Source organism: Thamnophis elegans, chromosome 12 (assembly GCF_009769535.1).
Source record: "Thamnophis elegans isolate rThaEle1 chromosome 12, rThaEle1.pri, whole genome shotgun sequence".
NCBI lineage: Eukaryota > Metazoa > Chordata > Lepidosauria > Squamata > Colubridae > Thamnophis > Thamnophis elegans.
The window spans coordinates 1,064,659-1,203,584 of NC_045552.1; the positions used below are offsets into that span (position 1 = coordinate 1,064,659).

The window sequence follows — 138,926 nt, forward strand, 5'->3', positions numbered from 1 at the left end:
CTCTTTCCCTTTTTCTCCCTCTCTCTTTCACTCTCTCTTTCCCTTCCTCCTTCTCTCTCTTTCTCTCTTTTTTCTCTCTCTCTCTTTCCCTTCCTCTCCCCTTCTCTCTTTCCCTCCCTCTCCCCCTCTCTTTCTCTCCCTCTCCCTCTCCCTTCTCTCTCTTTCCCTCCCTCCCTCTCCCCCTCTCTTTTTATCTCTTTCTATTCCTCTCCCTCCCTCTCTCTCTCTTTCACTCTCTCTTTCCCTCCCTCCCTCTCTCTTTTTCCATCTCTTTTCCCCTCCCCCCTCTCTCTCCCCCCTGTGGGAGAAACCCGATGGAGCTGGGCTGGGGTGATGTTCCCACAGAGAGGGCTCTGAATGCCACTTCTGGCCCACGTGCCACAGGTTCACCCCCACTGGCCTCTAAGGTCCCTTCTCTAACTCTCTTCGTCTGCAACCCTTTGTGTAACCTCTGGCAAGCGAAATCAATGCGAAAGCCAGGTTCGCTTAACGACTGTGTTACTAACTTAACAGCTGCAGTGACTCACTTAACAACTGTGGCCAGAGAGTTCACAAAATGAAGTGAAACTCACTTAAGAAATGCCTCACTCAGCCACAGAAACGTTGGCTTCAGTTAATGGTTGTAAGCCAGTGTTTCTCAACCTTGGCAACTTGAAGATGTCCGGATTTCAACTCCCAGAATTCCCCAGCCAGCATTCGCTGGCTGGGGAAATCTGGGAGTTGAAGTCCGGACATCTTCAAGTTGCCAAGGTTGAGAAACACTGTTGTAAGTTAAGGGCTGCTCACATTTAAGAACAAAAAAACATGTTTTTAAATTTGCCAGTTGGGTTCTCTCCTATGCTTGCTCTTAAATCTAAAAATAGGCAGCCAGAATTAAAATATAGCCTATGGCCCCCTTCAACCCCATCGCTACTTAGCCCCAAATCTTGCTGGTCCTTGTTCCTCGCTGCTTTCGAGCTAGTGTCAAACACAGATTCCATTGTATGCCGTTCTAACACAACTCCACACTCCTTAGACAACCACAACGCCGTTTTATTGACTTTTCCCCAGCATCTTTCCAACAGGGACTTTAAAAAATAAATAAATCCGTAGTTTTCTTTGACCTGATTTGGTCTGCCAGTGTATCTTTTGGCTGTCATCCTTTTCTCAATTGCCGTTTGAGTATCCAAAACAGTCTTTTCCCAACCTTGGCAGCTTGAAGATGCCTGGACTTCAATTCCCAGAACTCCCCAGCCAGCTCTGCTAAGTGTTGCTCTGCTGACTGGGGAATTCTGGGAGTTGAAGTCCGGACATCTTCAAGCTGCCAAGATTGAGAAACACTGACCTAAATATAAAAAATCCCCATGGCAACGCTTTGTTTTTCCTTCTGCTTTACAATCTTATCTTAGAGGGGGGGGGGGAAACGGAAGAAGGGAAAAGGAGAGGCAGCTGATTAAAATAGTTTTGGCTCAGTTCTGATTCAGGATTAGCCCGCTGGGGCTAAGAAAACAGTGCATTCCATCTCTGGAGCTGTTTATCAGGCTGGTTGCCTTTTTCCCCAGAAACAATTCATCCCACCCTCCTGCTCATTTTTTTTCCACACCCACCTGGTGCTTCTGGATATTCCTAAAATCCTGCAAGTGTCCCTGGGGATCGTAGCTGCAATCTGAGTCCATGCAAACATTGCACGTAGGAAGGATGTCCACTTTGCTTGCACAACAGTCTATAAATCAGCGTTTCACAATCTTGGCCAGTTAAGAAGTCTGGACTTCAACTCCCAGGATTCTCTTAGCCTTGATGAATTGCTGGCTGGGGAATCCTGGGAATTGAACTCCACACCTCTTCGAATGGCCAAGATTGAGAAACCTGGCTTTAAATGATCCGGGTTCATTCAAAAAACGGGAGGCATCAAAGTGCCAACTTGAGTGTGGGAAGCTTTCTATCAAAAATATATTTTATTCTTTGCACTGTTTCGATCCTTAAACATGAACAGGATCCACAATTCAGCGTTTCCGCTAGAAAACTGTCAGTCAAACTGAAAGTAAATGAATGAAGTAAAAATAGCAAACAAAGGGAATTTTTTTTTTATTCAATGTTCCTTGCATCCCCAAATAGGTTACTCAGATCTAATCCACGCACATCAAAGGAGAAGCCCTGTAAACACAAATAGAGTTAATTAACGGCATGTTCAGAAGAAAACATCGTAGATGACATGTGACACAATTCCACGCTCCCCTATAAAACAACCTTACTGTACCCCAGTGGTTCCCAAACTTGGCAACTTTAAGACTTGTGGACTTCAACTCCGGGGGGGGGGGGGGGAGAGAAGTGACGGGGAGGGCCGAGGAGGGGAGGATGAAAGGCGTGATTTCCCCTCCATCCTCCTGTCCTTTTGGGGGGGGGGGTCTCTCTGGGAAATGGAGCCAGTTTCCATCCATCTAGGGCAGGGGTCCCCAAACTTGGCATCTTTAAGACTTGTGGACTTCAACTCCGGGGGGGTGTGGGAAGAAGTGACAAGGAGGGCTGAGGAGGGGAGGATGAAAGGCGTGATTTCCCCTCCATCCACCTGTCCTTTTGGGGGGGGGGGGTCTCTCTGGGAAATGGAGCCAGTTTCCGTCCATCTAGGGCAGGGGTCCCCAAACTTGGCATCTTTAAGACTTGTGAACTTCAACTCAGCCAGCCATGCACTTGCAAAATTTGAGGGGCTGCCACCAAGAAGACGGGGGGGGGGGAGGTTCAACCTATTCTCCAAAGCCCCCCGAAGGCAGCAGAAGACGCAATGGGTGGAAACTCATCCGAGAGAGAAGCGAGCTGGAACGAAGGAGGAATTTCCCGACAACGAGGACAATTAACCAAGGGAACTGCTTGCCACCAGAAGCTGTGGGTGCTCCATCACTGGAGGTTTTTAAGAGGAAATTGGACCAACCATCCGTCTGAAAAAGGCCCAGGGGGTCTCCTGCTTGAGCAGGGGGGCTGGTCTAGAACAGTGGTTCCCAAAGTTGGCAACTTTAAGACTTGTGGACTTCAACTCCCAGAATTCTCCACCAGCTCTGGCTGGGAGTTGAAGTCCACAAGTCTTAAAGTTGCCAAGTTTGGGAACCACTGCTGTACCCCATTTCTCTGTAGCTGCCCCTAAAGGAAAGCTCTTTGCTTTTGGGAATAAATATAAATAAATATTACAGCTGTCTAGATTTCATTTTTATTTATTCTTGCGCCACTCTGGCTCGAGTTGGAACCCCAAAGTATTCTTCTGACACTGGTCAATAGGAGCCTCCACCTTGGTCTCACTTCTGAATCAAGTTTGCTTTCGGTCCGATAAACTCATCCAACAGGCGCAAACCTAGTTACATCCTACAGCTAAGATGGCTAAATGGGTCTCTGAATCATCCGGTCATTTGCTGGTCTCTGTGTTGGACAGAAGTGGCAGAAATGGAAAGCAAAATTCAGGCTAAAAGGGAGAATTCCCTCCGGGAATAGGGCGGCATACAAGTTCAATAAATTGAATTGAATTGATTGGATGGATGGCTTCAAAGTGGTGCGTAATTGCGCAACCTCTCCCAAGAGCCCAGTAGAAGGCCCTCTTCTCTCTTTGCAGGCCGACCGGAGGAGCTGACCCTTCCCCTTTTGGCAAGGCCACTGCTGGGGGCCGAGGTTAGGGGGTCTCCCCACCATTGTGGCTCAACATCTGTTGACTTGAGAATGACTTTTGCTGGCTTGAAATGTTGTCCAACAAAGCCATTGGCAAGAAGAGATACAAGTGTATTATGGCCTGCATTAGCAGCTGTCAACCCTTTCTTAGGACCAGCCAGCAAATATTTGGAAACCTCCCCTGGTTTTAATTCTGCACAGCCACTTCAGCGTCACGGAGGTTGGGCGAGAGAGTCTGCCTCATCCTGGGTGTAGAACATGGTTAGTGGGTTTTTATAGCCTGGCCACAATTCTGAGAATGCCGAGGCACGAGGCAGAGAGGTTGTGAAGGGACCGTGAGAAGCTCTGGAGGTCTTGGCCAGCCAGGGAAAGGGAGAAGATCTTTGGGGATGATACAATGCCTGGGATCCTGGTTTCCCTAAAGTCCACCCATCGGGACCAAAAATCGTGACCTCCTTGCGGGATTCCTGTTGCCCTCACAGAGCCTACGGAACAGAGGTACTTTGGGCTGGGCTTGGAAAGAGGTGGTGGGTCGATGAACCAGTGGAAGGGCTGCTGCTCCATCACTGGAGGTCTTTAGGAAGAGACTGGATGGCCACTTGTTTGCAATGGTATAGGGTCCCCTGCTTGAGAAGGACTAGAAGACCTTGAAGGTCCCTTCCAACTCTAGGAAAGCTTCTTGCAAGAACAGATAACATGGGTGGGTGGTGTCCTTACAGCTCTTCTGGCTTTCCATAGCTGCTGTTGTCGTTATTTTTATTGCTGGGATTAAAAAAAATAGTAATAATAGAAGAATCCACTGGAAAAGCCAGAAAGGGCTACGAATTTGATAGTGAGACTCTTGGGAGGTTGTAAAAATCGCTCTTTCTCGTTGCACAGTGAAAATGTAGTTTGGAGACAGAACAACAAGAGTTGGAAGGGACCCTGGAGGTCTTCCAGCCCAACCGCCTGCCTAGACAGGAAACCCTATACCGTTTCAGACAAATAAATATCTAGCATCTTCTTAAAGACTTCCAGTGTTGGGGCATTCACAACTTCTGGAGGCAACTTCTGTTCCACTGATTAAGTGTTCTAACTGTCAGGAAATTTCTCCTCAGTTCTAAGTTGCTTCTCTCCTTGATTAGTTTCCACCCATTGCTTCTTGTTCTGCCCTCAGGTGCCTTGGAGAATAGCTTGACTCCCTCTTCTTTGTGGCAACCCCTGAGATACTGGAAGGAAGGAAGGAAGGTGGGAAGGAAGGAAGATGGGAAGGAAGGAAGCAGAGAAAAAATGGAGGGAGGGATGAAGCAAGGAGAGAAGGAAGGGAGGAGAGGAGGGAAGGGAAGGGAGGAGAGGAGGGAAGGGAGGAGAGAAGGAAGGGAGGAGAGAAGGAAGGATCTCTCCTTGATTAGTTTCCACCCATTGCTTCTTGTTCTGCCCTCAGGTGCCTTGGAGAATAGCTTGACTTCCTCTTCTTTGGGGCAACCCCTGAGATATTGGAAGACTGCTATCATGTCTCCCCTAGTCCTTCTTTCCATTAAACTAGACATACCCAGTTCCTGCAACCGTTCTTCATATGTTTTAGCCTCCAGTCCCCTAATCCTCTTTGTTGCTCTTCTCTGCACTCTTTCTAGAGTCCCAACATCTTTTCTACATCGTGGCGACCAAAACTGAATGCAGAATTCCAAGTGTGGCCTTACCAAGGCCTTATAAAGTGGCATTAACCCTTCACGTGATCTTGATTCTATCCCTCTGTTGATGCAGCCTAGAACTGTGTTGGCTTTTTTGGCAGCTGCTGCACACGCCTGGCTCCTATTTAAATGGTTCTCCACAAGTTCCCTCTCCCAGTGACTACTATTGAGCAAGGTACCACCTATACTGTACCTGTGCATTTCGTTTTTCTTGCCTAAATGTAGAACTTTACTCTTTTCACCCTTGAATTTCATTTTATTAGATAGTGCCCAATGTTCAAGTTTGTCGAGATCCTTCTGTATCTTAAGCCTTAAGTCTTCTGGAGCGTTGGCTATTCCTGCCATCTTGGTGTCATCTGCAAATTTGATGAGTTCCCCATTTATCCCCTCATCCAAATCATTGATGAAGATGTTGAAGAGTCCTGGGCCTAAAACAGAGCCTTGGGGTCCTCCACTGCATACTTCCCTCCGTGTAGATGCAGCTCCGTTGAGGACGACACGTTGAGTGCGGTTGGTCAGCCAGTTACAAATCCATCTATGGTGATGCTGTCCAACCCACATTCTTCTACTTTATCTAGTAGTAGGTTATGGCCTACCTTATCAAATGCCTTTGTAAAGTCCAAGTAAAATACTTTTTTTTCCCGTTTCTTCCTTCTCCATCTTTCTTTCGTTTCTTTTAAGCCGGATCTTTCTCGCTCAGATAGGAACACATTGGAGACTTATTTCAATCTATCTGAGATGCCTCCTGATCAGAGTCATGTGTGGGAGGAACTAAAACGACCGGCAGGATAGGTTTATGGGCCGTTAGTCACCCCAGAACGGAAGTAACATGTGTAGCTGACAGCACAAAGAACAACAGCAATGTATTAATTGGATATAATTCAGACGCTGCCTGATTGCGGGAGAGAGACACGGGATAGGTCATGTTAAAGCAGTGTTTCTCAACCTTGGCGACTTTAAGTCCTGTGGATTTCAACTCCCAGAATTCCCCCAGCCAGCACAGCTGGCTGGGGGATTCTGGGAGTTGAAATCCACAGGACTTAAAGTCGCCAAGGTTGAGAAACACTGTGTTAAAGAAAAGTAAGAGCAATTTGGGGGGAAAAAAAGAGAGAAAGAGTTCCTAAGCATCTGGAAGGGAAATTCAGAATTACAGAAGCCAAATGCTATTCTTATAAACATAGGTATACCTGTAAGGAGAAATTTCCTGGCAGTGAGAACAATTAACCAGTGGAATGGCTTCCCTCCAGAAATTGTGGGTGCTCCAGTATTGGAAGTTTTCAAGAAGAGACTGGGCAGCCATTTGTCTGAAATCTTCCGCTCGAGCAGGGGGTTGGACTAGAAGACCTCCAAGGTCCCTTCCAATTCTGTTATTCTTCCAGGCAGCAAAAGGGGGAGAGAGGGAGAATACAGAATAACAGAGTTGGAAGGGATCTTGAAGCTCTTCTAGACCAAGTCCCTTCTGCCCGAGCAGAAGACAAGAGCCGAGGTGGCGCAGTGGTTAGGGGTGCAGTACTGCAGGCCACTTCAGCTGACTGTTATCTGCGGTTCAGCGGTTCTAATCTCACTGGCTCAAGGTGGACTCAGCCTTCCATCCTTCCGAGGTGGGTGAAATGAGGACCTGGATTGTTGTTGGGGGCGATATGCTGACTCTGTAAACCGCTTAGAGAGGGCTGAAAGACCTATGAAGTGGTATATAAGTCTAACTGCTATTGCTATTGCTGTTCCAACTCTGTTATTCTTTCCACCATTTCTTTCTTCTCATTTTCTTCTTTCTTCTCGTTGTATATTCCTGCACTGATGCCTGCTTGATCCCCTAAGTCAAAAGTCTCCAACCTTGGCAACTTTAGGATTTGTAGACTTTATCTCCCATATCTAAAGGGTCACCCAATCAACCCACATTATAAAGCAGGGGTTTCCAAGCATGGCAACTTGTGGCTGGGGAATTCTGGGAGTTGAAGTCCACAAGTCTTCCCATTGCCACGTTAGGAGACCCCCCAAGTTATACGGTAGGTTGATCTGGTGACCCCTTAGATAGGAATTCTGGGAGATGAAGTCCAAAAGTCTTCTACGTGATCTAAAGCCACTCCAGTTCCTTTGGCCTTCGCTGAAGAAGAATCTGTGGGCAGGAAGAACCAGCCAAGCAAACCAGCATCTGATGGTTTCTTAAAAAGCATCACTGTCATCACACGGGGGCCCGCTGGCAACTAATCAAACTTGAGAGATCCCTGACCTCTTGGCAATTCAAGGAATTGGCCTGAGATAGAAAGAGGCCAAGCCGGAGGGGTGCAATCCAATTTTTATTTTTATTTTTTATTTTGCAGGAAAAGGCTGCAGTTTCGTGCAAGGCTTGAGAAGGTGGGAGATCCGATGCTGTTCCTTCTAAGTCGTGGCAGTCAGCTGGAAAATCTGGGAGTGGGTCTCAAAGATCCTGGGATCCAGAGCTCTCCCTGAAAGGATTCTGCAAGGATTCTCCGAAGAACTTTTCCAGAAGGTGGGTGAAAGATTTTTTTGGGGGGGAAGGAAAAAAACGAGGAAGAGACGGACCTGGATCTGGTGGTCTGCATGGCCCTTTTGAGTTGGGGGGGGATGTGTGGCGAGAGAACATAGGGTCTTTCATAGCCAGAAATGTTTTCTTTCGAAAACTCCCACTCACCCCCTCTTGTCCCATCTAAGATTTGGCACGGGAGGAAAAAAGCATTTTCAAAAGAAATGTAGAAAAATGTGCAGAGGGACAGGAAGAATGCAAATTTATTGCAACCGTCTAAGGTCCCTAATGTTTCTTGCTGTCAAGAAAAACAAGTTGAAATGGGGAAAGACGGGGGGGGGTAATGCTGGGGGAAAAAATATTGTTTTTCCCGTTCAGGGTGCACCAGGCGCACTCCCGGTCAATCCCCCCCATCCCGGATTGCAGGAAGCCCACCCAGTGTACCAAAACAGAGCTGGAGTTGCGTGGATGAAACCTCAGCCGACTTCCCTGGAGAAACAGGATATTAGGCAGGGAGATCTGAAAATGAAGGAAAATATTTCATTGATTCCTTAATTGAGGGGATTTATGTGGCCACCCACTCACTCTGGGAAGCTTATGTCTCTGGAGAGTCTCAATCATTCCGGGTCCTGGTTCTCCCAAAGGTGCTTTTTTCCAAGAGGCAACGGGGTTTTCTTGGGTTCTTTCCTTGAAGCGGTTTCACTTCTCACCCAAGAAGCTTCTTCAATTCTAAGTGAAAGGGGTTGACTGCCAATCCTTCCATTCTCTCCACCACTCAGTCAGAATCGAAAAAGCTTCTTGCATGAGAAATGAAATGTCTTCAAGGTATAAAAAAACGAACTAGAATGGAGTTTGCTCAGAAGCTGAAATACACCAAGTGAATGAGAGGAAGAGTGGGAAACAGAGGAGAGAAGAAAGGTAGGAAGAGAGGGATAGGAGAGAGGAAGAGTGGGAAACAGAAGGGAGAAGAAAGTTGGGAAGAGAGGGATAGGAGAGAGGGTAAGGGGGGAAGATGAGGAGGATAAGGAGGAGTGGAATGCAGAGAGAGGAGAAGGAGAAAGGAAGGGGAAGTAGAGTAGAAAAGGATGATGGAGGGAAGAAAGGAGGTAGGAGAGAGGCAGAAGAAAGAGGTGTATGGAGAGCAGAAGAGCCAATAATGGGTTTTTATCTTTTTGGGTGTTGATGACAAGAGGAACTGATGTAATTACTACTTAATACAATAGGATATTGGCTATGTAATAGTATACATGTGATTATGAAAATGGAAAATAAAAAAAGTATATATTTTTTAAAAAGGTATAAAAAACGAAGAAAGTCCAGTCGCCTTTTGAAAAAGCACCTCTGGGCGGCTAACAAACAACAAAACTCCCAATATAAAAGAATAAAAGGGAGTAAGCCCTTCACCCCTCCTGGCAACAACACTCAACAGAAAGGACAGGCAGGAGTTTAAAAAGACGCTGAATCTGTTTTCTGTTACTCTGTGCGAACGAAGGAGCCACCAGAAAGAAAACAGAGATGCTTAGTTGCTCCAAAGATTCCAATCTTTAACCCTTTTTATGAAGTCGAGGGAAGCAAAAGAGAGGGGGGAAAGCAGGCAACAGGTGATTCTAGTGTGCATCCTGAGCCAGTTTGGCGTAGTAGTTAAGGTGGTGGCCAAGGAAAGAGGAGACGGCGAGTTCTAGTTCTGCCTGAGGCATGAAAGCTGGCTGGGTAACTCTGGGCCAGACCCTCCCTCTTTCCCTGCCCAACCTACCTCACAAGGTGGTTGTAGAGCTGAGGTGGCACAGTGGTTAGGGTGCAGTACTGCAGGCCACTTCAGCTGACTGTTATCTGCAGTTCGGCGGTTCTAATCTCACCGGCTCAAGGTCGACTCAGCCTTCCATCCTTCCGAGGTGGGTGAAATGAGGACCCAGACTGTGGGGGGTGATATGCTGACTCTGTAAACCGTTTAGAGAGGGCTGAAAGCCCTATGAAGCGGTATATAAGTCTAACTGCTATTTCAGCTGACTGCTATCTGCAGTTCGGCGGTTCAAATCTCACCGGCTCAAGGTTGACTCAGCCTTCCGTCCTTCCGAGGTGGGTAAAATGAGGACCCGGATTGTTGTTGGGGGCAATATGCTGACTCTGTAAACCGCTTAGAGAGGGCTGAAAGCCCTATGAAGCGGTATATAAGTCTAACTGCTATTGCTATTGCTATTGTTGTAGGGGGGGGGGAAAGAAGGAGGAAGGAGTATTATGTAAGTTTGCCACCTCGAGTTACTTATTATGTAATAAAAGTAGGAAAGCAATTTAACAAATGAAGGAAGAAGGCTTTGTAAGCCGCTCAAAGTTAGACCGTAGTAGTAACATGGGCGGCCAATAAAGTTTACAACTAAAATAGAAATAAATAAATAGAATACTAAACTGAAATAGAAATAAATAAACAAACCTTGAGGAAGAAGGAAAGCCTGAAGATGCCCCTCATGATCTCTGGATGCTAAACCGGTTATATCCCCACCCAACCTCTTCTCTTCCGTTTCCACATCTGGACCTCCTGATCTATGCCTTTAAAAAAAAAAAAAAGGAAAACGCCCCTTGCAGCAATGCGCTCCCCACTAGGGACCATGCCCGCCGCCAAGTGTTTTGCACTTGTCAAAGGCAGCTGCGTTACAAGCGACAGGAAATGTTTCCCTGCTTTCTCATCCGTCGTGAATGAGCTTTGATTAAAAGCTTCTGTTCCTGGTCTGCCCGCCTGGAAGCCCCTTTAACGTCCTTCCCTCGGGTTAATCCGGCCGCCTCTGGTCCGTCTTCATCTCAAACTACCTGGAATTTCTCCCAGATTTCAAAGTGGTTTGCAAAGAGAGGAGCAGGAGCAGCTGCGGAGCACGTGAACCAGGCGTCTCTGGCCCACTCAGGACGGGAATGGGCCCAACGAGTGTGTTTGTGTGTAGGGTTTCGCTTTTGACAACAGGCCCTCCTTCTGCAGACATCAAATGAAGGGAGCAGGGTTTTAATCCATGCAATTAGCACAACCGTTTGAAAGAGTTTGGGTGCAATTATGCTTCTTTTTCCTCTCTCCTAGCGCAGGAAGCTCTTGACTTACAGCTGTTCACTTAGCGACTGTTCAAAGTTACAACGGCACAATGGCCGTTTTTCACACTTATGACCAGGATTAGGTCACCAAAATCCAGATGTTTGGCAAACGGCATCTGTTGATTTTGTAATAAATGACAGTTTGCAAAATGGGGCAAAACTCACTTAAAAACTGCCTAGCTTAACCACAGAAACGTTGGTCATAAGTGGAGGACCACCTGTGTGTAAAAACAGCCTTTATTAAAGGCCTATCGGGAGCATTAAACTGCTTAAACCACAAAGCCAGGTAAAGGTTCATTCCTTCCTGTCTTAAGAGGGTTAATGTCACAGCTGATGGACTCATCTGCCACCAGCTGCCCTGCTAGGTCAAACAATGAAAGGGTCCCCGCGTATTCACCAAGGAGCCCCTCCCCAAATAAGGAAGAGGAATTAAAGCCGATTGGAGCCCTTTCTCCCAGATTCAACCTTCCATCCCCCTCACCCAGCATGGCAAACACATCATATTGCAAAAAGGGTCTTCTTGTTTTGCTTTTTCAACCTACATTATCAATCAATCAATCAGAAGAGAGATGAAAGGGACCTTGGAGGTCTTCTAGTCCAGCCTTCTTCCCAAGTGGGAGACCCACTACCATTGCAGACAAATGTCTGTCCGGTCTCTTCTTAAAAACCAGCAGTGACGAAGCACCCACAACTTCTGGTGTCAAGCAGTTTCACTGGTTAATAGTCCTCATTGTTAATTCCAGGTTGCTCCTCTCCTTGATTGGTTTCCATCCGTTGTTTCTTGTCTTGCCTTGGGGGGGGGGGGGCTTTGGAAAATAAGTCAATAACACACCAGCTGCATAAAAAAACTTGATTTATTAACTTTTATTTATTGATTATTACCTATCAGAGATAGCAGGAATATCTGGAGACTTCCGAGGAAGGATCCAGGTTCAGTAGAAATCTCTTCTCAGCCAAGCTAAAAAAGACAACATGGGAGTTTAACAGGGATGGGAAGGGAGGAAGGCAGAGCTGCCACTAAAACCAGTAACAGAGGAATGTTGGGGCTTCCACAGGTGGGGCGGGGGTGTGTGAACTATCTGTTCATCTTTTTCCTCAAAATTACAGCTCCCTCCGTTTCGAGGGGAGCCTATGTATTGATCCAAGGCTCCCTAAGGATGCCGCCAGAAGCTGTCCCAGTTTAAACCAGTTTGAAACTAGTTTAGTTATTCTGTTTTTCCTACGCCGAGCCAGAAAGTGCTGAAGTTGTGATGACGGTGGGAATGGCAAATACAAAAGTTTATGGCTGTCCTGAACCGTCTCGGAACTACACAGCCCATCCTGTATTTTTTTCCACCATCTTTTGGAGTGGGGGGGGGGGTCTCCAAACATGGCCACTTGTGGACTTCAACTCCCAGAATCCCCTGGGGAAGTCCACATGTCAATAGCAATAGCAGTTAGACATATACCGCTTCATAGGGCATTCAGCCCTCTCTAAGCGGTTTACAGAGTCAGCATATCGCCCCCACAGTCCTCATTTCACCCACCTCGGAAGGATGGAAGGCTGAGTCAACCTTGAGCTGGTGAGATTAGAACCGCTGAACTGCAGATAACAATAGCAATAACAGTTAGGCTTATATACCGCTTCATAGGGCTTCCAGCCCTCTCTAAGCGGTTTACAGAGTCAGCATATTGCCCCCAACAACAATCCGGGTCCTCATTTTACCCACCTCGGAAGGATGGAAGGCTGAGTCAACCCTGAGCCGGTGAGATTTGAACAGCCGAACTGCAGAACTGCAGTCAGCTGAAGTAGCCTGCAGTGCTGCATTTAACCACTGCGCCACCTCGGCTCGGAAGTGTGGGAAGGAGAAGTGATGGGCCGTGTTGTTTTGTCTTGTCTTGGCCATTCCTGCTGATTGTAGGCGATGCCATCCAGACCCCTCTAACCACGTGGCTGTACCCATGGCAGAGCTTTGGTCCCCTGAGATGAAGCCCAGGACGGGCCGTGCCCCCAGATCTTCCTCCCCGCCTGGCCTCTACCAAGTCCTCTGGGCCATGGCCATCGTGGGCCTCTCTGCCAGCACTCCACTCTTATGCCAGCAGGAATCGATCCGGCTTCTGGACACCTTCATGAAAGAGATGGTGAGTGGACATCAAGCGTCCTCCCCCGCCTCCCCCATAGAAGACACCCCCAAGGGCGCCTCAAGTCTCACTTCAACACAAACTGGGTTTGGGAGTTCTCATGAAGTCCTGGCTTGTTAAAATCGTGGGCTATTGAATGCACTGCAGGTGCAGGAGATGTTTCAAAAAAAGCTAAATTGAGACGGCCAAAGGAGGAGGATGCAAATAGTCACCACTGCAAACAATATTCTATAAACCCTAAACCAGTGTTTCTCAACCTTGGCAACTTGAAGATGTCCGGACTTCAACTCCCAGAATTCCCCAGCCAGCATTCGCTTCTGGTGGCCACGGCGGTTCATGAGGAAATAGAAGAGAATATTTGTAACTCGGGGTTGAACTGTGGGGTCCTTAGTAGTCTCTGAGCTTGGTGGTTTTCTAGCATACATTTCATGACCCAACTAGGGACTTTCATCAGTGCTAGAAGGGAGTGGTTGAGGAGGAGAAGGAGGAGGAGGAGGAGGAGGAGGAGGAGGAGGAGGAGGAGGAGGAGGAGGAGGAGGAGGAGGAGGAGAAGAAGAAGAAGAAGAAGAAGAAAGAAGAAGAAGAATAAGGAGAAGAAAGGGCCTGTGGGGTCCTCGGTGCTCTCTGAGCCTGGTGGTTTTCTAGCATACATTTCATGACCCAACTAGGGACTGTCATCAGTGCTAGAAGGGAGTGGTTGAGGAGGAGGAGGAGGAGGGGAGGAGGAGGAGGAGGAGGAGGGGAGGAGGAGGAGGAGGAGGGGAGGAGGAGGAGGAGGAGGAGGAGGAGGAGGAGGGGAGGAGGAGGAGGAGGAGGGGAGGAGGAGGAGGAGGAGGAGGAGGAGGAGGAGGAGGAGGAGGAGGAGGAGAAGAAGAAGAAGAAGAAGAAGAAGAAGAAGAAAGAAGAAGAAGAATAAGGAGAAGAAAGGGCCTGTGGGGTCCTCGGTGCTCTCTGAGCCTGGTGGTTTTCTAGCATACGTTTCATGACCCAACTGGGGAATTCATCAGTGCTAGAAGGGAGTGGTTGAGGAGGAGGAGGGGAAGGGGAACGAGGAGGAGGAGGAGGAGGAGGAGGAGGAGGAGGAGGAGGAGGAGAAGACTCCTCTGGGGTTCTTGGTACCCTCTGAGCTTGGTGGTTTTCTAGCATACATTTCATTTCATGGGGACTGTCATCAGTGCTAGAAGGAGAGGTTGAGGAGGAGGAGGGGGAGGAGGAGGAGGAGGAGGAGGAGGAGGAGGAGGAGGAGGAGGAGAAGAAGAAGAAGAAGAAGAAGAAGAAGAAGAAGAAGAAGAAGAAGAAGAAGAAGAAGAAAGAAGAAGAAGGAGAAGAAGAAGAAAGGGCCTGTGGGGTCCTTGGTGATCTCTGAGCCTGGTGGTTTTCTAGCATACATTTCATGACCCAACTAGGGACTGTCATCAGTGCTAGAAGGGAGTGGTTGAGGAGGAGGAGGAGGAGGAGGAGGAGGAGGAGGAGGAGGAGGAGGAGGAGGAGGAGGAGAATCCTCTGGGATTCTCGGTGTTCTCTTGAGCTTGGTGGTTTTCTTGCAGACATTTCATGACCCAACTAGGGACTGTCATCAGTGCTAGAAGGGAGTGGAGTTGAGGAGGAGGTGGTGGAGGAATTATTGTGGAGTCCTTGGTGCTCCCTGAGCTGGGTTATTTGATGGGCCAACCACGTAACCTCTTCAAGGCTACAACACTGACGATGTTACTCAGTTGGGTCATGAAACGTCTGGAAGAAAACCACCCAGCTCAGAGAGCACCACGGAGCCCACAGGCCAAAACCCTCGGTTGTCCCAGAGAGAGAAATCGCTCCGTGCATCTTTGAAGGCCTTCCAACGTCTCCATCCAGACTCCTTGGCCCACCAGCGTGGAGCTGAGGCAATTTACAACCGCACAGACCCTTTTATCTTGGTTCCCGTAGCCAGCAAAGGCAGGACGGCCTGTTCTTCCTCGCCTTCTTTGATGCTCTTCCTTGCCAACATTCTTGCCGGCCTCTCTGGAGAGCACAACGGGCGAGATCCTGGCGTGGGATCAACCGTAGCCAGAGCCGCCTTGATTCCTTTGAAAGGCTTGGGAGCTGAATTTCTGTCCAACTAGGATTTAGGGCAGTGTTTCTCAACCTTGGCAACTTGAAGATGACCGGACTTCAACTCCCAGAATTCCCCAGTTAGCAAAACTGGGAATTGAAGTCCAGAGGTCTTAAAAGTTGGGGAATTCTGGGAATTGAAGTCCACAAGTCTTAAATGTGGCCAAGGTTGGGACACTTTAGAACAGTGTTTCTCAACCTTGGCAACTTGAAGATGTCCGGACTTCAACTCCCAGAATTCCCCAGCCAGCGAATGCTGGCTGGGGAATTCTGGGAGCTGAAGTCCGGACATCTTCAAGTTGCCAAGGTTGAGAAACACTGATTTAGGGTGTGAGGGACACATTACGAATGTTCAAGGCGGATAGTTTCATTTTCCCGGATTTGGGGATGTCGGTTCCTTTATTTTATTTCGTTTTTAAAAAAATTATGTGCAATTATTTGAGGATGAAGGTCATCCCCTCTGTGTTTCTTGCTTTAAAATGGGTTGTGGGGGGTTGGGGGGGAAGCCATGCGGCCAATTTTCAGCAGGAGGAATCCAGACAAGACCTGGGGGGTGTCGGAAAGAACTTAGGGTGTCCACTGCAGCGCCGGGTTCGAAAGCTGCCCATCACCCCAGCCCTTAACACCCTGTTCCTTCCCTCCCCAGGGCAATTCCAGCAGCATCGGGCCTCTCTACACCCCAGAGGACATCACGGTAGGTGCCTCCTGGGCGCCTCACGGGTGAAACGGGACTTGGATAGGAATCCTGGGAATTGAAGCCCACAGGTCTTAAGTTGCCAAGGTTGGAGACGCCTGGTCTAAGGGCTTGGCGCTCTGGGAGCGTGGCTGATTGCTTGCAGATGTTTCATGACCCACCTAGGTAACAATGCTGGAAGGGACAGGAGGATTGTGGAGAGGAGGAGGGAGGAGGAGGAGGGAGAGGAGAAGGAGAGGAAGAAGAGGAGGACAAGGAGGAGAGGAAGAGGAGGATGAGTAGATGGAGGAGAGGGGAGGAGGAGGGTGAGGAGGAAGAGAGGAAGAGAATAGCAATAGCAATAGCAGTTAGACTTATATACCGCTTCATAGGGCTTTCAGCCCTCTCTAAGCGGTTTACAGAGTCAGCATATTGCCCCCAACAACAATCCGGGTCCTCATTTCACCCACCTCGGAAGGATGGAAGGCTGAGTCAACCTTGAGCCGGTGAGATCTGAACCACTGAACTGCAGATAGCAATCAGCTGAAGTAGCCTGCAGTGCTGCATTTAACCACTGCGCCACCTCGGCTCTAGGATGGGGAGGAGAGGAAGAGGAGGAAGAGGAGGAGGACAAGGAGGAGAGGAAGAGGAGGACGAGTAGATGAAGAGGAGGAGAGGGGAGAAGGAGGAGGGAGAGGAGGAAGAGAGGACGGAGGAGAGGAAGAGGAGGAAGACAAGGAGGAGAGGAAGAGAAGGACGAGTAGATGAAGAAGAGGAGAGGGGAGGAGAGGAAGAGGAGGACGAGTGCATGAAGAGGAGGCGAGGGCAGAAGGGAGGAGGAGGAGGAAGAGAGGACGGGGAGGAGAGGAAGAGGAGGATGAGAGGAAGAAGAGGAGGACAAGGAGGAGAGGAAGAGGAGGATGAGTTGATGGAGGAGAGGGGAGGAGGAAGGAGAGGAGGGAGAGGAGGAAGAGAGGACGGGGAGGAGAGGAAGAGGAAGACAAGGAGGAGAGGAAGAGAAGGACGAGTGGATGAAGAGGAGGCGAGGGGAGGAGGGAGGAGGAGGAAGAGGAGGAGGAGAGGAGGAGGAGGGCAAGAACCTGGGGACCCTTCATGCTCTCTAAGATTGATTCTTTTCTTGCAGGCGTTTTATTACCCAGCTAAGGAACGCCATTAGTGCTGGAAGGGATCAGGGTTTGCTGTGACTCGCCCCGTCAGGGTGGGTGGGAGTGTCCTCGAGGGTCCCTTGATTAGACTGTGCTTTACCTCCACTGGGGTCTTGCTCTGCTAACTGATGATTGCTCTGCTGTTAATCTTGGAGGGGGTCTCTGCTTCCTGGCTGTTGACTGCTGGTGAGGAGGGGGTGCTGGCTCCTCGTGTTTCCTTCGGGGCTTCATGATTGTCCCTTTTGAGGGGTGTGTAGCAGGGGTGGGTTGCTGTTGGCATTACTGCCGGTTTGTTACGTGTGCGCTTTGTGTTTTGCTCGCTCTACTGGTGTGAACCGGTAACAACACAGTAACTGGTGTGTATAAGTTCTGTATGCGGGTGTGTCTGTTGATGGCCAATTTGTCTGAGCACAGCTTTGTGGTCTTCTGGCTCCTTTGATCGGGAGGGGAGGCAGGGGGGGTTGGGATATTGACCCCCTCTGACTCCCCCGCTCAGCCCCAAAGCTCTTCCTGACCCTTCCCTCCTGCCACCTGGCCTCTGTCTCGTAGGTCTGCTACGCCAAGAACCTCGACTGCTTCTACCTGGAACTGCTGGTCATCCAGGAGGAACAGGAGGAGCCCTCCGAGACCCTCTCCCGGCTCATCCGGCGCCTGAAGCAGCTGAGAAAGAAGCTGCAGAGGACCGGCCAAGCCAGCCATTGTGCCGCCTACCCACCGTGCCACGCTCACCCGGAAAAGCCAGCCGCAGCTTTCCTAAGGAGGCTCCTGGAGATGTTTCAGTGGAGATGCAGTACGAAAGACTTCGACCCACGTCCGGGGCCCCCAAGCACCACCCGCATCCCCCGGGCCTCCTCTTCTCCTCCCACCTCTGCAGTGACGGACCGCCAGGTCTAGCTGAAGTTAAAAAACGATCCGGTGCCACCCTGGGAGGCTGCCTGCAACCTGCAGGGAGGAGGGCTCCTTCCAGGCCGGTGAGCTGATCAGGCGCGACGGACGGAGAGATCTTGGACCTGTTGATGACCATCCAGGTGAATGGAGGAAAGATAGCCAGGAATTCTGGAAACCGTGCCCTCTTGTGAGAAATTTCATACCCAAATACATTTTATTCTTTATACCATCTTCCCCTTAAAGCAGTGTTTCTCAACCTTGGCAACTTGAAGATGTCCGGACTTCAACTCCCAGAATTCCCCAGCCAGCGAATGCTGGCTGGGGAATTCTGGGAGTTGAAGTCCGGACATCTTCAAGTTGCCAAGGTTGAGAAACACTGCCTTAAAGCATTAACAGAATCCACAATGGGAATCCGAGAATCAGCGTCCCCACTAGATAAGTGAAGCTGAAAATTAAGCAAATCAAGTTGAAAAAGCAAATGGGGATGAAAACCCTTTACTCAAAACTTCCTCAACCTGCCCAAATGAATTTTCTCAGACCTAACCCACATACCAAAGGCGAAGATCTGCAAACACAATTCGAGTTAATTAAATTAAGTCTCCCAACAGAACTGCATGCTCACAAGAATACATACTTACACACACAAATGCAAACACACACACACAGATACACGCCCCCTAGAATCAGCACATAGAAACTTCCACGCCCTGGACAAGCTCCCCCCCCTATGAAAGTCTGCTGCTGTGCCTCATTTTGCAGATTAGCAGAGTCCGAAGGGACCTTGTAGGTCATCTAGTCCAACCCCTGCCCAAGCAGGAGACCTTACACCATTCTCTGCAGCTGTCCGTAAAGGCAACCTGTTTTGCTTTTTTGGAACAAATATTTCTTCTTTCCAGAGAGTTGTCCGGATCTAATTTTTTATTTATTCTTTATCCCACTCGAGTTGAGACCCCTATTTATTCTTCCGACAGCATCTTCTGTGCCTCTTGGTGGGAGAAGGAAGACGGCGGTGAGCTCCCAGGGCTTGGAAATAAACAGCCGAGTTTCCCAGCCTTTGCAGGGAAATTGAAGAGTGGCGTCTTCTCCCAGCAATCCCAAGCAGGTAAGGACCCGTCTGTAGGGCAGAGGGCAGAATACAGAACAATAGAATCTGAAGGAACCTTAAGAGATCTTCTAGTCCAGCCTTGCCCTGCTCGAGCAGGAGACCCTGTACCATTCCCCACAACTCCAGCCTCTTCTTAAAAGCCTCCAGCGATGGAGCCCCCATAACTTCTGGATGCGAGTGGTTCCACTGGTTAATTCACTGGTTGAATCCTCAAACGGTTCAGCTGCAGTTTTTTCAGTGCTGTTGTATCTTCGGACGGTCACGAAAATGAATGGTTGTAAAATTGAGGAATGCCTGTACTGCTTGTGGAGAATGTTTCTTCCAAAGGGAGCTTTTATCTCCCCTCCCACCAGAGAAATTCCATCATCAGACAAAATGTTCCCTTTAGAACAGTGTTTCTCAACCTTGGCGACTTTAAGTCCTATGGACTTCAACTCCCAGAATCCCCCAGCCAGCAGAGCTGGCTGGGGAATTCTGGAAGTTGAAGTCCACAGGACTTAAAGTCGCCAAGGTTGAGAAACGCTGCTTTAAAAAATAAAGAGCCAGAAGTCCGCAGCGAGGACATCTCTTAAGTCCGTGAGATAAGCATATGGGGCCTGTACCTTCCCCTAAAGAATTCAGGAAGGTCTTTATGGGCTTCAGAAGTTTATTTCCCCAAGAAAAGTCATCCTCCAGGTAATTTGTAATTTGTAAGTTTATTTATAGGCCGCCCTTTTCCCTGAGGGGACTCAGGGCGGCTTACAACTTGTGGGGAAGGGAATACAGACAATGACATATAAAAAACAGTACATAATTAAAAATAGAAACAACATTCATCATTCGGGTGGGGACGAATTGCAATCTTTAATTCAGGTAGCTGCGTTTGGTTTGTCAAAGGCGGGAGGGAGGGGAGGAAAGCCAAGGCATGCTTGCCTTCCTGTGAATTTCCCTTCTCTCTTTTACCAGGTGGAAGGAGACTTAGAAGAACAGAGGATAAAAATGAATGATTTGTGACTTGGTCAGCTCTCTGCCAATTCCCAAGGGCGATCCTTCAATGGCTGCTGGGGGGAAAAAATTGTTTGTGTCTTTCTTTTGTTGCAAATGTTGTCATGGGACTTCAGTCCGACAAACCAGATGGACTTACAGAAGCTGTGTAAACAATAAAACCAAAAGAAAAGAAATATTTTTATATCACATACAACTATAACAGCAACAAAACAATAGGGATCCCATCGATCAGCAGATCAGTAGGCTTATCAAGAAAAAAAAAGAGGGAGTTTAGATAAGGTGGAACCAAATTGCCCAAGGTTTATGTCCCGCGTAAGAGAAACCAGCTGACAATTTATACATTTGCATCAAGAACGTGGAAAGGGTTGGGAATAAATAAGGTAGTCTATGATCTACTGGCTGGGAAATTCTGGGAGTTGAAGTCCATAAGTCTGAAAAGTCCCTGCGGTTATCCCTGATTCCGATTCAACCCTATCCAAGAGGAATCATATTACTATGATCCAATTGTGGTTATTGATATACCTAGGTCTAAATGTAACCTCATTGTCCCCCCTGCTAATCAGGTGGCGGCAGTGGTGGGTTTCAAATTTTTTTTGAACCTATTCTGTGGGTGTGGCCTCCTTTGTGGGAGTGGCTTGCCAGCCACGTGACCTGGTGGGAGTGGCTTGCCAGTCATGTGTTTTCTCTCTCTCTCTCTCTCTTTTCTTCCTTTTGTCTCTCTGTCCCTTTTTCCTTTTTTTCTTTCATCTCTCTCTCATTTTTTCTTTCTTCCTTTCTTCCTTTCTTTCTCTTTCTGTGTGAGTCTGTGTGCGTGTATGAGTGTGTGTGTGTCAGTGGTGGGTTTCAAACATTTTTGGGACTTCTTCTGTAGGTGTGGCCTGCTTTCCGGGTCCACTGGTGGAACCTCTTCTAACCGGTTCGGTAGATTTGACGAACCGGTTCTACCGAACTGGTGCGAACTGGCAGAACCCACCTCTGGGTGTCGGTCTTCTAGTCCAGTTGGTGGTTGGGAATGATGTGTACTGTGATCTCACTTCAGGAGGACATTTTTTGAGGAATGCTGATCTAAAGAAAAAGGAGGAGGGGGTAGTAGAGATCATGCTACTACAGGCAGGGAGGTGCCCTGTGAAAGGAATGGCTTTCCGAGGAGATGCTGCCTGAAGCCCAAGGCTGGGCAGATTGACTTCAAGAAGCCCAACCTCCATTAGCCCAGGTCTCCCACAAAGAAAGCAGCTGCAAACGCCACCACCCCCCACTCCTTTTATTCCCCATCTTTGCTGGACTGGCGTCCTGCTCTTTCTCTAACAACTCAAATGTGGTCTTGGTGCAGCGCTCCCCACAGTGACCCTGTGAGGTGGACCAGAGTTCAGGAAGGCAGCTGGCTCCAAGCCCCTCCTGGCTGGGGGGACGATTTAACCTCAACCCCCTTCCAAGCAGCCCCCAGAGGGTCATGATTGGCCAACGTCCACTAGGTGCTTACCATGTCTTTCCTTCCTTTCCATTCCCTTTCTTTCTTTCTCTTTCCTTCCTTCCTTCCTTCCTTCCTTCCTCTTTCTCTCTCTCTATTTCTTCATTTCTTCCCTCCCTCTTCTTTCTTTTTTCTTTTTCATTTATTTCTTACATGTATTTATTTATCGTATTTATTACATTTTATTTCTTATGTTTATTAAAATTAAATTATTTATTCAATTCTGGACCCTAACTCCCATCATCCCCAGCTGTCGGAGAGGCGGCTGCGGCTGATGGGAACTGCCACTCCCCCCCCCCCCCCCCCCCCCAGCACGAGGGACGCTCATCCCGGTCCAGATGGCATCCAGCCACTGCATCCGAGCTCTGCCATTGGCTGGGACGTTTCCCCAAAGTAGCCAATCAGCACCCTTTACGTCAACGGCCTGCCGGCTGGAAAACAGAATCTCCGCCTATTTCGGGCTAGGAGCGAGCGAGGCGACAGGCGCGGCCTAGAGCGGCTCGCTGTGATGTCATCCGCTGCAGACGCGCGGGAGTCTCCTGTCGAATCAGTACCCCGGCTCACCCCATGACGCGCTCTTCCCGGGGGTCTCGCGAGACTTCGCGGAATCTCCGCGTTAGGAGGCGGCGGCCTCTGTTTTGCTTCGAGGCGCCTCGGTTCGCCCCTCTCGGGAAGCAGGAAGCCGGGCGAGGCACCCCGATCGCCGGGGACCTGGTAAGCGGCGCCCAAGGACAACCGGGGCGACCTTTGACCCCTGGAGAGCCCCTCCCGCCGGGGGAATTCCCCCGCCCGCGTGGCAGACCTCTTGGATTACAGCTCCCATCGTCCCCAGCCGCTCGCCCGGTGCTCCCCAAGGGCCCTGGGCTACAGTCCCCATTCTCCCCGGTCTCCTCTCCGGACCACAAGTCCTATCCTACCCCGGCGGGACGGCCCCCGCCCTCTCAGGGGCCGAGACTGCGATGCCCATCATCCCCAGCCGCCAGGCTCCTCCCAGCCAGCCGATGCTGGGCCTCCCCTCCCCCCCAAAGGGCGTTTTGATGTTGGGGAATTGATTTCAAGATCCATACGGTCCCCTACGTCAGTGTTTCTCAACCTTGGCAACTTGAAGATGTCTGGACTTCAACTCCCAGAATTCCCCAGCCAGCGAATGCTGGCTGGGGGATTCTGGGAGTTGAAGTCCGGACATCTTCAAGTTGCCACGGTTGAGAAACACTGTCCTAACCACTGCTGGGGAATTCTGGGAGTTGAAGTCCGGACATCTTCAAGTTGCCACGGTTGAGAAACACTGCCCTACGTGACAACATAACCATTCAGTAATACTTCTTTAAAAAGTATAAATATTAAATATTAACCTTTGACACCCCCCAGCGCTTTCCCCCCCACCGCCATCGGTGGAAACCAGGAGCCCAGAGGACGGTGGGTGGGAGGGCGCGTTTGGCTGTTTATTTGTCTTGCTTATTTGCATCCCACCTTGATTGTTTCTGTGAACGTGTCTTAATATTCCCCCTTCCTCCTGTTTTCCGCACCACAACAACCCTGCCAGGTGGGCTGGGCTGAGAGAGAGAAAGGGACTGGCCCAAAATTCCACCCAGCTCATTTTCACGGCTAGGGCAGGACTAGAACTCACCATCCCCTGGGGATTGAGCCAAAGTCGCTCAGCCGGCTTTCATGGCTAAGGCGGGACTTGAACTCACCATCGCTCTCTTTCTAACCTGGTGCTTTAACCCAGTGTTTCTCAACCTTGGCCACTTGAAGATGTCTGGACTTCAACTCCCAGAATCCCCCAGCCAGCTATGAATTCTGGGAGTTGAAGTCCAGACATCTTCAAGTGGCCAAGGTTGAGAAACACGGCTTTAACCACTAGTTCAGTGGTGCCTAACCTTTGCAGCCTGTCTGGGTGGAGGGAAACTGGGCTGTGTGAGCAGCCTAAGTTGAGCAAGTTTCACCCCCGGCCCGCCGCTTGTACAAGGGCTGCATGTGCACGCACGCTGACTTGCCACTCAACACGGCCCAATTCCGAATAGGTCACGGCCTGATAGTGGGCCGGGGGTTGGGGGACCCCTGCAGTAGACCAAACTGGTTCATTGCTGTATTCTTCACTGAGTGAGAGAAAACTATATGGAATTCCTTTGCGCCCAGGGTCCTTCTCCTGTCCTGTCCCAGTCTGAGCCAATTCCCTTCCCCATCAGGCACATCAGAATTTCCCCTCTGGGCTTCTCTTCCTCCGTGGTCAGAGAGGGCAGTCAAGATGTCCGACAGCGAAGACAGCAACTTCTCCGAAGACGAGAGCGAGCGCAGCAGCGAGCCGGAGGAGGTGGAGGAGAATGAGGTGAGCCTGAGCCACTAAGGGCTGGCAACTGGGATTCAGGGTTCCCCTTTGGCAAACTAGGGGACCAACCCTTATCTTCCCAGGGAAGCTGAGGTTTAGTTTAGCCAGACTGGTTCTCCCTCGTCCCTGCAGGCAGAAGAGAGGGCCAGCGTCGTAGGAAGTGAGAAAGAAGAAGCGGAGGAGGAGGAAGAGGAGGAAGAGGAAGAGTATGACGAGGAGGAAGACGAAGATGATGATCGGCCTGCAAAAAAACCCAGACACGGAGGCTTCATTTTGGACGAAGCTGGTAAAAACGCCCTGCCTTTCATGGTTGGGGTTTTATAGGGTAGAATACAGGGGTTCCATCACAAAATCGCGTTCGACTAAAGCGCGCTCGACGAAACCGCGTAGCTGACGTCATCAACAGGGCGACAACAGCGCGGAGACAGAAGCATGCTGTAAACGCTAAACCTAAAATTAACCCCTAAACCTAACCCCCCTAAACCTAATCCTAAACCTAACCCTTAACCTAACCCTAAACCTAACCCTAACCCTTAACCTAACCCTAACCCTAACCCTTACCTTAAGTTGAATCGGCTTGCTTTCAAAGCGCTATTTAAAGTGCCCTTCTTTCTCCGCGCTGGCTGTTGTCGCCCTGTTGATGACGTCAGCAACACGGTTTAATCGGGCGCGGCTTAGTCGGGCGCGGTTTTGTCGTGCCACGGAATACAGGGAGTCCTCAAACTTACAAGTTTACTTAATGACCGTTCAAAGTTACAACGGCACTGAAAAATGTGACATGACTGTTTTTTTTCATGCTTATGACCATTGCAGTATGGTCACATGTTCAAAATTTGGACGGCTGGGCAATTGACTCATAATTATGATGGTTGCTGTGTCGACCTTTTGTGACCTTTTGACAAGCAAAGTCAACAGGGAAGCCAGATTCACTTAACGACCGGGTGACTAACTTATCGACTGCAACCATTCGCTTAACAACTGTGGCAAGAAAGTCCGTTAAATGGGGGTGGGGGGGAATTCACTTAACTGTCTTCCGTAGCAACATAAATTTTGGGCTCAATTTTGGTCATAAGTCGGGGACTACCTGTATGGAGAAAGAAACCAAGTTCTTACTGCTTCTCACAGCGCATGTTGTTGTTGTTGTTGTTATACAATTGTATCACAGCGGCCAGTTGTTTCGCCGGATTTGGCATTGGTTACTAGTCGGGCCCCACCCAGGGGCCTAGGACGTCGTAACGTATTTTCGTAATATGCGTGCAGATCCAAGCAGTGCGGCTTTTTGCATTTGACTGATGGTGATTTTGTCAATGTTTAACTGTTTAAAATGTAATTCCAGTGCTTTTGGAATAGCACCCAGTGTGCCAATTACCACTGGAATTACCACTGCTGGTTTGTGCCATAGTCGCTGAATTTCGATTTTTAAGTCCTGGTATTTTGCGATTTTTTTCATGTTCCTTCTCGGCGACCCTGCTATCACCTGGGATTGCGATGTCTATGATTGTGACCTTATTTTTCTCAACCAGTGTGATGTCTGGTGTATTATGCGCCAGTATTTTGTCCGTTTGTATACGGAAATCCCACAAGATCTTGACCATCTGATTTTCGGTGGCTTTTTCAGGCTGATGTTCCCACCGGTTTGTTGCTGTTTTAATATTATAATTTTTGCACAAATTCCAATGGATCATTTGCGCTACTGAATTGTGCCGCAATTTATAATCAGTCTGTGCGATTTTATTATTATTATTTTTATTAATATTATTTATTTATTTATTTATTTATTTATTTATTAGTTTTGTATGCCGCCCTCTCTCGGAAGACTCATGTTTCTCCTGTTCTCTTTGTTTCCAGATGTTGATGATGAGTATGAAGACGAAGATCAGTGGGAGGACGGAGCAGAGGACATCCTGGAGAAAGGTAGGGCTGACCGGCTTCCTGGGCTGAAATCTGAGATCCAGAGCGCTCTAGATGTCAGGATCGATCCAGACCTTGCATACAACTCTGGCATACTTTTTCCTCTTAAATTCCGGTAGTGATGGGGTTTCTGATCTCCTCCACCTTCCTTCCCCGCCGGGCACTCCCTACACAGGCAGGATTAAAACCTTCAGGAGGCTGGTTGGGGTTTTGGGAGCACAATCTCAGCGTCTTGCAGGGCCCCCGCCTGTGGCTCTCAGCAGTGGCCCTTCCACCGGCTGAAAGAACTTTGAATAGGTTTTTCCTTTCCCTCCTATTACGATTGGGGACTTCTTAAAGTCTGTTGACCTATGGCTACTTTTCAAAAGATTCTGTCTTTTTTTCCCCCCTTTGCTTCCTCCTATCAGAGTTAGAAACAGCATCTTCTTCTCCCCTCTGGGATGCCTGCACCCTGTCTTCCCAACCCATAGAAACAAAATACTTCTACGAAACCACAATGGCTGGGTTAAAATTTATTTATTTATTATTCATTTATTATTAAAATTTATATCCCGCCCAATCCCGAAGGACTCCGGGCGGCTTACAAAGGAGAAAGAAGAGAAAGGAAAGGAAAATAAGAACAAGACAGTTTAAAATTCACAACACCACATACATTCATTCTAATCAGGGTTGGACCTCAACAATGAGGTCAACAGACCTGCCGGAATAGCCAGGTTTTAACCGCTTTCCTGAAGGCCATGAGAGTGGGTAAGGTCCGGATCTCTGGGGGTAGCTCATTCCCAAAGGGTCGGAGCAGCCACAGAGAAGGCTCTCCTCCGGGGGCCCGCCAGCCGACATTGTCTGGCTGACGGCATCTGAAGGAGGCCCAATCTGTGGGGTCTCACCGGTATGTGGCAGTAGGCGGTCTCGAAGGTACGCTGGCCCTAAGCCATGTAGGGCTTTAAAGGTAATAACCAACTGTGTTGGTTATTACAAACAAACATCTCTTTGCTGGCGGAGATGCACAAGGGTCCATTTTGCGCGGTAGCTGACAATGTAACAGGCGCTAACTGAGTGCCTCTGAGACACCTCCCCCCCCCCCCCGGTCCGGGTCCCAGCCCTTGCCCCCCGAGGCTGTCCCTCCCCCTGTCCCCAGCGCTTCCCTCCCCTCTCCCCACTTCCTTTGCGTTTCCGTGCATCTCATTCGCTTCTGCTTGGTTCGTGCCTCATCTTAATTTTGTTCCTTCCGCTTTTCTATTCCCCATTCACCTCCACCCTGTGATTGGTTTTGATGATATTATTTGGCTCATACTGTCCGCCTTTCCACCACCACCACCACCACCTCCTCCTCCCGAGCAGAAGAAATCGAAGGTAAGATAGTTTTTTGTTTTCCTCCTCTCCATTCCAGCTCCACCAGCTGCCTTCCTTCTCTGCTTCATTTCAGCCAGGTGGGACAGAATGAATGGGGGCAGCGTAACGGGGAGGGGAAGAGCACCCCCGCCCCGCGGGCTTAGCTGCTGCAGATAGCGCAGGGATCCTCGGGGTCAGGGTGTCCAGTGGTCCAGGCGTTCAAAAGCCACCGGCAAGATCTGCAGCTGAGGTTCTCGGTTCATGTCCTTGGGTGCCAGTCTATCTCTGTGCGTAGGAAAAGAGTTCTGGTTTCAACCCAGTTGCTTCTCTTTGCATGCCTCTTTTCTATGCTCAGGGACTTCGGGTGTGTAAACATCCCCTCGTAAACAATTATGCAAGCCTGCTGTTGCTTTTTGGCCTCTCCTGAATGGTTCCACCACAAAACCGCGGTAGACTAAAGCGCGCTCGACGAAAGCGCGTACGTGATGTCATCACAGCGCGACGAAAACAGCACGCTGTGAGCGGTAAACTTAAAATTAACGCGAAAACCTTAGCCTAACCCCCCCAAACCTAACCCTAAACCTAACCCTAAACCTAACCCTAAACCTAACGCTAACCCTTAACCTAACCCTAACGCTTAACGTAACCCTAAACCTAACCCTTAACCTAACCCTTACCTTTATGTGAATCGGCTTGCTGTAAAAGCGGTTTTTAAAGCGCCCTTTTTTCTCCGCGGTCGTATTTGTCGTGCTGATGATGACATCACGTACGCGCTTTAATCGGGCGCGCTTTAGTGGACCGCGGTTTTGACGGGTCACGCTCCTGAATATCCTGAGGAGGCCACAGGAGCATCACAGCATAGAAACAAGGCAGCCCAGCTGCAGTTATCAGTAGCTTTCTGGGGGATTGCAAGAGCTGCAAAAGTCTTTTTCTCCTTCCTACCTTCCTTCTTTCCTCCTTTTTCTTGGCTCTTCGGGTAAGCGTTTCTAGACTTCGCAGAGAGCCGTGGGCTGTCCCCGCCACCAGAGCTTCATGTCCGGAGGCTGCTGGTCCTTCCTTCTTTGGCTTCCTCCTCCAATTTGCCCACTGTCTCTCTGCTTCTCCTTCCTCTCCTCCCCTTTGCTAACTCCTGTCTTTCTTCTTAGCCTCCAACATCGACAATGTGGTGCTGGACGAAGACCGCTCCGGAGCCCGAAGACTGCAGAACTTGTGGAGGTAATAGGAAAGGGGCAGTCCAAAGGGGGTGGGGGCTGACTCTTCTGGGCTCCCTCCTTACCTGAGGTTGCCAAGTTTGGGGAACCCTGGATTAAGTAGATGACCCTACTTGTTTATATAGCCCATCACTATCTTAGCTATTTCTTTGTTAACTTTAATACTCTATTTATTGTCTTGCTTTTAATCTATAATGTTGGTTTAGCAGATTAGCAGCCACCCAGAGTCATGTGAAAGAGAGCTGGATAGCAAATAATTTAATAAAATATAATAACAGCCCAGAACACCCACATATAGCAATAGCAGTTAGACTTACATACCGCTTCATAGGGCTTTCAGCCCTCTCTAAGCGGTTTACAGAGTCAGCATATTGCCCCCAACAACAATCCGGGTCCTCATTTTACCCACCTCGGAAGGATGGAAGGCTGAGTCAACCCTGAGTTGGTGAGATTTGAACAGCCGAACTGCAGAACTGCAGTCAGCTGAAGTAGCCTGCAGTGCTGCATTTAACCACTGCACCACCTTGGCTCTATGTGAATAGCCCCCAGTCATAGGGGGACTTAACAACCACTTGGTTCATTCCTGTTACAAATTCTGTTTATATACAGCACCACAGAGCAAAGAATACAGTCACCATGTGCTTTACTGCTCAACTGTTTTACTGTAACAGGAAGCAAGTTCTACTTGGAACAAAAGAGCATACAGTATATATCATAGATCCAAACTTGTAAAGGCTGCCTTTACTACTGTGGTGGTTCCAACAATTCCTCTTTTTCCCCCTACTACTCTGCTCTCTCTCTCTCTCTCCCACTTTCTTCAGGGACCAAAGAGAAGAAGAGCTGGGCGAGTATTACATGAAGAAATACGCCAAGTCTTCCGTGGGCGAGACGTGAGTAAGGGGCATCTCCTCGGCTAAGAGTCCCCTTCGGTCTCTGATCAGCGGCCCCGTTTCCTGGGTTCTCGCGGCCTCTTTCAGCCAGGCTTCCTTTTTCCTTTGGTCTCTCTAGTGTGTACGGCGGCTCCGACGAGCTTTCTGATGACATCACACAACAGCAGCTACTTCCGGGAGTCAAGTAAGAGATGACGGATTTTACCTGCCCGGGTGGGGCGGGGGGCTGCGAGGAGAGTTTGTTTGGGGCAGGGGGCAATGGTGGTGGTGGTAGCTGAAGGGGCCCACCAAGATTCCTTGAGTCAGCCCAAGGAGCAAAGGACTGCTTGTTTGGACGGCACAGAGCAACCTCACGGGGTTTATTTTTCCCTCCCATTCAGGGACCCCAATCTTTGGACGGTGAAATGTAAGGTAAGTCTTGACATGGGTCAGGATTAGCCGGGCCCCCAGTGGTGGGGGAACAGTGCAATGGAGGGGTTTGATTGAGTAATAACAGTTCCCATACCTTCCCTCCCCACGTCTCCTTGGTCTTAATGTTTTTCTTTTATGTTTTAACTGTGTGTGTTTTAACTGTGTGTGCACAAATACAACAGATGTAACAAAAAGGCAACAGTAAAAATATTGGGTTTCTGTCTGGATGGTCTCTTGTGACGAGCCGAAGGACAGAGAATGGAAGTAGTGATCTTCCTCCCATATTTGGGCATACCGGGGGTTGTAAAATCTAATATATGTATGTATGTATGTATATGTGTGTGTGTGTGTGTGTATGTATGTATGTATGTGTATGTATGTATGTATGTATATATGGTGTCACATATATATATGTTGTATTTGTGCTGATAAATAAATAAAGGGAGACTAGTATAGATCTATTTCAAGCTATTTAGCTCTCATCAGCTAGCCATACCCTTACTGATGAGCTGATGAGAGCTAAATAGCTTGAAATAGATCTATACTAGTCTCCCTTTATTTATTTATCAGCACAAATACAACACAAATGTAACAAAGGCAACAGTAAAAATATTGGGTTTCTGTCTGGATGGTCTCTTGTGACGAGCCGATGGACAGAGAATGGAAGCAGTGGACTTCCTCCCATATTTGGGCATACCGGGGGTTGTAACTTTAAATACATACATACATACATACATACATACATTCATTCATTCATTCATTCATTCATTCATTCATTCATTCATTCATTCATTCATTCATTCATTTAGTATCACAATCCCTGGTATGCTCAAATATGGGAGGAAGCAGACTGCTTCCATTCTCTGTCCATCGGCTCGTCACAAGAGACCATCCAGACAGAAATCCAATATTTTTACTGTTGCCTTTGTTACATTTGTGTTGTATTTGTGCTGATTTATTTATTTATCAGCACAAATACAACATGTGTGTGTGTGTGTCTGTGTGTGTATATGTGTATGTATGTAAAACTAAGCTGCCCAGAGTCACCCTGTGGATAAGATGGGCAGCCGATAAATGTTATAAACAAACGAACTCGGTTATCCTCATGAAGGGGCTGATTTGACTTCCGTTCAGGTGGCAGGAAGCACGGTGGCTCACGGGGTTAGGACGCTGGGTTGGAGCTTAGCAAGCCCGTGTTTGAGACCCGAGTGCTGCTGCGGTGGGCTGAGCTCCCGTCGTTGGCTCCAGTTCCCTTGATGTGGACACGAAGAGAGCTCCCATTGGCGTCCCCCAGGCACTGGTGCTGTCACCGGCTAATCCTTTAGATCCTGAAGCGCCTTAAGCGGCGCCTGTGGCACGAAGGGCGGGGGGTGAGGTCAGGTGGCCCTGGGGCTGTGCTGGAGTCCTGATTGCCGCCACCGCTTCTCTTGTGTTTCCCCCTCCAGATTGGAGAGGAGCGTTCCACTGCCATCGCCCTGATGAGGAAGTTCATCGCCTACCAGTTCACGGACACAGTGAGTGGGTTGGGAAGTGGGGGAAGGAGGAGGATTCCATGTGCCTGATTTTTGGCTTTGTCCTTGCATGAAATCCAGCAGGTTCTGACAGGTTCTGGAGAACCGGTAGCGGAAACTTTGAGTAGTTTGGAGGATGGGCAAATGCCACCTCTGGCTGGCCCCAGGAGTGGGGATTTTGCAGTATCCTTCCCCTGCCACGCCCACCAAGCCACGCCCACAGAACCCGTAGTAAAAAAAAATTGAATTTCACCACTGGGGAGGCCCCAGTCCATTCATAAGTCCCCCGGGTCTTGGCCTGGCTGCTTGGCCGTAGAATCTTTCCTGGATCCTCTGGCTCAGTGTTTCTCAACCTTGGCAACTTGAAGATGTCCGGACTTCAACTCCCAGAATTCCCCAGCCAGCGAATGCTGGCTGGGGAATTCTGGGAGTTGAAATCCGGACATCTTCAAGTTGCCAAGGTTGAGAAACACTGATCTGGCTACACGTAGGGTTGTGGCTAAGGCCTTTGTGGAGGACTGTTGTCCTGTTTTAAAAGTTCTCTGGAGAAAAACCAGGGAGGTTGATCCTCAGGCACAGGAGCCTTTGACTCTCCTGGTGCCTTATTTTTATTGATATCCAGCCGTTACAATAGCAAACAAACGCAATGCTCTTCCATCAGCTTTTCCCCACAACAACAACAACAACCCTGTGAGGAGGATTGGGCAGAGAGAGGAGGGGGGGGGGCTGGCCCAAAATTGCCCAGCTGGCTTTCATGCCTAAGGCAGGACTAGAACTCACCGTCTCCCGATGATTGGCCCCAAAGTCACTCAGACAGACTTTATGCCTAGGGTGGAACTAAAACTCACCCGTCTCCTGGTGATTGACCCTTGAATCCGCCGTCTCGTGCCTTTCACCCTTGGGGTGTTTCTGGCAGTAACCGCGGGGGGGGGGGAGGCTTCTGGCCGGTGAGTGGCGTAACCTTCCCTCCAGCTTGCCGGTGTGTGTCTCCGCAGCCCTTGCAGATCAAGTCAGTGGTGGCTCCCGAGCACGTGAAGGGCTACATCTACGTGGAGGCCTACAAGCAGACCCACGTGAAGCAGGCCATCGAGGGGGTGGGCAACCTCCGGATGGGCTACTGGAACCAGCAGATGGTGCCCATCAAGGAGATGACCGACGTCCTGAAGGTGGTGAAGGAGATGACCAACCTCAAGCCCAAGTCTTGGGTGCGGCTCAAGAGGGGCATCTACAAAAGTGACATCGCTCAGGTGAGCCGGGTTTCGAGGGGGGGGGGTCTTTCAGAGGGAAACGGGGGAACCTGAGCCCTTCTCAGAAGACCAGAAACAGCAACCCAACCACCCCCCCAAAATAAAAAGAATGGGGGTGGGGAAACTTACTGGAAAGAAGGAAAAAGAGATTCTCAGGGATCTACAGGTGGTCCTCGACTTAAAACAGTTCAATTCGTGGCCGTTCAAAGTTACAGTGGCACCGAAAAGAGAGGCTTACGGCCATTTCTCACACTTAACAACCGTTGCAGCATCTCCACGGCCACGTCATTTACATTCGGAGGCTTGAGAATTAACTCACAAGTTACGACGGTCGCAGTGTCCCGGGGTTACGCGATCCCCTTTTTGTGGCCTTCCGACGAGCCGAGTCAGTGGGGGAGCCCAATTCACTTAACAGCGGCGTTACTAGTTCGAGCACTGCAGCGATTCACTTAACGATTGTGGCCAGAAAGGTGGTAAAATGAGGCGAACATCGCTTCACAAGTTTCTCACTTAGCATAACAGATTCTGGGCTCCATTGCGGTTGTAAGGCGAGGACCTCCTCTGTGTGTCTGTGTGTGCCTGTGAGATTTCCCCTCGGAGACCCTCCGCACTGACCAAAGCGACTTCTTTTTTCTTTGAAAAACTTTATTTCAATTTCATACGTATAATCACAAGTCTACCATTACATCTGAACAGAAATTATTTTGTATTGTCCATTATTATATCATTCCCTCAACCGAGAACAGCCGTCATTTGCCCTTCTGCTTTCAATCCACCATACTCTGCCCTATTTCACCTGCCCTCCTATCTCCTTTCCCTCTCTCCTCCTCCCTACCTCCTTTCTTCCCTCTGCCATCCCTCTCTTCTCTACTTCCCCTCCTCTCTCCTCTTTCCACTCCTTCCTTCTCTCCTCCTCCTCCTCTCCCTTCTATTTCCCTCTCCTCTCTTTCTCCTTGCCTCTACCTTTCCTTTCCACTCTCTCCAATTAATTTACGTGGTGTATTTCAGCACACTGAGCACACTTCATTTAATGTTTGCTGGTATTGATAACTACGTTCCAATAAACATCTTTCATCTTTACAGTTTTACATAGATCCTCTTTTTAGTGGTATACATATTTCAAAATTCAATTATTTGACACACTCCCCTGCAAGCCTTTTTTTTTACAAATTGTGAGCCACTTCCTTCTTTTGTTGCTAGGTAGATTACGTGGAGCCCAGCCAGAATCAGATCTCGCTCAAGATGATTCCACGCATCGATTTTGATCGCATCAAAGCTCGCATGAGCCAGGTAGGCGATGTGCGGCCTCACAGGAAGACCTCCGGATTTAAATACGTCGAACCTTTTTAATGTTCTGCTGAGCCTCCATTTTTCCCTCCCTTAATCCTTGTTAACGTTTGGTCTTACGTTTTGTAAGACAATTACAGCCTTATTTGGAATATTATTTCACATATCCTCGCATCCCTCCGACTGCGTATTTATTGCAGCTGAATCCTTGTTTTCTGTTCTCCGAATCAGCTGAGGCGGTTAGGAAGAGAGAGAAAGGAAACTGAAGTCAGAGCGCTAGAGAAAACTCTTGTCAGACAATAAAATGCAAAAAGCTAAATGAATAACAAGCTTTTGTCCTCGCCCCTTTTTCCAAAGGTTTTAAGTTTTCGTCCAAATCTTTTTTCCGTTTGCAGAAAGATTGGGTGGCCAAATGTAAGAAATTCAAGCGTCCCCCCCAGCGCCTCTTTGATGCGGAAAAGATCCGGTGAGTGAGTTACGCCCTTTGCAGCATCCCCATAGTGCAGTGGTTCCCAAACTTGGCAACTTTAAGACTTGTGGACTTCAACTCCCAGAATTCTCCAGCCAGCTGGTGGTCCACAAGTCTTAAAGTTGCCAAGTTTGGGAACCACTGCCATAGTGTTATAGGTGGTCAAAATTCAGGGGCTTGGCAACTGGTTCGGACTTAACGATGGTCGCAGGGCCCCAGGGCCACGCCCTTTTGCGACCTCATGGCAAGCCAGTCAAGGGGGAAGCCTGATTCACTTAGCAGCCATTTGACTAACTTAGCCACTGCACTGCTTCACTTAACAAAAAGTGGAAGGAAATGGTGGTAAAACTAGGGGGAAACTCAACAAATGTCTCAGTTAACAACAAACGTTGGGCTCAGTTGCCGTAAGTTGAGGACTGCCTGTATATCTAGCCTCTGTGGGGACACGATAGCACCTTCCACTATTTAGAAGGGCTGCCCCAAATAAGAAGGGGGGTCAAGCTATTCTCCGAAGCACCTGAGGGCAGGACACAATGGATGGAAACTAATTATGGAGGCGAGCAACCTAGAATTGAGGAGGAATTTCCTGACATTAAGAACAATTAATCAAGGGGGTTAGGGAGGGGGGTTTATGGGGGGGAGGGGGGAGGGGGGAAATATAGTCTCAATTTTCAGAACAATAAGAATGCACTTGTATACTGTTGCTCTCTTTTCTTTTTTTCTTTTTTTTCTTTTATTTTCTCTTTTTTTTTTCATTTTTCTTAATTTTAGTGTAAATTACAAAATGAATATATTAATGAATTGTAGAGATACACCAAAGTGAGGAGTAGAGGGAAAGAAGAGGGAGAAGTCAAGAGGGAGTGAGAGGGGAATGTAAGGAGGTTGAGATGGAGGGAAGGGGAGAAAGGAATGTTTGAGGGGGAAGGGAAGTAGAAGAGGGGAATGTTGGAGGGGAGAAATGAAAGTTGGAGGGGGAGAAGAAAGGGTGTATGGGGGATTGAAGTGCTATGTTGGTTTTTTATGGTGGAAGATGAGTTGTGTTTATTGATTTTCCTTTTTTTTTTAAATGCACAGTATATAAGTGATTGTATAAAATGAAAATGAAATAAACAGTTTAAAAAAAAAAAAGAACAATTAATCAGTGGAACGGCTTGCCACCAGGTTATGGATGCTCCAACACTGGAGGCTCTCAAAAAGATACGGGAGAACCATTATCTGTGAAATGGTGTAGGGTGCCTCGCCTGAGCAAGGGGTTGGACTGGAAGACCTCAAAAGGTCCCTTCCAACTCTGCTTTGGGGAGAAACTGCTCTTTGTTGCCTTGTCCTGGTCTGCTTTGGCTTCACTCAGCCTTGTTGGAGGGGGGTGGGTGGGCAGCCGTGTGGACATCCACTCCCCCGGTGGGGCCTTTTTCACCAAAGCTCTCTCTCCCCCCCCCCCTTTCCAGATCTCTGGGTGGTGACGTGGCCTCCGACGGGGATTTCCTCATCTTCGAAGGGAATCGCTACAGCCGGAAAGGGTTCCTCTTCAAGAGCTTCGCCATGCTGGCTGTGGTGAGGAAGGGGGCTGCTTGGAGGGGCGGGATTCTTCTTCGGAGTCTGGGATGGGCAGGGGGTGGTGGTGGTGGTTCGAGGCCCATGGACCAATATTTTACGCACCGATATGCCCATTGGGTTTAGGTTTATTGGTTTTGTATGCCGCCCACTCCCGAAGGATTCTGGGCAGCTCACAATAAACAGGGGAGGGAATAAATAAGACAATACAAACAATATTAAAAAACCACAACAGGCACAATTGAAACCGGGGTGGGTAGCAATAGCAATAGCAATAGCAATAGCAGTAGACTTATATACCGCTTCATAGGCCTTTCAGGCCTCTCTAAGCGGTTTACAGAGTCAGCATATTGCCCCCAACAATCCGGGTCCTCATTTCACCCACCTCGGAAGGATGGAAGGCTGAGTCAACCCTGAGCCGGTGAGATTTGAACCGCTGACCTGCTGATCTAGCAGTAGCCTGCAGTGCTGCATTTAACCCAGAGAGGACCCTCGGGACAGGTACTTCAACAACCCCCAGCCTGCCGGAATAGCCAGGACTTAGTAGCTTTACGGAAGGCTGGGAGGGTAGTAAGGGTCCGGATCTCAACAGGGAGCTCGTTCCAGAGGGCCGGAGCTGCAACAGACAAGGCTCTCCCCCGGGGGGGGGTCGCCAGCCGGCATTGGCTGGCAGATGGAACCCGGAGAAGGCCGAGCATTGTCCCTTTTCATCGAGTCCCTTGTTATTTTTAATCTTTTCACGCCGGATGTTTTTAATGCTGGGGAATGTCATCAAGGCTGGAGTTTCTGAAATGGAGGCAAAGGAGGAGGGGGGACTCCTGGGTTCTCGGTGCTCCTGAGCTTGGAGGTTTTCTTGCAGACGTTGCAGTACCAAACTAGATCACACCATCAGTGCCACTACTGAGTGTTCTAGCCCCTAGTGCATCAACAGAGAGCTTCAAGGAACCTACAGTGCTTCTCCTCCTCCTCCTTTCCACAAACCCACCTCTCCTAGCACTGATGATGTTACCTAGTTGGGTAATTAAATGTCTGCAAGGAAATCACCAAGCTAAGAGAGTAACAAGGACCCCACTGTCATCATAGCCATAGCAATAGCAGTTAGACTTATATACCTCTTCATGGGGCTTTCAGCCCTCTCTAAGCGGTTTACAGAGTCAGCATATCGGCCCCAACAACAATCTGGGTCCTCATTTCACCCACCTCGGAAGGATGGAAGGCTGAGTCAACTTTGAGCCGGTGAGATTTGAACCACTGAACTGCAGATAACAGTCAGCTGAAGTGGCCTGCAGTGCTGCATTTAACCACTGCGCCACCTCATCCCCCCCTCCTCCCTACACACAGACACACACACACACACACACACCTCCCTTGTAGCACTGATGATGTTATCTAGTTGGGTAATGAAACATCTGAAAGGAAACGACCAAGCTCAAGAGAGTAACAAGGACCTCACAGTCTGCCTCCTCCTCCTCCCCCCTGCTCACACACACACACACACACACACACACACACACACCTCGTAGCACTGATGATGTTATCTAGTTGGGTAATGAAACCACCAAGCTGAGAGAGAGTAACAAGGACCCCACCAGGCAACCTGAGTCCCAGAGATTCTCTTCTATCAGCAAAAGAAGCATTGCCAGCCTGGGGCCCAGTTCTGGATCCTGTCCCGAGGGTCCTCTCTGGGTTAATTTCCCCTCCCCCTCCCCAATCGCTGCCTCTTTTTCTGACCTAGATCACCGATGGAGTGAAGCCCACTTTGTCCGAGCTGGAGAAATTTGAGGACCAGCCCGAAGGGATCGACTTGGAAGTGGTGACCGAGAGCACCGGTGCGTCCCCTGCCTTCTTCTCCTGCCTTTCGCCCCTCTTCCTGAGGAGAGGCTGTCTTGATGTGGCAGGTCCTTCGGGGGCTCCTGGGAAGAAGACATCATCGGGTGCCCCGCGTGTTCAGCCGGGACCAGGCCACCTTTTCTGGCTCCTGGTTAAGGGCCGACCCCTCTGCCTGTCGGAAGGCCCTCCGAGGAGGCCGCTGGACGGCGCATCTTCACGCCTCCTGTTGTGGTTTCAGGGAAGGAACGGGAACACAACTTTCAGCCCGGAGACAACGTGGAGGTGTGTGAAGGGGAGTTGATCAACCTGCAGGGGAAGATCCTGAGCGTGGACGGGAACAAGATCACCATCATGCCCAGGCACGAAGACCTCAAGGTAGGGGCCCCTGGACCATTTTGTCAGGGTTCCAAACAGCATCCAAAATTAAATCAGAGTCCAAGGCAAAGGATTGCTCAAAGTTCCCATTTATGAAGAGAGCCATGTTGGCACATCTGGGGAAACCCGAATCTGAAAGCTTCCTGGTTTTCCCCACCCAGTTGAAAGTTCAAGATCTTGCCCCCACACCCACAAGTCCATCCCATGGTCCAATCTCCCCCTGCCATGCTGGCAGTTCCACCCATCCAGATCCGGTCAGGTGCAGAGACAAAGGATGACCTTGGGTTTCTAGAAAGAACGTTGTTATGGCTACCTATCATCTAACTCCATACAATCCCCAACTCCCATTTCCCCACCATAGAAAATGCAGAGTAGAATAATAGAAAGTGTGGCAGGCCGAAGATCCACAAGAAAAGATTACTGCAGGCCTCTCTGCTTCAGCCTGGAAGGTGGATCTGCTTTTGGTCTCTTGCGATGACACTTCGGGCTGTTTTGGGAAGCCCGTCCCAGGCCTGCCAGTTTCCTCTCCCCCCCCCCCCTTTGCAAAAAGGCTCTCTGAAAACAATTCACCCTTCTGGCTGTGGGGCCTCGGGAGAAGAGGAACCCTGCTTCAGCTGTGGGGCTGAGAACTACCCCCCTCTCTCTCAAGGGCTGCGTCCTGGCCCTGAGCAATGGGCGGTTCCTGTCTGGCCTGGAAGGCCAACCTGGGTGAACTTGAGTCCGTCTTTTCACCCAGGATTGGTCAACTGGGCTGTCTTCCAAGGCTTTGGAGCAGGAGAAAACTCGTAGCGCCTGTTCCTTTAGACGGTGTGCTTCCCTGTGGCTTTTATTTATTTCCTCGTATAAATGACGCTTAGTTTGATTCTTACAGCCCCACATTTGCCTTGGGGTGTTTTATATGAAGGCTTCATACAAGTCAGTGCCTGCTAAGCTTAGCAACTTTTAAGGTGTGTGGACTTCAACTCCCAGAATTCCCCAGCCAGATGAGTGGACTTCCTGTTCCCAGAAATTGAAGTTGAAGTCCACATATCTTAAAAGTTGCTAAGGCTGAAAGATTCTCCTGGAAGGGGAGGCCCTTGGGGTTTCCTGAAAAACTCGACCTCTGACCTCTCCTCTGCAAGGGCCAGACCCTCCTCTCCCATCCAAGAAAGAAAGACAGGACCCCCACCCACCCACCTCCTATTTGCAGAGAGCGCTCTTGTCCCCCATCCTCTGCCCTTTTGTTCCCCTCCCCATCCAGGATATGCTGGAGTTCCCAGCTCAGGAGCTGCGCAAATACTTCAAAATGGGGGACCACGTGAAGGTCATCGCCGGGCGCTTTGAGGGCGACACGGGGCTGATTGTCCGTGTGGAGGAGAACTTTGTCATCCTTTTTTCTGACCTGACGATGCACGAGGTGAGCGGCCGAGGGGGGGCCCTGCAAGATTCGTGGCCTGCGAGGCATCTGCTCTCGGATTATGGGTCTGGCTGGGGAGGGCGGGACGGAGGAGGAAGGGAGAGGAGGACCGTGGGCTCCTTGGGGCTCTCTGAGGCTGGCTGTGTCTTTGCAGCCGTTTCACAGCCCAACTAGGGAACATTATCAGTGCTAGAAGGGAGTGGGGTTTGCTCTCTCTTTATATCCTAGTAGCTTGCCCTATGTGTGTAGGTGGGGTGATGGGTTGGGTTTTGTTGGTAGTGAAACAGAGCAAACCCCACTCCCTTCTAACCCTGATGATGTTCTTAGTTGGGTAACAAAATGTCTGCAAGAAAAGCATCAGGCTCAGAGAGGCACCAAGGACCTCACAGTCTTCCTCCTCCTCCTCCTCCTCCTCCTCCTCCTCCTCCTCCTCCTCCTCCTCCTCCTCCTCCTCCTCCTCCTCCTCCTCCTCCTCCTCCTCCTCCTCTTCTCCATAACCCCCCTCCTTCTAGCACTGATGATGTTCCCTAGCTGGTTCATGAAATGTCTGGAAGAAAACAAAAACACCGAGGACCCCACAGTTGTCATCCTACTCCTCTTCCCCTCCTCCTCCTCTCCACAAACCTCACTCCCTTCTGATGATGTTATGTAGTTTGGTCACAAAACGCCTGCAAGGAACATTGAACTCCTGTTTCTCCCCACCTCCCCAGCTCAAAGTTCTTCCGCGAGACCTTCAGCTCTGCTCCGAGACCGCCTCTGGTGTGGACGTGGGGGGCCAGCACGAGCTGGGGGAACTAGTGTTGCTGGACCCCCAGACCGTCGGGGTCATTGTGCGTCTCGAACGCGAGACCTTCCAGGTGGGTGGGCGACACCTCCAGAACGTGGAAGAGTTCAGATTTCAGAAACGGCAGCTGGCTCTCCTGCGTTTGTCGCAGGGGCAGAGCAGCTGGTTTGGGGGTCCCTCAGCTGAGCTCCTCCAATCTATGACCCCGAGGCACCTGGGGGGAGGCGACAGGGGCTTCGCAGGTGTCTCCCCTGGGGACCTCCCCTGCCTCCCGGCTCTCTCAGCCTGGCTCTCTCCTCCTCCTCCTCCTCATTCAGGTCCTGAGCATGAACAACCAGCTGGTGACGGTGCGGCACCAGGCGGTGAATCGGAAGAAGGACAATCGCTTTGCGGTCTCCCTGGACTCGGAGCAGAACAATATCCACGTGAAGGACATCGTGAAGGTCATCGAAGGGTCTCATTCGGTGAGCCACCCACCAGGGCGGGCGTTGAACACTGTGGGCACAGCAGGGGAGGAAGTTTTCCCTCTGGCTGCCTCCATCCCTTTCATGGGAAGAGGAGCTGGGGAGGGGACATGGGGGCAGCCTTCCGGTGTCTGAGGGGCTGCCAGAGAGAGGAGGAAGAGGCCACCTTATTCTCCAAAGCCCCCGAAGGCAGGGGGGGGGAGAAGCAACAGACTGCAGTGGTGGGTTTCAAATTTTTTACGAAGCTACTCTGTGGGTGTGGCCTCCTTTGTGGGAGTGGCTTGCCGGCCATGTGTTTTCTCTCTCTCTCTCTCTCTCTCTCTCTCTCTCTCTCTCTCTCCCCCTCCCTTTTGTCTCTCTGTCCCTTTTTCCTTTTTTTCTTTCATATATCTCTCACTTTTTTCTTTTTTTCTTTTTCTTCCTTTCTTTCTCTTTCTCTCTTTCCTTCCTTTTGTCTCTCTGTCCCTTTTTCCTTTTTTTCTTTCATCTCTCTCACTTTTTCTTTCTTTTTTTCTTCCTTTCTTTCTCTTTCTCTCTCTGTGTGAGTCTGTGTGCGTGTATGTGTATGTGTGTGTCAGTGGTGGGTTTCAAAAAATTTTCTCACCTACTCTGTGGGTGTGGCCTCCTTTGTGGGAGTGGCTTGCCAGCTATGTGACCTGGTGGGAGTGGCTTGCCGGCCATGTGTTCTCTCTCTCTCTCTCTCTCTCTCTCCTTCCTTTTGTCTCTCTGTCCCTTTTTCCTTTTTTTCTTTCATCTCTCTCTCACTTTTTTCTTTCTTTTTTCTTTTTATTTCTTTCTTTCTTCCTTTCTTTCTCTTTCTCTCTCTCTTTCCTTCCTTTTGTCTCTCTGTCCCTTTTTCCTTTTTTTATTTCAACTCTCTCTCACTTTTTCTTCCTTTTTTTCTTTTATTATTTCTTTCTTCCTTTCTTTCTCTGTGTGAGTCTGTGTGTGTGTGTGTGTGTGTGTCAGTGGTGGGTTTCAAAAATCTTTGGAGCCTCTTCTGTAGGTGTGGCCTGCTTTCCGGGTCCACTGGTGGAACCTCTTCTAACCGGTTCGGTAGATTTTGACGAACCGGTTCTACCAAACTGGTGCGAACTGGTAGGAACCCACCTCTGCAACAGAGGGAGACGGATCCAGGAGAGAAGCAACTTCGAACTAAGGAGAAGCTTCCTAACAGGGAGGACATTTAACCAGTGGAACAGCTTGCCACCAGAAGTTGTGGTTGCTCCAACACGGGGGGGTTTCTTAAGAAGAAACTGGACAGCTACTTGTCTGTAATGATGCAGGGTTTCCTACTTGAGCAGGGGGCTGGACTAGAGGACCTCCGGGGTCCCTTCCAGCTCTCTTATTCTGTTACTCACCCCTGGGGTGTGGAAGCCACAAGTGCCTGAATTTTGATCACCTGGCTGTGGAGAGAAGCTGAGGTGGTTATAAGCGCGAGGACCTTTTCCAGGCCCATTTTTTCCCCAGGGTTGATGTAACTCTTGAGTTGTTGGCCGAAGAAATGAGTTGTAAGCCAAGGAGCAGTTGTGACTCGCCGCTCCTCTGCCTCCTTCCAGGGCCGCGAGGGGGAGATTCGGCACCTCTTCCGCGGCTTCGCCTTCCTGCACTGTAAGAAGCTGGTGGAGAACGGAGGGATGTTTGTGTGTAAGACGAAGCATCTGATTCTGGCCGGGGGCTCCAAGGTGAGGCTGCCCCTTCCCCCGCTGGCCCCGAGCAACTTGCGTGGTGGAGGCCCCGGATGCCCATCCCAGGCCAGCCCTGTCCGATTTCTCATCGGTGGCCCGGAACTGCCTGGATCCGGTCCTTCTCCAGGAACTTGGGTGAAGGGGCTGGGGTGAGGGACAGCCATGGCAAACTGTAGGTCAGTGGTTCCCAAACTTGGCAACTTTAAGATTTGTGGACTTCAACTCCCAGAATTCTCCAGCCAGCTCTGCAGCTCTGCTGGCTGGAGAATTCTGGGAGTTGAAGTCCACAAGTCTTAAAAGTTGCCAAGTTTGGGAACCACTGGCCAACTTCATTCAATTGCCTTGCCCATCTCACAGGTGGGACTCCTTTCCCATCATCCTGAGCTTAGCGGGATGCAGGTAAGGCCCCTCCTGGCATCCCGGATCCTTCTCGGTTGCAGAATACTTACTATTCTGGGCTGATGGTTGACATGGTCACCACAATTCCTTCCAAAGTCCAGCCAAGCCCCTGAATTTTGACTACCTATAACACTATGGCAGTGGTTCCCAAACTTGGCCACTTTAAGACTTGTGGACTTCAACTCCCAGAATTCTCCAGCCAGCTCTGCAGAGCTGGCTGGAGAATTCTGGGAGTTGAAATCCACAAGTCTTAAAAGTGGCCAAGTTTGGGAACCACTGCTGTAGGTTAAGCCCACGTATTGATTGATTATCTTTATTATTTTAACAAATGGCTCAAAGTGGCCAATATGCCCAATACACTTTCCTCCTCCTATTTGCCCCATAACAACAGCCCTGTGAGGTGGGTTGTGCTGAGAGAGGGACTGACCCAAAGTCACCTTGATGGCTTTCATCCCTCAGGCAGGGCTAGAATTCACCGTCTCCTGGTGATTGGCCCAAAGTCAGCCGGCCACCTTTTTATGCTTAAGGCGGGACTAGAACTCACGGCCTCACTGCTTTCTATCCTGGTGCCTCCACCACTAGACCAAACTGAACTTCCTTTTGGCAGCCCCGGGATGTCACCAACGTCACGGCGGGTGGCTTCGTGCCCATGAGCCCACGGATGAACAGCCCGATGCACCCCAGCTCTGGAGGTGGGTGGAAGGAGGGAGGCGTGGCGGGTGTGGTGGGGCGGGGGTCCCCCACCATCCTTCCCCCTCACTGGGAGGGCAGCCATTGCAGCAGCCAGAAGAAAGGGAAGAAGCCATCTCAATCCTCCCCACCCTTTGAGCTGGGCGTCAAAACAGCGCCTACACCAAGCTCCTTCCCTGGGAGTTATAACTTACTGTGTTTTTCGGACTATAAGACGCACTGAGATCTCAAAGAGGTAAGTAAGAAAAAAAAAAAAAATTGTCCTCCCCGGCCCCCAGAAGCACTCTGCAGACCTCAGCAGAGCTGGGGGAAGGCAAAAACGCCCCTTGAAAAGAGTTAGAGTTAGAGTTTATTGATCTTGTATGCCGCCCAATCCCGAAGGACTCCGGGCGGCTTACAATTAACAAGGGAAGGGGATAAATACACAAAACAACACTTTAAAATACGCAACATTCACAGTTTCCGAGGGGCTGGATATTTCGAGAGCCTCCCGGCCTGCTGGAGCAGCCAGGACTTAACGGCTTTGCGGAAGGCCGGGAGGGTAGTGAGGGTCCAGATCTCCACGGGGAGCTCGTTCCAAAGGGCTGGAGCTGCAACAGAGAAGGCTCTCCCTCAGGGAGTCTCCAGCTGACATTGGCTGGCAGATGGAATGCGGAGACGACCTAACCTGTGAGATCTAATCGGTCTATGGGAGGTGATCGGCAACAGCCTGTTTTTCACAAAAACACATTTTTGCCTTCCCCCAGCCCTGCTGAAGCCTGCAGAGTGCTTCTGGGCGTTGGGGGAAGGCACAAATGTCTCAATTTTTGTGAAAAATGGCCCGTTTTTTGCAAACATGGGATGTGGGGGGCGGGGCTTCGGGAGGCCAAAAATGGCTGTATTTGGTGTATAAGATGCACCAACATTTCCACGCTCTTTTAGGGTGGGAAAAGGTGCGTCTTACACTCCGAAAAATATGGTATAGGTGCCCATTGCGTATGGCAATGCCCTCCAAAGAGGAGGCGAGGAAAGGCATTAGATGGGCTGCCCCAGCAGGAAGAGAGTGGCACCCACATCTGTCTTCAGCAAAGGGCCACCATGCACACAGCCCCCCCCCCCTCCCAAGGAGCCCCCCGGGGGGGTCCTTCCTCTTGGCACACCTGCTTTTTATCTTCTGCAGGTCCACGGGGCGGCTTTGGCGGGGGCGGAATGAACCGAGGCCGTGGGCGCAGGGATAACGACCTCATTGGACAGACGGTGCGGATTTCCCGAGGGTCTTACAAAGGTGAGAGGGACACCACACTGGGCAGGGGGTTGTGGGTTGTTGTTTTTTTTGGTCCACTGTTACGCAGATCGTCGCCGTTGTTAAGAGAATTGTACAGTCCTTAAACGCACCCTGCCCTGTCAGAAGCTGTCTGGGAAGGTTGTGTTGCCCTGATCGCTCACCTGTAGCCAGGGGTGAAAGATCAGGTCCCAGTGTTAAAGGTCCAGTGAAGCGGATGTATCGCCAGTTGCGCCTACCTGGAGGAATCTTCTCAATTAAAATTAACACCTGGAAGGACAGGTGGGCAGTTATGAACCCTCTACGACCTGCGAACTTCAACTCCCAGAATTCCTCAGCCAGCAGCCAGCTCAGGAATTCTGGGAGCTGAAAGTTCGCAGGTCGCAAAGGGTTCATAATTGCCCACCCCTCTCCTGGGAGTTAGAAAAGCATTCAACAGAATTGGACGTAGCTCATTTGCGGCTGTGCAGAGATTCCAGGCTGCACTCTCATTTGACGCCTGCCCCCGTGGAACCTCCCCCGCTCCGTCTTTTTCCAGGCTACATCGGCATGGTCAAGGATGCCACGGAATCCACCGCCAGGGTAGAGCTGCACTCCACCTGCCAGACCATCTCGGTGGATCGGGAACATCTGACGATCGTGTAAGACCTGATTTGAGATGGGGAGGGAGGGAGGGAGGGAGAGAGAGCCCACGGGCCCTGTGCTTGGTGTCAGAAACGTCCTCTGGGTCGGATGGGAGGCCCTCTGAATCCGGCTGAGCCGAATGGGATGATATGCCTGCTTTCTGGGACCCAACTCATTTCGCTCCCCTCCTTTCGCAGGGATTCCAAAAAGCCATCCGGCATGCCCTCTGGATACGGGCGCACCCCCATGTACGGCTCCCAGACACCTATGTACGGCTCCGGTTCCCGTACGCCCATGTACGGGACCCAGCATGAAGGTGAGGAGGAGAAAGCGCGGGGGGGGGGGGGGACACAACTGTCTGGCCAGGAGGGGGCGGTGGGTTTCTTAGCATCTGCCCTGCTGGCTATCCCAAAACGCCTCTCTCACCCTTCGCCCGTATTTGAACAAGGAGGCTATTGAATTCCCTAACCTGAGGACATTGCGTGTGAGGGCGGGCTGCCTGGAAATTGGCTGGCACCTGAGCTGGTGGTGCCCTGCCCCTTTAAGAGAGAGCCGAGGTGGCGCAGTGGTTAGAGTGCAGTATTGCAGGCCACTTCAGCTGACTGTTATCTGCAGTTCAGCGGTTCAAATCTCACCGGCTCAAGGTTGACTCAGCCTTCCATCCTTCCGAGGTGGGTGAAATGAGGACCCAGATTGTTGTTGGGGGCGATATGCTGACTCTGTAAACCGCTTAGAGAGGGCTGAAAGCCCTATGAAGCGGTATATAAGTCTAACTGCTATTGCTATTAGTTGTGTAGCAGTGCGAGGGGAATTCGTTCCACACAATAACAGACTTAATAACACATCTGTTTTTTTCAGGAAACCGTACGCCGCACTATGGTTCCCAAACACCCTTACATGATGGCAGCCGGACACCCGCCCAGAGCGGCGCCTGGGATCCCAACACCCCTTCGAGGTAGGGCTTCCGGTCCTGTGGAGGGAGTCAGGGCTGTGCGGGGGGTGTCTTGGCACACAGAGCCTGGGGGCTGAACTGGATGCTTCTTTTTCTACAGGCCAGAGGAAGAGTTTGACTACGGATTCAACGATGAGCCCACGCCTTCTCCCCAAGGCTACGGGGGAACCCCCAACCCCCAGACCCCAGGCTACCCAGACCCTTCCTCCCCGCAGGTTAACCCTCCATACAACCCTCAGACGCCCGGAACCCCAGCCATGTAAGTGCCCCAGCGCTGAGATCGCTTGGCTGGAGGGTGGCTAATGGGTTGGTTGGCTAACCCTGGACAGGCGCCCGTGCTGACACTACGGACAGAAGGGAATCTCTGTAGCTCAGGGTTGAACGGAGGACTTCTTGGTGCCCTCGGAGCTTGGAAGGTCTTTAGCAGGTGTTTCATGGCCAAGGGTCTGGGTTCCAAACAGCATCCGAAAGTAAATCAAGAGTCCGAGGCAAAGGATTCCTTAAAGTCCCAAGAGAACGTTTATGCAGAGAGCCACGTTGGCACATCTGGGGAAAGCCGAATCTGGATGCTTCCCGGTTCAAAGTCCAAGATGTTGCCCTCCCCACACCCACAAGTCCATCCCATGGTCCAATCTTCCCTTGCTATGTTGGCAGTTCCACCCATCCAGTTCCAGTCAGGTGCAGAGACAAAGGATGATGACCTTGGCTTTCCGGAAAGAATGTTGTTATGGCTACATAGCATCTAACTCCCATTTTCCCACCATAGAAAAGGCCTAGCAGAATAATAGAAAGTGTGGCACGCCAGAGATCCACAAGAAAAGATGGCTGCAGACCTGACACCTGTTAGAATGGAGGGGGGCTTGTGGGATGAAGGAGGAGGAGGAGTTCTAGAGGGTTCTCAGAGCTTGGTGGTTTTCTTGCAGGCATTTCATTACTTCAGTAGGTAACCTCACCTGTGCTAGAAGGGAGGGGGCCTTGTGGAGCCAAGGAGAAGGGGAGGAAGAAGAGGAGGAGGACTGTGTGGGGTCCTTGGTCCTTTCTTAGAAGTCCAAGGGAGTTTAGAAGGGAGGGGGTGGGGTTGGTTCTAGGTTTTAGGTTTTATTATTATTTATAGGCCGCCCTTTTCCCTGAGGGGACTCAGGGCGGCTTACAATATATAGGGAGGGGAGTACAAGACAATAAAACATAAAACAATACATAAATAAAAAATAGTACACACCATTCATCATTCGGGTGGGGACGGATTGTGACTTTTATCCCCAGGCCTGACGGGATAGCCAGGTCTTGAGGGCTGTGCGGAAGGTCTGGACGGTGGTGAGGGTGCGAATCTCCACGGGGAGATCGTTCCAAAGGGTCGGAGCTACTACTGAAAAGGCTCTCCTCCGTGTAGTTGCCAGTCGACACTGACTGGCAGATGGGACTCGGAGGAGGCCTAATCTGTGCGATCTAATAGGTTGCAAGGAGGTAATTGGCAGGAGGCGGTCTCTCAAGTCCTGTTCAAGTTCTAGCCCTGACAGTGTTTCCTAGTTGGGCCATGAAATGGGGGGGGGGGGGAAGGGAGGGAGGGAAAGAGGGAGAGAGAGAAAAGGAAAGGAAAACTTAGAGAGCACCAATGAACCTCACAATTAAGTCTCCCATTGAGAGCCCCCCCCCCCCCCCCCCCAGGAGATTCCCCTTTGCAGCTGCTGATTTTCGGACTGTCCCAGATGGGAGGGGACAGGAGGGGAGTGAGATGACGTCCTCCCTGCTCTGAAGGAAGCCTCTTGTCTTGGCACACAGGTACAACACGGAGCAGTTTTCTCCGTACGCCGTCCCGTCTCCTCAGGGCTCCTACCAGCCGAGTCCCAGCCCTCAAAGTTTCCACCAAGTGGCGCCTAGCCCTGTGGGCTACCAGAACACCCACTCCCCTGCCAGCTACCACCCGACTCCTTCACCCATGGCTTACCAGGTACGCTCGATAAAAGGCCAGCCAATGGCACCTCTCCTTCTGGGTCTTTAGAACAGCCTTTTTTAACTTTTGGGGAAACTTTAATTTTTCATCTTTTACTTTACGGTCCCTCTGTAAAGGAGATGGGAAATTTACAATTTGAAAAAGGAACAGACGGGGCACCCTTTGGGAAGACATCTTTGCTGGTTCTCCTAGGACAGTGTTTCTCAACCTTGGCAACTTGAAGATGTCCGGACTTCAACTCCCAGAATTCCCCAGCCAGCATTCGCTGGCTGGGGAATTCTGGGAGTTGAAGTCCGGACATCTTCAAGTTGCCAAGGTTGAGAAACACTGTTCTAGGACATAAATTGGCACCTGGGCTGATAGTCCGGCCAATCGTTCAGGGTTTGAAAAGGTGGGAATCGGGTTGCCACTGTTCCTGTCCCCAGCCGGTTCTGACCCAGCTCTTCAAACACGAGAAGCCCTCTGTAATTAATCAACTATTCCTTTATTCGGAGCACCAGCAGCCCCAGAAACGTTTCTCTCTCACCGCAGGCTGACAAGTCTGTCCGGCAGGGAGATGGAATAGTTGTCTAGCATACCTATTCATCTCCACCCCCTGCCTTTTATCCCCAGGGTGGGGCTTCACGAGCAGCGCTGGCTCTTCCTTCCCAAGGACCGGCCCATAGGTTTCCACTGCTCTCCTCTCCTCTGCCTTCTGTCAGGCACCGGGCCCAGCTGCTCCTCCTCTTCCTCATCAGCACCTTCAGACCTGGGGGCTGTTGACTCTCCATCTGAGGGCTGATGGACAGCCCATAATCTGCCCCCCTCTCTCTCTTTCTGCCAGCTCCATTCCCTCTTCCCCCTCGGAGCTCTCGGGCCACCGTGATGCTGACCCTGACCCCCACACTGCCTCCTCCCCCTCTTCCTCTGATTCGGGGCCGTTGGCCAAGAGGCCACAACAACATTCCTGATTTTCTCCCTCTCTCTCTCTCTCTCTCTCTCTCCCTCCAGGCTAGCCCCAGCCCCAGCCCGGTGGGCTTTAGCCCTATGACCCCAGGGGCTCCTTCCCCAGGGGGCTACAACCCTCACACCCCAGGCTCTGGGATTGAGCAGAGCTCCAGCGATTGGGTCACCACTGATATCGAGGTCAAAGTGCACGACACGTACATGGACAGCCTTGTGGTGGGCAAGACCGGAGTCATCCGTAGCATGAATGTAAGTGGCGGGACAGCGGGGCGAACCGGAAGTAGAAAAGGGGTTGGGCCAAGAGTCTAAAGTGGAAACCCCCGAAAGGAGGACATTTAGCAAAGGGGGGGGGGTCCTGTCTTTGAGTCTGGTTACTTCTGAGTTGAGGGCTCTCAATTCCACTACAGACAGCCCTTGACAGCCATTGAGCCCAAGTGAACTTTGCCACATTTTATGACCGTTCTTGCCTTTGTTAAGTGAATCCCTGTCATTAACTTAATCCCACGGTTGTGAAGTGAATCGGCTTCCCCAAGCAGCCAGGTTTTGATCCCATGACGACCGAGATGCGGTCGTAAGTGTGAAAAGCAGTCATCGGTCACTTTTCCCAAGTGCTGTTATAACTCTGAATGGTCGCTAAACGAATGGAGGACTACCTGTCATCCAGAAGGACCAATGTAGTGGCAGCCCAGGGGGATCTCAAGGAAGGCCGGCTGTGTCTTCTCAACTAGCCCTCCCCAGCTCTTCTCCATCCCTACGGCTGCCGTTTCACGTTGATCCAGCAGCCGAGGGGAGGGGATTCTGTTCTCCCCAGAGTTAGGTGAGCTTCCAGCTTTTCACCTGGATGGTTTTCTTCCTTCCCTCCCTCGTTTGCCCTGCTAGGGTGGGATGTGTTCGGTCTACGTCAAGAAATGTGAAAAGGTGGTCAGCATTTCAAGCGAACACCTGGAACCTGTGACCCCTACCAAGAATGATAAGGTAGGTCGAAGCTTTCTCCACCAGGCAGCCTTCGGTTGGTCTGTCTGTCTGTCTGTCTATCATCTATCTAATCCATCCATCCATCCACTCAACTTTGTCTGTCTATATGTATCTATCTATCTATCTATCTATCTATCTATCTATCTATCTATCTATCTATCTATCTATCTATCTATCTTCTATCTACCTAATCGATCCATCTATCCAGTCAACTTTGTCTGTCTATATCTATCTATCTATCTATCTATCTATCTATCTATCTATCTATCTATCTATCTATCTATCTATCTATCTATCTTCCTTCTATCTACCTAATCGATCCATCTATCCAGTCAACTTTGTCTGTCTGTCTGTCTGTCTATCATCTATCTAATCCATCCATCCATCCACTCAACTTTGTCTGTCTATATGTATGTATGTATGTATGTATGTATGTATGTATGTATGTATCTATCTATCTATCTATCTATCTATCTATCTATCTATCTATCTATCTATCTTCTATCTACCTAATCGATCCATCTATCCAGTCAACTTTGTCTGTCTGTCTGTCTGTCTGTCTGTCATCTATCTAATCCATCCATCCACTCAACTTTGTCTGCCTATATCTTCCTTCCTTCCTTCCTTCCTTCCTTCCTTCCTTCCTTCCTTCCTTCCTTTCTTTCTTTCTTTCTTTCTTTCTTTCTTTCTATCTTCTATATACCTAATCCATCCATCTATCCAGTCAACTTTATCTGTCTGTCTGTCTCTGTCTGTCATCTATTTAATCTAATCCATCCATCCATCCACTGAACTTTGTCTGTCTGTCTGTCTGTCTGTCTGTCTATCTATCTATCTATCTATCTATCTATCTATCTATCTATCTATCTATCTATCTATCTATCTATCTATCTAATCCATCCATCCATCCACTCAACCTTATCTGTCTGTCTATCTCTCTATCATCTACCTAATCTAATCTAATCTACCTGTGGCTGCTGCTCTCTGTGGCTGCCTTGGAGCAAAAGGCTCGGGGAAGCCTCACTTTTTAGCCAGGTAGCTCTGAGTTTCCTCCTGCCTTGCAGGTCAAAGTCCTCTTGGGAGAAGACCGCGAAGCAACGGGGATGTTGCTGAGCATTGATGGGGAAGACGGCATCGTCCGCATGAACCCAGAAGAGCAGCTCCGAATTCTCAACTTGCGCTTCCTGGGCAAACTCGTAGAAGCTTAGAACAGCGCCGAGAACAAGAGTGGGGTGTGATTAGGGGGCTTGGTTACGTTTTCTTCCCTCTTTTTTCCCACGTAGCCGGTTTCCTCCCGACTGCATCCCAAGGCTTTGTACAGATTTGCTCCAGAGGAAGGTTTATATTTTTTGGGGGTGCGTGTACGAGTTTCTTCCTGCCGCCTGTTTTCCCCCAGCGCTGCGGGTGACTGTTTGGGTGAGGGACAATCTAGCCATGGTGTTATGAAGAAGAGCTGCCTCCAGTGGAGCACCGTGCCCTGCCATTCTCCCCCCCCCCCCCCCTCTTCTGTAGCACTTTATGGCCTCTTCGGCACCAAAACATCCAACCTGTAGCTTGTTTTAATAAAAGCATCTCAAAGATCCCATATTGTAAATTCCTACTTACAGAAATCTTGAATTTTTGTCTGTCTGTCTACCTTACTTACTGACTTATGCAGGTAGTTCTTAGCTCAAAACCCACAATTTAGGTCAAAATTTATGATGCCGAGTTTTGACCCATTTTGTATTGTATTTGTATTTTGTATTTAATAAATTTATAGGCCACCCAATCCCGAAGGACTCCGGGCGGCTTACAGAAAGTAAATTTTAAAAAACATAAAAGAATTTTAAAAAACAGAAGAAATTTTACGACATTTCTTGCCACTTTTGTTAAGCGAATCACTGCAGCTGTCAAGTAAGGTGGATATGAAGTGTATCTGGCTTCCCCATTATCAGAAGGTGGCAGGACAGTCATAAATATGAGTCAGTTTCCAAGTTTTGATCATGTCACGGTGGGGGATGCTGCAACCATCATAAGTGAAAAACAGCACTAAGTCGCTTGCAATTGACTAAATGAACTGTTGTAAGTCAAGGACTATCCATTTTTCTCATCTCAACTAGGGCAATTCTGGCGAACTTATAATCAAAGCAATAAGATAAAAAAATTTAATTTAAATTAATAAGTATTTAGATACAGTAAGCGCTAACTGTGCTTATTGTACGGCTCTATCCTGTGAAAATCGAGGGTTTTCTTTTCAGTTTTTCTTTTCAAAGGCACGTGTCTTGCTCTTCGCACGTGCTTTGCTGTCCCTTCGGCTCTTTAACCTTGTCACTTTCCGGGAAGACCAGTAGGGAAGAAAAGGTCCCGCCCTTTCGCGTTCTAGCCAATGGGAACTGCGGCCGCTTATTTCAATACGGAAAGCTTCGCGGGTCTTCACGCCCCCTTGAGTCGCGATTGGTCAGAGAAACCTGGGCGGCGTAGAGCTGGCTCGCGGGTTGGGTACCATCACAAATCCTGCTTTTGTGATTGGTCGAAGGGGCGGGCAAGTCCGGCTCCGCAAATATGGATGCTGCGGAAGGAAAGGACTCCTTCCGCTTTTCGCTCGCTTGATTGGCCGCTTCCTTTTCCCTCCACCCACCCCCCCGCCGAAGCGCGTCCCCGACACCCCCCGCCCCCTCGCTCCTGATTGGGCAAGGGCCGACGCAGGCGCGAAAGGCGCCCCCGAGCAAAGATGGCCGCGGTGGTGGCGGCCGTTCGTGTCCTGTCTGAGGCGGCGCTGACGGGCGGGTTGCGGGCGCTGCGGGGCGGCGGCGGGGGCTGCCGGAGGTGGAAGCGGGGCGGCGCCTGGGCACTGCCCGGTCGGACGTGGAGTTCGGGGGCTCCGCCGGGCGTCCCTCCTCAGGCGAAGGCGGCGGGGCCGGGGCTGACCGGAGCCGTCCTGAAGGAAGTGGCCCAGCAGCAGAAGAAGGTGAGGGCCGGGCAGGCCAGGCCAGGCCGTCGAGGGCCGCCGCGACCCTCCCGTGGCGGTTGGACGGCCGTCACGGGGGCCTCCGCAAGGGTCAGGCCTCAGGGGCCGGGGAGCCCGGGTTGGGGCCTCCGGCCTCGCCTGCTGGAAGCTCGGAGGGTTAATCATAGGTGAGGCCAGTGCAGAAGGGGCAGCCCAGACGCCCACCGGCCTTAGGGGGAGCTCAGAGCTTCAGGGAGCCTCAGAGTTGAAGTCCTGAGTTGGGCATCCCTTCATTCAAAAATACAGGCAGTCCTCGACTTACAGCCATTCGTTTAGTGACCAAAGCTACAATGGCCGTGAAAAAAGGTGATTTATATCCGGTTTTCCCACTCACGACCCTTGCCAGAGCCTCACGGTCACATGATCAAAATCCAGCCATTTGGCAACTGATTCATATTTACGGCGGTCGCAGCGTCACAAAGAAGCTACCTTTGCCGACCTTCCGACAAGCAAAGTCAACAGGGAAGCCAGATTCACTTTACAACTCCACTGGGGTGTGTGTGTGTGTGTGTGAAAATGACATGACGGTTTTTCACGCTTACAACCGTTGCGGTGGGCCGTGTGAGAACGGCGGTCACATGAACCACAATTTGGCCGTTTGGCAACTGGCTCATATTTACGATGGTTGTAGTGATCATGCGATCACGGGATCCCCTTTTGTGACTGAAAAGCAAAGTCAATGCGGAAGCCAAATTCACTTATCAACTGTCTTACTAAATAGCTGCAAGGATTCACTTAATGTTGATAAGGAAGATTGTGAAATGAGGCAGAAATCACTTAACAACTGTCTCACCACCTAAAATGTTGGCCTCAATTGTGGTCATAAGTGGAGGACTACCAGTACATGGTTTATGCAGTTGTGCCTTGCCTCCATTTACCCTTTTCTCTCTCTCTCTCCCCCTCCAGTCAACGGGAGAAGAAGATGGAAAAGGGTCCGATGAACAACAAGAGAAGACAAAAAAGCAGAATCCTGCCTATACAAAGAGACTGCTGCAGATAGTAGGCCTTCTCGGAGCTGGCAACGGCGTAGCAATTATCTACATCTTTGGTAAGTCAGCTTCCAGCCTATAATTTCATGGCAAGCCCAAGATAAAATCAGTACCGGTCAGTGCATTGTATCGAAGTTCTGTTCTCTGGCCTATGATCATTACCACAATCTGAATTGTTGCAGTTGTACCCTGGGGCCAGGCCTCTGCATAATATCTTCCAGTTAACAGTGTGTGGGTTGATGGAGTTGATATGTTGATGTTCTGTTTCTGTTTGAAATCAAACTATACATGACAGTGCTCTGAAGGCGAAGAATTGAATAGTTTATTGCCAAGATGGTTGTTTTAAGTCTTTAAGATACTGGTTGGGTCCTGTTTGTTGGCATTAGTGATTCTTTGGTCAGTCCAGAAGGTTGATTGATGGGAAGAATTGTATGTAGTTTTATTTCTCTATCCTAAACCTAGTTCCGTTACTGCTAGGAAGCGTGATGGGATGAGATCCTCAAGATTCATGTGCACATCTCCCCAGGCTATTAAATGGCTCCCTATTTCTCATTGTTGACAAATATTTCTCATTCTTTCACTCACTCACTCACTCACCCTCTCTCTTTTTTCATCAGGTCGTAATTCCATGGATGAAAATGGTGGGAAGGTAGGATGCTTTTATTATCTAAAGGAAGTTTTCTTGTTAGCTAGGTGGCTGCCACTAGAGGTCGTTCAGTGTTCAGAAGATGCTGGGCAGTCTAAAGTCAGATGTTGTAGCCTGTTTTATCAGAAGCACAGAGAAGATTAATTTGAGCTCCAAATAAGTTTAGTGTTGGTAAAAACTGACTAGGAAAAGCAAGCGATGAAATGTGATGAAAGCATCACAAGGATTATATATCACTGTAAAGCAGGCGTGTCTAACCTTGGCAACTTTAAACTTGTGGACCCCAACTCCCAGAATTCCCCAGCATGGGGAATTCTGGAAGTTGAAATCCACAGATCTTAAAGTTGCCAAGGTTAGACCACTCTGCTGTAGAGGAAAACTCCTTTGCACGCAAGCTTCCAAAATAGCAGTCATCTGTTTTTCATTACTGTGGTTGGTCCTTTAGATGGCAGCAGCCCTGAAAGGCCACAACTGGGAATGGAAGTTTTTCAAGATCACCAAGAAACCTCGATTAGACTTCAGCCCATTTATTCCATGTTGACATCCAGCGTTCTAGCGCTGGCCTTGTGCAGTGAGCGTGGCAGAAATTGCTGAGCTCCAAAAATAACAGCTCAAACTCCCAACCTCAAATCTGCCCGCTCAGCAGTCCTAGCGGGACTTCACAGTTGCAAAAAGAAAGAAGGAGGTTGTGTGAGCGGTGACTCTCTTAGTGGCATGTTTGCAATGTTCCAGTTTTGTTACAATGGCACTGAAAAAAGTGACTGACAAGCAGGAATAACTGCTGCAGCATCTCCAGGGTGGCATCATCAGAATTCAAGCACTTGGCAACCAATGGTGGCACTGTTTGTGTGTGTGTGTGGGGTGTGTGTGTGACAAGATCACCATTTGCAACCTTCCCAGCCAGCTTCAACAAGCAGAATCAATGGGGGAAAGCCAGGTTCACTTAACGACTGTGTTGATTCACTTAACAAACACTGTGATTTGCTTAACAATGGCAAAAAAGATCTTAAAATCAGGCCTCACTTACCAAACAAAATGTTGCTTAGTTCTGGAAATTCTGGTCCCGTTGTTGCATTTGCATGTTGAGGACTACCTGTAATTTCTTTGCTTAATACATAATCGTAAAAGAAAAACAGCTACCGGTATTTTCTTATTTATATTTTATTTGTATCCCCCTTTTATTATTTTTAAAAATTTAACTCAAAGCAGTGAATATATCCCATACACCTTGCTTCTCCTATTTTCCTCACCACAACCCTGTGAGGCAGATTCAACTGAGAGAGTGATAGGCCCAAAGTCACCCACCTGGCTTTCATGCCTAAAACAGGACTAGAACTCACCGTCTCCCGCTTTGTAGCCTGGTGTCTTAACCACCAGACCAAGCTGCTACTCTTATACTTTCCTGAACAATCTGTGATGATTTGTTCCTCATTTTTGTAGCTTTTATATCCCCCCCCCACACACACAAACACACACTAGCAAATACCCATGCCTATTTTTACAAAATATCTCTAGGGATGCTCCGTTTCTCCTCATCCCGATTCCGAACAAAATATGTGCAACTTGCAGAAAGCCAGTTGTGACTTGGAACAGGGAAAAATGCTTCCCTTTCACGGAGTACAGAATGTAATCAGGCCAGCTTCCCAAATCTCTTTTGTGCCACCGAGACAATATTTGGGTGACGATTTCCTGTGACATGATAACTCAGCCCTCAGCCTAGGACAGGTCATGAGGAAAGGCCTGAAGCCAAGTTCCCACAGATGTTTTTTGGTCCTGATTACAGCAGGCACATGTTGCCAGGGATGTGTGAAAGGGGGCTGATGGGTGCTTGATGTCATGGGGCCGGGGGGGGGGGCACTAAGAGGGAAGGGCCTGTTCGTCAGGGGAGCACTACACGTTTGCTAATGAGGCTGCATTTGCTTGAGAAAGTTTCTTTCAGGCTTCCAACATTTTGTCCAGATTTGGGGTTTGTTCTTTCATGGGTGAATTTCAGGGAAACAATGTCCTTAGCCTTTTGTTCAGCACTATAGATGGAAAGAGGGATGTGCTTAAAGTTGATATTATGCTTGTCCATTCTGCATTATTCAATAATTTTTTTAATCTAACAAAATATTAGGTCAGTAGTGACTGCAGCTCGGTCTATGGTCTGATCCTGGCATCAATACAGAAGGGAGATGTTTTTTTTGTATTATCCTTTCCGTCTTTCACCTGATCCAGTCTAGTTTCTTATCGACATTGTTGAAATGCACACACACACAAAAAACAAAATACCACAATAGAATTCAGCCTGTGTGCATAAATGCCCTCCCCACCCCCTCAGCAACAATTATGTACAAAACGTTGCAGCCTAAATCTTTAAGCATCGGTTTTTTTATAAAAGGTATTTATTGTTGAGCAGGGAAATGCAGGCAGCTTCTGCAGTTGTACAGCGCTTCTACGTTTTAAATTTGTGATGTGCCTTCTCTATTTATTTCCCCAAGTTGGTGCTTTCCAAAATTGTCTAGGGCGTCAGCATCTGGATTCTGCAACCGGCACACTTATCTTACAGGGGTCATTTTTTAATTGTTGGTTCCTAAAGAGATGCTCTCCGGTGCCCTTCGTGTGAATTGCAAGCCACGCGGATGAGGGGAGATTCTTTTGATCTGTAGCACAAGTCCCAAGTGCCCTTGAGGAAACAAAGTGTGAATTGCTAGTGGCCTTACACATCCCTGAGGCATTTTGAACGGCAGACTTAAAATACACCCACCCACTATCCCTAACACCTCTTTTAAGGCCCCGATTTCCTGATTGCCTTTCTCTATACTGGCAGCTTTGAAGTTAGAAGCTGCCGTTCTTCACCTTGTTGTAAACAACAACCTGAATTATCCTCGGAGGTGAGGACATCGTACTGCACTATCCCAGAGGAAGAGAGGACTTCTTAAATCACCCTGGGTGAATGACCCTTCTCCCCCAGCCCCCCCCATCAGTCACCCAAACCTGAACACGTTCCTTTCATGCTGCCCCGGGCCTTGGTTACTTCTCACCGTTATGGGCTTTGGGTCAGCTTATGGCCGGCACATGCCATCTGCTCTGGGTTGTTTGCGCTAACAAGCACAATTCCAGCACAATTGGCAACTGTCTGTGAAGTCTCCGTGGGGAGGAAGCAGGTTGGAGCACGGAGCCCCTGGCTTGGCTCTTTCCCCTTGAATGCAGGCAAAGGGACGTCTATTCGAGTTACTTATTTGGATCCCGGATTTATTGTTTTGACAAAAAATATCCCCCCTTGTGAGTGAGGTGGGCTGGGCTGAGAGTGAGAGACTGGATGGACTCCTCCAGCCAGCTTTCCTGGCTAAGGCGGGACTCAAACTCACCGTCACTTGGTGACTGGCCCAAAGTCATGCTTAAGGCAGGACTAGAACTTCCCATCTCCTGGTGATTGGCCCAGAATCACCCAGCCGGTTCCACCACAAAACCGCGGTCGACAAAAGCGCGTACGTGACGTCATCACAGCGCGACGAAAACATCGAGCTGTGATCGGTAAATGTAAAATTAAAGCGAAAACCTTACCCTAACCCACCCAAACCTAACCCTAAACCTAAACCTAACCCTTAACCTAACGCTAAACCTAATGCTAACCCTTAACCTAACGCTAAACGTAACCCTAACGCTTAACGTAACCCTAAACCTAACCCTTAACCTAACCCTAAACCTAACCCTTACCTTTATGTGAATCGGCTTGCTTTAATTTTATTTTTATTTCAATTTTTAATTTTTTTCGTCGCGCTGTGATGACGTCACGTACGCGCTTTCGCCAAGCGCGCTTTTGTCGACCGCGGTTTTGACGGGTCACGCACCCAGCCAGCTTTCTTGGCTAAGGCACAGGACTTGATCTTAACTTTCTCCCGCCTTCTAGCTTGATGTCTTAACTACCCTCATGTTGTGGTGACGCAACCCATTCCCAGTGCATAGTTACAAATGTTTGGCTTTTAAGTGGACTTTCTCTCCCCGCTCCCCTTTCAAAATCAAATTTTAAGAAGGGAGAACTGTGTCGTAACAATTCCTCGTGAAACCTCTATTTTTCAGCTCCTTCTGTCCCCATTATGTTTTGGATAATTAGTAGATGTTTGGTAGCTCCAGCTCATTTCCCCTAGAATTCTCTTGTTAATATGAGAGGTAATTACAGCGTGAGCTAGAGCAGGGGTAGTCAAACCTTTTTATACCTACCGCCCACTTTTGTATCTCTGTTAGTAGTAAAATTTTCTAGCCGCCCACCGGTTCCACAGTAATGGTGATTTATAAAGTAGGGAAGTCAATCAAATTAAAAAAAAGGAAAGTGCTTCAGTATCGGACAAAACCCCTACCGCCCACCATGAAAGCTGGAACGCCCACAAGTGGGCGGTAGGGACCAGGTTGATTCCCACTGAGCTAGAGTAAGTAAAGAACTTACATAAGTTACTCTCTTATAGAAGTGGGTGTAGAACATTCTCTTCCATTGGTAGCTTATCTCAAATAGTCTTTAAGTTGGACCTGCATAAGTGTGTCTCCACCCTGAGCCCCTCTTTTGGGGGGAAAGCCAAGGGGCCGGATGTCTAGAATTCTTACAAATGGCCTTGCTTTGAAGTAGCCCCCTGCCTCTCCCCGCCTGCCTGCCCCTTTCCGTCCTGCTCCGGGGCCATAAGAAGGCCCCTTTGGTTTGGCTAATGACCCTTTTTCAGGCTGCCTGTCGCATTCATGCGAATGGCCACAGTGAGGCCTGATGGCAAATGTGCCTGGTCTGAGGGCCCCGGCTGGCACACTTCACAACTGCCCGCAAGTCGCATGGCATCGCCTGGGCTCAGGGGGACCCGTCTAGGCCCATTTCGGCCTAAGTGGTTGCAAAAGGGGCTCCGGCTTTGATCTTCCTTTCTTTCCCACGCTTTCCTTCGGCTTCCGTGCGTTGAGAAGTGTGGGGCTGCTCAAAAGAGGCTTCTTGATCTTTTTTTATTACAAATTTCCTTTCTCACTCTCCCAATTTGCATTGATCTCCCGGCCTCAGTCTTGGAAACAAAATGTTGGCAACTTCTGAAAAGCTGTGCTTAGGGCCGCGTAAGTGAGCCACCCTGGGAAAATCCTGAAGAACCTTCTGCTTCTTAGTACATTTATTGCCTCTTGGACATTTGGGGAGAACGCCTTGATATCGTTCTCAAGGAGAGAGGCAACCTGGAAATTAAGGAGACACTTCTTAAACGTCAGGACAATTAACCAGCAGGACGGCTTGCCACCAAACGTTGTAGGTGCTTCATCACTGGAGGTCTTTAAGAAGAGGCTGGAGAGCCACCTGTCTGAAGTGGGATAGGATCTTCTGCTTGAGCAGGAGGCTGGACTGGAAGACCTCCAAGGTCCCTTCCAGCTCGATTCTGATTCTGCATAGGGACCTGAGTGGTGTGTTCCTGGCCCTTTCTTTTATTTGGGGCTGGCGTTTTGGAACCTCGTGTCCTTTCTGGTTGTTGGAGAAGACTCTTGAGGGTCCCCTGTTCTTCAAGGAGATCCAGTCAGTCAATCCGAAAGGAAATCAACCAGGACAGATCCTGGCGCTGAAGCTCAAATACTTCAGCCACCCAATGAGAAGAGAGAACTCCTTGGAAAAGACCCTGGTGTTGGGAGAGACGGAAGGCGAAAGGAGAAGGGGACGGCAGAGGAGGAGATGGTTGGATATAGTGTGATCGATGCAATGAACGTGGATTTGAGCAAACTCCGGGAGGCAGTGGAGGACAGAGGGCCCTGCGGTCCCTTGTTTTCAAAGAGCTGAACACGACTTGGCAACCATGACAATGAAATCCTTTCTCGCCCTCTTAGAAACTCCTGTGTTCAAGAGCCTGTTTCGTTTAGCAGATGTGGGCCTCTGGAGGGAGGACTGCAGTGTCTCTCTCTCTCCAGGTGGGGCCGTTGGGCTTCAAAAGTCTGACTGAAATGTGGGTAGAAAGCAGAGAACGACATTCCCTGGAAATGAAAGCTGATTTGCCTTCCACACGGCTGCCTCCTTCCTGAATTCAACCAGGCCCCTCTGGGCTTCCAAGTGCCCGTGTCCCTAGGAAAACCATTTTATCCGGAGGGCAGTGGGGACAGACAATGCCACTGCTTCCAGGGCCCAGTGTTTGCAGGGAAGAGAGACGGTTTTTTCGGTTGAAATACTTCTCAGCTGCATGGAATCCCTTGTTGACTGTGCTCCGGTCTCCCTGCACGGATCCTGCATTCCAGATCACGTGGCCCCGGGGATGCTGCCCCGGTTATAAGTGTGTGAAACAGTCCCAGGTCCCTTTAATTTCAGTGCCTAAACAAATGGCCGCAAGTCGGGGAGTCCCCGCGTGGTCCTTTTGTGAGTCTTTCTGGCTTTAGAGCAGCAGAAGAGAAATCGGGAACCCTCAATTCTGGCCCAATGGAGGGGCCCCGTTTCCCTCCAGACGGCATCTCTGCAGCAGCTCCACATGCCCTCCGCTTAACAAGTTTGCAGATGAACCCACTTTGGACACGGGTCAGTTGGGTAAATCTGGCAGCGGTGGCTGGATTTGGTTAAGGAGGGTGGGAGGGGAAGAGCCCCCCCAGGCAGCTGCCATTGTGTGGCCTGTTCTCCATTGTCAGCCTCAGTTTCCTGCCCTGTCAAGTTGATGCTCCGTCGCCTGGAACAAAGCAGGCCGGGCCTTGGGCTCTCACTGGTGCATTTTACCGGCTCTTCCTTCCGCCTCGCTTTACATAATCCGAAATTTCGCGGCCAAAGAAGTAAAGCAGAACAATGGCTCGTGAGCTGGCGTGTGTCCCTCAGCCAGGGATTAGCTCGGTTTCACGCGGCCTTTGGTCCAGGAGCCTTTGGGAAGGTAGAGCCCGAGACGATTAAAACCATCGCCCCTGTCTTCTTGTAAAAATGATCTGCCGTGGGATTGATCCCAGCGGAGGAGTTTTAGAAGCCATCGGGATTTCTTGAAAGGGTTTTGCAGTTTAAGCCAACAGCTGCTTTCCTTCTGCACCTGTAGATGAAAAGAATAAACTTCTTGCCGTCCTGATAGGATGGCTCTGTATTCACGCACTCATGCACGATCAGATGGGGTGTTTGTGAGGGCGGGGGGGGGGGGACCATTGTTGTTTTAAGATCTATTAAGAGCTATTGTCACTTTGTGTGGGTGAGTCTTTGGGGCTCAAACAGCTGGTGCTTTCAAACCCAGGCAGACTTGAAAGGCTGCATTGGCCAGCGAGTCTTCCTGGGCTCTGGGGAGAAGAGATGCTTCAGCCTCATTTCAGAATATTAGAGCGGGATTATTTTGACCCAAAGATTAACAGACTTTGCAAAGCTGAAATGCAGCACCATCCAAGTTGGCTGCGGGCAGATGAAATCTGTACTTGTGCAGTGCTGCTTAGCAAACTGGCCACCCCTCCACTATCTTTTTTCCACTTTTGATTCTCGCCTCTTTTGGATCTGAATCAAATCGCGCCACTCTCAGTTGTAAAAGAGTAAAGGAAATAACACAGTAATTGTGGGTAGCGTGCGAACGCGAAAAACCTTTGCAGTCTTTGAAATCAGTAAGAGAAATGGGGGATCCAGGCCTGTTCTAAAAAGGGCTGCCCATTTTTTAAAAAAATCTTGTGTCTCTTCTTCCTGCTCCCCCACTTGTTCATTCCTCTTGAGCAGGGGGGTTTCCAAGCCTGGCAACTTTAAGACTTGCAGACTTCAACTCCCAGAATTCCCCTGCCAGCACAGCACAGCTGCGAGTTGAAATTCACAAATCTTAAAAGTTTCTGGCTGGGGAATTCTGGGAGTTGAAGTCCATAAGTCTTAAAGTTGCCAAGGTTGGCGAGCCCTGCTTTTGGTCCCCCACTTTGGTGGGTCTGAGGTTTGCAGGTGCTGATCCTCAGAAGGGGTCCTCTACAGCGGGATGGCACGCACGCACCACCTTGCAACAACAAAATTGGCTCCTTGCTCCCTGCTTTCCGTGAGCCTTTTGAAACTTGGCGGCCTGGGAAGAATGGAACGACGTCATCCGTTTATTATGATGGCTGTGGTTGGCTTGCTTTCCTTTTGCCGTTTTTGGTTGCATATTGTTTGGTGACTGTGATTTGGTTGCTGGCCAACCAATGGTAGGTGCCATTAACTATTTAGACCGATGGTAAGAAATCCAAAGGACCTCTGTTTTTCGGCAGCTTTTGAACCTTTGGGTATTTGAGTGGCTCTTCTTAAGTTTTAACCTGAACACAAAATCAGCCTTCAGTTTAAGGCAGGCTAGGAAAAAGAAGTGATATTGAACAGAATAGAGCTGGGAGGGACCTTGGAGGTCTTCTAGTCCAGTCTCCCACTCAAGCAGGACAAGCTATTTCAGATAAGTGACTGTCTGGTCTCTTCTTCAAAACCTCCAGTGATGGAGCACCCATGGTTTCCGAAGGCAGCTTCTGTTCCACTGATTAATTGTCCTGTCAAGAAGTTCCTCCTCCCAAGTTGCCTCTCTCCTGCAATCGTTTCCACCAGGGTTCGTCTCAAGGCGAGTGAAGTTGGTCCAGTACATTGAAGGAGGTTTCCAGATTGAGCATCACCCTATAAAAGCTTCTTGGGCCTGCATGATCTCCACTGGCTGGCTGGGGACACGGAAGAGCTGCTTCTTACCCCCTTTGCCACAACCGTCCAATCTGGAGGTGTGAAGGCCATTTGGCTGGTGCACCAAAACTCATGGCTTGTGCAAACACCCAAGTTTTTTTTTAAAAAGAAACAGCGCAATAGGGGTTGCTTGCTTCTGGAAGAAGACGGCTAAGGCCCCTCGCTCTGACCGGACACGTCCTTGTTCCTTCCCCAGGGCTGCTTGTGAGGGCATTGGGTGGAGGATTCTGCTCCCCCAAAATCCTTGGTCCCTTTGGCAGATTGTGAAGCCCAAGGCTCCGAGCTACCAAGGCTCACGGCTGCCCCAGGCTCACGAGTGGGTCTCTAGGAGGGGCTGCTCAGGAGCCCCCCGTCACCTGCCTTACATCCGAGCTCACCTGGACAAACCATTTCTTTTTCCCCCCAGAGCATTCGGTTCAGGTAGTCCTCGGCTTACGGCCACAACGGAACCCAACGTTTCTGTTGCTAAGTGAAACATTGGTCAAGTAAATATTGCCCCTTTTTGCACCCTTTCTTGCCACAGTTGTTAAGTGAGTCACTGCAGTTGTTAAGTGAACCTGGCTTCTCTGTCGAATCTGCTGGTCAGAAGGTTGCAAAAGTGGATCGCATGACCTGCCACGCTGCAACCGTCATAAATGCGAGTCAGTTACCAAGCACCTGATTTTTGACCTTGTGACCATGGGGATGCTGCAATGGTCGTAAGTGTGAGAATCACGAGTCCCTTTTTTTAGTGCTGTCGTGACTTCGATCCATCACTGTATGAACTGTTGCAAATCGAGGACTACCTGTAGAGCAGTGTTTCTCAACCTTGGCAACCTGAAGATGTCCGGACTTCAACTCCCAAAATTCCCCAGCCAGCATTCCCATCTTCAAGTTGCCAAGGTTGAGAAACACTGCTGTAGAGCATCTGCAGGAACCCTGGAGCAAGGACTGGGTGGACTTCAACTCCCAGAATGTGCTATGCTGGCCGGGGAATTCTGGGAGTCGAAGTCCAGAAGTCTTAAAGTGGCCAGGTTTGGAGGCCTCCGCCGTAAAGTTTTATTCCCTCTCTTTATGCATTCACACATTCATCTCCCATGCGTTCCTTGTTTCCAAAGAGTCCTGGGGAACAGACAAAGAGAGATCCTCTGTCTGGGGGTGAATTCCTGGGTTAGACGGAGGCATTGTTTCCCTCTCTCCCCTCCGTGTTTGAGTCTCCATCATATCCTGGGTTTTCTTCCCTTCTTCTTTCCTTTACATTAAATTAAGTTCCTGGCTTCTGGAAGGAGGGCACTGGGCATGGGAATAAAACTATCCCCCAATTAGCCACGGCCTCCCACATCCCATCTTCCTTCCTGCCATCTGTTTTGACCTGGCTCAGCCTTCCGCTGACCTGTTTGCCTGGCCAGCGTGAACTCGGAGTCGCTGCCCCCAGGAACGTTTTGTAAATATGGAAGGAAGGAAATGAATGATAGCCCCTACCCGCCTGCCTCTCGCTCCACCCTGAGCACCGCAGCCCTAAGCCAGCCTCTCTCCCGGCTGAGTTCCCTCATGGTGTGACGAGGGCAGTTCAATCTGAGCACATCTGGAGGTGCCACATGGGTGGGAGAAGGCAGCTGCAGAGCCGGTTTGGTTTAGTGGTGAAGGCACCAGGCTAGAAAGCAGGAGGCAGGGAGTTATAGTCCAGCCTTAGGCATGAAAGCCAGCTGGGTGACTTTGGACTAATCACTCAACCTTGGCAACTTGAAGATGTCGGACTTCAACTCCCAGAATTCCCCAGCCAGCATTCGCTGGCTGGGGAATTCTGGGAGTTGAAGTCCGGACATCTTCAAGTTGCCAAGGTTGAGAAACACTGCACTAGGGAATGGAGAGTTATAGCCCCACTTTAAGCACGAAGGCCGGCTGGGTGACTTTGGACCAGTCATTAGGTGAGTTCTAGCCCCACCTGAGCCATGAAAGGCTAGCTAGGTGACTTTGGGCCAATTATCAGGAGGAGGTGGTGAGTTCTAGTCCTGCTTTAGCTATGGAAGCAGGCTAGGTGACTCTATGGTAGTCACCAGGCGACTGGGAGTTCTAGTCCCACCTTAGTCATGAAATCCAGCCACGTAACCTGGCCAGTTCCCCTATCTCAGCCCAACACACAAACACCCTCCAGTGTTGTTATAGTGGAGAAAAGAGGAGGAGGAAGGAGTATTAGGTAAGTTGACCTCCTTGAGTTATTTCTAAAAATAAAGGTGGGCTAGAAATAAACAGACAGGTGTGTTGCTGTGTGTCTTGTGTTGTTCCCTCCTCCCAGCCCCCATTTTGGGATACGCAGTGTCCCCTTGGAATCAAAATAAAGACAGGGTTTTCTCTCAAAAGCACCGTTGGGATAACTATGACCTGGATGACTGAGAATCTCCACAGATAAATTGTTTTCTCTCTCTTTTTCTTTCAGATTCCTGATGAATTTGATGACGGTAAGTAGACAAGACCGGGGTTGAGTTGAGGGTCAAGAATGAGAGCGAAGGGATTGCCGAAGTACATCTAGAGTTGCCACCCTTATGCGAGGAAAACACAACTGGAATGTTTACTGCATATTATTTGCAGTTGCAGAATTTAATCTCCTGGCTGCATTTCTTGAGAGCGAAAAAGAGAAATTATTTTTCAGCCGATCAATATCTTTCTCTATCTGAGCCCCTAGGCTGGGTCTGGCCGGCCTCCGCTGAATTGCGCTAGAAACTACCCTGCGAAGGGATTAAGCTCTTTGAACCAGAAGCTGGGTCGCTGCAGCTGTGACCTGGTGCCCTCAGCTCTTAATCACCTTTTCAAAACAACGAATATGCCTTTAATGCGGCGGGCAAGAAATAGCCGGAATCGCTTTTCCCCCTTGCCATCGGCTGCACAGCGAGGGGGTTTCTGCCCCCAAAAGCAACGGGCCCCTTTTCAAAAGCAGACGGTGGGGCAGATCTTTGCAGGACAGGAAGCTCTGTCCCTCAAACCAGCTAGGGTCTCCCCCCACCTCCCCCTCCCTCCTTGCCTGCCCTCGCACATAGCTGGAGGCCAACGTCCCTGGATAATGGGGAGGAATGGAGACCTTGGAGGGGGGGGCAGGGTGGCTAAAGCGTGTCACGAGCATTCCAGATGTCCCTCCGGCGAGAGAGGCAGCTGGGGAAGCCGTTCTGGGGGTCTTCGGAGGTTGCAGAGTCTCCTTTTGCAGCAGGTCCTGCCACGGCTTCTCCCCACTGGCCCCACAGGTGGGGGGGTTCAGGCATCTCCCTTTGCTTTAAAGCCGGGGCCTCCCAACTTGGCAACGTTTTAAGCCTTGTGGACTTCACCTCCCAGAATTCCTCAGCCAGCCGAAGTCCACAAGTTTTAAAAGTTGCCATGTTGGGAGACCCCCCTGCTTTATAAGGTCTGGCGACCCTCTTAGGTAAGAACTCTGGCAGTTGGAGTCCAGCCATCTCAAAGGCCCCAAGGTTGAGCATCGCCAAGTTCACAAATGGCACAACTCTCCTTGGTTGACCTCAGAGTTGGTTGGATGGAACTTCAGATCTGGAAGGGGCTTCGGGGGTCTTGTAGTCCAGCCCCCTGTTCAAGGCAGGAGACTTATTCCATGCCAGTCAAGTGGTGGTCCTGTCTATTCTTGTAAAGGATGGAGCACCCACAGCTTCCGAGAGCAAGTCATTCCACTGTTTAATGGTTCTCTCTTTCTCCTCCTAGATCGCATCTCTCTTTGTTAAACTTCCATCCACTATTTCTTGTTGCAATTCTATTAATTGTATAAAGGGATTGGCTCTTTTCATAATTCGAAATTCCACATTGGAGAATTCCCAATTTCTCTTTCCCCAGAAGGGGGGGGGGGGCCTGCTGCGAAATCGAAGGAAGAATCCAACCTGGGTTGGTCATCAGGACCCAGGGAATGCCAGCATGGGTCCAAAAGCTCGGAAGACAAAACCTGGTCTGAACCGGTGGCAGACCCAGCTTGGATCCTGCCACATTGTCCTGGGATCCCACGTAGATCCATTTCGTTCTTAGGGAAGAGTCGTATTCTCAGCTTTGGGAAGGGGAGGAGGAGGGGGGGCAGGAGTTGCCATGCGGGGCAGAGGGCCAGATGGAACCTGGCCGCGGCTTCCCCAAAGCAGATTGTGGTGGAACGCTTCGGACAAGAGTGGGGAGGGGAGGATCCTGGGGCGGATGGTGGGGGCTTCTTTGGGGGAGGCACAAAAGGCCGCCTTCCTCGGCTCCTTTCATCCAGGCATATGCGCTGACAGATTAAAAGGCATAGCTTCATTGTCATTCTCCCCCTCTATAAATTCCCCACCCCCCCACCCCTGTGCCTTTCCCTTCCTTCCAGATTTTTAGCCAGCCCCTCCCTCCTTGGTGGAAAAAGCTGCCCACGTGGCAGGGAACCCCGGCTGGCTCTGGGCAGCCTCACTTTTCCTTCCGGGGTTGTTTAATTCACAGAGGCCTGTAGGGAAGAATGAAAGAATCCCTTACTCAACCTGAGAGGTTATTTAGCTTTTCCTGCAAAAATCAGGAATGGGCTTTGGAGGTCTTCTAGTCCAGTGTTTCCCAACCTTGGCAACTTGAAGATGTCCGGACTTCAACTCCCAGAATTCCCCAGCCAGCATTCGCTGGCTGGGGAATTCTGGGAGTTGAAGTCCGGACATCTTCAAGTTGCCAAGGTTGGGAAACACTGTTCTAGTCCAACCCTCTGCTCAAGCAGGAAAACCTTATACCATTTCAGACAGGTGCCTGTCCAGCCTTTTCTTAAAACCTTCCAGTGGTGAAGTGTGAGGGGAGAGCAGTCTTCCAGGATGTGAGGGGCTGCCACAAAGAGGATCTTCCAAAGCACCTGAAGGCCAGGGAAGAAACGATGGAAACTGATCAAGGCAAGAACCAACCTGGAATTAAGGAGAAACTTCCTAAGAATGAGAACAGTGAACCAGTGGAACAGCTTGCCACCAGAAGTTGTGGGGGCTCCCAAACACTGGAGGCTTTTAAGAAGAGTCTGGAGGGGCACCTGTTTGAAATGGTAGAGGCCCTCCTGCTTGAGCAGAGGGTTGGGCTAGAAGGCCTCCAAGGTCCCTTCCAGCTCGATTCTGATTGATTCATGTCTCAATATTTGGGGAGCGGGTGGGGGGTTGACGGGGTGCCTCTTCCTGGGGATTCCACCATGGCACCCTCCAGTTGAGAGGAATCCTCGCCCCACCCGCCCCTTGCCCCTCCGTCCTCCCTCCCGGCCCAGCTGCTCTGCTCCCATTACCATAACAATGCGCCCCAAATTACACCCCATTCAACAGGCCTCCTTTGATTGATTGACTTGGAGCTTCTGTTTGAATAACCCTGGCGGTTGAAATGGGGAAGCCGAAATCTCAGAGGGATAGTTAACAGGGCTGGTGGGAGGCTGCCCGTCTCGCTCACACGCTCTTTCTTCCCCAGCCTGACCTCTGCTTAAGCAAGCTGGTCCTCGGAGAATCCCTTGTATGGTTTTTTTTTTGGGGGGGGGGGTGTTAGTGCTGCAGCCCCACATATGTTCCAGCAACATCAGATGGTTTTGGGGGGGAGGGCAAAGAAGAAACCAGGTTGGAGCTGCAGCCTTGAGTAATCACTACTGATAAAGAATCCAGTCTTCAGCTCAGGAACTACAATATAGCAGTTAGACTTATATACCGCTTCATAGGGCTTTCAGCCCTCTCTAAGCGGTTTACAGAGTCAGCATATATCGCCCCCACATTTGGGTCCTCATTTCACCCACCTCGGAAGGATAGAAGGCTGAGTCAACCTTGAGCCGGTGAGATTTGAACCGCTGAACTGCAGATAGCAGTCAGCTGAAGTAGCCTGCAGTGCTGCACCCTAACCACTGTGCCACCTCGGCTTATACAATTGCCCCCAAATGTACTTCTCTCTTCTTTCCCCTCCCCGCTTCCTTCCTTCCTTCCTTCCTTCTGGGGACTCACAGGTAGACCTCGACTCTCGACCACAATCGGGATCGTTATTTCCTTTGCTAAGCAAGGCCGGTGTTAAGTGAGTCGGTCCTGATTTTTGCAACCTTTTTCCCCACGGTTGTTAAGTGGATCGCTGCTGCAGTTTTAAGTGGGCCGAGCAGTCATTAAACAAATCCGGCTTCCCGCCTTGGCTTTGCGTCTGATGGATGGCCACAAATGTTTTAAGTTTAATAAACTTATACGCCGCCCAATCCCGAAGGACTCCAGGCGGCTTACATAAAAGACAATTTAAAAAGTATTAAAAAGTAAAGAAAAGAAAGCAGGTTAAAAACACAACACACTCATGGCGATCACACAACCCCCGGGACGCTTCAACTGTTGTAAATGCATATCAATTGCCAAGCCCCTGAATTTTGGTCACATGACCACGGGGATGTTGCAGTGTTCCTAAACGCGAGGACTGGTCATAAGTCGCCTTTTTTTTTAGCACCCTCGTAACTTGGAATGGCCACGCAAAGAACGGTGGTACATCTAGGATTTGTGTTTTGATTCCACTTGAGACCACAAAGCATGAAGTTTGGTGCTTGGAAATTAATGCAGCGGCTCCCTCACTCCCTGCCCGGAAAAACTCCTGCTTAAAAAGCAGAAATTGCACTGCTGGTTTTCGAGGGCATTGAAATGGATTTCTTGTAGCTTGAACTGCAGTTCAGGGGATTGGGACCAGCTTCCCTTGTACATGCCAGCACCCAGGAGCGAAAAGGGAGCGGGTGCCTGTGGGATGACATGTAGAGGTTTAATCTGCAGAGTAACGGCTCTGGGATCCAGGTCCCATCAGCCACGGGAGAGGTGCTGTTCACTGGTTCTGCAACAAGTTTTCTTCCCTTTGGCTTACAGATGTGGTGATCCTTCAACAGCTGCGAAGGTCGTACAAGTATTTCAAAGATTATAGTCAGGTGAGTTTCCTCTTCCATACATTTTGGGGGATTTTGGAACTGGAGTGTCCAAACATGGAGACTTTAAGACTTGTGGACTTCAATTCCCAGAATTCCCTAGCCAACCTGCGCAGTCCACAGATCTTAAAAAGCCAAGATTGGACAACACTCTTTTTTAGAATTTTTTTCCCAATTTTCCCAAATGAAAAACGACACCATAATGAATTCATATGCAAGTTGGCTTTAAAGCTTTCTGGTCTCCTACCCAATCCTGGTGAATTTTTTTCCCCCTCTTGGTCCAAACTAGGGATAAAAACATAGAATCCCACTCTCCCCCCCCCTCCCCAACCCATTCTGCCTCTTGGCCTCTTCTGACGGCCTCGGTTTCTTTTTCCAGATGATCATGGAGCCCACCAGCCCTAAGTTGCTGCCGGATCCCTTGAAGGAACCGTATTACCAGCCGCCTTACACCCTGGTCATCGAACTCACCGATGTCCTCCTGCACCCTGAATGGTCGGTCTGTATCCTTTCCAGGAATTGGGGTTGGGGGCATCGCGTTCCCCTCAGAGCCAGTGGGCACGGCAGGGCACTTGGTTGACACTCTGCCCCACCTATCAGCAGTTCGAATTGCGTGGGGCTTGGTGCTTTTCTTGCAGACATTTCATTGCCAAAATAGGTAACATCATCAGGGTTAGAAGGGAGCAGGCTGATTTTACCTAGTTAATGAAACGTCCGTAAGAAAAAGCGCCAGAGTATCTGCCGGGACTGATGGGGTTTAGTTGATAATTGTCCTTTCTGCCTAGCTTTCTCTCAAGGCCTCTCTTCTCTCTCTCTGTCCTGTCCTCAGTTAGTGACCGGCTGGCGCTTCAAAAAGAGGCCGGGCATCGACAACCTCTTCCAGCAGTTGGCGCCTCTCTACGAAATCGTCATTTTCACCTCGGAGACGGGCATGGTGAGCGCTCCAGGGATGGGCCCTGCCAGCTGGCCAAGCGGTGCTCCGATCTTCTTCTTCTTATCCCCCATTTGAAAGAGGCTTTGAGTGTGCAGAAAATGAACTTGTCCCCTCTATTGAAATTAAAATCCATTATTTATTTTTAACTTAACCCCTGAATAGATTCCTTTAGCTCAGAAGCCTCCAAACTGGGGCAACTTTTAAGACTTGTGGACTTCAAACTCCCAGAATCCTGGCTGGCTGGGGGATTCTGGGAATTGAAGTCCCCGAGTCTTAAAGTTGCCCTTTAGCTAAAACTCCCTTACGGTTTCCATCACTGCTGGGCCAGCAAACACAGTTCCAGGTATGACTGAACTGAGATTTGTGCCCAGCTGGGGGGAACTGGGCATGAAAGTCCCAGCCAAGGAAGGGAAAGGGGGGTCCAGCTTTGTGTCCAATGCCCATGCTGGCCACACAGATGCAGAGTGACCACAGGGGATAACCTTAGACCATGTCAGGCCATCGAGAGGGAGGGAGGGAGGGGAAGGTTAGCACAGCTGGTTAGCCCATTCCCCCTGGCCCTCTCTTCCTTCCTCACGCTTGAGTGGTGGCAGTGGGGTCTCTCCCAGGGAGCGTGCCACGGCTCATTTGAATGAGAATGGCCCCCTCCCTGCGCCTTGCAGCCTATTGAATCCGAAGCATTGCTGTGCTAATTGAGTGGGCCTGTCTTTGGGGAGAAAGCAGCACCCCGGTCTTTCACCCCCACAAGGTCAGGAGCTGCTCAGAGAAAAGGCTGCCAGCCTCCACCTCTGCCTTCTGGGCACTTGGTTAACTCATGGGGTCCAGCTAGGTCAAATCGGGCAGGCCTGCCCGATTTGACCTAGCTGGACCCCATGAGTTAACCAAGTGCCCAGAAGGCAGAGGTGGAAGCTGGCAGCCTTTTCACAACAGCTCCCTGCTTCTCTGTTGACCTCTGAGAAAACATAACATAGTCAAGAGAATCCCTTAGATATTCTAAGAATACAGATAGTCCTCAACTTAACGACTATAATTGAGCCCCAACATTCCTGTTGCTAAGTGAAACATTTGTTAATGTGAATTTTGCCGTGTTTTATCACCTTTCCTACCACTGTTGTTAAGTACTTAAGTTAGTAACACGGTTGTTAAGTGAATCTGGCTTCCCCTTTGTCCTTGCTTGTCAGAAGGTCGCAAAAGGGGATCACATGACCCACCCCCACCCCCCCCGGGACTCTGCGGCCGTCATAAATACGACTCAGTTGCCAAGCGTCCGAATTTCGATCCAGTGACCATGGGGGACGCTGCAATGGTCGTCAGTGTGGGAAATGGTCGTCTGTCCCTTTTTTTCAGTGTCCTTGTAACTTTGAACGGTCACTGTTGTAAGTCGGGGACTACCTGCAGGAGGCGACCAGGCTGAGCCCGAGGGAGGGAGGGATCGAACGCGTCATCAGTCTCGCATTTCTTCGTGCCCACAAGAGATCTCACCCCAGCTGCCCCTTGACTTCCACCGACGCTTCTCTGCCGCCAATTTGCTTTGACTGCTAGTAGTTCAGATTCTTGTGGAGAGCCTAAAGCTTGATATTCATTTTGAAGTGCCTGGACTTCCTGATTTTCCCCTGCTTGACAAATATCTGAGAAATTGTAAGGATGTCTCAGTTATTCTAAGGGTCCTCGTGGGTCTTCAAACTTGGCAACTTTAAGACGTGTGGATTTCAGCTCCCAGAATTCTCCAGCCGGCAGAGCTATGCTGAAATCCACACGTCTTAAAAGTTGCCAAGTTTGAGGACCTCCGTGGCAGATATTCTGCTTGGGGCTGCCACTTTTTTAGCCGGTGTGGGTGAATATTGCGGTTCCACCACAAAACCGCGGACGACAAAATCGCGGTCGACGAAAGCGCGTATGTGACGTCATCACAGCGCGACGAAAAAGATCGAAAAATGTAAAAATAAAGTGAAAACCTTACCCTAACCCCCCCAAACCTAACCCTAAACCTAACCCTTAACCTAACCCTAAACCTAACCCTTAACCTAACGAAAAACCTAACGCTAACCCTTAACCTAACGCTAAACGTAACGCTAACGCTCTAAACCTAACCCTAACCCTTAACCTAACCCTAACCCTTAACCTAACGCTTACCTTTATGTGAATCGGCTTGCTGTAATTTAATTTTTATTTCAATTTTTCGATCTTTTTCGTCGCGCTGTGATGACGTCACATACGCGATTTCGTCGACCGCGCTTTTGTGGAACGCGGTTTTGACGGGTCACGGAATATTGCCACCTGGGTGATCAGCGTATCTCCCACTTGACTTAATTTATTCTTATTTATTAAACTTTCAAGCCGCCCGTCTTGACTGTGCAGCCACTGTGATCCAACTTCTCTTAAGAAGGAAAGCGCAGGGTTAGCTCTGCACCCTCCTCCGAGTGGTCGGTTGCAGTCGGTACGCCACACACACACACACACACACACCGGTACGGGCGTACTGGAGCCTGCCCGGAGCACCGGATACCGTTCCATACAGTGCTCCGGAGGGCCCGGCCAAGCTCCTTACCGGTCTTTTAAGTCTTCGGCGCTCCGCGCACACGCACAGCGCGTACAGCACCTGCGCAATGCTCTGCTGAGCCGCTGGAGCATTGCGGAGGCTCACGGAGGCGCTAAGACGCATGTGCATACTTCCCGCGTCCATGTGGATGCAGGAACCCACCACTGGCGCACAGAGATCCTCAGAGTCAGGCCACTTTTAACGTCCTTCGATTTGAGCCGAAGCTGCTGGCGACACCTGCCTTGCCATCTTCGGAAGTCCTTTTTGAGTCATTCCGGGCTGGTCATCCCCTCCTGCCTTCTCTCTCTCTCTCTCCTCTCCCAGACAGCTTTTCCCCTCATCGACAGCGTGGATCCCCACGGCTTCATCTCCTACCGGCTCTTCCGAGACGCCACGCGCTACATGGATGGGCATCACGTGAAGGTAGGGCTGCAGCACGGTCGGGAGAGCCCCCTGGCCCCGCGTGGGAGGGGTCCTTTGCGGTGGCTTTAGAGCCGCTCGGAACTGAGGAGGCCAAAGGCTGCCTGCAAAACCCATGTGCCCCTTGGGAAGAAGGTGATAATACCTGGGAAACAAGGATACGCAAAGCCACAACTGCCCTTCCTCTTTCTTTGCCTTCCGCTGTTTTTAATCGGTTTTAGGCTGCTTTTGGGGACTGTAATGCTGGTTTTGGCTGCCCTGTTATGATGGGCCGTAAATTCTCCACATTTATCGGGGCCCAGGTGGTCCTTGACCACAGTGATTTTGATTTGATTTGATTTGTCTTGTATGCCGCCCACTCCCGAAGGACTCCGGGCGGCTCACAATAGACAAGGGAAAGGGGGAAAACTAGACAAAAACAACACTTTAAAAACAAAACCACAACATTCACAATTTCCGTGGGGCTGGATATTTCACAGCCTCCCCCGGCCAGTTGGAGCAGCCAGGACTTGGTGGCTTTGCGGAAGGCCGGGAGGGTAGTAAGGGTCCGGATCTCGACGGGGAGATCATTCCAGAGGGCCGGAGCTGCAACAGAGAAGGCCCTCCCCCGGGGAGTCGCCAGCCGACATTGGCTGGCAGATGGAATCCGGAGGAGACCCAACCTGTGAGATCTAATCGGTCTGAGGGAGGTAATCGGCAGGAGGCGGTCTCTCAGGTACCCAGGTCCGATGCCCTGTAGGAGCCCAAATTTCTATCGCTAAGCAAGGCAGGCGTTACGTGGGGTTTTGCCCCATTTTCACACTTTCTTACCACAATTCTTAAGCGAATGACAAGATGGCTTTGTCTTTGGGGTTTGAATAATTCACGGCAGGGACACAAGTAGCTGGGTATTAGCATCCCTGAGAATTGGTTTATTTTATTTTATTTATTTGTGTCCCACAGTGGACATATCCAGCACAATGCTGTACTCCTATTTTGCCACAATCATAATCCTGTGAGGTGGGCTGGGCTGAGAGAGACGGGGAGGGGGGGACTGGCCCTAAGCCATCCAATTGTCTTTCTTGCCTAAACCAGGACTCGAACTCGCCATCACGTGGCCCAAATCCCCCAGCCAGCTTTCAGGGCTCAGGTGAGACTAGAACTCACCGTCTCCTGGTCATTGGCCCAAAGACACTTAGCCAGCTTTCGTGCCTAAGGCAGGACTAGAACTTCCCTTCTCCCACTTTCTCGCCTGGCACACCTTAACCCCTAGACAAGCTGGTTGACCAGGAGCTCAGCTGGTCCGTCTCCCAAACGCACAGTTGGAGGATTCGCTTCCGTGGAGTCCAGCGGGGCTTCCTTCCAAGCAAAAGAGTACAGGACCCCAAACCTCCCTGAGGACCACCACCACCCCCCCGGGCCTTTTGCCCCTTGGGGCCTCCTCCCCCCCCCCCCCACCGTGGTCCCACTCTTGGCATCCCAGAATGCCTCCTCCCTCGACCTCCTCCGCTGCCTGTTGCCTCTCTGGATGAGCAGCTGCCTTGGCCACGTGCTCCACAGGGCGAGTCCCCTGGGCCAGCTCTCCACAATAGAGGGAGGGGGGCTTAACTGCTGGGGCTCCCTCGGACTGGGGGTGGGGGGGCAAAGCTGCCTTCTGTCTACGTTCTGCTCTGCCTCCCCCCCCCCTCATCACCTCCCATCTGCTGCTGGTGGGGGGCCTTCTCCCTATCTTAATTGTTTGGATTCTCCCCCCCCCTCCCCAAGTAAGCATCGTGGGGCAGAGGGGGGGGCTGGTTTTGTCTTCCTGGGAGAAGCAGCCTCACTCTGGGGCCCGTTGCATTAAAGATGGAAAAAGGGACACTTGAGCCCAAATCCTCTTTTCTTTTTTCTTTCCTTTCCTTTTCTTCTCCCCTCTCCTCTCCTCCCCTCCTCTCTTCTCTTCTCCTCTCTCCCAGCCAGGGTGGATCCTACATATTAAATGTTAGATTTATTTGATCACTTTTTTTAATACGCTATTTTTTCCCTTTTTTTTGTCATTGTTCGTGTTGAATGGATGCGTTTGTTTTACTTCGTTTGTTCGTTTTCCTGGTTTGCGTTTCACCTTTTATGATAAAACGATAAATAATACAAAAGGGAGAAGCCGGCCAGGCAATTAAAGATAGCTTGGAAAAAGGCCTTTTCCACTGTGCCGGGGAGGAGGAGGAGGAGGAGGAGGGGAGCAGATTTCTTCCCAGTTCCTTCCCAGGGCTTTGTCTTTGTACTGAAAATAAAGATTTGGAAGTTCTGGGAGCGATTTGTGGAACAGCCAAGTCTGTGCTAATCCAGCAAGGCAATGGTGAATGGGGGGGAAAGTGGGGGGGGGGGCAACCCCACGGAAAACTGGTTGATTGAAGGACTTAATGACTAACTTCCAGTTACATATCATTGTGTGGAATCTGCAGCTTATTGTTTTGTTTTCCTAAGAGCCTGGGACCTTGGAGTATTTTGTACATGAAAAAGGAGACTTCGCTTCTTTAGAAGCTGAGCAATTGAGGCAATTTTCCTTGTTTATTTTAAAGCTGAGGCAGTGAGCACATCTCCCCAATCGAGCGGAGCGTGTGAGTGTTTATAGACTCACAATACAATACAATAGCAGAGTTGGAAGGGACCTTGGAGGTCTTCTAGTCCAACCCGCTGCCTAGGCAGGAAACCCTATACCATTTCATACAAATGGCTATCCAACATCTTCTTAAAAACTTCCAGTGTTGGGGCATTTACAACCTCTGGAGGCAACTTCTGTTCCACTGATTAATTGTTCTAACTGTCAGGAAATTTCTCCTCAGTTCTAAGTTGCTTCTCTCCTTGATTAGTTTCCACCCATTGCTTCTTGTTCTGCCCTCAGGTGCCTTGGAGAATAGCTTGACTCCCTCTTCTTTGGGGCAGCCCCTGAGATATTGGAAGACTGCTATCATGTCTCCCTTGGTCCTTCTTTTCATTCAACTAGACATGTCCAGTTCCTGCAACCGTTCTTCATATGTTTTAGCCTCCAGTCCCCTAATCCTCTTTGTTGCTCTTCTCTGCACAGTTCTCTTCTCTTCTCAGTTCATTACTAGGACTTTTTTAAAAGGTCATTATAACATAGTGGCTGCATCCGGTCCAAAAAACCTCACTCACGAGATGCAGTCTTGCATCAGCCTTGAGTCTCAACGTGAAAAATACTGTACAGAATTTCTCCGAATTGTCCTTCGATTGAAACGAGGCAGGAGGGAAAATGGTGGAAGGATGTGGGAATTTCCCTGCCAGGAACATCGAAGGGCGGGCTCCCTTTGAATGCCCTTGGCCCACACGGAAGGAGGGGGAAGCGCATGCAGTCTCTGGCTCTCTTCCTTTGCTCATCCAGCTGGACTTTCCCGAAAGTGCTGGAGGAGCCCCAGGGGGCCACAGGGCTGGCTAGCACCCTGAAAGCCCCCCCCCCCATTAGTTAATTTCCCCAGTCATTTTAATTTTTCCTTGCCTTTACACTTTCAATTGTGTATTCCCTGTTTATGCTTTGATGTTTTATCTGTGCAGCACCCAGAGTGGGAAGGAGATGGGCGGTTTTAAAAGGAGGGAGGGAGGGAGGGAGGGAGGGAGGGAGGGAGGGAGAGAGAGAGAGAGAGATCATTTTTGCTGGCTGGGTGTAATTCTGGGAGTTAAAGTCCACTCATCTTAAAGTTACCAAGGTTGGTTGAATGATGATGGATGAATGGACGGATGGATGGATGGATAGACAGAGACAGACGACGTTGATTGGATGGATGGATGGATGGATGGATGGATGGATGAATAGATAGATGATAGAAAGATAGCTAGACGGACGGACAGCCAGACAGACAACGTAAGTTGGATGGATGGACGGACAGATGACATGGATGGATGGATGGATGATGGACAGACGGAGAACACATAAAGATTGATTAATCGGATGAATGGACGGATGGATGGATGGATAGACAGAGACAGACAACATATTGGATGGATGGATGGATGAATAGATAGATGATAGAAAGATAGCTAGACGGATGGATAGCCAGACAGACAACATAAGTTGGATGGATGGACGGATGGACGGACAGATGACATGGATGGATGGATAGATGGATGATGGACAGACGGAGAACACATAAAGATTGATTAATCGGATGGATGGATGGAGCACAAATGGTCAGAGGTCCCACCTGCCGCTCTCCTTGCTCCCCCCAGGACATCTCCTGCCTGAACAGAGACCCATCCAAGGTGGTGGTGGTGGATTGCAAGAAGGAGGCCTTCCGCCTGCAGCCCTTCAACGGCCTGGCCCTCAAGAAGTGGGACGGGAACTCTGACGACCGGACCCTCTTCGACCTCTCGGCCTTCCTCAAAAGTGAGCCTGGGCAAAGCAGAACACGAACTTTGGACGTTGGTTTCCGCCAATCAACGCCATTCGTAGTTATAGCCACGTCTTGGCATTTGTCAAGTTGGCACATTATTTTTTTTTTAAAAAAAGGAGGTGGTTATTTTATTTTGTATTTGGAAAAATTTGGAAATGGACACCTTCTCTCCCCCGCCTCTTTCCCCCTCCCTATTTCCCTAGCTTTTATTTCCATTTATATTTTATATTGCGATAACCTTTAAAAAAGGCAGCAGAGGCCTCGGTCTCAAGGGGAGCCAGAGGAGACCCTCAGCCTGAGCCCCTCTCCCTTCCCAGCTGTTTTCCCCAGAGGATCCAGAGCAGTGTTTCTCAACCTTGGCCACTTGAAGATGTCCGGACTTCAACTCCCAGAATTCCCCAGCCAGCGAATGCTGGCTGGGGAATTCTGGGAGTTGAAGTCCGGACATCTTCAAGTGGCCAAGGTTGAGAAACACTGAGCCAGAGGGAGCTTTGGGGGCCCTGCCTGGCCAGGCTTCGTCCTAGATGGCAGAGGGAGGGAGGCTTGTGCCAAGAAAGCCAGTCTGTTGCGTTGCTCTGCCCGGTCTTCGGGCCAGAGCTCACTTGTGGTCCTTCTCTCCTGCAGCCATCGCCATGAGCGGAGTGGACGACGTTCGCTCTGTCCTGGAGAACTATTCCTTGGAAGAAGATCCGCTGGAGGCTTTCAAACGCAGGCAGTCCCAGCTGGAGCAGGTGAGAGAGAGAGAGAGAGAGAAGGAGGGGGGCAGGGGGAATCCCAGGCCCTCTGGGTGGGGACAGGGCTGCCACGGCTTCCGAGACCCCCGGGTGGGCCGAGGAGGGGGCTGACGGCAGTGCCGGGGTCTCTGCCCCTCCCCAGGAGGAACAGCAGCGGCTCTCGGACCTGACCCAGCACAAGAAGCAACAGCTTTTCCTGGGCTCCCTGGCCAGCCGGCTGTGGCCTCGCTCCAAGCAGCAGTGACTGGAGGACCAGCCGCCCCCCATCCACGAATGGACTTCTCAGCCGTTCCTGCCCCTCGGACCCCCGGCCTGGTGGGGAGGGGCCTTCTTGGGGGGGGGGCTGCAGCAGGAGGGGCACAGACTTCGGCCCAACCTGGACACGGATCGTGGGCTGCAACCGGACACCCCTTGACCCCCGAGGTCCCCTTCGGCAGCAGCAGCAGCATCGTTTCTTGAGACCAAGACTATTGTGGGTGAAAGGGAGCCGGTCCCTCGGCCCTGGAAAGGGGGCCGCTTCAAGGGTCCGGCTGCGGGAGGGCTGGGGAGCCAAGCCATCGCCTACAATGCGCCCGACTGCAGCAGGAACCGAAAGGAGGAGAAACTCCAACCAGGGAAGAGGAGGAGGAGGAGTTGGCCTCCCCAGTGGCTCCCATCCCTTCTCACCGTGGTCCCATCGGGCGACAGGCGGTGCCCTTGGTCAGCCTGTCGGGGTGAATGGAGAGGAATGTTGGGCGCACTCCAAATAAACGGCCATCTTTATAACAACGAAGCTCCTGCGACGCCCGTCTCCGGTGGGGCCCTCGGGGGCCCTCCCAGCCGGGTGGTTTCCTTGCAAATGTCTCATCACCCAGCTAGCTAACATCATCCGTGTTGGGAGGGAGGAGTGGGTTTTTCAGAGCGGAGGGAGAAGAGGAGGACTGGGGGGTGGGGGTCCTTGGTGCTCTCTGAGCTGGGTGGTCTCCTTGCAGATGCAGTGGGAAACATCATCGGTTCGAGAAGGGAGGGAGGCTTGTGGAGAGGAGGAGGAGGAAGAAGAAAATGACTGTGGGGTCCCTGGGCTTAGTTGCCTCCTTGAAGGCTTCTTCCTACCCAACTAGATAACGTCATCAGTGCTGGGAAGGAGGGGGGGGCCTTGTTTCTGCACGAGTCGAGGGGGAGGAGGAGGAAGAAGGCCAGGCAAGGTTGGTCCATCAAGCCCTGGGAGTTGAGCGCCTGTATCTGTTCAGCCTCCCCCCCCCCCCTCCTCAATATCTCCCCACTGAAAAACCAGTTGCAGCTCTTTGTCTTGAAGCCGAGAGGCCGGCCGTCAACAGGAAAGCAGCTGGAATGGGCTGGGGGGCGGGGGGGGGGGGTTGCTTCGTTTCCCATGCATGGACATGGCAGCAAGAGTTTCCCCATTGTTCAGTCGGAACGGTTTCTCCCCTCACACTGAGACCGGGGGGGGGGTCTCCAAACACGGCCCCTTTGGGGACTTCAACTCCCAGAGTCCCCCCCAGCCAGCTCTCCTGGGAATTGACGCCTAGCCTGGTCTTAAAAGTTGCCAGCTGAGAACATCTGGTGGGCAGAAACCTGGAAGGACGCCAGCCCAAGGGACCTTCTCGCCAGCTCTCCCCTGGCCTGGCTGATGGAGACCCTCTGCATCCCTTCCTTCGTTGGGCCGTTCGAGGCCCAGGAGGACAGGAGGAGGCCTCCGATTCCCCTTAACTGGATGGGGGTGGGGGTGGAGGGGATGCGGGGGGGACCTCGGGGGGCTTCTCCCCTGGCGGGGCTGCTACTGCAGGCACTCAGAACTGGGCCACCACCACAGCGCGCCTTGCAGAGACTGGTGGAGCAGTGGTTAGGGTGCAGCACTGCAGGCCACTTCAGCTGACTGCTATCTGCAGTTCAGCGGTTCAAATCTCACCGGCTCAAGGTTGACTCAGCCTTCCATCCTTCTGAGGTGGGTGAAATGAGGACCCAGACTGTGGGTATGCTGACTCTGTAAACCGCTTAGAGAGGGCTGAAAGCCCTATGAAGCAGTATATAAGTCTAACTGCTATTGCTATTGCTATCTATCTATCTATCTATCTATCTATCTATCTATCTATCATCTATCTATCTATCTATCTATCTATCTATCTATCTATCTATCTATCTATCTATCTATCTATCTATCTATCTGGGTGAAATGAGGACCCAGACTGTGGGGGCGATATGCCGACTCTGTAAACCGCTTAGAGAGGGCTGAAAGCCCTATGAAGCGGCATATAAGTCTAACTGCTATTGCAATTGCTACTCTGCCAGTTGCCAGGAAGGGTTTTCAGGGCTGCGGGACTTAGGAGAAGACGACTGGTGGGGAGGCCGTGGGTGGGAGGGGCCTTGCAGGAGCAAGTTAGAGGGAGCTGGGGAGCCATCCAGATGTGGCAGCTAGGCAGATGTTTCTTAGCCCTGGGAATAAGGGAGAGGGGGTCTTGGCAATAAGAGTAGATTTGGAGGTGGGGAGGCTGTTCCTGTATATGCTGGATCCGCCGCCATCATCATCATTCTTTTTTTCACCTTTTTCTCCTTTCCCCCTTTTTTCTTCTTCTTCTTCTCTTTTCTCCTCCTCTTCCTCTTCTTCTCCTCCTTCCCCTCCCCCCTTGAAGTAAACAAGTGAATCCCAAGGCTGCCAAGGCTTCTCTCATTGCTTCCTGTTTGGCTCAGATAATAGATCCGCTTCCTGGACCTTCTGACGTTACCTCACCCTTCCCCTCCACTCCCGGAAGAGGAGGAGGGGGAGAGGGAGCCCAGAGGTGGGGTGAGGGGCTGCTGCAAAGGCTCCCCTTCGCAAAACAAGGACGGTGAGGGGCCCCGTGTGGCTCCATCAGCATCAGGATGCCGGGCAGGTGCCATAAAAGCTGGGGGGGGGGATGTCCTTCAAGCAGAACCTGGAAGGCCCCTTGCGGGGGTGCTGGGGGGTGGGGTGGAAGAGGGGACCATCCAGAGGCCCAGCCACTGTAGATCCCCTGCCTGTCTGGCTTCAGAATGGCTCTCCTGTGATCTACTGGGAGCTTCCTTCTGCCCTATAAGATCCGGGTCTCCGAAGAAACCAAGACCGAAGGAGTTGACTGGATCTTTGCTGGACCAGGCTGAAAGACCCGTGACCAGAGAGCCTTCAGAAAGCCCCAAAGGCCATTCCAGCGAGCTGCTTAACAACCGTCGTAAAGTCAGGTGCAGCTCATTGAACCGCCGGCTTGCTCGGCCATGAAAACGCTGCCCTCCGTTGCGGTTGTAAGTCGAGGAGTAGCCATGTAGGTGAAGTCCCTCCAAGCAGCACAATGGCAGCCTGAAGCGTGGGATTCTTGCAGACGTTTTGTGACCCAACTAGGTATCATCATCAGGGTTGGAGGAGGAGGGCTGTGGGGGTCCCTGGTGCTCTCTGTGCTGGGTGGTTTCCTTGCAGACGTTTCGTGACCCAACTAGGGAACATCATCAGTGCTAGGAAGTTAACTGCACTCCTTACTGGAAACCGCTCTGCTCAGAGAGCGCCAGGGACCCCTCTTGCCACCCCTCGGCTGCAATCACCCTCCTCCTCTACTACGAGGCTGAGAGGCGGCATCGTCCCACGTGGGTCAGAAAGATAAATAAACCTGTTGGAGCCCAGAAGCGATTTTGCTCCCCAGCCCTTCAATGGCCGGAAGGCCGGGGGGCAGGAGATTGTCTGGGTCAAACCATTTCCAACCTCCTAATCGCAGCTCTGCGTTTCCTAGAATAACGGGGAGGGGCCCGGCCTCTCTTTCTCCTCTTCGGAGGGGCCTCGGCCCTTCCCTCCCCAGGCCCCAGCAGTGGTTGGCAGACTAGCTGGAGACAAAACGCCCAGCATTTCCTCCTATTCATTGGGAGTGGGGGGAGCCTGTGCCCCCCTCCCTCCTGGGCACACACACACACACACACACACACACACGAGTTGCCTGCTTGGAAGAGAAAAGGGGGAAGGGGCAGAGGGTCCACAGGTGGAGGATTTGGAAGTGGGGGGAAGCACTCCGGCATTCTGGTGACTGAGCAGATCCAGATGGAATCGAGCAGGACGGTGTGATCCTGTGAATATCACCTGGTGGCCTCCATCCTCTTAGTCCTCTCCCCATAATCTGCCCCAAATCTCTGGGTCTGTGGAGACTCTCCGCCATCCGGGTCAGGGCTGTGGCAAAGGGGCTTTTTCAAAAGGCAACTGGGCTTTCTTGTTTTTTTTCCTTGAAGACCTTTTGCCTCTGATCCAAGAAGCTTCTTCAGTTCTTCACTTGCTGCTGCTGCTGCTGTTAATTTATTGAGAGCAAAGTTAAAATACAAAATAGAAAATCAAATAAAAACCCAGAAGACATTAAAAAAAAGGATCAGAACATTGAAAAAAAAGGTGCATTATGCATTACATTATAAACATATAAACGTATTATCCCCTCTAGTTGAATGCTAATTAATATATTATTGTATTCTATTTATTAAATTTATAGGCCGCCCAATCCCGAAGGACTTGTTACTATGTTAGTTCCCACCGCTTGAGACACGGGCCCTCCCCAAATTTTTAAAGTATGACATCTATTCATGTTGTTGACCTCTATAGGTTGCATTAGGGACAAAATAGTAAACGGGGAAAACTAATAGTAACACAGAACGCAAAAGTTGTTAACAAAGGGTTATTGTAATTGATGCAGCACGGGGTACACAAGTGAAACCCCCCCCCCAATACTTAACCAGGTTAGGTGATTCTAACAGGCTAAATATGAAAAAGCTTAATGTCAGAAAGAAATCACAGTACACCCTGACTCACTTATTTTAAAATAAATAAATAAAAACCTGTCTTCTCTTGGAAACTCGTGGTGTTGGCTTCTATTTTGACGTAAGTAAAGGGCAGGTCTTAATTTTGCTGCTACATAATAAACGGGTATAAAATTTGCCACGGCATCCTAACTATCCCAGTTCATCCCAAATGTTTTTTTAAAAAAATTAGATCATCCTGGGACAAAAATCCATGTTTGTTTCACAGTGTTTCTCAACCTTGGCCACTTGAAGATGTCCGGACTTCAACTCCCAGAGTTCCCCAGCCAGCATTCGCTGGCTGGGGAATTCTGGGAGTTGAAGTCCGGACATCTTCAAGTGGCCAAGGTTGAGAAACACTGGATTATGCAGTTGTATTAACCTCTAAGCCACAAGCTCTCCTCCCTTATCAGCTGAGCCAGGGGAATGATTAAGCATTCGCTGGCTGGGGAATTCTGGGAGTTGAAGTCCGGACATCTTCAAGTGGCCAAGGTTGGGAAACACCTAATATCCTCTGATGGAGGAATGAATTGGAGCATTCTCAGTCTAGAACGGAAGAAGCTCCTTAAGATGAGAAGCGAAACTTCTTCAAGGCAAAATCCAAGCCCAGCTGCCCTTTGGGGAAAAACCCCTTTGAGACTTGAGGGCCAGGGACCCTTTTCTCCTTCCTGCAACACCACAGAAGAGCAAAGGGCAAATTGGGCTGCCCCTCTTGGTGCCAGGTCTTGGTGCCCGTCGAGGGAAAGCTGGTGGTGGTGGGGGGGAGCAGGGCTTCTCTATAACCCCCCCAGCCTTCGCCAGAGCAATTCCCGGCCCCTCTAAAGCTGCCCCTGGATAGGCAGAGCAAAGGGTGGCTCCCTCCCTGGCCTACACACGGGGGGGGGGTGTTTTCACAGTTGTGTCTCCTTGCTGCTGCCCCCCTCCCCTCCTTTGAGACCCCTCTGGGCTTATTTCAGAGAAGCCAAAGCCAAGAGCTGAAAATGCCCCCCCCTTGGAAGGAGGTGGGGGGGCGGGGGATTTGTGTTGGAAAGTTGGCCCCAAGAGAATTTCATGCCCTGCTGGGCCAGCCCTGATCTCTTAGGGTGGGGGGTTGGGTGGGGGGAGAACACCGCTGCAGTCTTGGGAGGGAGGAAGATGCTCCAAAAATGTGGGCAGCCCAGATGTTGAGGTCCCTGGTGCTTGATCGTTCTCTTGCAAGCCAAGTAGGACAGTTTCATCAGAGCCAGAAGAGAGAGGAGTTTGCAGGGAGGAGGAGGAGGAGGAGGAGGAAGAAAAAGAGGAGGAGGAGGAGGAGAAGAAGAAGAAGATGATGATGATTCTTGGTGCCCTCTGAGCCTGGTGGTTTTCTAGCATACATTTCATTTCATGGGGACTGTCATCAGTGCTAGAAGGAGTGGTTGAGGAGGGGGAGGGGAAGGGGGGGAGGAGGAGGAGGAGGAGGAGAAGAAGAAGAGAGAAGAAGAAGAGAGAAGAAGAAGAGAGAAGAAGAAGAAGAAGAAGAAGAAGAAGAAGAAGAAGAAGAAGAAGAAGAAGAAGAAGAAGAAGAAGAAGAAGAAGAAGAAGAAGAAGAAGAAGAAGAAGAAAGGGCCTGTGGGGTCTTTGGTGCTCTCTGAGCCTGGTGGTTTTCTAGCATACGTTTCATGACCCAACTAGGGACTGTCATCAGTGCTAGAAGGAGTGGTTGAGGAGGAGGAGGGGAAGGGGGGGGGAGGAGGAGGAGGAGGAGGAGAAGAAGAAGAAGAAGAAGAGAAAGAGAAAGAGAAGAAGAAGAAAGAGAAGAAGGAGGAGGATGCTTTTCTGAGGCTTGATTGCTTTCTTGCAGACATTTCAGAACCCAAGTAGGCAGTTTCATCAGTGCCAGAAGAGAGAGGAGTTTGCAGGGAGGAGGAGGAGGAGGAGGAAGAAAAAGGGGAGGAAGCAGAAGAGGAGGAGGAGGAAGAAGAAGAAAGAGGAGGATGATGCTTTCTAAGGCTTGGTTCCTTTCTTGCAGACATTTCAGAACCCAAGTAGGCACCCTCATCAGTGCCAGAAGAGAGAGGAGTTTGCAGGGAGGAGGAGGAGAAGGAAGGAGAGGGAGGGAGGAGACCACTTTTCTGCTGCTGGTGGTGGAGGCACAAAGCACCGCTTGCCAAGAGTGCCACTCGGAGAGCCAGCCGACCCAGCAAAAGCTGCCAGGCCTTCCTTAACCTCCGCTCCGTTTTGTCGCCAAACAGAGGCGCTTTTAAACGCGGCCGTTGGAAAAAGGAGCCTTTTCTTGTCGGTCTTTAATTGCCCTCGTCCTTCTGCGCTGGCAGTGCCAATATTTTGACATGCCCGGTGCCTAACGCAAGACTAATGCATGTTTACAGCCCTGGCGCGGCGGAGGAAGGGGAAGCCAGCCCTGGCATCAATGGGGCCCATTGAGAGCGGTTTGGCTGCTCTCCCGGGAGGAGGCCGGCCTTGCTGACGCTAAACAGGGGAGACCATCCCAGCAGCTGCCCGGTCAGCCTTGCGAGGTGGACCAGAAGGGAAACCGGCGAGCTAATTCCATTTTGTCTGTAATGCGACTCTTACGCAGCTGGGGAAACTAGGGAGGGTGGGTCCCTTCCGAGATAGAAGTAGTGGTTTGGTGCTCCGTCGCTGGAAAAGATTGGACAAGCGTTTATCTGGGATGGGATGATGAGGACTCCTGCCTGGGCCAGGGGTTGGACTAGAGGACCTCCAATGTCCCCTGCGGCCTTAGGATTCAGCACAGCTCTTTTAATGAAGTCAAGATATCCAGGCGGTCCTAGTGGTTTAAACCAAGGCTGTTCAATCATGGTTACTTTTAACACTTTTGAGCAGTGTTTCTCAAACTTGGCCACTCGAAGATGTCCGGACTTCAACTCCCAGAATTCCCCAGCCAGCATTCGCTGGCTGGGGAATTCTGGGAGTTGAAGTCCGGACATCTTCGAGTGGCCAAGGTTGAGAAACACTGCTTTTGGGCCTCAACTCCCAGAATTCCTCAGTTGTGCGGTGCCGGCTGGGGAATTCTGGGAGTTGAAGTCCACAAGTCTTAAAGTAGCCAAGAATGGAAAGCAGAGTTTGGCAAGCTGACCGAGGGGGAAAGGAGCCGGCAGTTTGGCCCTAAGAGCCGAGGTGGCGCAGTGGTTAGAGTGCAGTACTGCAGGCCACTTCAGCTGACTGCAGTTCTGCAATTCGGCTGCTCAAATCTCACCGGCTCAGGGTTGACTCAACCTTCCATCCTTCTGAGGTGGGTAAAATGAGGACCCGGATTGTTGGGGGCGATATGCTGACTCTGTAAACCGCTTAGAGAGGGCTGAAAGCCCTATGAAGCGGTATATAAGTCTAACTGCTATTGCTATTGCTAATGCCGGAAAGGGCCCCTCTTCCCCCACAGCCCACCATCCTATTTTCCCTGCCTCCCCGGCCAGCCCCCCACCTTGGGAAAATCAGCCCAACCAATTAAGCTTTCCCTGGACCCATCAGAGCTCAGGATCTTGTCTCTCCCCCCCCCCTCTACTGTTCCCACTGGAGGGTCTTCTGTCCTGGGAAACAGGTGTGTTTTTCCTCTCAGCCTGTGAGGGACCCTCCTCCCCACCAAGTGTCCAGGTGTGAATGTGTGAGTGTGCCTCTCCCTCCCCCTCCCCCTTGCATTTCACACTCTGCAGGCACATGGCAGGAATTTGAGTCCCCCCCTCCCTTCCCTCCCCCTTCTCCTGACACCTTTCCTGTTGCTTCTGACACCTCCGCCTGGCAAATGCATTTGGAGAGGTGGGGGGGACAGAAAGCCTGTCCTGGGAAAATGATTAAGGCCTTCTGGGGAGGAGGGCAGGGATGGGGAGGGACCCCTGACCTTTGGAGAATGGCTGAGTTCCTTCCAGGGAAGCTGCCTGCCAAAAAGAGACCTGGAAATCCCTGATATGTCCTTCGTTTGGGGATGATCTTCCTTCCTTTTTAAAGTTTCTGGTCCTCAAGACGACCGGGACTCAGAGCAAGGCCCGGAAACTTGTGGATTGGTTCTGTTCCAAGCTCAAGGGTTCTAACCCGCCCCCCCCCTTCAAAAAAAGAGATGAAATGGACATCCCCAGTCCTGTATTTGTGAGAGTTGTCTGGGATGGTATAATATCTCCTGCCTTGGATAGGGGGGGTTGGTCTAGAAGACCTCCAAGGTCCCTTTCAGCCCCAGAAGATTCCCTGATTCAATAAGAAAATGGTGGGGGGGGGGATTAGCTGCTCAGAGTTGCCTTGAACTGCGATATGGGCAGCAAATACAATTGATGAGAAAGAGAGAGAGATGAAGAAAGAGAAAAGATACGGAAAGTAGATGATAGATAGAAGAGATGACAGACAGCTAGATAGAAAGAAGATCCTTCCTTGGTTTCTTTTCTGCACTATGGGCTGGTGTGGAAACCTGATTTTGCTATCGGTAGCCAATTCAAAGCCCCTCACTCTGGGTAGGAAGGAGAAGACAGAGAGTAGGAGTAGGGGAGAGGTAAGGGAAGGAAGAAGTGGAAGGAGAGGAGGAAGGAAGGAAGTAGAGAAGGGAGGGAGAAAAGAAAGAGAAAATAAGGTGAAATGTGGAGGAGAGGTAGGGGAAGAAGAAAGAGAGAAGGAGAGGAGGGAGGAAGAGAGAAAAAGAGAAGGAGAGAGGGTAGGAAGGAGAAGACAGAGGGTAGGAGTAGGGGAGAAGGAAGAGAAGGAAGAAGGGGAAGGAGAGGAGGAAGGAAGGAAGTAGAGAAGGAAGGGAGGGAGAAAAGAAAAGAAAGAGAAAACAAGGTGGTGTCTTAGCAGGTGCGAAGGATGGTAAACAAAGCATTTCAAACTATACCTTATAACCTTCCAAATGGGATAATAATAATATAAGAATGGCAAAGAATAATAATAATTATGTGAATGTATATCTATAATCTGTAGTTAAGAGAATAAATGACAGTAAAAATATAAAGCACAATAAAGGTAAATAATATTTGGTCATAAGTAGCTAAGTACAAATAAATAAAGATTTGTACATGGATAACGAATAAGGAGACTATGAACGCAAGACAGAAACGTATAGAAGGGAAAACACTAACTGCAAAGAAACCGATTCGGAACTTGCTGTTATGATATACGATGGGACTTCTTGTTCCTATGTTGTTTTTAAGTCATGTGTTTGTTTCTGTTGATGTGCTTATGTGTTTAAAATAAAAATTTATAAAAAATAAAAAATAACAAAGCCCCTCACTCTGCACTGAGGGGACAAAACCCCCTTTCTGTTTGAAGGAAGGAAACAGTGGGGAGGATTTCCAGGCTGCTGGTCAAACTGGGAAGGTGTTTTTCCTCTGGGAAAAGTCCGAAGCCCGACCTCTCAGCGGCTGCAAACGAAGCATCCATGTAGGTGATTAGTTCTTCCTTCACCCCCTTTTAAGGTAGAATTTAAATCTCCTCAACCTGTTTCTCCACTGACCCAACTAGGTTACGGCATCAATGCTAGGAATGAGTGAGATTGCTGTCGTGGTTTATCTCCCTTCCAGCACTGATAATGTTGCCTAGTTGGGTCATGAAACGTCTGCAAGAAAACCACCAAGCTCAGAGTACCACTGTAGTCCTCCTCCTCTCCTCCTCCCCCTCTTCCTCCCCCCTCCCCCTCCTCCTCTTGAGAGCGTTTGTAGTTCTTCCTATTCTCCTACTTTAAAATGTTGCCCTGATAGGAAGGATGGACATTAGCAAAATAAATGTACACCTTTCCTATTTTATTTTTTCGATTTCTACTTATTTGTTTTCACAGGAAAAGTCGAGGATGACAATTTAATCCTAACGAGATAACAATAATCATCCTGGTATGTAAGGATCTGGAACTGGTTTTGAGCCTCTCCTGCAATCTTCAACAGGATTCCAACGAGGCTCTTAATTGAGATTCATAGCGTGCCATTAATTAATAGGAGGGACCCCCGTTGGCCCTGCTAGCTTCCTTGATTAATTTAAATATCACACACACCCCCAGGAGTGATACTGTACAGGCTTAGCATCCTTTGGGGCCAGAAAGAGAGGAGGGGATTAAAGTCCCACCTATCAGCCCATCACAAATCTCATTTTACAAATTTGTTACCCGGTTAACCAACTGAGTTTGGGGGAGAAGAACCGCGTGGCTTTGAACACAGCTGACTGCATCAGCCCCCCCCCCATTTCAACGTCCATGGCCCCCCCAAAGAGGGGGGGAGAAAGACTCCGGAGGGGGGCAGGTGTTGCTATTAGCATACAGCTGATGCCGCCCCTCCCCAGCCCTTTCAAGCGAGCAAAACCGACCCCCCCATCGGCTCTTTTAGTGCTTAGAGTGGGGGGGGGGTCTTTGTGAAGTGGCTGCGGGTTGCAAGAAGGGGCCTTTGCCCGGAAGGGACCCCACTTCCCCGGCCTCAATAGCGAATTCGCTCCGGTTCTGGGACTCGCGCCCGCTGAGTCGCACAAGCGATTTGCACACAAGGCACCAAGAGGCTGCGAGTGCAACACACGGGGGGGGGGGGGCTCTGATAAACCCGGGCTTCTTAAAGCAGAAAGGGGGGGGGGTCTGTACCGCACAGGACCTTAGCAGCCACGCTCCCGAGCCAAGGTGGCGCAGTGGTTAAATGCAGCACTGCAGGCTACTGCTAGATCAGCAGTTCAGCGGTTCAAGTCCCACCGGCTCAGGGTTGACTCAGCCTTCCATCCTTCCGAGGTGGGTAAAATGAGGACCCGGATTGTTGGGGGCAATATGCTGACTCTCTGTAAACCGCTTAGAGAGGCCTGAAAGCCCTATGAAGCGGTATATAAGTCTACTGCTATTGCTATTGCTTTTGCAACAGGCCAGGCTGAAGCCAAGATGGGGGGGGGATGAGGGGAGCGGGGGGGGGGGCAGACATGGCATGAAACAGACCCCCCCCCTTTGCAGGAACCAGGGGTGCCCTGGAGTTGTGGCCGGAGGTCACAGAACAGACCTTCCAACTTTCCAGCCTCCCTCCCCCTCTCCCGCCCACCCCAAAACCCGCTTCACTTTGGGGGCGCCTTTCCCTCTTCTGCAGCCGCCGCCCCCCCCTTGCAACGGGACGGGGCTCGAAGGAGGAAGAGGAAGCGGGGCGTTTCGGGGGCAGCGGCGGCTCTTCCCAAGCCACGCAAGGGCTGCCTGGCGGGCAGGAATTCGGCAGGTGCCGCTTCTGCCGCCCTTTCCTTGCAAAGCCGCACCGGTTGGGTCGCTGCCTGCCAGGAGTGGCAGAGGGGCTGCGGGGACGGCGGGGCTGCCAGGGAGGCACCGGCCCCCGGAGCAGAGAGGCAGAGGAGCCCGACGCCCCCTCCCCGGGCCCGAAGGGGAGGCTGCCCCGACGCCAAGCAGGGGAGCAGCCGGGGGGCGGGGCCTGGGCGTGGCCAGGGAGGGGAGGGGGCGCGGGGGGGGCGGGGAGGGGGCGTCCGGCCGATAAAAGGCGCGCCGGGGTCTCCCTCCGCCACTCCTGCCCGTCTCTCGGCGCTTCTCCTGCTCCGCGCCGCCTCTCCGCCTCTTAGGATCGCTCTGGTCTCCGCAGGCAGCTCCATGGCCCCCAGCCTCGCCGCCGCCGCCGCCCCCCTCCTGCTGCTCCTGCTGCTCGCCGCCCCGCCGGTAAGTGCGCTGCGCGGCCCGCGATCCTCGCTCGGGATGCGCCCAGGAGGCAACTCCGCCCGGCGGTCGCAAAGCCCGAGGGATGGGATGGAGAAACGACCGCTCCCATCGTTCCCAGCCGGCGCCTCTCGGTCCCTCCGCCGCTTTCGCCCTCGGAGCCCCTGCGCTCCCTCTCTGGATGCCGCGCTCCGGAGCAAGGGCAGCGAGCGGAGCCCAGGTTCGCCCTCGGGGTCCTGAGCCCGGAATCCGGGCGAGCCGCGCAGCCAACTCTCCGCGGGGTTTAAGCAGGAGTCCCCGCGTCTGCCCCCCCCCACCCACCCCCCCACGGGAGTTTCCTGCAGGGGGGGCGGGAGAAGGGGCGCTGAAGAAGCCGCGGGAGGGAGGGGGCACCTTTCGGACTGCTGCTTGTTAAGGGGGGGGGGCGCTTGGGTGCCAGGAGGAACCCCCAACTCCGGGGCTGCGGCTCTGCAAGCGCCGTCAGGAGTTTAGAGCGGATCTTCTTGGAGAAGGTGTGAAAGAGGAAAAAGAAAGGGGGAGAGAAAGAGGGAGGAAGAAGGAGAGGGAGGGAAGGAAGGGAAAGGGAAAGGAAGAAGGAAGGAAAGGAAAGAGGAGTAAAGAAGGAGGGAGGGAGGAAGGGAGAAGTCAGTTACGGAAGGGACTTGGAGGAAGGACTGCGAAGTCTGGCGATGGAAGGAAGCTGGGAAAGGGATTTCAGGCATCCCGCAGGGATAAAGTTCCATGCCTGCAATCCTCCCCCCCCTCCCCCCGCAGAGTGGCCTACCTTGCAGGGCCGCCCTCCCCTACTCCCAACCCCTTTTGCCATTCTCTCAAGATGAGCCCTCCTTTCCTGCGCTGAGAGGCTGCCTCCGCTGGCATCTTGGCATTTACAGCTGTGTGTGTGTGATTTTTTTTAACCTTGTTGCTGCAGGTGCCCCCCCCCCCAAGACTACTACCCCCCCTGCCCCTTCTCTCCTTTAATAAGCTAAAATTCAAGCCTTTTTATCAAAGTCTGGAGGAATTTTCGCAGTTTTAAGCTCGGGTTTCCTTCAGCGGGCATCACCCAGCTCAAAGCGAGCAATGTAGGGAAGCAGGGGCTGGGGGGGGGGGTGAGGCCCCTCCCCAGATTCCACCATTACCTAATTGGGGCCCTCATTCCCCCCCCCCACAGCCCTTGCAGACAGCCAGTCTCCTTCCTTTCCTCCTGCAAATTCTGCAACCTGTCAATCAAACCAATTTCGTTGCGTTTAAGTGCAATGACAGTAAAGATTATACTATACCAAACAGAAAGACTTGTGGAGAAATTTATCAAAAAGATGAAAGATGAACCGATTTATTAAAGGATTAGACAGCCGCTTGACCAGGATGGTATAAAAAACTCCTGCCTTGGTCAGAGGGCTGGACTAGAGGACCTCTAAGGTCCCTTCCAGCCCTCAAGGTCCATATTTTATGTTCTCAAAACCTAAAAATCTTTTGTGGGGTTTTGCCTCTTAACAATCAGACACGAGAATCCAGGAAGGCTGATTGTGGGATTGGGTTAATTCTGGTTATTTATTTATTTTTATCTATTTATTTATTCGATTTGTATTTCTATAGCCACCCAACTCAGCCCCGTGACACTGTTGCTAGAACCTTCTTTGCTTTTGGCTAAAATGTTCGATTTAGAACATTTCATTTTCTGCAGAATTTAAGGCAGCTGTTTGGGGGTGGGAAACTGCAGGAATCTGTCTGTCTGTCTGTCTGTCTGTCTGTCTGTCTGTCTATCTATCTATCTATCTATCTATCTATCTATCTATCTATCTATCTATCTATCTATAATTGTTTGTGTGTGTGTATGTATTTAGTGTCAAATGCAACATATATACATATATACATACATACATACATACATACATACATACATACATACATATATATATATATAATCTATCTATCATCTATCTATCTATCTATCTATCTATCTATCTATCTATCTATCTATCTATCTATCTCTCTCTCTCTCTCTCTCTCTCAGTGTTTCTCAACCTTAGCCCACCTGAAGATGCGTGGACTTCAACTCCCAGAATTCCCCAGCCAGCTCTGCTGATCTATCTAATTACATTTATTTTCCAACCATCTGGTATCCAACGAGTCTTTGAACCTGGAATTGTGGTTTGTGGTGTGAGCTGGGAATCCTGGCTTGGCGTCTGTAAAGAAGGTTTAAGGTTTAGCATCTAACCAAAGCGAGACGTCCTTTCTTGGGGTGACCCAGGGACGGCGCGAAAGATGACCGACGGAGGAAGGATTCCCAGGCATAGCTGACATGCTCAATTCCCTTTTTTCCCCCACCCCAAACAGGCCGAGCCAGCGGGAGTCTTCGAACTCCAGGTGCATTCCTTCACCACCAGCAACCCCCAGAAATTCTGCCGGGGACCTCCGCCCTGCCACCTCTTCTTCCGGGTCTGCCTCAAACACGCCCAGGCTGTGGTCTCCCCAGAACCCCCCTGCACCTTCGGGGCAGCCCTGAGCAATGTCGTCCCCGCAGATCGTCATGCTGTGGCTGCCACTGGACTCATCCGCATCCCCTTCCACTTCAAGTGGCCGGTGAGATAACCCTTCCTCATCCCCTTCCTCCCCCCCTCCCTTGTCTTCCATTGTCTTCTCCTGCAGCAAACCTGGTCTGTGTTTTATTTATTTATTATTATTATTATTAGGAAATTTATTTGCCGCTTGTCACGTAGCCAAAGAGTCTGGATTTGCAACCCTGTTCCCCCCACGGGCCATTTCCTGCTCCTCTTTCCTTGCTTCTTTGTGGTTCCCATCACTTCTCATGGGGGGGGGGTTATTGTCCTTCGGTTTGGGGTGATTTCGTGGCTCGGAATGTGGGGATCGTAGTTCTATGCGCGACGCAAAAGTTGGAAGAAGGGAAGGGGGGGAGGTGGGTTTTGCCACTGTTTGGAGAAGTCAGCGCATCTCTTTAATTTTCTTCAAAGGTTGGGGGTCATGGCCTTGCCCTGTCTTACAGCATGATTTGGGGAGGGGGTATCAGTTGGTATGGACTAAACTCTCTTGACCAGACTGGGAGTTCTAGTCCTGCCTTAAGAGATGAAAGTTGGGTGTTTTTTATGTCAGTCAGCAGGAGACGGTGAGTTCTAGTCCTGCCTTAGCCGTGAAAGCCAGCTAGGTGACTTTGGGCCAGTCACTCCCTCCCTCTTCAGCCCAACCACTTCGCAGAGTTGTTATTGCCCCGGGAGGAAAATAGGAGGAGGAAGTTACAGATGTTTTCCACCTTAAGTTGTTTTGCAAAAACTTCTGCTTCCTTTTTCAACCCCGTCTTTCCCCGTCCCTGGGAAGGAAGGCAGATTGGGCGGGGGGGGAGGAGTGTGTGTGTGTGTGTGTGTGTGTGTGTTTCTGCTCACACTTGGAAGCTGCTGATTCCTTTGTGCAGAGTGGCGTCTTCACAATGCGACAATTTCCACTTGTCTAAAGGTGGATTTACGCCGATCCTTGAGTTCCCAACTAGGCGCGGAAACTTCACCCTCCTTCCAGGCTCCTGGCAACTTGGCTTGGTACTTGCGTATCGCGGCACAGGGTGATTTGCCCTGTCTCGCGTGGCAAATCTTAATAAGGAGGGGAAAAAAAACTTTGTTAACTCTTGCCAGGAATAAATTTTAGTGGTTCCCCATCTTGAGAATAACTCAGTTTACCTTCCCGTGAAGATGGTGAGGTGCTGCCCCCTAGTGGGGCAAGCAGGGAAGTTACCGGTCTCCAGAGAGTTTTGCGTAGGGGGCAACTGAGTTTAGTTCAGGGGGGGTCCCCTTTTTGGCGCATGCTGGCTGGGGACTTCTTGGAGTTGAAGCCCACAAGTCTTAACTGTTGCCAAGGATGGACGCCTCTGCATTAGTCAATGGTTGCCATGTTTCATACACCCAGACGTTTGCTCTGAGCAAACCATGTTTCAGCCAATGATGGCTTAGAGTCTCTGGAACCAACATTTCCTTTCTCTGGTTTGTTGCTGAAGTTTTGCACTCCACAATGGACAGACAATTCACCCTGTTAGGTCCTCAATCTAGAGCAGTGTTTCTCAACCTTGGCAACTTGAAGATGTCTGGACTTCAACTCCCAGAATTCCCCAGCCAGCGAATGCTGGCTGGGGAATTCTGGGAGTTGAAGTCCAGACATCTTCAAGTTGCCAAGGTTGAGAAACACTGATCTAGAGTTTTTCCACCTTGACAAAGTTGGCTTACAATAATACAGGTAGCTCTCAACTTAAAATATACCTCATTTTAGTGACCATTCAGAGTTATGACAGCACACACCAAAAGTCACTTATGACCGTTTCCCCCCACATTTCTGACCGTTGCGGCATCCCTGTGGTCAAAATTCAGACGATTTGACAACTGACTCATGCTTATAACGGTTGCTGTGTCCCGGGGTCCCGTGATCCCCTTTTTGCAACCTTCTGACGTAAATAGAGAAGCTGGATTCACTTAACGACCGGGTTCCTAACTTAATAGCTGTAGCGATTCACTTAATGACTGTGGCAAGAATTAAAAAAAACGGTTGCCTATGGTTAAAAACACAACTGAAAGAGGAAAGAAGAAAAATGAAGAGAAGGATTAGGGGAAACATGGCAGGATTCTTCCAACGTTTGAGGAAGAAGAGGGGATGAATTTATTTTTCGAAGCACCTGGACGAGAAGCAACGGATGGAAACTAACCGAGGAGAGAAGCAACATGGAATTGAGGAGAAATTTATTTAATTGTGAGAACAATCCATGGAATGGCTTCCTTCCAGAAGTTGTAAGTGCTCCAGAACTGCAGGTTTTTAAGAAGAGATGGTAGAGGCACTCCTGCCTGAGCAGGGGGTTGGACTAGAAGACCTCCCAGGTCCCTTCCAACTCTCTGATTCTGTTAAAAGGCAGCATTTTGGGCTCATGTCAGAAGAGCCACTAACAAGAGCCAGGACAATGATTGTAGTAGAGTCCTTGTCAAGGCATCTGAATTGTTATTACTTGTCTCTTTCCTCCTTTCAGGATTTTGTAACATTTTTCTCTTTTTTCCCCTTCCTTTTTCCCCCCCCCAGGGAACTTTTTCCCTCATTATTGAATCCTGGAGGGCTGAATCCGTCGGAGAGCCATCCACAGGTAAGCTGTCCCCGCCCCCCCTTCCCCTTTGTGAGTCCTTCACACCCAGTTTGTGATCAAACTGTAAATATTGTTGGAACTAAACTGCAGGCATAAAAACACATTTCTGTTGCTAACAAGTTTTGAAATGAAAGTTTCCTATATATATATGTAAAAAATCTAATAGATACCTTTCACCCTGGCTTCGCTGGTAACGGATAAGAGCCTGTGGCCTAATGGCTAAGATGTCAGCCTAGTATGTAATACAGCCCAGGTTCAAATCCCAGTAAGGGTATGGCTGATAAATAAATAAAGGGAGACTAGTATAGATCTATTTCAAGCTATTTAGCTCTCATCAGCTAGCCATACCCTTCCTGGGATTCGAACCATATATACATATATATATATATGTGTGTGTGTATGTGTGTGTGTATATATATATGTATATATACATATAAGCACAAATATATATGTTGTATTTGTGCTGATAAATAAATAAAGGGAGACTAGTATAGATCTATTTCAAGCTTCATACATATATATATATGTATATATACATATAAGCACAAATATATATGTTGTATTTGTGCTGATAAATAAATAAAGGGAGACTAGTATAGATCTATTTCAAGCTATTTAGCTCTCATCAGCTAGCCATACCCTTACTGGGGTTCGAACCATATATACATATATATATATATGTGTGTGTGTATGTGTGTGTGTATATATATATATATATACATATAAGCACAAATATATATGTTGTATTTGTGCTGATAAATAAATAAAGGGAGACTAGTATAGATCTATTTCAAGCTTCATACATATATATATATATGTATATATACATATAAGCACAAATATATATGTTGTATTTGTGCTGATAAATAAATAAAGGGAGACTAGTATAGATCTATTTCAAGCTATTTAGCTCTCATCAGCTAGCCATACCCTTACTGGGGTTCGAACCATATATACATATATATATATATATATGTGTGTGTGTATGTGTGTGTGTATATATATATGTATATATACATATAAGCACAAATATATATGTTGTATTTGTGCTGATAAATAAATAAAGGGAGACTAGTATAGATCTATTTCAAGCTTCATACATATATATATATGTATATATACATATAAGCACAAATATATATGTTGTATTTGTGCTGATAAATAAATAAAGGGAGACTAGTATAGATCTATTTCAAGCTATTTAGCTCTCATCAGCTAGCCATACCCTTACTGGGGTTCGAACCATATATACATATATATATATATATGTGTGTGTGTATGTGTGTGTGTATATATATATGTATATATACATATAAGCACAAATATATATGTTGTATTTGTGCTGATAAATAAATAAAGGGAGACTAGTATAGATCTATTTCAAGCTTCATACATATATATATATATATGTATATATACATATAAGCACAAATATATATGTTGTATTTGTGCTGATAAATAAATAAAGGGAGACTAGTATAGATCTATTTCAAGCTATTTAGCTCTCATCAGCTAGCCATATCCTTACTGGGATTCGAACCTGGGCTAGCTGTAAGGGTATGGCTAGCTGATGAGAGCTAAATAGCTTGAAATAGATCTATACTAGTCTCCCTTTATTTATTTATCAGCACAAATAGAACAAAACGTAACAAAAAGGCAACAGTAAAAATATTGGGTATATATATATTAAAGACTAATAGATCGTGGGGCCCTTGGTGCTGTCTGCGCGTGGTGGTTTCCATGCGGACGTTTCATTACCCAACTAGGGAACATCATCAGTGCTAGGAGGGAGCGGGCTCTAACTCTCATTTTAAATCAAATATATTAACTGCAAGACTTGTTGGTTGGGCATTATTGCAGGCCACAATTCAACAGGTTGGGCTGCGCATCATGCTTGCCAATTAAATGGTATTTTTTTTCCCCAAATACCACCGAGAGAAAGGAGTTGCCACCCCCATTTGATTATCCCTATATCAATGCAACTTTTAAGAATGTGTGGGTTTCGACTCCCAGAGTGCCCTAGCCAAAGTCATAGCAATTCTCCAGCTTTAATAGCCGGCATCAGTGTTTTCCAATCTTTGCAACTTTAAGATGTGTGGGCTATAATTCCCAGAATTCCCCAGCCAGCTTTGCTGGCTGGGGAATTCTGGGAATTTTAGCCCACACATCTTAAAGTTGCAAAGATTGGGAGACATTAGCTTAGAGGTTGTTAGCTGCTTTCTGGTAATAGCAATAGTTAGACTTATATACCGCTTCATAGGGCTTTCAGCCCTCTCTAAGCGGTTTACAGAGTCAGCATATTGCCCCCAACAACAATCCGGGTCCTCATTTTACCCACCTCGGAAGGATGGAAGGCTGAGTCAACCTTGAGCCTGGTGGGATTTGAACAGCCGAACTGCTGAACTGCAGTCAGTTGAAGTAGCCTGCAGTGCTGCATTTAACCACTGCGCCACCTTGGGTCTCCCAGCCTTCCTTTCCTTTCGAAGGGTCTGCTGATGACCCTCCGTCCTCTCTCCTCCATCCAGAAGACCCCCAGAGGCTGATCAGCCGGTTGGCGACTCGACGCCGTCTGGCGGTGGGCGAGGAGTGGTCCCAAGATGTGCAGCTGGGCGACCAGAGTGAGCTGCGCTACTCCTACCACGTCACTTGCGACGAGCACTACTACGGGGAGAGCTGCTCCGATTACTGCCGGCCGCGGGACGACACCTTCGGCCATTACACCTGTGATGAGCTGGGCCGTCGCATCTGCCTTGCCGGATGGCAGGGAGACTATTGCTCGGAACGTGAGTAGCCGGGGAGGGACGGCCCACCCACCCACCTCCCCACCCCCCAGGGGCTTCCTGGCTTGTCCCCCCCACTTTGGACCCTGAAACAAAGCCCCCAGACTCATTAGAGTCCTTGTCTCCGAACTTGGCAAACTTTTAAGACTTGTGGACTTCAACTCCCAGAATTCCTCAGCCCACACTGACTGAGGAATTCTGGGAGTTGAAGTCCACAAGTCTTAAGGGTTTGCCAAGTTTGGAGACCCCTGCCTTAGGCATAGCCCCCAGGCCAAGGTGAGCTTTCAGACAAGTCCCCCAGCCCCATTTGAGGCCTTGAACAAATCCCCCCAGCCCCAATTGACACCTTAGACATGGCCTCCAGCCTAGCTGACCCCTTCCTCAGAGCCGGCTGAGGAAGTCTGGGAGTTGAAGTCCACCAGTCTTAAAGTGGGCCAAGGTTGGAGACCCCTGCAATAGAGAATCGTATAATTGGAAGAGACCTTGGAGGTCTTCTAGTCCGACCCCTTGCTCAAACAGGAAACCCTAAAGTATTCCACACAAATGGTTGCCCTCTCTCTTCTTGAGATCCTCCAGTGATGGAGTGCCCACAACTTCTGGAGGCAAGTGGTTCCACTGGTAACCCCTGGGACCAAGCCTCCCCTTGGAGCCTTGACATACGGAGGGGCTGGTTAAGTTCCCCGGGTGGGGCTGCATGGGGAAGGGTGGGGGATTAGAGCGGGTCAGGCGAGTATTTTGCCTGCTCCCTTTGTCCCTGGGAAGCCCCTCGGCCGAGGGAGGAAGCTGGTGGGTAGGTGGGTTTCATGTGCTCCCCTCTTTCTCCCCCCCGACCTCCACTTGTGCTCCCAAGAGGATGTGTGTGTGTGTGTGTGTGTGTGTGTGTGTGTGTGTGTGGTCCAGCCCAGTCAGGCCACCCGAGGGAGGGTCCCATGCTTTTGGGGCGTGGCCAACAGGTACGGTTGGAGCCAGGTAGTGATTTGATTGATTTGATTTGATTTTATTATATTTATATGCCGCCCTTTCCCCCCCCCCCCCCCGAAGGGGACTCAGGGCGGCTCACAATTCAAATCAGGGAAGGGGTGCAGTGATGCCGTTTCAAAGGGGGGAATGATGCAGAAAGGGGTATACAGGTGGAAACCCCCCCCCCAATAATTAAATCAGGTTAGGTGATTCTAACAGGCTAAATATGATCACTTTTAAAATGCTTAAATGTCAGAAAGAAATCACAGCTCACTTCCGACTTACTTAAGAAGTTCCTTCTTTTCTCCTTTCTCTCTAAAATAGGGGAACTTAGAAATGTAAGCTTTTGCGAAACGGGAAGCCTGGGTGGGCAGAAACCACTAAAATTAGTTATAGACGCCTGCGAAATTGTGACAGTCGACGTATGCCCAAGTTTGTTGCCAGCAGGAAAAGCAACTCTCTCTCTCTCTCTCTCTGCCCCCCTCCCCAAATGTTTCCCCCCTCCCTGCTCACCTCCTCGCTTCCTCCCTTGCAGCCATCTGCCTGGCGGAGTGCAGCCGCAGCCACGGCTACTGCGAGAAGCCCGGCGAATGCAAATGCCGGATCGGCTGGCAGGGCGCCTCCTGCGACGAGTGCGTGCGTTACCCGGGCTGCCTCCACGGCTCCTGCCTGCAGCCCTGGCAGTGCAATTGCCAGGAGGGCTGGGGGGGCCTCTTCTGCAACCAGGACCTCAACTACTGCACCAATCACCACCCCTGCCAGAACGGGGCCACCTGCACCAACACGGGCCAAGGGAGTTACACCTGCACCTGCCCGGCGGGCTTTGTGGGGAACAACTGCCAGGTGGAAGTCAACGAATGCGACAGCGGCCCCTGCAGGAACGGAGGCAGCTGCAGCGTCAGTATTGCCCCCCGCCCCCCCCACCCCCTCTGATCCTGCCCTCTGACCCTCCTCCCCACCCACCCACCCACCCGCCCGCCCCCCCAGGGCAAATCCTCAGCCTTCGAAGCAGAGGGGTGGAGGGTTGGGCCCATGAGAGGGGCCTCTGGAGCAGGGGTCTCCAGCCTTGGCAAAGGCTTGTGGACTCCAACTCCCAGAATTCCTCAGCCAACATTGACCGAGGGATTCTGGGAGTGGAAGTCCAGAAGTCTTAAAAGTTTGCCAAGTTTGGAGACTCTGCCTTAGGCATGGCCCCCAGGCCTAGGCGAGCCCTTAGACAAGTCCCCCAGCCCCATTTCAGGCCTTGAACAAATCCCCCAGCCCCAACTGACGTCTTAGACACAGCCTCCATCCTAGCTGACCCCTTATACATAGCCCCCAGACTCAATTGAGCCCTTAGACATACTGTAGCCCCATTTTGGCCTTAGATAAAGCCCCCAGACTCAAAAAGCCCAGCAGTGGATTTCTGCCGTAGCCGCCTAACGTGGCCTCTTCGAATGGGTGAATTGTACATTGAGTTCATCCATCGATTGACGGAATTCAGGGGTGCTGGCTGGGGGATTCTGGGAGTTGAAGTCCACCCTTCTTCAAGCTGCTAAAGTTACGAAGCAATTCTCGGCTTCGAGGCAGCGATGGGGAGCTGAAGCCCCCTCTTGGTGTCTCATTCTCAACATTTTGAAGGGGGTGCCAGAAAAATGGGGGGGTGTTTAAGGTCCCACACCAATCTCTGCCCCCAAAGCTGCCCCCCCCACCCCCAGGATTGGAGAGGGCAGCCCCAGGGAATGGATTCCCTCCTCGGGATCCAGGAGGAAGAAGTCACGGAGGTCTGCAAGGTTTTGGGGGTGCTTTGCCTCCCCGAATTCCTCAGTCGAAAACAGAACTATAAGTTGGAGGGCCAGAAGCACCGAGCGCTTCCTGTCACATCCAAAGCACATCTTGGGACCCTCAGATTTTCAGAAGGGTTGGGGGACAAAGAGGAGGAGGAGGAGGAGAGAAGGAACACATTTGGGGCGGCAGCAAGGCTGCTTGGCCTGCAACCAGAGGCAGGGAAGATTGGTGGGGTGTCACTTTCTGGGGAGGGGGTTTCTTATGCCCAATACACACGTCAGGTAGGTCCCCAGCTGCTTTCCAGAGCTGCTCTGCTCAGCACCCCGACTTATCTGCCCTGGCCCTCCCAGGGCACTCAGGCAGCCTAGCTTCACACCCTGGCAGGAGGAACGGAGAAAGAATTTGCATTCACTGCTGTGGGGGTTGTGACCACACAACACCGGGAGCAACTCGCTAGGGTGACTCTGCCCCATCTCTTCCCTTGCCCGAATGGCCCCCGACTCTTCTCCGTTGGTTGACCTCTTAAGGGGGGGAGGGGGAGGGCGGAATGAAGGGATGGGGGACCACTAAGTAATGCAGCTGTGAAAAACAAAATGTTGTTGCAGAAGGAGGGCATGCTGTGTGGTGTAGGGGCCCAAATACAAAGTTGGGTTAAAGGAGGGAGGTTTGGGGAGGGGCTGGTGATCCTGTTCTGTTTCCAGCCGTTCTCAGACTTCTGTGAAGTGTTTCCACCTGCATTCAGGCTCATTTCCTCCCTCCCTCCCTCCCTCCCTCCCTCTTTCTTTCTTTCTTTCTTTCTTTCTTTCTTTCTTTCTTTCTTTCTTTCTTTCCTTTCTCCCGTTTTTGCTCCAGTGATTGAGGCTGGTGGTCTGCAGCTAATCAAGGACAGCTAGCAAAGTCCTGTGGTTTATTTACTTATTTGAATAATTGTGATCCCTCCTTCATTATTTGTAAATAACTCAAGTCAGCAAGCACACCTAATCCTCCTCCTGTTTTCCCCCCTCAACAACAACCCTGTGAGGTGGGCTGGGCTGAGAGAGGACGACTGACCCAAAGTCACCCACCCAGTGTTCCTGCCCCCTGCGGTCTCCCCCTCCCTGCCCCGCAGGGCTTCCTTCCAGCCCCTCCTCCTCATCCTCGCGGCCTTCCTCTTAACTGGCACCGGTTTTCTAGATGTGTGGAAGAGGGGCATCAGGACCGGCCCACCAGTGTTGACCACCAGCTGACCACAAGCCAGATCGATCCTTCCATTCCCCACCAGTCAGGGAGGGCAGAAGCAGCTTCTTGGATGAGAAGCAAAACGTTTTCAAAAGGGGGGGGGGGGGGAGAAGCAAGGAAGTCGAGTTGCCTTTTTTTGTGGGTGGGGGGGGGGAAGCCCTTTTGGGACAACCTGAATGGCTGAGAACCTCCATAGGTCTCCCTTTGGGAAACTTAAATGGCCAAAGGCTGGTGGGGGTGTTGTGTGCAGGCCAGGTGGGATTGGGTTGATTCTTGGAGCCCACTCAGGTAGCTAGCTAGCTAGTAGCTAGGTAGGTAGGTAGATAGATAGGTAGGTAGATAGGTAGATGCAGGTAGAAGATAGATGGATGGATAGATAGATGATAGATAGATGGATGGATGGATGGATGGATGGATGGATGGATGGATGGATGGATGGATGGATGGATAGATAGATAGATAGATAGATAGATAGATAGATAGATAGATAGATAGATAGATAGATGATAGATAAATAGATAGATAAATAGGTAGATAAATAGGTAGGTAGGTAGATAGGTAGATGCAGGTAGAAGATAGATGGATGGATAGATAGATGATAGATAGACGGATGGATGGATGGATGGATGGATGGATGGATAGATAGATAGATAGATAGATAGATAGATAGATAGATAGATAGATAGATAGATAGATAGAAAAATAAATAGATAGATATATGGATAGATAGATAGATAGATAGATAGATAGATAGATAGATGATAGATAGATAGATGATAGATAGAAAGAGAGGATAATAAATAGATATATGGATAGATGATAGATATATGGATAGATAGATGATAGATAGATGATAGATAGAAAGATAGAAAAATAAATAGATATATGGATAGATAGATAGATAAATAGATGATAGATAGAAAGAAAAATAAATAGATATATGGATGGATAGATAGATAGATGATACATAGATAGATAGATGATAGAAAGATAGAAAAATAGATATATGGATAGATATATGGATAGATAGATGATAGAAAGATAGAAAAATAAATAGATATATGGATAGATTGATAGATAGATAAATAGATGATAGATAGAAAGAAAAATAAATAGATAGATATATGGATGGATAGATAGATAGATGATAGATAGATAGATAGATGATAGAAAGATAGAAAAATAGATATATGGATAGATAGATGATAGAAAGATAGAAAAATAAATAGATATATGGATAGATTGATAGATAGATAGATAGATAGATAGATAGATAGATAGATAGATAGATAGATGATAGATAGATAGAAAGAAAAATAAATAGATAGACAGACAGACAGACAGACAGAAGACCCCATGACACTAAACCAAGCATTTAATCCAGGGGTCTCCAAACTTGGCAACTTGAAGATTTGTGGACTTTTAAGACTTGAAGGCCTGACCGAATGGGACCTGAGCCTTGGGGGTCTTCTGGGGAAGGGGCCAAGGACAGAGAAAGGCCAGCCTTGTGGGGGTGGGGGTGGGGCCCTGGGAACAGGCGGCTTAGCTGCTCTTCCAGTGAGCCCAGAGCTTTTGGGGGGCTCCTGGCTGCCTAAACGAAGGGGGTCTTGACTTGTCCAGGCCTTTGGCCTTCCCTCTTAAGAGGAGGTCCAGTCATTTTCAGCAAGGAAAGCAAAGAATGAAGGAAGTTGTAGCATCTAAAGCTGGGCCAGCTTGTTGTCCTGGACTTACGACCAAGCCAGAGCCCCAAATGTTGTAGCTAAGCAAGATGGTCGTTAAAGGAGCTTTGCCCCATTTGACGACCTTTCTGGCCAGGCTTCTTGAGCGAATCACTGCCGTTGTTCAGTGAGCCCCACGGTCGTTAAGTGAGTCGTGTTTTGACTTCAAAAGAGGATGCAGCCGGGACGCTGACCGTCATAAATATGAGCCATTTGCTGAGCGTCTGAAATCTGATCACATGACCGTGGGGATGAGGCAACGGTCGTAAGTGAAAAACAGCCATAAGTCACTTTTTTTCAGGGCCGTTTTAACTTTGAACAGTCCCTAAATGAACTGCCATAAATTGAGGACTACCTGTATGGCGGGGGAGGGGGGAATCACAAAAATCATATACAGCAAATCTGTGTTTCGTAATGAAATATAGGAACCGCCGGAAAGGAGGAGCCCACCCCTCCCTTCCCCGCCCCCCTGGTCCCACTTGAACAGAAAACAACAGAATCACAGAGTTGGAAAGGACCACAGAGGTCATCTAGTCCAGCCCCCCCCCTGCTTGAGCAGGAGATTATATACCATATGTGGGAGGGCCAGGCACACCTGGGAAGGCTCTGGGGGGGGGGAAAGGCAGGACGAGGACCTGGGGGTGCAGATTCAGGGACCCTCCCCCCCCCAAAGAGCTTTGCAGATCAAAAGAACAGGAAGGGGGCCATGAACAGCTGGCGGGACCCTCCACAGCAGTGCAGTGGGCCAGATGTGGGGGGATTCCCCTCCTGATTCTGCACTCAGCCTGAGGCTGGGAGACCCCAGAGGGGGCTGATGTAGTGACAGCTGGAGCGAAATTGAAATAATCCCCTGGAGCCAAAGGCCTGATTTCAAGTGGACAATTAATTGACACCATTTCGGGAACCAAACCTAAGAACAGGAGGAAGGAAATGTATATTATACAGATAGTCCTCAACTTATGTCCATAATCGAGCCCCCAAATCTTCTGCTGCTAAGTGAGACAGTTATTGAGTTTTGCCCCACTTTAAGACCTTTCCCAGCGCAGTGGTTAACCGAATCACTGCATCTGCCAGGTTAGTCACACGGTCGTTAAGCGAATCAGGCTTCCCCATAGACTGGGCTTTTCAGAAGATCGCGGAAGGGGTTCACGCGACACCTCCCCCCCCAGGACGTGGCGACCGTCATAAATACGAATCAGCCCGAATGTTGGTCACGTGACGGCAGGGACTCTGCAACGGTCGCAAGTGTGAAAAAAACGGTCATAAGTCACTTTTTCAGTGCCGCTGTGACTTTGAACGGTTGCCGTGCGAACCGTTGTAAGTCCAGGGCTGGCTGCACAAGATGGGCCAAGAAAAAGGCAGGCTGCTCTCTTCTCTTAAGATCTCACGGACGGCAGGATAACGAGGCTCAGAAGGGGCCCTGGAGGTCTTCTAGTCCAACCCCCGAGGAGGCCCTCAGCCAGCAGTGTCTGTGGAGATTCTCAGTCATTCCTGGTTGATCACCAAAGGTGATTTTTCAAGAGGCCAGATGTTCCGCTGGTTTAATCGTTCCCAGGGTCAGGAAATTCCAGGTTGGGTCTCTTGATTGAAGCTTCCATCCATTACTTTTTCAGGGATCCTTAGGGCAGTGTTTCTCAACCTTGGCAACTTGAAGATCTCTGGACTTCCAGTATTGGGGCATTCACAACTTCTGGAGGCAAGGAGTTCCACTGATTCATTGTTCTAACCAGTGTTTCTCAACCTTGGCAACTTGAAGATGTCTGGACTTCAACTCCCAGAATTCCCCAGCCAGCTGGCTGGGGAATTCTGGGAGTTGAAGTCCAGACATCTTCAAGATGCCAAGGTTGAGAAACACTGCCTTAGGGTGGAGGTGGGGGCAGGACAGGGGACACAGCCATCTCTCTTGGGCACCGTCTTCTCTAGGGCAGGGGGTCTCCAACCTTGGCCACTTTAAGCCTGGAGGACTTCGACTCCCACAATTCACTTGGGCATCATCTTGAAGACCTCTGAAGTCCGCTGGCTGGGGATTTCTGGGAGTTGATGTCCTCCAGGCTTAAAGTGGGCAAGGTTGGAGACCCCCTGCCTTAGATATTCCCCAGTACGATCTCGGACTGACATAAAGAGGGGCTTCGTTTGATTTCTCCAGAGTCAACTGGACTTTCTGGTTTTTCTTTGAAGAAGCTTCTTCGGTGAGTCGAAGAAGCTCCTTGGATCAGAAGCAAAACATCTTCAAAGCAAAACCAGAGAGCCCAGTTGCCCCTTGGGGGGGGGGGGGGAAAGCCCTTTGGGACTAGGCTGGCAGGGTGGGTGGTGGTTGTGGTGTCCAACTTCAACTCCCAGAATTCCCCAGCCAGGTCGACAAGTCCTCTACATGCCAAAGCTGGACACCTCCACTCCAGTCTAAGGCTGCTGGCTGGGGGGGATTCTGGGAGTGGAAGTTGCCACGGTTGGAGCCTCCTGCCCTCCCCCAAGTCCAGACAGATGATTGTCCAATCTCTTCTTGAAAACCTCCAGTGATGGGAGCACCTACGACTCCTGGAGGGAAGCCAGAATTGTTCCCACGGTCGATGGCAGCTGTGGTTCCCTTTGATGCTTTGCTCCGATGTCACAAGGACCCTCCCCTCTTTGTCCAGGGGGGTGCATGGGAAAGGGGGCATCCCAGAAAGCCAGGGTGTGTGTGTGTGTGTTTGCTCCTGAATATCCCTGCACCATCCTTGGTCCTTCTCGACAGCTTCCAAAGTTCTACTTGAGCCTCGAGAAGCCGCATCCCAGCTAGACTTCCTTCTGCTATGGAGTGAACCTTCTGCTTGGAAGGAAGGCTGGGGAGGGAGGGACGGAGGGAGATTTAAAAAACTGGGGTGCAGCTTCTCCTATGGTGGGAAGATTCCCCTTGCTCCCCCAGCCCACAATTCGCTCCCCCACCCAAGAGATCAACGTGGAAGAAAGGGGGAAAAATATGCATTTCGGATGGAAACACACAAGTGGAGGGAACCCCCCTTCCTAACCTCTTTGGGGGTTAAGGTTAAGTTTAGGATTGGGAAGGGGGGGACCCCAACCTGTCTGGCTGACTGCTGTGGACTGCAGCCCCCCCCCCCCCCCCCGCGAGGAGCCTGTGGGATGTTCACTTTTCTCCCTTTGGATGGTGTAAGAGAGCCGTTTGCCAAAGAGGGGATGCCAGGTGATTTGTGCCCATCTCTGGGCCCATTGTGTGATGGGGCCAGCCTATTCCTTTGATGTCACCCTTTTTCATCTCCCTGCCCAGGCTCTAAATTTGGGGGGGGGGAGGGAAGCAGAAGGGACCTTTAAACAGAGGACAGGTCGTTCCCCCCCCCCCCCGAATATTTGTACTTGTGAGTTGAGCTGAATTGGTGCTGTTTGTTTTCCTGAAGACGTTTCATGACTCAACTAGGGAACATCATCAGTGCTGGAAGGGAGTGAGAGTTGTGGGAGGAGGAGGAGGAGGAGGAGGAGGAGGAGGAGGAGGAGGAGGACTGTTGGGGTCCTTGGTGCTCCCTGAGATTGGTGGTTTTCTTGCAGACGTTTCATTACCCAACTTGGTAACATCATCGGTTTTAGAAGGGGATAGGACAGTGTTTCTCAACCTTGGCCACTTGAAGATGTCTGGACTTCAACTCCCAGAATTCCCCAGCCAGCGAATGCTGGCTGGGGAATTCTGGGAGTTGAAGTCCAGACATCTTCAAGTGGCCAAGGTTGAGAAACACTGGGATAAAATTTACAGAGTGGAGGAGAAGGAGATGGGGGGGGGGAGGGGGAGGAGGACTGCAGGGTCCTTGGTGCCCTCCGAGCTTGGCTGCTTTCTTGCAGACATTTCACGACCCAACTAGGTAACGCCATCAGTGCTATAGTCATATGCCTGCCCAATTGGTCTTGAGATGGGGGAAGTGAGTTGGCTCTCCGTGTGTCCTCCTTTTCAGCTTTTGCTGCCTCGGGGGCAATCAAATCAAGAGGCATGGGGGTAAAAACATAGAACCATGCGGTTGGAGGGGACCTTGGAGGTCTTCTGGTCCAACCCCCTGTTCAAGCAGGAAGCCTATTCCATTCCTGGACAAATGGCTCTTCTCGGAAACCTCCAGTGTTGGAGAACCCACCATTTCAAGAGGCCGGATGTTCCGCCGGTTAATCGTTTTCTCAGGGCCAGGAAATTCCAGGTTGGGTCTCTCTTGAGTGAAGCTTCCATCCATTCCTTTTTCTCCTGTCTTCAGGGCACCGTCTTCGCTAGGGCAGAGGTCTCCAATCTTGACCACTTTAAGCCTGGAGGACTTCGACTCCCAGAATTCACTTGGGCATCATCTTGTCCTCTGGGAGGACTTCAACTCCCACAATTCACTTGGGCATCATCTGGAAGTCCTCTTGAAGTCCGCTGGCTAGGGATTTCTGGAAGTTGATGTCCTCCAGGCTTAAAGTGGCCAAGGTTGGAGACCCATGCCCTAGATATTCTCCAGCACGATCTCGGACTGAGGGGCTTCATTTGATCTCTCTAGGAGGCAGGCCCCCTCCCCTTGGGCGCCCTCTTCCAGCTTTGGGCAGGAAGCGCTGACAGTTGATGGTCTCCTCCTTTTCTGCAGGACCTGGAGAATGATTACAAGTGCACCTGCCCGCAAGGTTTCTACGGCAAGACCTGCGAAATCAGCGCCATGACTTGTTCCGACGGGCCATGTTTCAATGGTGGCACCTGCACGGAGAGACTCTCAGGGGGCTACACGTGTCGCTGCCCCCTGAACTACCACGGCTCCAACTGTGAGAAGAAGATAGACAGGTGCAGCAACAACCCTTGTTTGAATGGTAAGTGTGAAGGAGAAGGTCCTAGGTTGATCTTCTGAGAAAGAGGAAGTCCTATGTTGATCTTCTGAGACGGAGAAAGTCCTAGGTTGATCTTCTAAGAAGGAGAAGGTCCTAGGTTGATCTTCTGAGAAGGAGAAGGTACTAGGTTGACCTTCTGAGAAGGAGAAGGTCCTAGGTTGATCTTCTGAGAAGGAGAAGGTCCTAGGTTGATCTTCTGAGAAGGAGAAGGTCCTAGGTTGATCTTCTGAGAAAGAGGAAGTCCTATGTTGATCTTCTGAGATGGAGAAAGTCCTAGGTTGATCTTCTAAGAAGGAGAAGGTCCTAGGTTGATCTTCTGAGAAGGAGAAGGTCCTAGGTTGACCTTCTGAGAAGGAGAAGGTCCTAGGTTGATCTTCTGAGAAGGAGAAGGTCCTAGGTTGATCTTCTGAGAAGGAGAAGGTCCTAGGTTGATCTTCTGAGAAGGAGAAGGTCCTAGGTTGATCTTCTGAGAAGGAGAAGGTCCTAGGTTGACTTTCTGAGAAGGAGAAGGTCCTAGGTTGATCTTCTGAGAAGGAGAAGGTCCTAGGTTGATCTTCTGAGAAGGAGAAGGTCCTAGGTTGATCTTCTGAGAAGGAGAAGGTCCTAGGTTGATCTTGGCGTGTCACGGTGATGGATTTCTCTAGCAACGAGGAGGAACGGTTCCTGTTTCAGGGAGGACTTCACAAATGTGCCCAATCTCCTACGGGGAGGACCTCTGTAGACAGCCCACCTTTGTTGTCTTCTCGTTGCTTCAAATTATGGATGTCCACCTCAAGGGCATCTCCAGCGATCGTTTGTTTCCAACTTTTGCAACCAGAGGTAGCTATGGGGAACACGATAGAGCGGACTAACCTACATTTGGTTCTGTTGACTGTTGGATCTGCTGTAGACCTGCCTGTCTAACCCATTAACTGCAGCTTCTTCCAAGGCCAGAACCAGCAGTGGTCTCCTTGTGCTCAGGACTCCACGTAGATAAGAGAAACACAGAGTTGGAGGGGACCTTGGAGATCTTCTAGTCCAACCTCCTGCCCAAGCAGGAAACCCTAGACCACCACAGTCCAACTTTGGAACTTTAAGACTGGAGTGGACTTCCTAGAGTTCAGGGAGTTGATGTCCACAAGTCTTAAAGCTCCCAAGGTTGGACACCTTTACATTCCAGACGAATGGCTGTCCAGCTTTCCTGAACACCTCCAGTGACGGAGCTCCCACGACTTCTGAAGACAAGCTGTTCCACTGGTTGATTGTCCTCACTGTCAGGGAGTGTCTCCTAGGTTGCTCCTCTCCGTGGTTAGTTTCCATCCATTGCTTCTTGTCCTGCCTTCAGGGGCTTTGGAGAACAGGTTGACCCCCTTCTTCCTTGTGGAAGATCTCTTGGCAGGATCTCCTTCCATCCCTTCATTTTTGCATCCTATGTCAGGATTCCAAATAGCATCCAAAGTTAAATCAGAGTCCGAGGCAAAGGATTCCTCAAAAGTTCCAATTTATGAAGAGAGCCATATTGGCACATCTGGGGAAACCCGAATCTGAAAGCTTCCCGGTTTTCGCCACCCAGTTGAGAGTTCATGACCTTGCCCCCACACCCACCAGTCCATCCCATGGTCCAATCTCCCACTGCCACGCTGGCAGCTTCCACCCATCCAGTTCAGGCTAGGTGTAGAGACAAAGGATGACCTTGAGTTTCTAAGAAGAATGTTGTTATGGCCGTGACCCGCCAAAAGCGCGAACGTCATAAGCGCACCGACAACACAGCGGCGCTAAAAGCGCGATGTCAAAAGCGCGCCGACAACAGCGCGCCGACAGAAGCGCGATTTAATTTAAGGTAAGATTTACGGTTAGGTTTAGGGTTAGGGTTAGGGTTAGGTTTAGGGTCACGTTACAGCGCGCTTCTATGGCGCGCTTTTGTCGGCGCGCTTTAGGGTTAATTCGTCGCTCATTCGTCGCCCGGTTTTGTCACCGCGCTTTAGACACCGCGGTTTAGTCAGGCGCGCTTTTGTTGTGCACGCATTTGTGGTGGAACCGTTATGGCTACATATCATCTAACTCCGTACAATCCCCAACTCCCATTTTCCCACCATAGAAAATGCCTAGCAGAATAATAGAAAGTGTGGCGGGCCCGAGACTCAGAAGGAAGCTGCAGGCCTGTCGTCCTGAGTGGATGGTCCAGGTGGTGACACACTCCGTACCGCCTCTCCCCTCCGTCCCCCAGGGACCAGGCCGAGAGGACAAAGCAGGGGTTCATGGACCGCAGCCACCGTCTCCCTTCTTTCCATCTCAGGTGGCCGCTGCCTGGACCTCGGCCGGAGCGCCTTCTGCAAGTGCCGCCCGGGCTTTGCCGGCTCCCGCTGCGAACTGAACATCGACGACTGTGCGTGCAACCCCTGCGCTAACGGGGGCACCTGCATCGACGGCCCCAACTCCTACTCCTGCTCCTGCACCCTGGGCTACGGGGGGAAGGACTGCAGCGTTCGCATGGACGCCTGCAGCTCCAGCCCCTGCCAGAACAGCGGGACCTGCTACACTCACTTCTCCGGCCACGTCTGCGAGTGCCCCAGCGGCTTCATGGGCTCCAACTGCGAGTTCCGCGTCCAGCTGCCCACGCCCGTCAGCAGCCCCTGGATGGCCGAGGGGCCTTTCCCCACCGCCCTGGCCGTCTCCTTCGCTCTGGGGCTGCTGACTTTGCTGTTGGCTGCCTGCGCCATCCTGGCGCTGCTTCGGCACATGAGGAACGGGCCTCACCCGCTGAAAAAGCCGCGTCTGCAACGACCCTGGCGGCCGTCAACAACTTCCGAGAGCGGGAGAGCCGCCTCCTTCCGCGCGGCTGCTTTAAGGTCTCCAATAAGGACGGCCGGTTTGATGGCGACAGCTTCAACTGCAAGAGGAAACTCCTGGACCAGAGTTACGAGTCCATCTGCAAGAAGCCGGACAAGTAAGTGGCCCCGTCACCAGCCAGGAACTTGGGGAGGGGAAGGGGTTGGCTGGCCAGTCCTGGGAGTAGGTGAGCGGCAGTGGAGAATGGGATCAGCAAATGACCCATGTGCTGTGTTCAAATCGCACGAACCTAATCTAAACCATTCAGATAAACCCTTCAAGCCCAGAGATTCCTGTTTGCATGCTGAGCCTGATTTTTTTGTGGGGAGGGGTCTGTTACAGCCATGACAGCTTGTAACTTTATGGCATTCAGGGATTTGGTGAGTTGCCTGCCAAGATATTGCAAGTATTTCCAGGGCCTTCTCCAAGCTGGTGCCCTCCAGATCTAGTGGTTCCTCTTCCCAGCATAATGCTAGCTGGTAAATTGGGTAAACAACTCCTCCTCCTCCTCCTCTTCCTCCTCCTCCTCCTCTTCCTCCTCCTCCCTGCACTTCAGAATCTTAACCTCCTGGAATGGCAGAATCTGGAGGTGGAGTCAAGAGAGGCTGCAGCCTAGCATCCCTCCGTAGCCGCAAGTGAACTAAGTCCAACCTCTCTCGATTGCCATTCACCCTGATCTAACCAATCAGGCGCGGAACCACTCGTCAGGCAGATTCCTGCCCATGAACTCTTTCGCAGGGCCTCAGTTTTACTGGATCTCCAAGTGGAGACCTGATCTTTGGTGGTTGACGATAATATTTGAGAAGGAGGCATCCTCTTTTGTAGGCAGATGGTGGCGAAACAGATGACAGGATATCTCCTTTACGGCAGGGGTCTTCAACTTTGGCCACTTTAAGCCCAGAGGACTTCAACTCCCAGAATTCCCCAGCCAGCAAAGCTGGGAGTTGTAGTCCTCCAGGCCTAAAGTGGCCAAGGTTGGAGACCTCTGCTTTACGGGGCATCTCAAGGAAAGGCTACCCAACCACCTGGCTGGGCACCAGCAAGAGTTTGACTTGGGAGGGGGGCTATAAGGGGGCCCCTGGCTCTGGGTTCAAAGTTTGGAAAAAAAAACCACCCCTGATCAGGTCTTATTCACAAGAAGGACGTTTCCTAATTTGTTGACTCGGGCAAAGCTTGTCATCTTTATCATCGTGCAGAGAAACTGCACATAAAACGGAGCGGTGTTTCCATCCCATGGCTTCCTTCCTGGCATCCCTGCGGAGACCCCCCTCCTCCAGATTTTGCCTTTGTGACCCCGAATTGTGGCGGGGAAGAGCACCATGTCCTCACTCCACCGCCTCCTTGTTTTCTCCCCTGTAGTAAACCGTCGGAGCTCAGCTGGCCTGTTGTGCCGGAGTGTCCGAAGGACGGTGCTTATCACCCGATCTACATCATCCCCGGCCAAGTGGAGCCCTGCGTTTACGCCACGGAGGTAAGGCACCGACGCTCCCCTGGGACTCAGCAGGGTCTGTTGGGGCTAATCTCAGCCTTTCAAAGGAAGCTAGAAAGAAACAGGCCATGCAGAGACTCAAGAGAGTTTATATATGTATGTATATATATATATTTAGTGTCACAACCCCTGGTATGCCCAAATATGGGAGGAAGTTCACTGCTTCCTTTCTCTGTCTATCGTCATAAGAGACCATCCAGACAGAAACCCAATATTTTTACTGTTGCCTTTGTTACATTTGTGTTGTATTTGTGCTGATAAATAAATAAAGGGAGACTAGTATAGATCTATTTCAAGTTATTTAGCTCTCATCAGCTAGCCATACCCTTACAGCTAGCCCAGGTTCGAATCCCAGTAAGGGTATGGCTAGCTGATGAGAGCTAAATAGCTTGAAATAGATCTATACTAGTCTCCCTTTATTTATTTATCAGCACAAATATAACATATATACATACATACATACATACACACATACACACATACACACACACATATATATGTGTAAAATTCATGTATTAACCGCAGCTAGAATTGTATTTGCACAACATTGGAAAAGTGTAGAGAGTCCTATTGATGAGGAGGTGATCAGGAAAATATTAGGATGTGCAGAAAAGAACAGATTAACATTAGCAATTAAGGAGAAAGAGCCAACTGAATTTTATAGGATTTGAGAAGTATTTTACCAGTGGTTGGAGAGAAAAAAAGGAGTTTGGAAATAAAGAAAGCTAAAAAATAAGAAGACAATACACTTAGATAGAGATATAAATAAGAGGGAAAGTGTTAGTATGTGTATGATGAGAATAATGATGTTAAATGTTAATATGCTATTACTAGAAGATATTAAGAAGAAAAAGGAAGAGTTCCATAATGCTTGAACGCTCGATATATTATAATGCTAAACTTGGGGAAATAATGTTAATATGAATGTGGAAGATGTGGCAAACGAGGAACCATGTTGCACAGAGGTGTTTGTACCCAGATGACACATGCTGGCATACGGAAAGATGGAATGTTTATTTTTGTAATTGGAAAATAATAAAACTCTTTATTAAAAAAAAGAGAGGTTGTTTTAGAGAAGAAGAAGAAGAGGAGAAGGAGACTGGACAGTCATTTGTTCAGAATGGTGCAATCTCTCCCGCTTGAGCAGGGGGTTGGACTAGAAGACCTCCGAGGTCCCTTCCAACTCTGTTATCCCCATTGACAGTGAGAACAGTTAACCAGGGGAAGATAAGTTGTCTCCAGAACTTGTGGGTGCTCCTTCACTGGAGGTTTTCAGACAAATGGACAGGCATTTGTCTGAAATGATCTACGCTAGGGTCTCCTGCTTGAGCGAGAGGTTGGACTAGATGGCCTCCAAGGCCCCTTCCAGATCTATTCTGCTTCTAATCCCTGAGCATCTTAGCCAAAAGTTCTATGTTCTATGTTTTGCCAGGGTCTGATGTTCTTATTTCTCTCCTTCTCTTTTCTAGGTCTAAAGATGAGCTACACACCAAGCCTTAGAACCTCCGTCCCCTATTTTATTTTCATATTTTTTCAGCTAAAGGAATGTTTACAGATTGCGCACACTGCCAAGACCCCTGTGGCCGCCGCGCTAATGATTATTTTTGAAATCCCTATAGTATTATAAGAAAGACTCCTTTTTAAAGGAAGATATTTAATATTTATTCTTGCTGCTATTTTTATCGTTATTGTTAATATTATTATTATTATTATTATTATTATTATTATTATTATTGGCATGGAGAACAAGAGACAGAAGTGTTGGATCTGACCAGAACGGAAATGACCAAGAGATTGGAAAAAAAAATGCAAACGGAAAAGCCGGGTTTCAAAGAAATTTGTCTTTTTTTGGGGTGGGGGGGCAAAAGAAGAGAAGCTGATTTGGGAAAGGAAGGAAGATGGGAGAGAAAGAAAACTGCACTCGGATTATCTTAACGGGAATAAAAGGCCGGTCCTTTCCCTATATAAGTGCTGGAACTGATGTCATTTTTTTGGTGAAAGTTCCTTTTTTTGCCCCCCCCCCCAATGGGGTCAGTTTGGTGGGATTTTTCCTGGAAAAAAAGAAAAATGTTAGCCAGGATAGGAAGCTGTAGGTATTGGCATCAGATTCCCGCTCTGCTTTTCATCCAAATCATCCAATTTCATTTCATTTCACTTATTAAATTTATAGGCCACCCAATCCCGGAGGTCTCCAGGTGGCTTATAATGAAAGAAGGAAAAAAAGAAAAGCAAAATAAGTAAAGAAATAGTTTAAATTCACAACACAGAGACGTTCTAATCGGGGCTGGACCTTAACATAGCCAGGTTTTAAGCAGAAAATTAAGCAGAAAAGTTGGGTTTGGTAGCCAAGAACTTTGCAGCGCCAGCTCAGGAATACACGGTTATCAGGAACGAAGGCCATCTACAATCAACTTACAACCATCTGTTTATGACGTTACAAAGGCATGGGAAAAAGTGACTTATGACCATTTCCCACATTTGCAACCACTTCAGCAGCCCCCGTGGTCGTCGGATCGAAGCCACAGATGCTTGGCAACTGACTCACGACGGTCGCAGTGTCCCCGGGTCACAGGATCTTCCTTTTGTGACTTCCAACGTCTTGCAAAGTCAGCGGGGGATGCCGGACTCACTTAACAACCGTGTGACTTAACTAACAACTGCAGGGATTCACTTAGCAACTGGCGAGAAGAGGTTGTGAAAGGAGGCAAAAAATTCATGTCACAAAATCTCTCACTTGGCAGCAGAAATGTTGCTGGGCTCAATTGTGGTCGTAAGCCGAGGACTGCTGGTACTCACCAGGCAAGAGGGTGGTGTAAAAAGTCTAATAATAAATTAAGTACATAAATATTCTTCCCGATGGGCAGCGCATGGGGGGGGGCGGGGGGGGGGGGCTTCTGGAAATGGCTTTTCCCTGGTTATGCCACTCTTTGCCACAGGAGGGCAGCACCGGTTTTATCACTCCCCTAGGGCAGTGGTCTCCAACCTTGCCAACTTTAAGACCTGTGGACTTCAACTCCCAGAGTTCCTCAGCCAGCTTTGCTGGCTGAGGAACTCTGGGAGTTGAAGTCCACAGGTCTTAAAGTGCCCTAGAGAGACCCAACCATCATTTCTTGCCCTGCTGGATGACCTCTGGATTCCCCAGGAAGACCTGCAGAAGTTCACAGGTCTTAAGTTGCCAAGTTTGGAGACCACCGCCCTAGAGAGACCCAACCATCATTTCTTGCCCTGCTGGATGACCTCTGGGTTCCCCAGGAAGACCTGCAGAAGATTTCAGCTCAGCCAAATGTTATCTCCTGCCACCTGGCTTGGGAAGGTTCTCTCATCCATTAAAACAAAACAAAAAAGGGATTATAATGTTTTCAAGAGAAGACAGGGAGCCAAACTGGAATAGGCGATAGACAATTTGCAAGGGAGGGGGGGGGCGTGTGTGTATTTCATTCCCCCCCCACCCTTGTTGCAATAGCAACGGGTAAACATATTCAGGAAGAGCTTGTGATTGGTTCTGGTCCTGGTCAAAAGTTCCTGAGCTCTGGATATGCTCAGAGGCACCCTGGTCCTTCATTCTTTCCTAGCTATAGCATGCTAGTTTGCTGGTGTTTTCAGTTGCGTGATCTCTGGGTCCGAATCCAAAACTGAATTGTGGAAACAAATCAAAGAAAAACCACTCAGGTTCTGCCCGTCTGGAACCTCCCCACCGCCGCCTTAAAAGAGTTTCCTGGGTGTGGAGGATGGGAATTGGAACCCCAAATGGACTCTGCAGAATTCGTACCAAGGGCTCCTTCAGTTTCGCCTTTGCCTTAAGTGCTTTTCTATAAAATTTCACCCAACCGCAATCAATAGAATCTCTGGAGGTTTACATTAAAAAAAAAAAATCAGGTGCACTTTGCAAGTTGCCTCCCCCTTGTTCTAATTTAGTTTCAACATGTTGGGTTTTGATTTTTTTTTGAGAAGAAACCTTTCCTTTTTCTGTCCGCCAGTTATAGAAAAGTTGAGATATTTGTTTTTTCAAAAAGGGTATTTTGGGGGAACGAAAACCGAAGTATGAAGAGGTAGAAATGCATACTTTTTAAAAGCATCACTCATGTAAGCAACTCTTAATTTAATCCGAATCCCGGTGGCCGCTGCCTTTCCTGGTTTATTTGAAAGGATTTAAATGTGTTGCTTCTGATGGCAAAAATCAGGAATTTTAAAACTCCCAAGGAGAGCAGCCGCTATTCTTTTAAGTTATCTCCCCCCCCTCCCTTATATTTCTTCTTTTAATTTAAAAACAAACAAGAAATATTATTGTACAGTATGCAATAAATGAGAAAAAATCCTGCTGGAGATAATTATATTCATATTTATGTTGTGCATTGTGTATATTTATGTGTCCCGTCAGTGTATCTTTTCCCCGGCTTCTGTAACTATTTTGTGTGGTGTTTTCGTTTTTTTTAATGTAAGGTGTGTGGTTGTTTTTTCCCGCAAAAGAAAGTTATATAAAATATCTATTTTGCGCAAGATGTAATCCGTCTGATATTATTTTCTGTTCTGATGGGTGGGCAAAGCTCCCTCCTCGTTCAGGCCGTTTCCGTCTTCCATTGCTGGGAAATGACTTAGCCAAGCAAACCTCTGGAGTTCCTGCTTTTGCTTATGGAGTGAGCAAAAGTGGGACTTCAACCGGCTCCTCTAAGCCAGGGGTCTCCAACCTTGGCAACTTTAAGACCTGGGGACTTCAACTCCCAGAGTTCCTCAGCCAGCTTTGCTCTGGGAGTTAACTCTGGGAGTTGAAGTCCACAGGTCTTAAAGTTGCTGGCCGAGGAACTCTGGGAGTTAAAGTCCACAGGTCTTAAAGTTGCTGGCTGAGGAATTCTGGGAGTTGAAGTCCACAAGCCTTAAAGTTGCTGGCTGAGGAACTCTGGGAGTTGAAGTCCACGGGTCTTAAAGTTGCTGGCTGAGGAACTCTGGGAGTTGAAGTCCACAGGTCTTAAAGTTGCTGGCTGAGGAATTCTGGGAGTTGAAGTCCACAGGTCTTAAAGTTGCTGGCTGAGGAATTCTGGGAGTTGAAGTCCACAGGTCTTAAAGTTGCTGGCTGAGGAATTCTGGGAGTTGAAGTCCACAGGTCTTAAAGTTGCTGGCTGAGGAACTCTGGGAGTTGAAGTCCACAGGCCTTAAAGTTGCTGGCTGAGGAACTCTGGGAGTTGAAGTCCACAGGTCTTAAAGTTGCTGGCTGAGGAATTCTGGGAGTTGAAGTCCACAGGTCTTAAAGTTGCTGGCTGAGGAATTCTGGGAGTTGAAGTCCACAGGTCTTAAAGTTGCCAAGGTTGGAGACCCCACTACTCTAAGCAAACCCAGTTGCGATTCCCAGAAGAAGCTTTGATTCCAGTTCTGGCTTGTTTGGAAACTCAGTCCGCAAATTCTGTGGCTGCTCCCTGAATTGGGTTGTTGGCATGCAGGGGGTTTCATAGTCATTGCATCAGTGCTTAGATCAGTGTTTTTCAACCTTGGTGACTTTAAGTCTTGTGGACTTCAACTCCCAGAATTCCCCAGCCAGCTGTGCTGGCTGGGGGGATTCTGGGAGTTGAAGTCCACAGGACTTAAAGTCGCCAAGGTTGAAAAACACTGGCTTAGATGGTATGGAGATCGGCCCCCTGCACCCTTCTTCTTCTCCTCCCACCACCTGTTCTTCCTCCTCCTCCACCTTCTTTTTCTTCTCCTCCTCCTCCTTCCCTTTCCCCTTTTCCTCCTCCTCCTCTTCCTTCTCCTCCTTCCTTCTTTCTTCTTTCCTTCCTTCCTCCTCCAACTTTCCTCCAAACTCCACCCACGGTCACCACCCTGGCAGGGAAGAGTTGCCTCGAAGCCCCCGCCCAGAACCCACTTGCCTCACCCTTGGGAAGCAGATAAAGCCCCCCAGCTAGGCTAGGGGTCTCTTCCTGCCACCCATCTTCTCTCTCTCCCCCACTTCTTCCACTTCTGGGCCGGCCGCCGTTCTCTTTCCAGGCAGCCCCTCGGGAGTGAGAGCCTCCAGGAAGCCCCCTGCCCCCGATTGCAGGGAGAAGACCCCAAGTTCGCCAGATCCCCCGTTTCCTTCCCTGCGGAGCGCACAGACGCGACCCTCTTTTCCCCCCGACCGGCTGCGCGGCTGAGATCGGAGCCCCGCAGGCGGGTGGCGGCCGCCAACTAGGGAGGGAAGCCCGGGGAGGGCAGGGAGCCAAGCGGGGCGGTCCGGCCGCCCGCAGGTAGCCGCCCCCCGACCCGACCCCGCGGCGGCGCCTCCGCTTCCCGGGCCAGTCCGAAGCCTCGGCTGACCCTCCGGCCGCTCCTCCTCCTCCTCCTCCTCTTCCTCCCCAGCCTTGGGGGTCGCGATGGGCGCGCAGGGCTCGCAGGAGCCGCGGCCGGTGCCGGAGCAGGAGGCGATCCTGGCTGAGACCGGCTGTAAGGCGCTGAGCCCCCCCCTCCCTCCCCTCCGGCGGCAGGAAGCCCCTCGGGCCCCGCCTGGGTCTCCCCCCCCCCCAGCACTCCAACTCCCATCATCCGCGGGGTCGGCCGTTGGTCGAGAGCGCCCAGGCCGGGGAGGGGGTCGCGGTTCTTCTTCTCGACCCCCACCCACCTACCCAGTTTCCCAGGCGGGCGGGGAAGGGCTGCCTAGGGCGGGGGTCCTGCTGGCTGCACCGGGCGGCCGGAGGAATATTTAGTGGGGGGGGGGGGATGAGCAGAGAAATCAGGCTGTCGGTTGGGGGGGCGACGCGGGGAGGGGGCGGCCCGTTGCCTGCCACTAGTTTTAAGCCCGCGCGGACTACTTTGACCCCCCACCCCACCTCGAGAAGCGAATCAGCCTTGCTGCCTCCTTCCCCCGGGGCACAACTGGTCCGAGAGACCCTCTCAACCTCCCCCTCCCCAAGGGGTTACCTGGGGCCACGGGATTGCCTGGCCACTTGGAGGGGCTCTTCTGCCCCCCCCCCCAATCCAAGCCATTGCCCTCTCCCCTCCTCCCGCCCGCTTCTACCCCACCTGAGCCGGCCCTCCCCTCTCTATCTCCCCCCTCCCCAATAAATCCACACCCCTTTCCCCCCCCCTCTCTAAATGCAGCGGGGAAAATGCTCTTCCCTGTGAATCCAGCCAGGCTCTCCCTCTCCCCAAATCAACCCTTGTAGCCCCCACAAAGTCGGTTCATCTGCCCAACTGGGGGAACCTGGCAGGATTTCCTGCAGTTGGTCGTGAAATCCTCTCTTGTTTTGCCCAGTTTCCGAAGCCAGTCTGGTCCGGCTCTACCAGCGCTTCCAGGCCTTGGACAGGGACGACAAGGGCTATCTGAAGTAAGTGGGAAGGGGAGGCGGGGGGGGGGGAGAGGGACTGGGGGGGGACTCTGCGGCCGCAAGGCACATCTTCAAAGCTTGAGTCTTTCTTATCTCTGCATGGAGTCGTCCTCCCCCCCTTTTCCTAACCACAGTATCAGTTCACATGTGCCGGAAATGTGCAGCTGGCCATTACTTAAGGGTTAGTTTCAAACAAGCCATCTTCCAACCGTTGGGTTACGATGTGTGGCAGGGTGAGGTTGTGAAAACTGCAAGCAGGAAACCAGAAGGATAAACCACAGGTGTGAAAAACCAAATTATCTTGAGTCGTTTTTTAAGCCCTTTTCCAAAACGGAGAAGGCAAGTTGCACTCGTGGAAAAGTTGGTGAAAGCAACAGGGAAAAACGAAAAAGCACAAGGAAGAAATCAGTTCTCCCGGTTTGAAGCCGAAATATTCAAATTAAAAACCTCAAAATAACCTCAGGGAAAAAAATAACAATGCAAATCTATTCAAATGAAAAACATTAAAATAGCTCCAAGAGAAAATAAAAGAAATATAAAGGCAGTTGTTCTCGACTCACAAGTGACGGAACAACAGCACTGAAAAAAAGGGACTTGTGACCATTTTCCACACTTACGACCGTTTCAGCATCCCCCACGGTCAAAATTTGTATGCTTGGCAGCTGACTCATATTTACGACGGTCGCGGTGTCCCCGGGCCCGCGTGATCCCCTTTGGAAAACTTCTGACACGGAAAGTCAACGGGGAAGCCAGATTCACTTAACAGCCATGTGATTCGCTTAATGACTGCAGTGATTGGTATTTGGTATTTTGGTATTTATGCCGCCCTTCTCCGGGAGGACTAAGGGCGGCGAACAATTCAAGGGGGAAAAAGGGGAACATAACTTAACAACATTCACTTAACAACTCTGGTGAGAGAGTGCATAAAATGGGGCAAACCTCACTTAACAACGATCTCGCTTAGCAACAGAAAATTTTGTAGTGCATTTGGTCGAGGACTACCTGTAATCATTCTTACCTAAAGGGCGCTATTTTTATTTTTTTAATAAGATCCAGCCCAAGATTAATGTTTTCCAAGGCTCCCTTTAAAAGGCCACTCCGCGACTTCTCTTTTTTATTTTAGGATTTCCCCCCCCCCCTTTCCATCCGGCCTTATTTGTCTTGCTCTATAAACTGAGGACCCTGGAAAGAAGCTGTTTTTTCCCCCCAGCAATCTCCAAAAACCATTCTGCCCCCCCCTCCCGTTGAAGACAAAAGCCTCCACAGCAGGAAAATAACAGAAGGAAGTTTAGAACTTTAGATAAGCATCTCAAAATACCCCCTTTGTTTTGGAAACAGGAAATTTAATCCACCTCTATTTTATCAGAAGTGTCCGGCTGACCTCTGCATTTGACAGGTTGAGAGCTGTTTTGGTTATTCCACATAATCTTTTTTATTATTATTATTAATTTTTTTTTTAATTTTTAATTTAAAACAAGTACAACATCCTTCTTTACATGCTATAGAACAGTGTTTTTCAACCACTATGCCGCGGCACACTAGTGTGCTGTGGCATAGTGTAAGGTGTGCCGTGGGAAAATTACTTTATATATAGTCAATATAGGCACAGAGTTAAATTTTTTTAACATTTTCTAATGGTGGTGTGCCTCGTGATGTTTTTCATGAAAAAAGTGTGCCTTTGCACAAAAAAGGTTGAAAAACACTGCTATAGAAAGTGTATCAGTCGATCACAAATAAACTTTCGTACATCTCCTCCACAGTCAACAAACATAACTCACGTTAACTCGAAGTGTTTTAACTCAGATATTCATAATATCCACATAATCTTTTTATGTTTTTGGGTGCGCTCCAGGTAGCTTTGCCCTGAAAACGTTTCTGGATTTCATTACCCAGAATCCCGAAAGCTGGCTGGGGGGGATTTGGGGAGTTGGACGTCTGCAGGAGTTAAAGTGGCCAAAGCTGGACCTCTCCCCCGTCTTAATCGGCTGCGGAGTGGAGTCACTATTTTTTTCTCTTTTGCTCTCGACAGCCGATGCGATCTGGAAGGGATCGGCAAGTTGGCCGTGAATCCTATCGGAGACCGTATCATCAACGCCTTCTTCCCGGATGGGTGAGTCTGCCTGGGGCAACTTTCAAAGTCCAAGCAGGGAGGAGGGGCCAGGCACGGCTGGCAGAGGACTCTTCTGTCCTGCCCTCATCAAAGGAAGCGGACTCTGCACTGAGTTTTGTTTATAAGCAGACACAGGAAGGGCAGAGAGACAGGGACGCTAAGGAGCAATGGAAGAGAATAGAGCAGTGTTTCTCAACCTTGGCAACTTGAAGATGTCCGGACTTCAACTCCCAGAATGGGAGTTGAAGTCCGGACATCTTCAAGTTGCCAAGGTTGAGAAACACTGGAATAGACTCTTCGCCACTCAGGGCTGAACTGTGAGAACGTTTCATAGCAATAGCAATAGCAGTAGACTTATATACCGCTTCATAGGGCTTTCAGCCCTCTCTAAGCGGTTTACAGAGAGTCAGCATATCGCCCCCAACAATCTGGGTCCTCATTTTACCCACCTCGGAAGGATGGAAGGCTGAGTCAACCCTGAGCCGGTGGGATTTGAACCGCTGAACTGCTGATCTAGCAGTAGCCTGCAGTGCTGCATTTAACCACTGCGCCACCTTGACCCAACTGGTGACATCATTAGTGTTAGAAGGGAGTGGGGTTTACAGGGAGGAGGAAGAGGAGAAGGAGGAGGAAGGCTTTGGGGTCCTTGGTGCTCTCTGAGCTTGGTAGTTTTCTTCCAGATGTTTTATGACCAAACTAGATAATATCCTCAGTGCTAGGAGGGAGTGGGGTTGGGGGAGGAGGAAGAGGAGGACAAGGAGGAGGAGGAAGGGGAAGAGGGTGATTTTCCTACAAATGTTTCATGACCCAACTAGGGAACATCCTCAAGTGCTAGGAGGGAATGAGATTTGGGGGAGGAGTGGTGGTCCTTGGTGCTTTTCTTGCAGATGTTTCACTGCCAACTAGGGAACATCAGGGCTGGAAGGGAGAGGGGTTTGTGGAGAGACGGAGGGGTCCTTGGTGCCCTCTGATTTTCTTGCAGACATTCCGTGACCCAACTAGGGAACGTCATCAGTGCTAGGAGGGAGTGTTGACATTCAAGCAGCTTGCTTGCAAACAGCAGGCCTCACTCCCTTCTATTCTCATTCTACTTATTCTTCTGATCCGGTAATATCCCCAGATGAGGCACATTCTTAGAAAGACACCCCCCCCAAAAAAAATGCCGGGTCTTGTTCTCCCCCAGGGGTGAGGAAGCGGACTTCCGCTCCTTTGCTCGCGTGCTCGCTCACTTCCGGCCACTGGAGGCCCCTGGGAACCCCGAGGACATCAACAGTCACCTTAGCAAGCTGAAATGTGAGTATGGAATATATTCACTGCCTGGAATTATTTGTAAAAAATAATAAGGGCAGAATGCAAATGAATAAAACGGACGGATGGATGGATGAACGAATGAACAGGTGAACGAATGAACGGATGAATGAATGAACGGATGAATGAATGAACAGATGAATGAATGAACGGATGGATGAACGGATGAATGAACGAAAGAACGAACAACTGGCTCGGTCTTGTGAGAGTTGGCATTGCATTTCCAGTACTTTAAAGCAGTGTTTCTCAACCTTGGCAACTTGAAGATGTCCGGACTTCAACTCCCAGAATTCCCCAGCCAGCATTCGCTGGCTGGGGAATTCTGGGAGTTGAAGTCTGGACATCTTCAAGTTGCCAAGGTTGAGAAACACTGCTTTAAACTTCCGATGGTCATCCTTGGTTCTAATTCTTGCTTTTTCTGATTCTGGAAAAGTTGCTTTTCAGTTATACGACCAAGATAAGGACGGCAAGATCTCACGGGCTGAAATGCTGCAGGTAATTAATTGCTGGGCGATCTGTTCTCCAAGAAACAATGGGTGGAAACTAAACAAGGAGAGAAGTAACCAGGAATTAAGGAGACATTTCCTGACAGTAAGGACAATTAACCTCACTGGAACCCCTTGCCACCAGAACTTGTAAGTGCCCCATCACTGGAGGTTTCTAAGAAGAGACGGGGCAGCCCTTTGTCCGAAATGGGTGAGGGTCTCATGGCTAGAAGGCCTCCAAGGACCCCTCCCAATGCTATTATCCCAGCTAAGGTGGCTGGGGGATTCTGGGAGTTGAAGTCCACTTGTTCTCAAGTTGCCAAGGTTGAGAAATAGCAATAGCAGTTAGACTTATCTACCGCTTCATAGGGCTTTCAGCCCTCTCTAAGCGGTTTACAGAGTCAGCATATCGCCCCCACAGTCTGGGTCCTCATTTCACCCAGATAGATAGATAGATAGATAGATAGATAGATAGATAGATAGATAGATAGATAGATAGATAGATAGATAGATAGATAGATGATAGATAGATAGATAGATAGATAGATGATAGATAGATAGATAGATAGATAGATAGATAGATAGATAGATAGATAGATAGATAGCAATAGCAGTTAGACTTATATACCGCTTCATAGGGCTTTCAGCCCTCTCTAAGCGGTTTACAGAGTCAGCATATCGCCCCCAACAACAATCCGGGTCCTCATTTCACCCACCTCGGAAGGATGGAAGGCTGAGTCAACCTTTGAGCCGGTGAGATTTGAACCGCTGAACTGCTGAACTGCAGTCAGCTGAAGTAGCCTGCAGTGCTGCATTTAACCACTGCGCCACCTTGGCTCTTTTTAAATGCTGATCTAGATGCCTCTGGCGAAAACCAGCCATGCTCCGTCCTCCCCTTGCGGTGAAAAACAGATTGGGCCGCCTCCGGGTTCAAATCCACCCGTGAGAATAGCAAAGGGCTCATTTGCACCAAGAAGAGAGTCCAGAAGGGGCTCTCTCCTTAATGGAGGTTCGGTCCTTCTCTGTAAAGTCCTAAGCTTGGCCTTCCTTCACCAAGAGGGGACCTCGGAGGTGGGAATCCGTGACCCCCCCACCCCCTCTCTCTCTGGCTGCCCTCAGCTTCGGCTGTCTCTTTTCGCACTCAGGTCTTGAGAATGATGGTGGGCCTCCAGGTGACCAACGACCAGCTGGAGAACATCACGGACCGGACCATCCAGGAGGCCGACAGAGACGGAGACAACGCCATCTCCTTTGAGGAGTTCGCCAAGGTTGGAACCCCCCACAAAAAAAGGGACAGTTTTAGGGGGCTCAGATGCAGAGACGCTGGGAAGGGGGAGGCAGCTGTTTCACTCCTCAGATGGTCCTCAACGTACGACCATTTCTTGAACGGCTGTTCGACCTTACAACACCACTGGGGGGGGGGGAAGGGACCTCACACTTACGACTATCCCCAGATGATCAGAATTGGGACGTTTTGCCAACCAGCGGGTATTTATAAAGGTTGCAGCATCCCGGGCTCACCATTTCCAACCTCCCTAATCATGGGATTCGCTTAACAGCTGCAGTGATTCACTTAACAACCATGGCAAAAAAAATAAACCCAGTTGCAACTCACTTAACAACCGTGCGGCTTGGCAATGGCCATTCTGGTCGTAAGGGGTCTTAAGTCAAAGGCTAACTGTAATTGTCTGGCTTGAGCAAGGTGGTGCCATCCAGATGTGCTGGGACTACAACATCAGGAACAATCTAGGCATTCCTGCAGAGTTTTGAGAAGGAGTCAACTATAGAAAGCGAAAAGCCAGAAATCTAATTTTTAGCTGAGGTCTGGACAGCCAGAATGGTGATGGGAGAATTTTGTACCTATTTTGGAAATATTAGCATGGGAAGATCATCCTAAAGCAGTGTTTCTCAACCTTGGCCACTTGAAGATGTCCGGACTTCAATTCCCAGAATTCCCCAGCCAGCGAATGCTGGCTGGGGAATTCTGGGAGTTGAAGTCCGGACATCTTCAAGTGGCCAAGGTTGAGAAACACTGTTCTAAAGTGTCCCAACCTTGGCCACATTTAAGACTTGTGGACTTCAACTCCCAGAATTCCCCAGCTTTTAAGACCTCTGGACTTCAATTCCCAGTTTTGCTAACTGGGGAATTCTGGGAGTTGAAGTCCACAAGTCTTAAATGTGGCCAAGGCCAGACAACCCTCTTCTAAAGCTGGATACAGGTAGTCCTTGACTTAGAACAGTTCGCTTAGTGACCGTTCACAATGGCACTGAAAAAAAGGGTTTTAGGATCCTTTTCCACACTTACAACCTTTGTGGCATCCCACAATCACCGGATCAAAATTCAGATGCTTGGCAAATGACTCATAATTACAACGGTTGCATCTCCCCCGGGGTCATGTGATTTCCCCTTTTGTGACCTTCTGACCAGCCAAGTCAACAGGGAAGCCAGATTCACTTAACAACGGGGTGACCAACTTATCAACTGTAGTGATTCGCTTAACAACCGTGGCAAGAAAGGTCATAACACGGGGCAAAACTCACTTAACAAGGGTCTCATTTAGCAGTGGAGACGTTGGGCTCAGTGGTGGTCGTAAGACGAGGACCTCCTGTACTCACACATCAAAAAAAATCGCCCTCTCTGGGTTTTTTTTTGCAGTCGGTGGAAAAGCTGAATATTGAGGGGAAGATGAGCCTCCGAATCCTGAAATGAGGTCCCCCCAAAAAAGGATTTTAATGGTGAAGGGCGAGGAATCGGATCTGATCTCTTGTGGGTTCCTGAGTGTGCACAGAAAGCTTGTTTCAGAGATGCGACCCACGAGTTCGGACAACTGACGCTTCCAGCTTGGCCTGCTGACTTAGGAATTAAGAGAACTGTGATCCAAAAAAATAAGCCATTTGAGGTGCTTCATGGTAATCCTCGACTTACGACCATTCGTTTAGTGTCTGTTCGAAGTTACAACGGCATTGAAATAAAATTTTTCCCCACTCACAGCAATCCCCAGGATCACCTGATCGAACTCAGGCGCTTGGTGACTGATTCGTGTTTACGACGGTTGAAGAGTCCTAGGGGGTCACGTTATCCTCTTTGGCCACCAGCAAAGTCAATGGGGGGGGGAGCCAGATTCGCTTAGCGACCGTGTGTCTGCCTTAACAACTGCAGGGATTCACTTAACAGCTGTGGGACTCAATTTAACCCCCGCAGCAATCCGGTTAACAACTGTGACCAGAACATTTTGCAAAAATCCATTTCACAACTGTCTTGCTTATTAGCAAAGGGAAATTTGGCGCTCGATCGTGGTCGTAAGTCAAGGACTAGCCGTGTTTTGTGTGTGTGCGTGTAGGGCAGGCGCTTGGGTCTGCTTCACATAATGGGAAAGCTGTGCTGAATGGATGACTTGTGCAGAAGTATAGAATAGAATAGAGCTTGAAGGGACCCTGGAGGTCTTCTAGTCCAACCCCCTGCTCAAGTAGGAAACCCCACGCCATTTCAGACAAGTGGTTGTCCAATCTCTTCTGGATTGGATGTTCTGGATGTTTTGCAATGGATCCAGGAAATAAAAAGTGCATGAAAGGAATTCCACAATTTACAACAACTTGTTTCGCGACGGATGAAAGTTAAAACAGCCAGTCCTCCTCCTTATGACCATCGCAGGATCCTGGAGCATGTGGTCACTACTTGTGACTTTCCCAGCCACTTCAGACAAGCAAAATCAGGGGGGGGGGAAATGGCCACTAAGTGAGGCCTGCAAAATTCCGTGCAAGACTTGAACCGTTATGCAGATTAATTAAATGCTTCATTAGCCTGGATTTCTTTTCTTTTTTGTATTTCTAACTTTCCTCCCACTTTCCCGAGTCTCCGGCTCCCAAAACACGACCGGCGGTTCTGGGCTTGCCACTGTTCATTTAATGGCCGTTCACAGTTGAAAAAAGGGACTTGTGACCGGTCCTCGCGCTTACGACTGTTGCCACATACCCACCCGTCCTCGTGCTTGCGACCGCTGCAGTCCCCACGATCAAACTTTGCATGCTCGGCAAGGATCGGAGGATCCCGGGATCACGTGGTCCCCACTTGTGACCTTCGCAGCTGGTTTCTCACAAGCAAAATCAATGGGGCAAACGAGGTTCACTTAAGGACCGCAGGATCCACTTAACAAAAGGCGCCCCCCCCCTCCTAACCATACCGATGGGCTCCGAATCCAATGGCAACGTCCGTTTTGCTCTGCGGATTCATGGAGAGCGAAGCCTAAGTGGAATTTCCCCCCAAGGGATTTTCCCATGTATTTTGCCAGGAAATGTACATAAGGCGGACTCCCTTTCTCCTCTTTCCTCTCTCCTTTATTTCTTTCTCTTTCTCTCTCTTCTTTCCTCTTTCCTCTATTTCTCCCTCTCCTTCTCCCTTTCTCTTTATCTCTTCTTTCTCTTTTTCTCCCCTGTCTTTCTCTCCTCTCTTTTTCTCTGTCTTTCTCTCCTCTTTCTCTCATCTCCCTCTCTCTTTCCTCTTTCCTCTATTTCTCTCTCTTTCTCCCTTTCTCTTTCTCTCTTCTTTCTTTCTCTTTTTCTCTCCTCTTTCCTCTTTCTCTCATCTCCATTTCTCCTCTTTCCTCTCGCCTCTATTTCTGTCTCTCTCTTTCACCCTTTCTCTTTATCTCTTCTTTCTCTTTTTCTCCCCTCTGTCTTTCTCTCCTCTTTCTCTCATCTCCCTCTCTCTTCTTTCCTCTCTCCTCTATTTTTCCCCCTCTCTCTTCTCCCTTTCTCTTTCTCTCTTTTTCTCTCCTCTCTGTCTTTCTCTCTCTCTGTCTCTCTGTCTCTCTGTGAATGTACAGACAGGGCCAAACAACCACGGAGGAAGCTGTAGCAAACTTTTATGCTGCCAGGAAAATTCGCCCATCGGCTCTCAGCAGCCCTGGCATACACCACATTCAAGGGTGGGGGAGGGCTGGCAGAGGCTGAGCTGCCAACTGCCCAAGTTATTCCCAGCCAAGAATTTGCAAGTGGGGGTTAGGATGGGGTGGAGATTTCCCCTGAATTTCTTTCAGGAAGGAGAAGACGGCCAAGGCCCCCAGCCCTGCCCAGCTGCAAAATACCAAAGGAAACTGACTTGGCTATTGGCTGAATGCTCTCCCACTTATTGCACAGCAGTCAAAAAGGGATTTATTTTATTCATTAGATGGGTAGATTGTTTTCATAAATAACTCATGGTGGTGAATGTCCATATTTTCCCACAACAACAAGAACCCTGTGAGGTGGGTTGAACCGAGAGGCGGGATTGGCCCAAAGTCACCCAGCCGGCTTTCGTGCCTAAGGCGGGACTAGAATTCATCATCTCCTGGTTTGCACCCCAGCATCTTAAACCATCACACCAAAACACCTGGACTTGCTGTCTCTTACCTCCAAAAAACAACCCTGTAAGGTGGGCTGGGCTACGTCGCCCCCCCAAGGCAGCTTTTCATTGCTCTGGGGTGGGGAAGGGTGGGATGGACCCCCAGCCCCCTCTAGGCCAGCCCACCCCTTAGCCCCCAGCTAAGTGAAGGACACCCTGCAAGTTTGGCCCTTGCCCATTGTACCAGCCCTCCCCCCCCCTGCACAGAAGGCGTTTTTGCAACACCTCAAGCCCCTTTTCAGGGGGAGGGGGCCGCCCCACCTCTCTCTCCCTCCCTCCCTCAGCAGGGGCAAGGACCCTGCACGGGAGAGATGGTTCGGAAGCTAGAATAGAATAGAGCGGGAAGGAACTTCTGGAGGTCATCTAGGCCAGCCCCCTGCTCAAGCAGGAGACTCTTCCCCATTTCAGGAAAGCTGCTTGTCCAGTCTCTTCTTCAAAGCCCCCCCAAGAACTTCTGGGGGCAAACCGGTGAATTGTCCTCAATGCAAAGCAATCTCCTTTGCAGACCCCACCCCACACCCGGGTAAGCACCAGTCCAGAGGAAGGGCAAGCTCCCCCCCCCCCATCCGCCCACCCCTTCCCGGTTCCTGGATGCGTCTCCCCGCGCCTGCCTGCCCACCCCATCACCCCACCTCTGCCCCTCCCGGGAGACGCCCCCTCCCCAGCTGCGCGATGCATAGCGCTGACCAGCTGATGCTCGCCCCCCCCCCACTGCAGGCCGGCTCTGCATGGTCTCATGACGTCATTCCCGGGTCTGGCCAATGGCCGCACGCCCAGCTGGAGCCCCCCCACCGCTCCCCCCCCCACCGCTGCAGGACAGCCGGGCCGGGGACGGAGCGCGCCAGCTGCTGCTGCCGCCGCTGCTTTAGGGGCGGGGGTCGCGAGGGGCTCTTTGTCTCCATTGCGGAGCCGCCGCCGTCACGTTGCATCGGGGACTGGCCGGGGCTCCCCTCCGGCATGGCCGGCTTGAGCAGCAGCAGCAGCCCCCCAGGAAGGAGCCCCCCACCCGGCAGGTAGGGTAGCCCCCCCCCCCTTCCCGGCTTGTCCGGCGGAGCCGAGCATCCTCCGCGGACCTCCGCCTTTGCGGAGCGCATCTCTGGCCCCGCTCCAGAAAAGGAGAGAAAAACACCAGGTAAGGCTGCCCTTGCCAGCTTCCCTTCGGGCGACCCCAGACCCAATAGAAAGGGGGAGTCAAACTGGGCTGGGTCTTTCCAAGGGGGGGATCGTTGGGCTGCAGGAGGATGGATGGATGGGGAGGGGGAATCAGCAGGGAGGGCCCCAAATCTTGTTTTTCCTGAACCCCAAAGCCTTGGCTGGGGTGGGGGTGGGACCCTGCTCGTTTTAGAGAGGAGGGTCTTTATTGGTGGAGATGTGGGGTGTGGATTGACCCCCCCCAGGCCTTGCAACAAGGCCCAGAATTTAGGCCCAGAACAGCCTCCCCCCCCCTTGATAAATTTGCATCTCCCAAGGCTTGGGTGGGGGAACCCCAGAATGGAAAATGGGTGGATTAAATCAATCTATGGGGCTGCTCACTTTAATGTGGGTGGGGGGGATTCCTCTTGGGTCTGTCCCAGTGGTGGGTTTCAAAAAAAATTTGGAAGCTCTTCTGTAGGTGTGGCCTGCTTTCCGGGTCCACTGGTGGAATCTCTTCTAACCGGTTCGGTAGATTTGACAAACCAGTTCTACCGAATAGGTGCAAACTGGTAGGAACCCACCTCTGGTCTGTCCCAAGGAAATTCAAAGAGACACCATGAATTTGAGGCTAGTTGGAACTCTGGTGTCCTAACCGGAATTCAAAAACAAGGATGTGTAACGTTCCCGTGGTTCGCCCATGAGGCCAATGTGGAGAAAAGACAGGACACAACCTTTCTCGGGATGGAGCGACCCAGATTGGGGGTCTGAGAGGCCCTTTTATTGAGAGAGGACAAAGGCAGGAGGAGCAATCAGCATGTGATTAACAACAGCCTGTAAAAGTACAATTTCTAGTCTACTGCTCAGGGAAGTTCTGTCTATATATGGTCAAATCCTGGGCGTCATTGGTAGGGCACATCTCAGGATGTTATGTTATGAACTATCAGGATGTCATGGGGTTTTAGGAGTTTGTTTTCTCCTGTGTGGTTCAGCGTGGCTCTGCATGCCCTGTTATGAACTGGGCCATGGGTGACCCACACCTACACAAGGAACTATATTACAACAAGGATGCAGAATAACAAGCGTTGGAAGGGACCCTGGAGGTCATCTAGTCCAACCCCAGACCAACCTGTGGACTTTCAATTCCCAGAATTCCCCAGCCAGTTGTCTCTCTTGAAAAAGCACCCTTGGGGATTAAATTCCATGAAAAAAAATTTTTTTTAAGTGGGCGGGGGGTGAGTATGAAAAGAGCCCGTTTACCGCAACAGCCAATCCTGAGATTATATCAAGTAACTATCAAGAGAGTTACTGGACATGTGCAGAGTGCTTCCCTCTCTCACTACACTACTTCTTTGGATGGGCTTACAAAACCTGGCCAAAGGTCCCAATTTTTCCATTTATAAATCGGTGAGACTGGGTGGAAAAATAGGCTGCAGTTCTGGAGGCCAATTAAAAATAAAGAAATGGAGCACAAGCCCCAAGGGGATTTCTTGATGCTTTTTTCTTAGCTGGAAGCTCCCAATTGGGGGGGGGGGAGGAGAAAAGGAAGACAGAACTGGGCCTGAATCAGAAATTAAAAACAGCAATAAAAAGAAACGAAAAATGTGTGCATGATGGCTGGGGAATTCTGGGAATTGAAGTCCACCAGTCTTAACAGTTGGAAATCCCTGGTCTAGCCTAACGAAGAGAAAGTCTAGGGGGGGACATGATATCATCTTCCGATATTTGAGGGGCTGCCCTAAAGAAGAGGGAGACCCGCCTGTTCTCCAAAGCCCCTGAGGGCAGGACGAAGAAGCAATGGATGGAAACTAATCAAGGAGAGAAGCAACTAAGGAGAAATTTCCTGAGAGTGAGAACAATTGTCTTCAGAAGTTACGGATGCTCCATCACTGGAGTTTTTCAAGAAGAGACCTGGACAGCCATTGGTTTGAACTAGAGTCACCTGCTTAATCAGAGGGTCAGACTACAGGACCTCCAATGCCCCCTCCCAACAGCTTTATCCTGGATTTAATTTTAAAATTTGATTTGATTTGATTACATTTATATGCCGCCCTTTTCCCCAAGGGGGACTCAAAATGCTTTCCATTCAGCATTACTTCCCGGTGGTGCTGTGGGGTAGGGAACCCATGCTTCAAATACTTTATTTATTTATTTTTAATTTAAAAGTTACCGATATAAAAATCTTGCACCCACACAGACTTACCTGGCCCAGAGAGAGATAAGAAGCCGACGCCCCTTCCTTGGCAAGCTCAAAACGGGGTGGGAAGGCTGGACTTTGGGAAGGAATTGTGGTGACCATGTCAACCATCAGCCCAGAATAGTAAGTATTCTGCAACCGAGAAGGATCCGGGATGCCAGGAGGGCCTTTACCTGCATCCCGCTAAGCTCAGGATGATGGGAAAGGAGTCCCACCTGTGAGACAAGGCAATTGAATGAAGTAGGCCAGTGGTTCCCAAAGTTGGCAACTTTAAGACTTGTGGACTTCAACTCCCAGAATTCTCCAGCCAGCTCTGCTGGCTGGAGAATTCTGGGAGTTGAAGTCCACAAGTCTTAAAGTTGCCAACTTTGGGAACCACTGAAGTAGGCAATAAATAAGGGCTTATAGGTATCCTCCACGCACTTGAGCTCAAAATGCATGTTGCTAAGAGAGTTGTTCAGTGAGTTTTGCCCCATTTGGGGACCTTGCTTGCCATGGTTGTTAAGTGAATCACGGTTGTTAAATGAATCTGAGTTCCCCGTTGACTTTGCTCGTGCGAAGGTCGCAAAAAGTGGATCATGTGACACACACACACCTCCGCGACCGTCATAAATACGAGCTTCTTACCAAGCGTCTGAATTTTGGTCACATGACCATGGGGATGCTGAAGCGGTCACTAAACGGAGAGTCATAAGTCCAGGGCTACCTGTATTTCTAGGGTACCCCTCTCGCAAAAAAATTTAAACCCCCTCAAATTATAAAGGCAGGGGCTCTTTGCAATACAGGTGGTCCTCGACTTACGACCACAGTCTATCCGCTAAGCAAGGGGGTCGATCTTACAACTCTTTTAGCCACGGTCATTAAGTGAGTCTGGCTTTGACTCGAAGGCCGCAGACGTTGCAGCCGTCGTAAATACAGATGCCCGCGTTCTGCTAGTAAAACAAATGGTCGTAAGTCGAGGACTCCGCCTTCCACACGTTGAAACCGCTGAGCCTTTCTTGTCTCTTTTTTTTGCTTCCTCCGCGACAGCGATTATTTATTTAAGTTGCTGCTCATCGGAGATTCCGGAGTGGGGAAATCCTGCCTCCTCCTACGATTTGCGGTAAGAGGGGGGGGGTTTGGGGTGGAAACTTTTGGGGGGAGGGGAGGCAGGATTCGAACTCAGGGCCTCGTTTTCAGGGCCGAGGTTGAGTTTGGGTCTAGAGGAGGAAAAAGGCTTCTGAGAAAATGCTCAGGGGTCTTAAAGTCGGACTTGATGCAGATTCAGGCTGCCTGTCCATCAAATCTCTCCGGGGGGGGGGGGGGGCAGATAAAACAATCCAGAGCAGTGTTTCTAAACCTTGTCAACTTGAAGATGTCTGGACTTCAACTCCCAGAATTCCCCAGCAGTGGTTAGGACAGTGTTTCTCAACCTTGTCAACTTGAAGATGTCTGGACTTCAACTCCCAGAATTCCCCAGCAGTGGTTAGGACAGTGTTTCTCAACCTTGTCAACTTGAAGATGTCTGGACTTTAACTCCCAGAATTCTGGGAGTTGAAGTCCGGACATCTTCAAGTTGACAAGGTTGAGAAACACTGATCCAGAGGATGTCCCCCTTTGAGGACCATCCCTCACTTCCAACCAAATCCCAGATGCTCAAGAAGCAACTGGGCTTTTCCCTTGATCCAAGAAGCTTCTTCAGGTTCTGAACTTCATGAAGAGGCTCACGAGGATAAGAAGTGAAACATCCTTGAGGAAAAAAAACCAAGAAAGTCCAGTTGCCTTTTTTGGAGGAAAAAAATATACTTTTGAGATAACCATGATCTGGAGGGTTGAGAATTCCCCATTCACGCTCCTCGTACCAGTTTCTAAGAGGGCGTTTCAAGGGCTCCCCGATTTCAAGAACTTATGGAGCCCACCAACCCTCTCAAGCCTTGGGAGAGTTCTTAGAAGAACATCTACGCTTTTAGACCTCCGATGGTCCTTTTCCTTCCCCAGGATGACACCTACACGGACAGCTACATTAGCACCATCGGAGTGGACTTCAAAATCCGGACCATCGAGCTGGAAGGAAGGACCATCAAGTTGCAAATTGTGAGTATCTCCAGGGGGGTTAGAAGAGAGGTTGAGAAGCAGGTCTTCTACTGTCCCGTCCCCCCCCAAACCTTCTTGAGAGGCCTGGCGTAACTTCTGCATAAACTAGGCAGAGGACAGAACTAGAGCTGGTTCTTCTTGCCCTTCGCTTGGAAAACTGTAGTTCTTACTCAGGAGTTACTCCTGGGATGGAAAACCAATTAATCAAGATGGCTGTTATATATGTGATTGTTGTTGAAATTTCACGTGTGAAATTCGGCACTTTATCAATGCGTAGGAATTCTATAAAATGCCCAAAATAAGACTTTGGAATATTTACTACTTCATGCTTTCCAAGGCATCCTACACCAAGGCCAAAAATGTATAAAATACTCCTGCTAGAAGCCCATTCTAAACATTCCTTGTTGCAACAAAAGAATGGTGAATATTGGTCTTTTTCTCCTGTTTTTTTCCCCCGTCTTTCTTAGTCTTCTACTTATTTTTCATTTCTTGTTACATTTTCCTATACGTCTTTTTAATGCAATCCTTGACTTACAACAGAGTGCTTAGTCACTATTCAAAGTTACAACCGCAATTTTGAAAAGTGACATGGCCAGTTTCCACACTTACGACGGTTTGCAGCATCCCCGTGATCAAAATTCAGGCACTTGGCAACCGACTCATACTTACGACGGTCACAGTGTCACGTGATCCACGTGATCGGTTATTGATGGAGGCATGGCTGACACTTGCAGATGGGACCTGGGGGGTCTCCTTTGCCAAGGGAGCTCCCCCAGTTCGATCCCACTGCCCAGGCTCCCTTCACCTTTTTTTTCTCCGCAGTGGGACACAGCTGGCCAAGAGCGCTTCCGAACCATCACCTCCAGCTACTACCGAGGCGCGCACGGCATCATCATTGTCTACGATGTGACGGACCAGGTAAGGCTGGTGGTTCTCCGTGGCAGGAAGAGGAGAAGCATTGTTAGGTTGCCTCCATCCATTGGGTCTCCTGCTTAAACAGGATGGGTTGAGCTAGAACGGGGACTCCCAACTTGACAACTTTTAAGACTTATGGACTTCAACTCCCAGAATTCGGGCTGAGGAATTGTGGGAGTTGAAGTCCACAAGTCTTAAAAGTTGCCATATTTTTCTCAGCTTCTACAAGCACAGTTAATCCTTGACATACGGCCACAGCTGAGCCCAACATTTCTATTGTTAAGCGAGACAGTTGTTAAGCGAGTTTTGCCCCATTTTGAAACCTTTCTTGTCAGTTGTCACAGTTGTTAAACCACCATAGTTCTTAAGTTAGTAACACAATTGTAAAATGAATGTGACTTCTCCATTTACATATGTATAGCGCGCATGTGTGTGTATATGTATGATGTATGTGCTTGTATGCATATCTATCTATATCTACCCATGCATCCATCAGTATATCATTATCTATCACTATCTATATCTATCTATCCATCCATCCATCCATCCATCCATCCATCCATCCATATCTCTGTCCGTCCGTCCGTCCATCCATCCATCCATATCCGTCCATCCATCCATCCATCCATCCATATCTCTGTCCGTCCGTCCATCCATCCATCCATATCTCTGTCCGTCCGTCCATCCATCCATCCATATCTCTGTCCGTCCATCCATCCATATCTCTGTCCGTCCGTCCATCCATCCATCCATATCTCTGTCCGTCCGTCCATCCATCCATCCATATCTCTGTCCGTCCGTCCATCCATCCATCCATATCTCCGTCCGTCCATCCATCCATATCTCTGTCCGTCCATTCCATCCATCCATATCCGTCCATCCATCCATCCATACATACATATCTCTACCCGTCCGTCCGTCCATCCATATCTCTGTCTGTCCGTCCATCCATCCATCCATATCTCCGTCCGTCCGTCCGTCCGTCCATCCATCCACACACCCCCACACACACGAACACACACACAACTTCTGTCTAAGGACAAAACGGGCATCTGGATTAGGTGCCAATGAAGCGATAACTGCAAATGCAGGTTATTTTATGCCCTCCCTTCCTCCTGCTTCTAGGATTCGTTCAACAACATGCACCTTTGGCTGGAGGAAATTACTCGCTACGCCAGCGAGAACGTCAACAAGCTGATTGTAGGGAACAAGAGTGATCTTTCCAGCAAGAAAGCCGTGGATTATACAACCGCCAAGGTGCGTTTGAGGGAGGGAGGGAGGGGGAGCGTGGGCCACACCCCAGGTTTTGATCCACCAGCGTTGAGGTGAAAGAGGTTGAAGGGAACTGCCAAACTACGACCCTGCCCAACCACAACTCCCAGTAGTAAGTCAGGGGCAAGGCATTGGTGTTACCTGAAGTCTTAAGTCCCCCATCTTTACACCAAGTAAAAATGTAAATATCCTGACCCAATGAACAGATTTTATATCAGATGCATGCAAAGATTACAGGTCTATACCAGGAGACGGTGATTCTAGTCCTGCTGTAGCCATGAAAGGCTGCTGGGCGACTTTTGGCCCAAACACGGGGAAATGGTGATTCTAGTCCCTTACGACAGTCTCTATCTCAGCCCAACCCACTTCACAGGGTTCTTGTTATGGGGCACAGAGGAGGAGGAAGGAATGTTGGATAGCTTTGAGTTATTTTAAAAATAAAAAAAACAGGTTATAAACAAAAAACTAGCTAGCTCTGGGGGAGACCCGTCAAACTTTGGTAGCCGAGCAACCGGTCATTCAGTGAGGCCTATCCATTAAGCGAGGATCGTACCCACGTTCTTACTCTGCCCTCTCCGGATGCAGGAATACGCCGACTCGCTGGCCGTGCCCTTCCTGGAGACCAGCGCCAAGAACGCCACCAACGTCGAGCAGGCTTTCTTGACCATGGCGCCGAGATCAAGAACAGGGTCAGCAGCGGCCCGACGCAGGACAGCCACAAATCGGCCGTCCACATCCAGAGTGTGCCCGTTACGGCAAGACGGCGTGGGGGCCGGCGAAGACGCGGGTAGAGGATGCTGCTAAGAGGCCGCCGTCCCTGGAGGG

At 50.1% G+C, this 138,926-nt stretch overlaps 5 protein-coding genes and 2 long non-coding RNA genes across 7 annotated transcripts in view; all 7 read left to right on the plus strand.

The window, feature by feature from the left end:
* Nucleotides 1-7,486: 7,486 nt before the first annotated feature.
* LOC116515275 lies at nt 7,487-15,795 on the plus strand. The gene is made up of 3 exons (XR_004256232.1): nt 7,487-7,788; nt 12,756-12,975; nt 15,710-15,795. It is a non-coding gene; the product is annotated as an uncharacterized LOC116515275 (long non-coding RNA).
* A 1,489-nt stretch (nt 15,796-17,284) lies between these two features.
* On the plus strand, nt 17,285-20,008 carry LOC116515190. The gene is made up of 3 exons (XR_004256217.1): nt 17,285-17,930; nt 18,762-18,892; nt 19,841-20,008. It is a non-coding gene; the product is annotated as an uncharacterized LOC116515190 (long non-coding RNA).
* A 1,928-nt stretch (nt 20,009-21,936) lies between these two features.
* SUPT5H (SPT5 homolog, DSIF elongation factor subunit) lies at nt 21,937-51,427 on the plus strand. The gene is made up of 30 exons (XM_032227886.1): nt 21,937-22,064; nt 23,540-23,679; nt 23,812-23,965; nt 25,528-25,593; nt 26,929-26,940; nt 28,065-28,134; nt 28,952-29,020; nt 29,139-29,204; nt 29,401-29,431; nt 30,877-30,945; nt 31,938-32,189; nt 33,390-33,479; nt 33,872-33,942; nt 35,391-35,496; nt 37,232-37,325; nt 37,565-37,701; nt 38,942-39,097; nt 39,808-39,954; nt 40,199-40,345; nt 41,905-42,030; nt 43,040-43,124; nt 44,282-44,386; nt 44,922-45,024; nt 45,205-45,323; nt 45,866-45,962; nt 46,060-46,218; nt 47,739-47,907; nt 48,901-49,104; nt 49,735-49,830; nt 50,895-51,427. Exons 2-30 carry the CDS (start codon nt 23,599-23,601, stop codon nt 51,036-51,038), a joined length of 3,225 nt encoding a protein of 1,074 aa, XP_032083777.1. The 5' UTR covers nt 21,937-22,064; nt 23,540-23,598; the 3' UTR covers nt 51,039-51,427.
* A 1,079-nt stretch (nt 51,428-52,506) lies between these two features.
* On the plus strand, nt 52,507-79,665 carry TIMM50 (translocase of inner mitochondrial membrane 50). Its single transcript, XM_032228157.1, has 11 exons — nt 52,507-52,777; nt 53,723-53,864; nt 54,423-54,454; nt 65,464-65,485; nt 69,851-69,909; nt 70,286-70,405; nt 70,736-70,840; nt 73,704-73,802; nt 78,000-78,156; nt 78,788-78,894; nt 79,040-79,665. The coding sequence occupies exons 1-11, from the start codon at nt 52,541-52,543 to the stop codon at nt 79,139-79,141; spliced, it is 1,182 nt and encodes a 393-aa protein (XP_032084048.1). The 5' UTR covers nt 52,507-52,540; the 3' UTR covers nt 79,142-79,665.
* An 11,516-nt stretch (nt 79,666-91,181) lies between these two features.
* DLL3 (delta like canonical Notch ligand 3) lies at nt 91,182-116,148 on the plus strand. The gene is made up of 9 exons (XM_032228378.1): nt 91,182-91,255; nt 93,590-93,835; nt 96,317-96,377; nt 98,903-99,160; nt 100,653-101,014; nt 109,407-109,623; nt 111,917-112,567; nt 113,809-113,920; nt 115,408-116,148. Exons 1-9 carry the CDS (start codon nt 91,190-91,192, stop codon nt 115,436-115,438), a joined length of 2,004 nt encoding a protein of 667 aa, XP_032084269.1. The 5' UTR covers nt 91,182-91,189; the 3' UTR covers nt 115,439-116,148.
* Nucleotides 116,149-120,172: 4,024 nt separating this feature from the next.
* Nucleotides 120,173-128,940, plus strand: LOC116515946 (calcineurin B homologous protein 2-like). The gene is made up of 7 exons (XM_032228275.1): nt 120,173-120,349; nt 121,158-121,230; nt 123,260-123,340; nt 124,524-124,633; nt 125,082-125,143; nt 126,279-126,401; nt 127,790-128,940. Exons 1-7 carry the CDS (start codon nt 120,280-120,282, stop codon nt 127,841-127,843), a joined length of 573 nt encoding a protein of 190 aa, XP_032084166.1. The 5' UTR covers nt 120,173-120,279; the 3' UTR covers nt 127,844-128,940.
* A 5,339-nt stretch (nt 128,941-134,279) lies between these two features.
* Nucleotides 134,280-138,926, plus strand: part of LOC116515531 (ras-related protein ORAB-1-like) — a 7,416-nt gene continuing 2,769 nt past the window's right edge. The window contains 8 exon segments of the mRNA XM_032227643.1: nt 134,280-134,301; nt 134,834-134,943; nt 135,819-135,914; nt 136,737-136,832; nt 137,955-138,086; nt 138,687-138,768; nt 138,771-138,844; nt 138,846-138,926. The exon segment at nt 138,846-138,926 is cut by the window's right edge and continues 2,769 nt beyond it. Coding sequence (XP_032083534.1) covers nt 134,280-134,301; nt 134,834-134,943; nt 135,819-135,914; nt 136,737-136,832; nt 137,955-138,086; nt 138,687-138,768; nt 138,771-138,844; nt 138,846-138,905 — 672 coding nt within the window. The 3' untranslated portion in view covers nt 138,906-138,926.

Bases quoted from the DNA above. Each gene is read 5' to 3' on its own strand.
- SUPT5H (XM_032227886.1), top strand. From the start codon at position 23,599: ATGTCCGACAGCGAAGACAGCAACTTCTCCGAAGACGAGAGCGAGCGC. The intron at 39,098-39,807 runs GTGAGCGGCCGA...CCACCTCCCCAG, and splicing joins CTGACCTGACGATGCACGAG to CTCAAAGTTCTTCCGCGAGA. The intron at 42,031-43,039 runs GTGAGGCTGCCC...TCCTTTTGGCAG, and splicing joins TTCTGGCCGGGGGCTCCAAG to CCCCGGGATGTCACCAACGT.
- TIMM50 (XM_032228157.1), top strand. From the start codon at position 52,541: ATGGCCGCGGTGGTGGCGGCCGTTCGTGTCCTGTCTGAGGCGGCGCTG. The intron at 52,778-53,722 runs GTGAGGGCCGGG...CTCCCCCTCCAG, and splicing joins TGGCCCAGCAGCAGAAGAAG to TCAACGGGAGAAGAAGATGG. The intron at 70,841-73,703 runs GTGAGCGCTCCA...CTCCTCTCCCAG, and splicing joins TCACCTCGGAGACGGGCATG to ACAGCTTTTCCCCTCATCGA.
- DLL3 (XM_032228378.1), top strand. From the start codon at position 91,190: ATGGCCCCCAGCCTCGCCGCCGCCGCCGCCCCCCTCCTGCTGCTCCTG. The intron at 112,568-113,808 runs GTAAGTGGCCCC...TCTCCCCTGTAG, and splicing joins ATCTGCAAGAAGCCGGACAA to TAAACCGTCGGAGCTCAGCT. The intron at 113,921-115,407 runs GTAAGGCACCGA...TCTCTTTTCTAG, and splicing joins CCTGCGTTTACGCCACGGAG to GTCTAAAGATGAGCTACACA.
- LOC116515946 (XM_032228275.1), top strand. From the start codon at position 120,280: ATGGGCGCGCAGGGCTCGCAGGAGCCGCGGCCGGTGCCGGAGCAGGAG. The intron at 124,634-125,081 runs GTGAGTATGGAA...ATTCTGGAAAAG, and splicing joins TCACCTTAGCAAGCTGAAAT to TTGCTTTTCAGTTATACGAC. The intron at 126,402-127,789 runs GTTGGAACCCCC...TTTTTTTTGCAG, and splicing joins CCTTTGAGGAGTTCGCCAAG to TCGGTGGAAAAGCTGAATAT.